The sequence below is a fragment of the Hemicordylus capensis genome, chromosome 2, assembly GCF_027244095.1.
Source record: "Hemicordylus capensis ecotype Gifberg chromosome 2, rHemCap1.1.pri, whole genome shotgun sequence".
Taxonomy (NCBI): Eukaryota; Metazoa; Chordata; class Lepidosauria; order Squamata; family Cordylidae; genus Hemicordylus; species Hemicordylus capensis.
The window spans coordinates 209,973,909-210,107,809 of NC_069658.1; the positions used below are offsets into that span (position 1 = coordinate 209,973,909).

The 133,901-nt window shown below is 50.2% G+C and overlaps 5 protein-coding genes and 1 long non-coding RNA gene across 22 annotated transcripts; 4 read left to right on the forward strand and 2 right to left on the reverse strand.

Annotated features, from left to right (window-relative positions):
- Positions 1-11,477: 11,477 nt before the first annotated feature.
- Positions 11,478-32,110, reverse strand: LOC128342576 (uncharacterized). Of its 4 annotated transcripts, none has more exons than XR_008315092.1 (3): positions 31,898-32,110; positions 30,871-31,053; positions 11,478-11,721 (listed from the first exon to the last, which is right to left on the reverse strand). XR_008315092.1 is itself a non-coding variant. In XM_053289992.1 (2 exons), exon 1 carries the CDS (start codon positions 22,749-22,751, stop codon positions 21,882-21,884), a length of 870 nt encoding a protein of 289 aa, XP_053145967.1. In that variant the 5' UTR covers positions 22,752-23,036; the 3' UTR covers positions 20,604-20,770; positions 21,820-21,881. The 4 variants fall into 4 exon arrangements, 1 of the variants encoding a protein (XP_053145967.1); XR_008315090.1 differs by lacking the exon at positions 11,478-11,721 and adding an exon at positions 20,604-20,770; XR_008315091.1 differs by lacking the exons at positions 11,478-11,721; positions 30,871-31,053; positions 31,898-32,110 and adding exons at positions 20,604-20,770; positions 30,474-30,690.
- Positions 32,111-34,718: 2,608 nt separating this feature from the next.
- LOC128345123 (heat shock protein 30C-like) lies at positions 34,719-35,535 on the forward strand. The gene has a single exon (XM_053296575.1). The coding sequence runs from the start codon at positions 34,884-34,886 to the stop codon at positions 35,433-35,435; it is 552 nt and encodes a 183-aa protein (XP_053152550.1). The 5' UTR covers positions 34,719-34,883; the 3' UTR covers positions 35,436-35,535.
- An 810-nt stretch (positions 35,536-36,345) lies between these two features.
- Positions 36,346-39,075, forward strand: LOC128345124 (uncharacterized). The gene is made up of 2 exons (XR_008316276.1): positions 36,346-37,171; positions 38,648-39,075. It is a non-coding gene; the product is annotated as an uncharacterized LOC128345124 (long non-coding RNA).
- A 3,557-nt stretch (positions 39,076-42,632) lies between these two features.
- LOC128345121 (peptidyl-prolyl cis-trans isomerase FKBP8-like) lies at positions 42,633-64,159 on the reverse strand. Of its 5 annotated transcripts, none has more exons than XM_053296564.1 (9): positions 64,021-64,159; positions 58,086-58,395; positions 55,977-56,146; positions 55,491-55,579; positions 52,763-52,980; positions 51,223-51,395; positions 48,640-48,717; positions 47,446-47,583; positions 42,633-43,437 (listed from the first exon to the last, which is right to left on the reverse strand). In XM_053296564.1, the coding sequence occupies exons 2-9, from the start codon at positions 58,363-58,365 to the stop codon at positions 43,351-43,353; spliced, it is 1,233 nt and encodes a 410-aa protein (XP_053152539.1). In that variant the 5' UTR covers positions 58,366-58,395; positions 64,021-64,159; the 3' UTR covers positions 42,633-43,350. The 5 variants fall into 5 exon arrangements, with proteins under 5 accessions (XP_053152539.1, XP_053152538.1, XP_053152541.1 ...); XM_053296563.1 differs by lacking the exon at positions 64,021-64,159 and adding an exon at positions 63,541-63,694; XM_053296566.1 differs by lacking the exon at positions 64,021-64,159 and adding an exon at positions 62,398-62,506.
- On the forward strand, positions 63,828-70,482 carry KXD1 (KxDL motif containing 1). Of its 5 annotated transcripts, none has more exons than XM_053296570.1 (6): positions 63,828-64,070; positions 65,393-65,506; positions 66,984-67,136; positions 67,363-67,409; positions 68,628-68,741; positions 68,912-70,482. In XM_053296570.1, the coding sequence occupies exons 2-6, from the start codon at positions 65,412-65,414 to the stop codon at positions 69,136-69,138; spliced, it is 636 nt and encodes a 211-aa protein (XP_053152545.1). In that variant the 5' UTR covers positions 63,828-64,070; positions 65,393-65,411; the 3' UTR covers positions 69,139-70,482. The 5 variants fall into 5 exon arrangements, with proteins under 5 accessions (XP_053152545.1, XP_053152544.1, XP_053152546.1 ...); XM_053296569.1 differs by having other exon boundaries at positions 63,832-64,078; XM_053296571.1 differs by lacking the exon at positions 63,828-64,070 and adding an exon at positions 64,093-64,204.
- Positions 70,483-78,233: 7,751 nt separating this feature from the next.
- WDR18 (WD repeat domain 18) lies at positions 78,234-113,080 on the forward strand. 6 transcript variants are annotated; one of them, XM_053300073.1, is made up of 11 exons: positions 78,251-78,613; positions 82,206-82,316; positions 89,489-89,622; positions 91,707-91,848; positions 93,436-93,579; positions 94,506-94,570; positions 94,849-94,973; positions 105,472-105,638; positions 111,085-111,153; positions 111,460-111,616; positions 112,629-112,813. In XM_053300073.1, the coding sequence occupies exons 1-10, from the start codon at positions 78,344-78,346 to the stop codon at positions 111,589-111,591; spliced, it is 1,359 nt and encodes a 452-aa protein (XP_053156048.1). In that variant the 5' UTR covers positions 78,251-78,343; the 3' UTR covers positions 111,592-111,616; positions 112,629-112,813. The 6 variants fall into 6 exon arrangements, with proteins under 6 accessions (XP_053156046.1, XP_053156051.1, XP_053156050.1 ...); XM_053300074.1 differs by having other exon boundaries at positions 112,672-112,810; XM_053300072.1 differs by lacking the exon at positions 112,629-112,813 and adding an exon at positions 112,855-113,080 and having other exon boundaries at positions 78,252-78,613.
- The last annotated feature ends 20,821 nt before the right edge of the window (positions 113,081-133,901 follow it).

Consider the following 133,901-nt stretch of genomic DNA (forward strand, 5'->3'; position numbering starts at 1 on the left):
ATTCCCCACACCAACACCTAATAATTCATCATAGGGTCTTCTCATAGGGTTGCCATATTCAAGCTTCATATTACGCAAATTATGCGGCAACTGATTTGCATTTTGTTTGTTTATTTGACAGATTTGTATACTTTCCCCTCCTTCTCTGCCCTCCCATGTGATCGGAACCGGAGTAAAATCCGGGCAATCCAGGCAGCACATTTGAAATCCATGGAAATCCGGGTGGAATTTAGCAGCCGTGTGGAAGAGCCAAAAACCGGAGGCTATCCTGAATTCCGGGGGACATGGCAACCCTATATCTTCTCATGATCCTAAACAGGGCCTGGAGAGCCCTATGCACTGCCAATGGGTGGTCACGCCAACTCAAAGATCAAGGGGGGAGGAGGAAGGGAGTGGGATCGTGCGGGAGCTGGGAGATTGGGCAGTAGGGAAGCACGCACCCTCCTCAGATGCTCTCTCCAGCATTTCACCAAGGGCGGACGAAAAGCTGTCCTGCATTTGGTGTGATCTACGAGTCTTGCATGGACAGCATTTAAAGCAGCAGCTCAAAGTGTCTGTATTGGTCACTTGTAAAAGTTCGCCTGGACCAGGGAGTTGAAGGATACTCGTGGTGCAGAAATAAAATAAAACTGAGCCCGGTTTTGCAGTGGTTTGACTTCCTGGGTCCAAGATTTCACAGGAGAAAACACATAGACTAGGGGAGGCCACGGATCTGCCTGGCATGTAGACTGATCCCAGATTCATTCTGCCGCTGAACCCGTGGAAGGCAGCCTCATGTATCTGAGAGAGTTCATTGGAACCTAGGAAGTTACTGCCTACTGAGTCCGACTGTTGGTCCATCTAGCTCAGTACTGTCTACTCTGACTGGCAGTGGCTGTCAGAGAGGAATTTTCCACAGACCTACCTGGATGTGCCAGATTGAACCTGGGACCTGCTGCATGCTAAGCAGATACTCTACCACTGAGCTAAAAGCCCCATTCCCCCTAATGGACTTTTGCAATCCCTGGCAGCATCTCCGGGTAGGCCGGGAAAGACTGCCTGAAACCTTGGGGAGTTGCTGCCAGTCAGAGCAGACAATACTGAGCTAGATGGACCAAGGATCTGACTCAGTAGGAGGCAGCTTTCTATCATTCATGTATTGGGTTGGCTCAGCTGTGGAGCACTGCTTTGCATGCAGAAAATCCCAGGTTCAACCCTGGCATCTCCAGGTAAAGAAAGACCCCTGCCCGAGATCATGAAAATCCACTGCTGGTCAGTGTAGACAACACTGACCTAGACAGGCCAATGGCCTGACTCAGGCTGGCAGCTCCATACGATAGTGTTTAGCTTTATAACTCCAGCAGGGAGTATATCCAGGATACGTAGGATATGCCACTTCCATCCCAAGGGTGGATCAACAGACGACACCCCCCGTGGCTTTCTCCTCCTCCTCTTCGCCTGCACCTGCCCCTTCTCCAAAAATTGGAACCTAGGAAGCTGCTGTATACTGAGTCAGACTGGTCTATCTAGCTCAGCATTGTCTTCACAGACTGGCAGCAGCTTCTCCAAGGTTGCAGGCAGGAATCTCTCTCAGCCCGATCTTGGAGATGCTGCCAGGGAGGGAACCTGGAACCTTCTCAGAGTGGCTCCATCCCTGACGGGGAATATCTTACAGTGCTCACATGTCAAGCCTCCCCTTCAAATGCAACCAGGGTAGATCCTGCTTAGCTAAGGGGACAAGTCATGCTTGCGACCCCAAGACCAGCTCTCCTCTCAAGATCCCTTCCAGCAACTCTTCATAAAGCATCTGGCACATTCCTTCCCAGCAACCGCCCCCGGGTCTGTGTGGCAGATCTGGCTGTAACTATTTAGCAAACACGGGCTGCTTCGGACCATCGTCCGACGGTGACAAAGAATATTCCCATTCAACTAGGAAACAGCTCATCCGGAGAAATGGACAAACTCATTGCCTCCATGGAGACCAAAGGACAGCGCCGCGCCCCGTTCATAAATCTCAAGGGACCTTTCCCGACAACCTGCTCATTGCCCAACTGCTTAGAAAACCTGAGGTTCCCTTGCCACCATTGCTGAGACGTCAGAAATCTGTACACCCCCCCCCCTCCACCAGCAGGACTTCCTCCAAGTGGCAAATGCCAGGGGTGGGGCCCTGATTCACCACCCCACACTGCCTTGGAGGGCCTGCTCAGCTTCTGCTTTTCCAGAGTGTTTTCCTCTCCTGGAGGCAGGGTGGATGCAGGAAAAGCAAAGAAAAGTGGGGGAGAATCTGTTGCTCACCTCCTTTCATCTTTAGACTGATACTTTTAAGAAAAGGTGGGATTGTTAAATAAAATCAAATATCAATCTGAATGAGAGTTTTAGCATTGAAAAACCCTCATTTAGACACATTAGTACTTTATTTAAAAGTATCAGCCTAAAAATGAAAGGAAACAATCAACAGTTTTCTCTTCTTTTCCACACACCATGTGTCTGCAACCTCTCTGCCTTCAGGAAAAATGCACTCCGGAAGTACCCCACCTTTCGTTGAAAGTATCCCACCTGTCGGGCTAAAAGCTTCCCAAAAATTCATTTTTGCTGATTGCTTAACATATACTGTCGCTTGGCCTGCAGTGAGAAATTTTTCAAAAGAGAAATTCAATGAAGATGTCTACATTCCTGCAAGGAGCACTACTTGACATCCAGGGAGGGATTTTAGAGTTTCTTCCAAGAAGACACACTGGAGAATGTTTTCACTTCCACTCTGTCTCCCTATCAACAGTGTCAATGCTAAACTGAGGGGCTTACCTGCAGACTGGATGCATTTCAGTACCAAAAGCCATAGCTGGCCTCTTAAATAGTGCCTTGTCCAGACCATTCAGCCCTTCAGAAACAAGCCCAAGTAGCGTCAGGATGTTGGATATATGATTGCCGTAGAAAGTGAAGGAGGCATTGCAATAATTCGCTCCAGTTTCACCCAAGTGCATCACAGCGGATTGAGGGTGGGTATCTGTGGTATCGGCCAAAGACACCTTGTCCTACCTTTAAACACAAAAGGAGATCAAATTTAACAGCCACTGATTGCTAATCCTATAAAACTGCATTCCTCAGAGTGCTAAGTCAATTGTAACTCTGTGTTCCCATGCAAGGGGCGGGGGTAGAAAGGGGAATTTGCTGAAGAACCCATGATAACTGAAAACTGAGCCTCTCTGTGCAGGGCCAGTATATCTTGAACTGCAAGATGCGGATGAAACTGCTAAAACGTGACGCATAGAGAGTCTGGAGAAAACTGAAATGCTTGCCAGCTTTTTTATTTTATTTTTTAAAATCAGTATTACCATGTAGTTCTCTGATTGCAAAATGCTGGGAATGGACAATGGAATAGTTTATTTTTATTTAAACACTGTTGAGCCTCAGTATGGGTGTGCACAGTTAGTATAGTGAAGTTGGCAAGGGTTTCCCCCCTGCGTCTGCAGTGAGTGAAAGCTTGTCAGGTTTTGGGTGTGTGTATTTCTTTTTTAAATTACTGTGTACTCACTACATGCCAAAACACTGGGAATGAACCACACATGATTAGTGATCTTTGAAAAATCATATTTCTGTGTACTCTAGCACTGATGTAGAAACATGGTGGGCCCAGTGTTTTCCCTTTGACAACAGCCCAATGCTGGGTGATGGAGGCGAAAGAACTGAGTCAGATAGAAGTGACAAGAGATGATGTTCGAAACTGTCTGGAAAAACGGAAAACTAGCAAATCGCCAGGGCCGGATGGCATCCATCCAAGAGTCCTCAAAGAACTCAAATGTGAAATTGCCAGCCTCCTTGCTAAAATATTTAACTGATCTCTGAAATCAGGCTCTGTACCAGAGGACTGGAGAGTAGCAAATGTAACACCGATTTTCAAAAAGGGATCCAGGGGCGATCCGGGAAATCACAGGCTGGTTAGCTTAACATCCGTTCCAGGGAAATTGATGGAAAGCATCCTCAAGGATAAAATTGTAAAGCACCTAGAACAGGCCCTAGATGCTTTCTAGACTAGACCCTGCGATGGGAAGAGGGAGCATCTCGGAAGTGTTCTTCCTAACTTCCTACGTCCTGACACTGCAGTCCCTAAGCAGACAGCAGGGTGCCGTTCACATTTCCAACACCTTGTTTTGAATTTAATCACTGCAAAATGGAGCTACGACGTTGTACATCCAGCATGGAAAAGTTGCTGTTTTGTTGGGTTGTGACTTGCTGCGAGACTGCTCCCACTGCTGTTTCCATTCCAAATGCGACTTGCCCAAATGGAGGCATTTTGCTGCTGCTGAGCAGCTAGTTTGGACAGCACCGTGCTGAGACAGAACCAGCATGGCTTCTGCAAAGGTAAATCTTGCCTCACCAACCTTTGGGACTTCTTTGAGAGTGTCAACGAGTGTGTGGGTCAAGGTGATCCAGTTGACATAGTCTACCTGGACTTCCAAAAAGCTTTTGACAAAGTTCCTCATCAAAGGCTCCTGAGGAAACTTAGCTGTCATGGGATAAGGGGACAAGTACATGTGTGGATTGCTAACTGGTTGAAAGACAGGAAACAGAGGGTAGGTATAAATGGAGAGTTTTCACAATGGAGGGAAGTAAGAAGTGGGGTCCCCCAGGGATCTGTACTGGGACCGGTGCTTTTTAATTTATTCATCAATGATCTAGAAGCAGGGGTAAGCAGCGAGGTGGCCAGATTTGCAGACGATACCAAACTCTTTCGGGTAGTGAAATCCAAAATCAATTGTGAGGAGCTCCAAAAGGATCTCTCCAAACTGGGGGAGTGGGAAACAAAATGGCAAATGCGGTTCAATGTTGGCAAATGTAAAATGATGCACATTGAGACAAATAACCCCAACTTCAAGTATACATTGATGGGATCTGAGCTGTCAGTGACGGACCAGGAGAGGGATCTTGGGGTCGTGGTGGACAGCTCGTTGAAAGTGTCGACTCAATGTGCGGCAGCTGTGAAAAAGGCCATTTCCATGCTAGGGATTATCAGGAAGGGGATTGAAAATATAACTGCTAATATGATAATGCCCTTATACAAAACCTGGAGTACTGTGTACAATTCTGGTCACCACACCTAAAAAAAGACATTGTAGAACTGGGAAAGGTGCAGAAGAGGGCAACCCAGATGATGAGGGGCCTAGAGCACCTTTCTTCTGGTGCAAGGCTACAACACCAGGGGCTATTTAGTTTAGAAAAAAATTAAAAGACAACTGTGGGGAGACATGAGAAAGGTCTATAAAATCATGCATGGAGTGGAGAAAGTGGATAGAGAGATATTCTTCTCCCTCTCACATAACATTAGAACCAGGGGTCACCCCATGAAATTGATTGCCAGGAAATTTAGGACCATCAAACAGAAGTACTTTTTCACACAACGCATCATCAACTTGTGGAACTCTCTGCCACAGGATGTGGTGACAGCCAACAACCTGGATGGCTTGAGGAAGGGTTTGGATAACTTCATGGAGAATAGAGAGAGGTCTATCATCGGCTACTAGCTGGAGAGGTAAAGTCCACCTCCAGCCTCAAAGGCAGGATGCCTCTGTGTACCAGTTGCAGGGGAGTCACAGCAGGAGAGAGGGCATGCCCCTTTCAACTCCTGCCTGTAGGCTTCCCATGGCATCTAGTGGGCCACTGTATGAAATAGAATACTGGACTAGATGGGTCTTCTTTGGCCTGATCCAACAGGGCTGTTCTTATGAGATTAGACAAATGCAAATTTTCCAGTTTTCAAGATTAGTTCTGGGGAAAACTTTCCCTTATGTCAGGGGTTCTCAGACTTGGAACCACAGATGTTGGACTACAACTCTCATCATGCCCTGCCACAATGGATGATGGGAGTTGTAGTCCAGCAACATCTGCGGGCAGTCTGAGAACCCCTGCCTTACGTATTTCTTACAAATTTGTCTGATGTTATAAGCACAGGGAGAACAAACAGAAGTATCCACCTTAGTAAAATGTTGAGGCTGGCATCAGACACCGGGAGGGATGCTGAGGGGTTACCATATGGAAAAGAGGATGGGTCTCCTGTGCCTATAAGAGATGCACAGAAGACGGAATTTCAGCAGGTGCAGCTTGTCATGCAGGGGAAAGAAACGTGGAGCCTGCTGGAATTCCCTCATCTGTGCAGCTTTTCCGGGTTCAGGACAGCTGTCCCCCTTTGGTAACCCTAGGGACACTGGGCTGGGCTGAAGAGGGGATGTTGCTTTCCCCCTGCTGAATAGAAGAGAGCAGCAGCCCCCACCACCTGAGAAGGTGCCTCTTGGCCCAGTTAGGAAGGAAGATTCCCAAACCCAAGAGGGCCTGAAGATGGTCCCTGCCCCAAAGGGCTTACAGTCTAAAAAGAGGTGCAAGGCAGACAGGCACTGGCAATAGCTACTGGAAGAGATGCTGTGCTGGGCTGAAGAGAGACAGATGCTTTCCTCCTGCTAAACAGAAGAGAGCCCTCACTTGAAAAGTTGCCTCCTGGCCCAGTTAGGAAGGAGGATTCCCAAACACAAGAGGGCCTGAGGATAGTTCCCTGCCCCAAAGGGCTTACAGTCTTAAAAGAGAGTTGCATAAGGGAGACCCCAGCAACAGCCCCCGGGGAGACGCTGTGCTGGGTGGAAGAGGGAGAACTGTGCTCCCCCTGCTAAACAGAAAAGAGCCCACACTTGAAAAGGTGCCTCTTTGCCCATTTCAAGTATCCCTTTAAAGATGAAGTAATGCCTCTTTAAAAGCAAGGATACACCATTAAAAGCCAAGCATTTCCCAGTTCCACAGATACTCAGGGAAAATTCAGAGGATTACAGAATACAACAACAACAGCAACAAATATTTATATACCGCTTTTCAACAAAGGTTTCCAAAGCAGTGTACATAGAGAAATAATAAATAAATAAGATGGATTCCTGTTCCCGAATGGCTCACGATCTAAAAAGAAACACAAGATAGACACCAGCAACAGTCACTGGAGGAATGCTGTGCTGGGGGTGGATAGGGCCAGTTACTCTCCCCCTGCTAAATAAAGAGAATCACCACATTAAAAAGGTGCCTTTTTGCCCAGTTAGCTGGGGTTCCAAGACTTTCTTTCTGAAGCTTCAAACAGCTTCTCTCCGCTAACCTATGGTTTTGGCTTCATTCCTCAAATCGTGCTTAAAATGAACAAAGATATCAAAGGAGAAATCCATGTTTGAAAGCTTGTAACCCAAACCACAGAAAAAAGAAGTAGACAGAAGAATATGAGATCATCATTTATAAAATGATCATCATTTCCGAGATCATCATTTATGAAAGATGTTCCCTTTGTCCATCGGTTTAAGTTATATTTTTAAAAAGAAACAAGTTTTAAAGGAGAACACAAAGAAGGGGAGAAAAATAGAGACTTGTTTAAGTATATTTTTATACCTCCTGATATGTATGTCTCTAGGCAGTGTACAAAATTTAAAAGCCAATATCTCCACAGAACCAAGGGAGACAGCCAGGAAAACAGTCTCCCACTGTAAGGGACAGGAAAGTGGGGGAAACATGGAATTAATAATCAGAATAGCCTTGCTGGATTAGGCCATCTAGCACCCATGCTGAAGAGCCAAGGAGCCTCCATCCAAGACAGGGCGGACGAGGCAAGCCACACCTGCCTCCAGTGCCCCAGCAGAAGAAACTAGCCTCAAGCCAAAAGCCTGGAAGCTCCATTTGAGAGACTGTGCAGCTCATCAGCGGCCAGGTAGCAGGCCACCTGAGAACGACTCGGCGTGTTTTCAGAGATGCTCTTAAGTTTGCAAGGCTAGGCACACTTTCCTGGGAGTAAGGCCTACTGAACTCAGGGAGCTGGGAGAATGGCAAGCAATTTGGACTAGGTGCTACTCTAAGTAGGCCTTGGTGTTTCGTTTTGCAAAAGAGCAGCTGCAGGGGGTAGTGAGATGCACTCTGGGACTTCCTCTGTGCTGCCATCCATGGTGTGCTCCCTGCCTGCCAATGGTGAACTTCCCATCCAAGGCAAAGAGCAACCACAGGCAGACCTGAGGTGGGTCAGGAGGACTGGGAGGATAGAAGCCCCTTGCCCGGCAAGCCATGGCCCTGGTATGGACTCGGGGCCCTTATCGCTGCTGTTTAGCACACACACACACACACACACACCCAAGGACCAATGGCCTGCTTAGAATGACATGTTCTCCTTTGACTCTCTTTGCATGCAGAGCCTATGACAGGGCCCATAGCCAAATGGGTATTGTCCAGTAACCATGCCGCCCTGCCTTTCAGCCTGGAGGTGGAGCAGGCTGGGTTTCCCCTCCTCACACACACTCTTTGGTCTGTAAAATGGGAACAATCTCAACTTGGGTCACATGACGGATGTGAGAAAAAACGTGAAGCGCTTCGACAAACACAGGCCACTAGCCCTGTTCTTGTTGGCGATGGAGTTCCAGGTCATCAACTTTTTGCACCAACTAGCCTAATGACCACTAGGGGCATTGGGCGTAGAGGTAGCTAGTGAGGGCCCCCTTACCTGTCCTGCTTTACCTCTACTCTATGACCCCTGCCGTGACTCCTCAGGTATTTCCTGTAGCGAGTCAGACCTCCTTCCTTGCCTCTTGGAGAGCAGGTGGGAACATCTCTCTCTCCCCCAGCTATTCATTATGTAGCACATAGTTAGGATAGGTCTTTCCTACCTCAGATGATGTACTTAACTAATAAAGCTTATTTAGTTTAGGCTACACTGCAATCTCCATGCAGTCCATTAAATATTCCATTAAGAATATTTAAGTATTCTTAAATAGCCGCAGCGATAAGTTGACGGAAGGCACTGAGCCCGCATACCAGGTGCTTAGTACATCATCTCTGGAAATGTTAAAAGCGGACAAAGAAAACTTCTTCATGCATTGCTTCTGTTTCAGAAACAAGACCTGGCCATTGGGAATTCCAGCCTCGAGGGTCTGAGATGTCAAGGTTGTTGATGGCTGTTAGCACTAGGGAACCTCCCTTTTCAGGAACAGTCTACCTCAGGGGAGTGGTGTGCCTCTGTGTTATATGGTGGGCCTCTGTGGGAAACAGGATGTTAGACTCGGCATTTAACCGTTGCAAAGTGCCTAGAGATCGTTGATTTGAGCAGTATAAAAATGCAGTGAACAAATAAACAAATAAAAATAGATGAAGCTTTGACCTGACCCAGCAGGGCTCTTCTTAAGTTCTTCTTGTTAGCCATGATAAGAGAGGGATGGAGCCTCCATGTACAAGAGCAGTCTGCTTCTGAATAACCAGGGACTGGGAGGCCAGTGGCGGGAGAGGGCTGTTGCCTCCTTGTCTTGTTTGTGGGCTTCCCCAAAGGCATCCAGCTGTGCCCTGTTGGAAACTGAGTGCTGTGCGTTGGTCTGACTCATCAGGCCTCTCCTTGTCCTATTCCTCCTCTCACCTGGTGTTACGGAATTGCCCCTGACTCCAGCAACAAAAAGGTGAACGGTGCAGCCTTTGGCCCCGTTCCACCTCCCCGGTTGAATAAACTTTATTTGGCATTGAATTCCAAAACCTTCGCTGGATTAACCGGAGTCTTTTATTTAGAGAACAGTGAAGTGGGTGGCAGAAGAGGGGGGACCAGCAAAACAGGTCCATGGCAAGCAAAGGACTGTGAAGAAGGCGGGGACGAGAACAATGGAGTGTCCCTGCACTGAGAGGATTGCAGGCATAAGAACAGCCCTGCTGGATCAGGGCCAAGGCCACACTAGTCCAGCATCGTATTTCACACAGTGGCCCACCATATTCCTCTGGAACGCCCACAGGCAAGAGGTGAGGGCAGGCCCTCTCTCTTGCGGTTGCTCCCCTGCAACTGGTACTCAGAGGCATCTTGCCTCTGAGGCAGAAGGTGGCTTATAGCCACCACACTAGTAGCCATTGATAGACCTGCTCTCCGTGAATTTGTCTAAGCCCCTTTTTAAATCCATCCAGGCTACTGGCCATCTCCACATCCCATGGCAGAGAAATCTGTGATTATGTGCTGTGTGAAGAAGTCCTTCCTCTTGTTGGTCCCAAACTTCCCGGCCTTCAGTTTCATGGGATGACCCCTGGTTCTAGTGTTGTGAGAGAGGGAGAAGAATTTATCTCCGTCCACTGTCTCTGCTCCATGCATAATTTTATACATCTTGATCATGTCTCCCCTTAGTCAAGATTGCAGAGAAGCTGAATGAGTTCGTTGCATCTGTCTTCATAGCAGAGGATACTGACCATATACCCACTCTGGAACTGAGCTTCTCAGGCTTGGAGGCCGAAGAACTGGGCCAATTTGAGATGATGAGAGTGTGTTCTAAACCGCTGTGAAAAACTAAAAATTAACAAATCACCAGGGCCAGATGGCATCCACCCAAGAGTTCTAAATTGCCAATCTCCTAGCAAAAATAAATAACTTGTTCCTACAATCAGGCCCTGTACCAGAGGAATGGGAAACAGCCAATGTAACAGTAAGGGAGAACGAACACACCAGCACCAGGTAATCACTTTACACTTGCTTATGTAACCCCTCTCACTCAGGAAATGGGGTTTTGGGGTTCAAGGAGAGAGAGAGAGAGAGAGAGAGAGAGAGAGAGTATTTCCTAGTGGTTGCAAGAAAGAGAAATAGGGGGAATCATTTCTTATGCCAAAAAATCATTTCTTATGCCAACATCACACCCATTTTGAAAGAGCTGCACTGCCTACCAGTTTGTTTCCAGGTCCAATTCAAGGTGCTGGTTTTGACCTTTAAAGCCCTTAATGGTTTGGGCCCAGGATACCTGAGGGACCGCCTGCTCCCAAGGGTTGCTGCCCACTTGACAAGGCCATCTGAGGGGGCTCTGCTCCGGGTGCCGACAATGAGGGAGGCTCGGTTGCTGTGCATGCGGGGCAGGGCCTTCTCTGTGGCTGCCCTCAGACTCTGGAATGCTCTCCCGATGGCTATCCGCTCCTCGGTCTCCAGCACGGCTTTTAGGAAGCATGGGGAAACCTGGCTTTTATGTGATTGTCTCTGCTGCTGCTCTTTGTACTCTGTATTTTGTTTTGTTTTTATGCTTGTGTTTTAAATTTTTTAATCAGATTTTTTTTTTTAGCTTAATATTTTAATTGTGTCGTTTTTACAATCTTGTTTTTAAATTCTGCTGTAAGCCGCCTTGGGATTGTTTTAGCGTGGTGTAGTGGCTAGAGTGCTGGACTAGGACTCGGGAGACCCGAGTTCAAATCCCCCTTCAGCCATGAGACTTGCTGGGTGACTCTGGGCCAGTCACTTCTCTCCCAGCCTAACCTACTCCACAGGGTTGTTGTGAGGAGAAACTTAAGTATGTAGTACACCGCTCTGGGCTCCTTGGAGGAAGAGCGGAATATAAATGCAAAATAATAAAATAATAATAAATAAAAAATTAATGAAAGGCGGTATATAAATTTAACAATAAAATAAATAAATAAATATAAACTCAAGGGTTTATAAACATTTAATTTTTTCTTTCTTTGTAGAACCAAATTTGCCAAGCATGCATGGAGGTAAACCCAATTACAAATTAATAGACAATCATAAAACATGCATACAGTACCATCATAGGGCCACTAAATAAAACCCAAACCAAACCCCAGTCTCTTTTGAATAAGGGAACTATCCCAACCATACTCCTGCATAGTCCATACTGAAAGTCCCGTGGGTGAGCAGCTGAAACGACGAAGACCTGGTGGAATGAGGTCAGGCGGGCCCGTCCAGAATCTCAAACCGGCCTGCAAATCTTGCCCAACGAAGAACTGCAATATATAAGCAAGTCCATAAAAGCAGGGAAGGTCTCCACATCTCTCTGTCCTGCTCTGCTCAGGAGCTTTCTGCTGGGCTTGAAAACTCTAGAAGACTCTAAGGACATTTACGCTCCACAAGCCATTAAGAAGAGGAAGGGGAGATCATACACCCTTTAGTTACCAGTTTAGGTATGGTGGAGGTTACGCTTACATTAAACCGCATTTGCTATTTTGTCTCCCACACACCCAGTTTGGAGAGATCCTTTAGGAGCTCTTTGCCATCTGTTGTGGATTTCACTACCCTAAATTGACATAGTATCCTTGGACTTCCAAAAAGCTTTTGACCAAGTTCCCCACCAAAGGCTCTTGAGTAAACTTAGCAGACATGGGATAAGGAGACAGGTCCATGTGTGGTAACGGGTCGAAGGACGGGAAACAGAGGGTAGGTATGAACGGACAGTTCTCTAAATGGAGGGAAGTAAGAAGTGGGGTCCTCCAGGGAAATGTACAGGGACCAGTGCCAGGAACATAGCTAGGGGCGACGGGGCCCATTATGTTTACCCCTCTCTCCAGCGGCCTCTCGGAGAGAGGGAGATAATGAAGGAAATAGGGAGGGATATTGCTGGGGGCCCTCAGGAGCTGGGGGAGGGCCCGTGTTCTTTGCACCCATCCTCTCAATTATAGCTACATTCCTGACCAGTGCTCTTTAACCAGTGCTCTAGCGCATAAATGATCTAGAAGTTGGGATAATCAGCCAAGAGGCCAGATTTGCAGATGACCCTAAACTATTTAGGGTGGTGAAATCCAAAACAGATTGTGAGGTGCTCCAAAAGGATCTCTCCAAACTGGGGGAGTGGGCGACAAAATGGGAAATGCGGTTCAGTGTTGGCAAGTGTAAAGTGATGCACACTGGGGCAAAAAAACCTCAACTTCACATATATGTCGATGGGGTCTTTGCTGTCGGTGAGTGACCAGGAGAGGGATCTTGGGGTCGTGGTGGACGGCTCGTTGAAAGTGTCGACTCAGTGCACGGGAGCTGTGAAAAGGGCAAATTCCATGCTAGGGATCATTAGGAAGGGGATAGAAAATAAAAATGCTAATATTATAATACAAATCTATGGTGGGGCCACATCTGGAGTATTGCACACAGTTCTGGTCACTGTATCTTAAGAAGGACATTGTAGAACTGGAGATGGTACAGAAGAGGGCAACCCAGATGATCAGGGGCCTGGAGCACCTTCCTCATGAGGCAAGGCATCTGGGACCTTTTATGTTCACTATGGGACTGAGTCAGTGTGGATAATCCTGAGCTACATGGGCCAAGGTTCTGACTCAGTATAATGAGGCTTCCTATGTAAGCCCATAAGCAGGGCAGAAAGGCCATCGCTCTCCCTTTCTGTTTGATATTTAGTGGTAGCCTGCTCCTGAATATGGAGGTTCTATTTAGCTCTTGTGTCTTATAGTCATTAATGTCCTCTATAAATTTCACTAAACCTTTGTCTGTGCAGAGGTAAGAGGAAGCCCAGACTCTGTCAGACTCTGTGTCCATCAAATCCAGGAACTTTCTCCATGGTGGCTAACCAGATCTCTTTGGGCAGCCCAGAAGCAAGGCATGATGGTGGTGGAATTATCCTCCTGTTGGCCCCCAGCAGCTGGGGTTCGGAGATAGACTGCATCTGAATATGGAGGCTCCATTTGGTTTGTGCATCACCCCGCCAGCAAATCATAAAAGGGAGAGGCAGGTACAGTATAAGAAATATGGACCTGCAAGCTTTCATCGCTTGCCAGAAGAGGAACATTGTGAGCTGCCTTCTACTGAGTCTGGCCATTGGCCCATCAGTGTTGCCTACACTGACTGGCAGCAACGCTCCAAGGTTTCAGGCAGGGGTCTTTCCCAGCCCTGCCTGGAGATGCAAAGCAGCTGTTCTACCCCATCCCCAAAGGTGGCGTGCATGGGTCTCCCATGCAGGCACTGGCCACTCGAAGACCTGCTTGGCTTCACGATGTATCGTGCCTCCTTGCGCTGGGGCCCAGGGAGAACAGACACTCTGACTCTCCTGCCAGCAAGACAACTGAAGCAAATTTAGAGGGACGTCAAAAGAGAAATGGGGAACTTGGCAGAACCTCCCTGACTGTGTGCGCACCCTGCCAGTAACGGTTCTCCAAAAGGCAATGTGGAGGGTTTCAATTGGAAACATGGGAAGGGAAACTTTAAGAGGCAATAAGCAAGATGTCTCTGGACGCAGACGTTACGCTGGGGTGGGGTGGGGGACAGGGCCTCTTCTGTGAGTCCCCCGAGAATAATTAATGCAGCCAAGGCAGGAGGCCGGGCCGGGTCCCTCTTCTCTCTGGCTGGGCTGGCACTGGAACGAAACTGGAGGTCAAGCCGTATCTCCATCCTGGCCCCTTTTTGCTGCCAGGAGATCTGGTATAACCGCATTGCTGAGGCCACGGGTTTCGCTCCACCCGCCTCGACTACTCTGAGGTTTCTGGAGAGATGGCCCACCGAGGCTTCACTGGGTGCTACATGGTCCACTGAGCCCAGTACTCTACACTGACTGGCAGCATCTCTCTCCAGACTCTTAGGCAGGGGTCTCTCCCAGCCCTACCTGGCGATGATGCCGCCAGGGATTGAACCTGGGGCTGTCTGCGTGCATAGCCATCTTAGTGTTTGTTATCTCTCTTTGTAAACCGCCCTGAGCCATTTTTGGAAGGGTGGTATAGAAATCGAATTAATAATAATAATAATAATAATTAAAAAAAGCAGGGGCTCTGCCACTGAGCTATGGAGCCTCATCAAAATATGTGGAGCTGCCCTATATGGAGTCTGACTTTGTCCATCTAATTGAAAATGGACTTCCCCAAAACCCAAATATATGTGATTAATTTAGGGTTTCCCTTATAGGTTTTGAGGATAATTGAATATTATACCTCATTAATTGGCCTCTCAATTAGGGAGTTCTATATAAGGTTTAATATTGACAATAACCTAATCAGGAATTAGGATGCTGTATGATAAACACGATAGTTTTAATGACTTGGGGAATTGCCACATATTTCTGTCTTCTTTTTGTTTGTTTTTCTTTCCTTTTTATGGAAGACTCGAGAATATATTAAGACTGGAGTAATTAGGGAAGAATGGAGAATATAATTAGAAATTTAACCTTTAGAAATAAGTGGCTGCAATACTGATAAAACTTTTAAATTTAAGGAATAAGATTATTGGCTATATTTTATTATATGACATTATAGTTTTAAAAGGAGAGGAGAGCTGGTCTTGTAGTAGCAAGCATGACTTGCCCCCATAGCTAAGCAGGGTCTGCCCCTGGTTGCATATGAATGGGAGACTTGATGTGTGAGCACTGGAAGAGATTCCTTTCAGGGGATGGAGCCGCTCTGGGAAGAGCAGAAGGTTCCAAGTTCCCTCCCTGGCAGCATCTCCAGGATAGGGCTGAGAGAGACTCCTGCCTGCAACCTTGGAGAAGCCGCTGCCAGTCTGTGAAGACAATACTGAGCTAGATAGACCAATGGTATGACTCAGTATATAGCAGCTTCCTATGTTCCTACATATCAAGACACTCTACTTGGAAAGATCAGTGTCTGATTTTTTGGTAGTCTCAAGTCTTGGTTTTTGGACTACAGCTCCCAGCAACCCCAGCCACAGTGGCCAACAGTCAGGGATGGTGGGCCTTGTAGGCCAACCTCTGCAGGAAGGAGTAGCCCTGGTCTGCATTTGAGTTCTCTGGGGCCTCAGGCAGGGGGTCTTTCCCAGCCCTACCTGCAGACTGACCCTGAGACTTTCTGAGTGCAAAGCAAGGCACTCTGCTGCCAAACTAGGGATGTTCCTGATGAACATTGGAAACTGCCACCCTGAGTCTGACCCTCGGTCGGCCGAGCTCAGTACTGCCTGCTCTGACCAGCAGCAGCTCTCTGGGATTTCACACCAGGATCTTTCTCATTCCCAGCCCAATCTGGAGATGCTGCCAGGGATTGAACCTGGAATTTAGGGCATGCAGAGCAGGGGCGCTACAGCCCTCACAGTCCACTGGTAGGACACGATTGATTGATTGATTGACTGATTGACTGAATTATTGATTAATTATCAAATAATGGCATATGCCGCAATCTACATGCCACCATTCATGCTTTAAAACCCAGGCTCCACTCAATAAATCCACAAAGCTGATGCAGGAAAATGTGTCTTTGGGACCCTTAACTAGCCAAGTACCACTAAATACCAGGGAGTTATCCACACAGGGCTTCATGCTGCGGGGTAAATGTTGAGCGAAGCCACTTCGAACCACACTCGCGGCATTGGGGGAAGCAGCCCCTCCCCTCTGCTCTCAGGTTTTGTTTTGATGCAAGTTCACATCGTATGCCTCTGTGTTTTCCTTCTAGTCAATGCGGTGGCGGGGAGCTTGCTAAAGATCTATATCTGCATTTGTAAAGAGATTATCATGCTAATGATTCCACGTCAGTGCTTTTCAGAAAGAATACTTAAAACCAGCATTTTAAAAACCCAGAAATACACCGAAATAAGCTAGAATTCACAAGACAAATCCCAATTTGTGTGTGGAGTGCTTGCAAGGATCTCGAAGAGATTTCCGGGTAAGTTTGGCTGGTGTGTGAACGCGCACATGCTCTTCTGAAGGAGATTCGGGGTAACAGCCCTGTCTGTAAAGCCTCCAGGGGATCAAGAAGAGGTTTTAAAAATCCGACGCAGAAGCCTGGCATCTGTAACGTGCCGTGACAACGCTCTGCCTGGCGTTAGGAAGCTCAACCTCCGGTTTCATGGCTTGGGAAATGGTTGCCGTCTGCTGCTTGTGTGTGACAGGCCTCTCCGAGAAGACCAACACCCCCGTGGCCCCACCCAGATCTTTGCACTCTGGGCTGGCTTGTGGCATTTCTGCCATTCAGCCCTGGGGGGCCTCCTGAGAAACACCAGGACGGAGTGCCTCAGGCCAGGAAAGCCCTGCCCAAAGGGCCTAGCTGGAACATTCCGAGCCGAACATGGCGTATCGGGGTGCATCGGGGCAGCCTCTTTCCACTGAGCATTTGATTCTTCGGAAGAGCGAAGCACCAGCTAGAACTTGGGTCTCATCCAGCAAGGTTCTGTTTGATCTTCGTTGAATCCGGATTTCAGGATTTCTGAAGCGACCTCGGAGGTCCTTTAGTCCACCATCACCCTGGCTCTGTGTAGACATTTGCGACAGCAGGGCTGGGCAAACTGGGGGTGATGGGAGTTGTAGTTGAAAAACATCTGGGCATGCTCCAGACTATGAGATCTGCAATGATTAAAGTGTTGCAAAGTGCAGAGGAATTAGGCAGCGGTTTGAAACCGCGAGCGCAGCGGCTTTGATGCATGTTTCTATGGAATGTGACAGGGTTTTGGCCGTCTGTATAGCCCACCACTGAAGCAGATTTTCCAGGCAGGAGGTGTCCATATTCCATCTGGATCGCAGTCACTGACCCCTCCTCCTTCTCCATGTCCAGCCAATAGGGTCGCGGAGCGGGTGGGGAACCCCCTCCACTATCTCATGAGAACATAGGAAGCTGCCATATACTGAGTCAGACCCTTGGTCCATCTAGCTCAGTATTGTCTACCCAGACTGGCAGTGGCTTCTCCAAGGTTGCAGGCCAGACTTGTGGAATTACCTTCCAGAAGATGTGGTGACAGCCCACAACCTGGATGGTTTTAAGAGGGGTTTGGACAACTTCATGGAGGAGAGGTCTATCAATGGCTACTAGTCGGAGGGCTAAAGGCCACCTTCAGCCTCAAAGGCAGGATGCCTCTGAGTACCAGTTGCTTGTGGCTTCCATCGGAATCTGGTGGGCCACTGTGCGAAACAGGATGCTGGACTAGATGGGCCTCCTTGGGCCTGATCCAGCAGGGCTACTCTTATGTTGTTATGAGTCGAAATATAATTTTTTCTCCCTTCCTCACAACACTAGAACTAGGAATCATCCCATAAAAATGAAGGCCAGGAATTGTAGGACCAACACAGCACATAATTAATCTATGGAACTCTCTGCCACAAGATGTGGTGATGGCCACCACCAGCTTGGATGGCTTTAATAGGGGCTTAGGCAAAGTCATGAAGGACAGGTCTATCCATGGCTACTAGTCCTCATGGCTACAGGCTCCCTCCAGGCTCAGAGACAGGACGTCCCTGAATACCAGTTCCAGGGAAGCAATGGCAGGAGAGAGGGCACGCTGTCATCTCTTGCCTGTGGGTTTCCTAAAGGCACCTGGTGGGCCACTCTCTGGAACAGTTTGCTGGACTAGGTAGACTTTGACTCGGGCCTGATCCAGCAGGGCTCTTCTGATTTGATTTGATTTGATTTATTTATTTATTTATTACATCTTATATCCCGCTCTTCCTCCAAGGAGCCCAGAGCAGTGTACTACATACTTGAGTTTCTTTTTCACAACAACCCTGTGAAGTAGGTTAGGCAGAGAGAGACCTGACTGGCCCAGAGTCACCCAGCAAGTCTCATGGCTGAATGGGGATTTGAACTCGGGGCTCCCCGGTCCTAGTCCAGCACTCTAACCACTGCACCACACTGGCCCTGTTCTACATGCTGAGCCCACCATGGAGAAGACTCTTCCACGCCGCTGCCAGCCGCTCCTCTGAGGGTGGCATCTATCAATCGAATGGCCTCTGTTTGCTTTACAGAGTATAAAAAGGCAAGTCCCCGCCCCAAGCGGATTACAATATGATTCAACACAGGGCAGGCAACAGAGAAAGGGGTTGGGAGACGCAGGTGAGGGTGGACAGGGAAAGGAGACGCCTTTATTTCAGCCATGCAGACTCCTTAGCAGCATCCAAGGACTGTTTTCTAAGCCAAAAGGCCTCAAATGTTTTCGTCTTTCCAGGACACTTTCCAGAGTAGACCCTGCAACGGGGTCACGGCGGATCTCGCAAGTGTGCTTCCACACTTCCTCTGTCGTGACACCGCAGTCCCTAAGCAGTCAACAGGGTGCCGTTCACATTGCCAATACCTGGTTTTGAATTTCATCGCTGCGATATAGAGCAAGGACGTCATATATCCGGCATAGGGAAGTTGCTGTTTTGGGGGGTTGTTAGTTTCCGCGAGACTCTGCTCCCCCTGCTGTTTACTTTTCAAATGCAACTTGCCTGAACGGAGGCATTTTGCTGCTGTTGAGCAGCTAGTCTGGAAAGCGCCCTCGTAAGGAAGGCGCTCATGTTGCACATGCCTGCATTTAACTCAGGAATTATTCCTCCCTCCCCCTCTCCTTCTGGACTCCCTCCACAGAATTGCATCCGTCTGCCACAACCCACCCACACCGGCTGCCCCCAGCGCTTGCAATTGCAAATCACTAAAAGAGCACACCAGACCAAGCTGTGGAACTCTCCTTTGCTGACACCTGTGTTACTGGAAATCCACCCAGCAAACAGAAAGGAAAGGAAAGGAAAGGAAAGGAAGAAAGAGCGAGCAAGAGCAAGTCTGGAAAGAAGCCGAATTATCGGCAATGGCCCCTCCACACATCACAGAGAAACTTTGGGGCATAAAAGAAACATCGGGGTGTTGTTGTTTTTTAAAGCCGCTGAAAATAGAGGATATTTTAAAGCCAGACATAATTCGGGTATAAGGCAGAATGCACAGTCTTGATTCGGGGGGTGGGGGGACAGAGTCCTGTCTGTACTAGTCCCTGATGGCCCTCAGAGACTTTGGGGTTGTTGGAAAGTTAAAGGACTTTGCGCTGTCTCTTTGCCTCAGACAGTGGAGGACAGACTAGTAAGTCAGAGGGCTAGAGGGTCAAGATATTTGTCATCCCTTCTCCACTGCTTTGATGCTATCCCTTTGAAATGTAGATTGCTAATCTTAGGGGATTCAACTTCCTTCCTCCTCTCTTCCTCACTACCTGCCCGCCTACCTTGCAACATGGCAAGTTCCTCTCCCTGCACCAAATGTGCAGAGAGGATGCAGAATCCATCTGCATCTATTAGATAGATAGATTAGAGATCCTAAATCCTCACTTTCCTATCTAGAATGGAGTTCCTTAATACATGCCTTTTATATTGATTTGAAACTATGAATTGGCTCCAAGTTACTTTACTCTCAGCACATACACATGCCTAACTAAATCCGCTATGCGTTGTGCCTCTGTGCACTCTGCTATAATGAGAAAGGGATTCTCTCACCACAGAGAATTTCCAACAGGGGTAAGTGCAGCTAATGTGTGGTCTAGCCCACTCCATTCCAGAGGAGATTCGAAGTCAAGGCTCTGTGGGTAAAGCTCCTTGGTGGCCTAAACAGCCAGTTTCCAATCTGCAAAAAGTTCCCCATTTATCTCAACTATCTAATCTGTCTGTCTGTCTGTCTGTCTATTTTATTTGTAGACTGCCCTAAATGTACATCTCTGGGCGGTTAACAGCCAGCGTTCCCTCTAACAGGGATTCCTAGAGGTTGTTGACTACAACTCCCATCATCCCCAAGCAAAGGCAATATTGCAGTTGGGAATGCGGGGAGTTGTCGTCAGCAACCTCTGGGAATCCCTGTTAGAGGGAATACTGTTTACAACACCATAAAACAAAACAAAATTAAAACTTTAAAACAATTTAAAACCACAATTCTCATTAAAAAGCTTGGGTGAATAAATGCACCTTTAAAGACTTTTAAAAAAGCTGTCGGAGGTGGGGAGGCTCTTATTTCAGCAGGGAGTGCATTCCAAAATCTTAGGGGGGCAACAGGGAAGACCCATCCCTAAGTAGCCGCTAGACAAACTGGTAGCAACTGCAGACAGACCTCTCCAGATGACGTCAATGGGCGTTGGGGGGTTTATACTAAAGAAGACGTTCTCTTGAATGCCGGGGGCCTGAGCACTGACTCCTGTGTTGCCTGAGAAAGAAACTCAAAACACATCTGAACTGGATGGTGGGCTTTTTTAATTAACACATACAACTGTGGGACAGACAAACAGAACGACGGACACTGTGCCACACATCTAACTCTGGGGTGCCGGAGGTCTTGGGATTGCAGAGGGTCCGTTCTCTTTCTGTCCGGTCGGAGCCAGCTCCATTCATGGTTAAAGGGGCTGTGTGTGAGAGAGAGTAAATTGTGTGCCTGTAGGATTTGCAGCTCTCCAAGAAAAATGCCTCATGCGTGCTAAGGTTTAGGCTAGACCACAGTGGGAGGGGGACCCTGCCCACTAATTCAAAATCCAGCTTTTAGGCATCTCAATCCTTTTCCAGTTTTTCAGATGCATATTATTTTTTACTTTTTTAAAAAAAACAACTCCTGTGCATGCATTTGAAAGCAGTGAAAAATCTGCCTTCTCAATTGAAAATTTGTTCACCCTGTGAGTTTCACACACACACACACCCCGCCTTTAAAATCAAAATTCTATAATCCCGGAGATCTATCAGTGGCTACTAGTCTGCTGGCTGTGGGCCACCTCCAGCCTCAGAGGCACAATGCCTCTAAATACCAGTTGCAGGGGAGCAACTGCAGGAGAGAGGGGATTTATTATTTGTTTAGCATATTTATTTAGCACTCCCTCACCTCTTGCCTGTGGGCTCCTCAGAGGCATCTGGTGGGCCACAGTGGGAAACAGGATGCTGGACTAGATGGGCTTTCTTTGGCCTGATCCAGCAGGGCCGTGCTTATGCTCTTATGTTCTTATAAGAAAAGGTAAATGGCTTGAGAATGTTCTTGCCCTGAATTCATTTCAGCTTTCGTCCAGAGAAGAAGGCAACTCTCATATTCTTAACCGGTTATTTCCCACTTGACTTTCCCAGCTGACCCATCCCCAAAACTTGCAAGGCTGGTTTTTCAAAGTGGGCCCAGAATGGGAATAAAGTAAAGTAAAGTGTGCCATCAAGTCGATTTTGACTCCTGGCACCCACAAAGCCCTGTGGTTGTCTTTGGTAGAATACAGGAGGGGTTGACCATTGCCTTCTCCCGCGCAGTATGAGATGATGCCTTTCAGCACCTTCCTATATCACTGCTGCCCAATATAGAACCAGCGGAGATTTGAACGGGCAACCTTCTGCTTGTTAGTCAAGCATTTCTCCACTGCGCCACTTAAGGTGGCTAGAATGGGAATAGATCCTCCTTATGTCCCTGCTACATTTAAAATCTTACTTCTGCCTCCCTGATCACTCATCCCTCGTTTTTGACCTCTCCAAAGGTAAAGGGGTACGGAGTCAGTGGGTAGGGAACTGAACCGCCTTCAGGCTCCGGAGGTGTGCAAAATGCTTCTTCAGGATCTTTTGGAAGAGATTTCTCCTGGGCTTCCTCAGGGGGAACTCGGGACTGGAATTGCTCCTAGGACAGAGGGTCGCCAAAGGTGCTGAAGACTTCCGGAGCACACCTGCCTCTTCCGCAGCTGGGGTCTTGGGAAGTTGATGTGCGTTGCTGTCCCTTAGTGGGCTGGAACGGCTGTGGGATAAGGAGGGTCTGTTCGCTTTGGGGACCTGGGGGGTATCATCACAGTGGTCCTTCTGAGACGTGCCACAGGGGCCCCTCGACTCGATGTCCATGCAAGCCACAGGCACCCTCTTATGGCCACCCCGGCTTGGGTGGCTCACTTGTGGGTCTGAATATCTCTTTCTGCTAGGGTCCTCTGGACAAGTCAAGTCCATCTGAAAGAACAAGGCCTCCTCCTTGGTCACGTGGGGGCTCTCTCCTAGGGCCACAAAGCCGTAGGGCGTGGTGATCTTGGGCAGGTGCGGGAGGGAGAGAGCAGCCCAGGTGGCTGGGTCAGGACTCTCATCGGCATCCAGCTTTGCATCCATCTCCACGCCAGAGCAGCACGGGAGGGAGACAGGCCGAAAGCCGTCCTTCTTCGGGGACGGATCCCAACCGTCCCTTGGAGCCTCCTGGGACCTCGGCGCCAGACCCCACGAGGGCCCTCTCTTCTTGGCCAAGAGTTGGTGCTCCTGCAGGATGTCCAACGAAGGAATGGTGAACTCCGGAATGCGGTCGGGCGTCACCACGTACTTGAAGACGTCTCTGGAGATTTGCTTCGGAGGAGCACCACCGCTGGGCCTCGCGGTGTGTTCCCGGTGGGACATCTCGCCACAAGATTCTGAGCGTTCCTGACCTCTTCCAAGTTGCCAAAGACCTCCGAAGTCTCTGGGCTAGCTCTCTGGAGCTCTCTGCATGGCGCGGCGGCCTCTTTTTATACGCGCTGCACAGCTCCAAATCGCTCTGTGCTCGCTGCTGACGTTGAGGACAGTGAGTGTTTCCAGACGCCCGAGTTGCACCTGCCGCCTCTGATCCAGAGATTATTCACTCTCGGCAGACAGCGGCTCGCTGCAGGGAGTGAGTGGGAGAGAGATGTGGGGGCACCAACCCTACCCGCCCCCCTCCCAAGAAACAGCTTTCGTTCTTTCTCCACTGAACACACAGCCAACCACTTCGGCTGAAGGGCTCCAAGGAGGATTTTGGCCATAGCAACCGAGAGATGCAGCAAGAGGAACACGGCACATTGTCCACAGTGGCGCCTTAGCGCATGATGCACAGCCAAGGAGGCTGCGGGCACAATGGAAACTATGACTCAGCAGCAAGGAATTCTCTCTGGGGGTGAGTCAGCAGAAGCCTAAAGGAGATGACAGAGGCTGTGGGGAGAGGGATGCTGCCCACTCCGGTGCCCTTTTCAGATGGGAGCAAAAGCATTCCTTGGAAATCAGTATTATTATGGAGCACCTTGTGGGGCATTTCGCCTGGAAGAATATTTCGAGGGGTAGTTTGGAGAAAGTGGATACAGAACTTTTTCTCCTTTGCTTATCGGGCTAGGACTTGCAAGGTGGGGAGGGGTTCATCCAATGAAGCCGATTGTCAAGAGATTCCTTTCTCCTTCCCCTGAGCCCTCTGCTGGTTTCCAGATAGCGAGCTTTACACCACAAAAAGTGGTGTAAACTGCGACTTTTGTGGTGCCAATTTAAAACCGCAGGAAATGGGGTTCAGTGTTGGCAAGTGTAAAGTGATGCATATTGGGCCAAAAAGCCCCAACTTCATATATATGCTGATGGGATCTGAGCTGTCGGTGACTGACCAGGAGAGGGATTTTATTTTTATTTTTTAATTTGTTTTTACATTTATATCCCGCTCTTCCTCCAAGGAGCCCAGAGTGGTGTACTACATACTTGAGTTTCTCCTCACAACAACCCTGTGAGCTTAGGCTAGGCTGAGAGAGAAGTGACTGGCCCAGAGTCACCCAGCTAGTTTCATGGCTGAATGGGGATTTGAACTCGGGTCTCCCCAGTCCTAGTCCAGCACTCTAACCACTACACCACGCTGGCTCTTGGGGTCATGGTGTCATGGGATCTTAGGGTCATGGTGGACAGCTCGTTGAACGTGTCGACTCAATGTGCGGCAGCTGTGAAAAAGGCCAATTCCATGCTAGGGATCATGAGGAAGGGGATTAAACATATGGTGTGGCCACACTTGGAGTACTACGTACAGTTCTGGTCACCATACCTTAGGAAGGACATTGTAGAACTGGGAAAGGTACAGAAGAGAGCAACCAAGATGATCAGGGGCCTGGAGCACCTTCCCTAGGAGGCAAGGCTACAACACCTGGATTTTATACATCAACATCATGGCACTTTCCAGATTTCCTGTAACGGGATCACGTTGTAGCTCTGAAGTGTGCTTCCACACTTCCTGCATTGTGACACTCCAGTCCCTACGCTGACAGCAGAGTGCCGTTCATATTTCCAAAGCCTTTTTACAAATTTAATCGCTGCAATATGGAGCTAGGACATCGCATATCCGGCGTAGGAAAGTTGCTGTTTTTTCAGGTTGCTAGTTTCCTTGAGACTGCTCCCCCTGCTGGACACCTTGCTATTTACGTTTCAAATGCAATTTGCCTGAACGGAAGCATTTTGTTGCTGTTGAGCAGCTAAGCTGGAAAGCGCCCATGTTGCCCCTCAGTCGTCTTTTTTCTAAAAAAAGACGACTAAGGGGCAAAATGATAGCAGTGTATAAAATCATGCATGGTGTGGAGAAAGCGGATAGAGAGAAATTCTTCTCCCTCTCCCATAACACTAGAACCAGGGGTTGTCCCATGAAACTGATTGCCAGGAAATCTAGGACCAGCAAACAGAAGTACTTTTTCACACAAAGCATAATCGGCTTGTGGAATTCTCTGCCACAAGATGTGGTGACAGCCAACAACCTGGATGGCTTGAAGAGGGGTTTGGATATAACTTCATGGAGGAAAGGTCTAGCAACGGCTACTAGTCAGAGAGCTATAGGCCACCTCCAGCCTCAGAGGCATGATTCCTCTCAATACCCGTTGAAGGGGAACAACAGCAGAAGAGAGGGCACACCTTCACCTCTTGCCTGTGGGCTTCTCAGAGGCATCTGGTGGGCTACTGTGTGAAACAAGACGCTGGGCTAGATGGGTCTTCTTGGGCCTGATCCAGCAGGGCTGTTCTTATGTTCTTAAACTGAGTGTACCTCCCACTGAATTTTTTAAGAAGGAAATTCCTTTGGGATGGGAAACAGTAGAAACCTTTTTGATTTTTTCAGGTGCTTTGTTTTTGCAAGGGGTCCTCTCTTTTGTCCATTTCCTAAAAGTGGGTCTATTGGGATATGATATATAATGAGTTAAAGAAAATATTTAAAATGACATTTCCTAAGAAGCCAGAATCCTTCCTACTCGGAATAACACAAGGTTTAATTTCTACAAATAATTTAATATTCTTCATGTATGCTTCTACGGCGGCCAGAATAATATACGCACAAAAATGGAAGAGTAATGAACTGCCTTCAAAAGAAGATTGGCTGATAAAAATTTTGGAATATGCGGAGATGGCAAAACTTACAACACTGATAAGAGACCAAAACTTAGAATGTTTCAAAGAAGATTGGAAACCATTTTTGGTGTATCTAAAAAACTATTTTCCTACTATGGACCTTACAGCTGGATTTGAAATTTAGAGAGAAAAGAAAAAAATAATGCAGGTTGGGTAGACTAATTGTGTTTGTAAGGGTTTAAATTTATGTTTTGAATTATTATTATAGCAAGGGTAAATTTTATAGCTGATGTTTCACGAAGAGAGATGCGCGGGAAGTCCACTTCTGTTTATTATGTTTGTTATGAATGAATATTATTACTGTTAAAATCAATAAAAATTCAATTTGAAGGGGGAAAATGTGGGTCTGCATCTGCCCTCTCTTGGCCCCACTGCACGCCTGCTGACTGAGCAACCCAGACTGTTGGAGATTTACTGGGAAGAAAATCCCGCTCAGATTCGGGGAGGCTCCCTCTCAAGGAAGGGTGCCTACATCTGCTTGTCAAGGAGCTTCCAGCAGGAGACTAGCCCGACACAGCAGGGCAAGAGAAAGAAATAGCACAGAAGCAAACTCACTTACTGCTTGGCTTGTGAGCAAGAATATGGAGCAGCGTGCACCACCTCATGCAGCAAGATGGCACTGTAGCTTGGGGGTGGACGGTCTGCTCTGCAGACAGAGGGTGCCAGGTTCAAGTTCTGGGTTCTCTGGTTCAAAGGGTCCCTGGTATAAAGGCTGGGAAATGCATTGGAGGGTTGAGGCCCCATTTGCAATACTGGCCTTGTGGTAGCAAGCATGAATTATCCCCTTTGCTAAGCAGGGTCCACCCTGGTTTGCATTTGAATGGGAGATGAATGTGAGCACTGTGAGATATTCCCCTTAGGGGATGGGGCCACCCTGGAAAGAGCACCTGTATGCTTGTATGCAGAAGGTTCCAAATTCCCTCCCTGGCAGCATCTCCAAGATAGGGCTAAGAGAGACTCCTGCTTGCAACCTCTGAGAAGCCGTTGCCAGCCTGGGTAGACAATTCCGATCAAGGGTCTGTCTCGGTAGAAAGCAGTTTCCTGTGTTCCTACAACTAAGGGCCTAAGAGGGAGGAGGCAGATGCAAATGCTGCCACTGAACCAGGGTTGACTTGCGAAATCGCTATCAGAAGGTAATTTCTAGTGTACAGCTTAAAAGACACTAGATTGTTATGATCAATGAGTGCCCTCTAGTGGCTACAAATCAGTAATGCACCTTTGGCTGCACAGGCGGCGAATCCACTCTTTTGACAGCAGGGAGGGCTGTCCAATTCATCCCATGCACACCCAGCTCTCTGCGTGTAGTCAATTAGCACCTCAGCCTATAAGATGCCGACACCTCACTCCCTGATGAACTAGCTTCCCACATGCAAGGTCTTGTCATGTGCGGTGGTGAAAGAAGACGCCACACACACACTCCGACAGCTTATGGCACTGCTGTATCAGGTGTCGATCAATCTGTGGCTGCAGGGGGTGGGGTTGTCTCTCAGTGGCAGGGCTCCAGGTGGGATGCAGGCGGCCACAGCGTCAATCCCTGGAAGCATCTCCAGGTAGGGCTGTCTGGAAATCCTGGGGAAATGCTGCCAGCCAGTATTGAGAGTACCAGGCTAGACGGACCAAGTGTCTGACTCAGGATAAGGAAGCTTCCTACAGGCCTAGCTTGCCCGTTACCGTAGGTCAATTTCTTGCTGTGGGGAGGACTTTTTCTTTGAACTTGTTGCTCAACTGCATTTGTTCTTTTGCAGTCAAAGGGAACCTTTTCTCAGTGTGATGCTGTAACTTGATCTTTGAAACAAAGAGCAGCGTAGAAATGAATAAACAGTGTGGGGGGGGTTTAGTTGCTGAGCATTGGTGGTAGTCTTGGTCCTCCTTTTATGCCCTCTGCCGCATTAAGAATTCAGTTTCGCTTTATTTTATTTTATCTATTTTTTACATTTTATATCCCGCTCTTCCTCCCAGGAGCCCAGAGCAGTGTACTACATACTTCAGTTTCTCCTCACAACAACCCTGTGAAGTAGGTTAGGCTGAGAGAGAAGTGACTGGCCCAGAGTCACCCAGCAAATCTCATGGCTGAAGGGGGATTTGAACTCGGGTCTCCCTGGTCCTAGTCCAGCACTCTAACCACTACACCACGCTGGCTTTATGCATTCACAATAATCCCAGGTTCACTCCCTGAAAACATCTCAAGGCAGGCCTAGGAAAGACTCCTGACAGAAACCTTGGAGAAGCTGCTGCCAGTCAGTGAGGAGAGTAATGAGCTAGATGGACCAGGAGTCTGACTCAGTAGAAGGCAGGTTCCTATGTTTCTGAAGGCTGAATGGAGAGGTCTATGCCTGCTAATGGTGCTGGGAACTGAGCTCTCATCCACATGGGAACATAGAAAGCTAGTACTGAGTCAGACCATTGGTCTATTCCGCTCAGTACTGTCTGCCCAGACTGGCAGCGGCTTCTCCCAGGTTGCAGGCAGGAGTCTATCTGGAGATGCTGCCAGGGAGGGAACTGGGAACCTTCTGCCTGCAAGCAGGCAGGTGCTCTTCCCAGAGCGGCCCCTTCCCCTCAGGGGAATATCTGACAGTGCTCACACATGTAGTCTCCCATTGAAATGCAAACCAGGGCAGACCCTGCTTAGCAACGGGGGCCATTCATCCTTGGTGCCACAAGACCAGCTCTCTGCCACAAGACCATGCCAAAGCTCCTTGCTCAGCTTGCAGCTAAAGGGCTGCAGGGTTTGTAAGGACCTTTATTTGCAGAGGACCTTAGATTGTAAGGACCTTAGATTGCAGAGCATTCCAGCGCAGAAGGACCTATGGCATGGCTTGGGATAAGAAGGCGGGACGGTAAGTCATTAGCAGAGCACACACACTGCAATTGGTCTGCACTGACCAGCGGTCTTGCCCAGCCGGTTCCCTAAGACCATTGTTTTAAAGGGGGGCGGGTGGAGACGGCAGGGATTGAACCTTCTGCACTCAAAGCACTGGATCCACAAAACAGCGCAGAGCAGAAGCCTCCTTGCTCTTCACCTCCTGAAACTGACCCTAGCCAGTCAAATTGCTTTTATTTTCTTCCCAGAGCCTAAAAGGTTTGGATTCCCAACTCCTGTTTCCCCGGCTTGGATCCAACTTTCCCTGGGCTGCCGAATTTCCCCTCGGCTATGTCCAACAGGCCTCTGGGGCCATGGAGAAGTTCACTTTTCTTCTTCTTTCCTTTTTTTAACGAAACCCTTTTTTCACATCAGGAGGTGGCTGCTGCTGGTTCTTCTGCCTTTGCTCCCTTTAAATATAACCTTTGAGGGAAGCTCATCCCCAAGTACAGCTCAATCTGCACCTACCAGATAGACTTGGATGTAGGGCTGGGGGTGCTACACAGAGGTGCACCTAGGTGATTTGGCAGCCGGGACCTAAAGGCCTTTGGAGCCTGAGCCCCACCACCCCTCCACCACAAGTTAAGCATCATCCCCCTACAAACACATGGCACACACGATATTTTCAAGGTGTGGGTTCTTGAGGGCACAAACAGCAACTGAACTCACAAGTTCAATATAAAACAGGTATAATTATGCAAATATCCATTAACAGACGCATTCGGAGAGGAGAGCCGGTCTTGTGGTAGCAAGCATGTCTTGTCCCCTTAGCTAAGCAGGGTCCACCCTGGTTGCATATGAATGGGAGACTAGAAGTGTGAGCACTGCAAGAGATTCCCCTTCTTAGGGGATGGAGCCGCTCTGGGAAGAGCATCTAGGTTCCAAGTTTCCTCCCTGGCAGTATCTCCAAGATCGGGCTGAGAGAGAGATTCCAGCCTGCAACCCTGGAGAAACCGCTACCGGTCTGGGTAGACAAAACTGAGCTAGAGAGACCCAGGGTCTGACTCAGTATGTGGCAGCTTCCTATGTTCCTGTTTCAACACGCAACTTGACATATTCCCACCCCACATATTTCTTTCCCCACTCTCCTCACCTCCTGTCGCTAAAGCAGAAATCAAACTCAGCTGCCTGACGCAGGTCACAGTCCTGCTTGGCTGCCCAGTGCACAGCGACCACACTACTCGGGACAGAGTAAAGAGGATCTGGGGGGGGCCCAGGGGGTGTGGAAGCCCTGGACTTCAGCCCCAAAGTCCGGTGGTAAGAGCACCTCTGATGCTACATCAGAACAGCCCTGCTGGATCATGCCCAAGGAGGCTCATCTAGTCCAGCATCCTGTTTCACACACAGTGGCCCACCAGATGCCTCTGAGAAACCCACAGGCAGGAGTTGAAAGGGGCCTGCCTTCTCTCCTGCTGTTGCTCCCCTGCAACTGGTACTCAGAGGCATCCTGCCTCTGAGGCTGGAGGTGGCCTGTAGCCCTCCGACTAGTAGCCATTGATAGACCTCTCCTCCATGAAGTGATCCAAACCCCTCTTCAAGCCATCCAGGTTGTTGGCTGTCACCACATCTTGTGGCAGAGAGTTCCACAAGTGGATTATGCGTTGTGTGAAAAAGTACTTCCGTTTGTTGGTCCTAGATTTCCCGGCAATCAGTTTCATGGAGTGACCCCTGGTTCTAGTGTTGTGTGAGAGGGAGAAGGATTTCTCTCTCTCCACTTTCTCCACACCATGCATGGTTTTATAGACCTCTATCAGGTCTCCCCACAATCATGTCGTCTTTTTTCTCAACTAAAAAGCCCCAGGTGTTGTAGTCTTGGCTCATCAGAAAGGTGCTCTAGGCCCCTGATCATCTGGGTTGCCCTCTTCTGCCCCTTTCCCAGTTCTACAATGTCCTTCTTTAGATGTGGTGACCAGAATTGTACGCAGCCCTCCAGGTGTGGCCGCACGGCTGCTGCTCCCCTGCAACTGGGATTTAAAGGCATTTTCCCTCCGACTAGTCTCCGTGGATAGAGCTGTCCTCCGTGGATTTGTCTAAGCCCCCATGGCTGTCGCCCAACCTGGACAGGCTTCGAGATCACCATGCAAGCGCTGAGATTCCGCCAGCTTCCCTACCTGCTCCCTTCCCTAAGACTTGCTCCCGCACTTCCCAAGTGCCTGCAGTCCACTGGCGTCCCTGAGCAGTCAGGAGTGCAAGGGGTATATTCAGCAGCTTGTTTCTGTATGACTTGAAGAGGAATCGCCTTGACGGCTGATGCGAAAACATCTCCGGCCCTTGGCCCTTGCCGGGCAGGCGAGAGGGTCAGTGACTCATGCCCAAGTGTGTGGGCAATCTATTTCAGGGAGACTGACGGCTTAGCACACGCAGCCTGGCACCTACAGGTTGGCTACGTCTGCTTATAAATCCTCGGTAAACAAGTGGCTGTGTGGGGGGGCCAGCTCCGAGCAGAGCTATCATGCACCGGAATCGGGCTTCAGTGCTCATCAGCTCTGCTCTGAAAGGTCTGGGTACCTTGAGGTGAACGGCAGGCCCTCGGCTGTCTTCACGGAGGCACAAGGGGTGGCGGTGCGTAATGCCCGCCTGCTCTTCCAAGATGAAGAACGGCTGCCCACGTTCCCTCCGCCCAACTGTTACACACGGCTGACGATTCTTCCCCCGGCTGCCTGCATGCTGCGTTCAGTCTGCTTTTAGTAACTGTGAAAAAATACAAATATGGTAATGCACTTGACTTGAACGTTAATTAACGGACTTTTAAAATAAAATAAAATAAAATAAAATAAAATAATAAAATATAATAATATAATATAATAAAATAATAAAATAAAATAATAGACCCATTTCCACCCAGTTTTAAATTCAACAATGCCATACAATAAGCGTTCAATATAACAGTACGCTACAGCCATCAAAACGTTGAATCAGAATTGCAAATCTGTAGCATATTTGTACAAATATGTCAAGGCATAATTTGTTGGAAGGGACCTTAGAGGTCGTCTAGTCCAACCCCCTGCTCAGTGCAAGCCGAGGAAGCTAGGAAACTGCCAGACCATGGATCCATCTAGCCCAGCACTGCCTACACTGACCGGCAGCAGCACTCTGGGGTTTCAGGCAGGGGTCTTTCATTCCCAGCCCTATCTGGAAACTGGCTGCCAGGGGTTCAACCTGGGACCTTCTGCGTGCAAAACAGATGCTCTTCCACTGAGCCACGGAGGCTCCCTTGAATATACAAAGCCGCCACCTACTGAGTCAGGCCCTTGGTCCCCCTAGCTCAGTACTGTCTACACTGACTGGCAGCAGCTCTCCAGGGTTTCAGACAGAGGTCTTTTCCAGCCCTACCAGGGCGTTTTCCAGATTACCCGCTACAACAGGGGTAAAATGCTTCATTTCATTGGCAGGATCATATCGGAAACGACTCCCCCGAATCTCAAACTCCTACAACGGGAAAATACAGCTATTTCTCTGCAATGGACTTGCAACATTGCAGTGCTATAATGCAACGATAAAACCCGAAAGAAGGCATCAGAAATGTGAGTGGCACCTTGCTGTCAGTGCAGGGGTCGCGGTGTCACAACACAGGAAGGACGGAATCACACTCTGCAGATCCGTAGTGACCCTGTGGTAGGGTTCAATCTGGAAAGCACCAAGGCCAGACAGCCTCTGGAAACTTCCAGCGAAGCAAAGCCCCCCACTCCATGAGGCAGACAGTCCCACTGTCTAACAGGTCTTACAAAAGTATTCTTTATATTCTCAATGATGCATCGGTATGTGTTGGGTGCGATGTTAACGAAGCTGCCAGTTTTATTTGTGTTGTAATGGATGATTAATTGTGCCAAGGAGAACTTTTAATGGTGATTAATTGGAACAGATTGTAACAGATGATTAATTGTGCCAAGGAGAACTTTTCTCCCTGGTCAAACAGCAGAGGTGGAGGCCCTGATCCAGAGCAAAGCTACAGTGGATCAAAGGGTTAAAGGGCCCTGGCAGAGTCCTGATCAGAATTGGGCCAGCCATGCTGTTTGAGAGAGCACGGGTTCAAACTGACCTTCCTACTGAGCCTCTAGAAAAAAAACTTAAGCACCGCCAGTTTAATTTCCACCAAAATGGCATTTTATTTTATTTTTTGCACCACGTAGGAATAAATATTATGCTTCAGCAGTCCCAAATGGAGAGTGTTCTTATCTCATCTATGTGCTTTGCCCATTGTTTTGGCCCTGTGATCTCACTGATTTTGGTGTCCCTGTTTCCCTCCCCCTTTTCCTAGACTTGCCTCTGCCACCTAATGGTGCAGCGGGGAAGTAACTTGCCTAGGGAGCAAGAGGATGCTGGTTCGAATCCCCGCTACTATGTCTCCCAAGCAGCAGTGATATAGGAAGATGCTGGAAGGCATCATCTCATACTGTGTGGGAGGAGGCAATGGGAAACCCCTCCTGTATTCCACCAAAGAAAACCACAGGGTTCTGTGGGCACCAGGAGTCGACACCAACATGATGGCGCAAATTTACTTTACTTTAAGCTGCTCTGAGCATTCTGTTTAGCATGGAAAGGCAGAGGGGTGTGTGTGTGTGTGTGTGTGTGTGTGTGTGTGTGTGTGTGTGTGTGTTTTCAAGAGTTGCATCCCAAGTGAGGGTTGACATCTCAAGGGCACACACAGGTATTTTCTTTCCGAAACTGGAAGGCCTGTCCAAATGAAGAGAACAGAAAGGAACACAAACTCTGGCAAAAGAAATGCAAGGTGATAATAAGGGAGGCAAAAAGAGAGTTTGAGGAACATTTAGCCAAAAGTATCAAGGGGAATAACAAAAACTTCTTTAAATACATCAGAAGCAGGAAACCTGCCAGGGAGGCAGTTGGACCATTAGACAATGAGGGAGTGAAAGGGATTATTACGGAGAATATTGAGGTTGCAGAGAAGCTGAATGGGTTCTTTGCATCTGTCTTCACGGCAGAGGATACTGAGCATATACCTGCTCCTGAACCAGGCTTTTTAGGGATGGAGGCTAGAGAGCTGAGTCAGATAGAAGTGACAAGAGATGATGTTCTAAACTGTCTGGAAAAACTGAAAGCTAACAAATCACCAGGGCTGGATGGCATCCATCCAAGAGTCCTCCAAGAACTCAAATGTGAAATTGCCGACCTCCTTACTAAAATATTTAACTTATCCCTGAAATCGGGCTCTGTACCAGAGGACTGGAGAGTAGCAAATGTAACACCGATTTTCAAAAAGGGATCCAGGGGTGATCCGGGAAATTACAGGCCGGTTAGCCTAACGTCCGTTCCAGGCAAATTGATGGAAAGCATCCTCAAGAATAAAATTGTAAAACACATAGAAAAACAGGCCCTGCTGGGAGTGAGCCAGCATGGCTTCCGCAAAGGTAAATCTTGCCTCACCAACCTTTTGGACTTCTTTGAGAGTGTCAACAAGTATGTGGATAAAGGTGATCCAGTTGACATAGTCTACCTGGACTTCCAAAAAGCTTTTGACAAAGTTCCTCATCAAAGACTCCTGAGGAAACTTAGCGGTCATGGGATAAGGGTACAAGTACATGTGTGGATTGCTAACTGGTTGAAAGACAGGAAACAGAGGGTAGGTATAAATGGAGAGTTTTCACAATGGAGGGAAGTAAGAAGTGGGGTCCCCCAGGGATCTGTACTGGCCCCGTTTGGGAGGGAGATCGATCGGCCCCGCTATGTTGGCAGCGGGACCAGGAGCGGCTCGAGGCAGGGAGAGTCACTCCGGCCATGCTGCCAACGCAGCGCGGGCTGATTCCGGGTCCAAACGGGACCACACTGCCCTGTTTGGGACTAAAATAACACCCCCGCATCTGAAGTCAGATGCGGGGGGCGTGTCTGGGGCCGCGCTTGTGGCCCCTGATTGGGCGCGGCCCAGGTTCTTCGAACCCGTTCGCCCAATGGTGGCTCTGCCCCTGACAGGGCTCTGTGGTCGCCAGGAGATAGCCGTATTTTCCCGTTGTAGGAGTTTGAGATTCAGGGGAGTCGTTTCCAATACGATCCTGCCAAGCCGAAGCATTTGAGCCCTGTTGTAGTGGGTAATCTGTGGTCGACACTGACCCGACGGCTCAACTTTACTTTTAAACTTGCCTCTTCCTCTCTGAATTTTCGTCAATGGAGTGTTCCTGAGTCTCAGCTTTTGACTGACGTGTTCTGTTTCTTTCGGCAGCTGTTGCTGCATCCTTGGCGGACGGCCTCAGATTCTATTTTGACTGGCATGAGCACAAGCGTCCTCCTAATTTTAACCCCGCCGCAGGCCAGACCGGTGAGCGGAAAGACGAAATGCACCGTCTGTGTCTCACTGAGCCCAGCTGAGGAGGAACCCGAAGGAGGAGTCTTTGGCCTGAGTTAAGAGCATCTTTTGGGACAGAGTGTCAGGATCAAAGCATTTCACCCAGGCGGGGATTTGTATAAAAGTCAAGCGCCTTCGGGAGGAAGGACACAGCTGGTCCCTGGGCACGGAGACAGGACAGGCCACCGAGAAAAGGACCGCACTGCCTCGCCCCAAGACGAAGATGTTGTGCCGGCTGCATCTCACCGCACCTCGTAGCCCGCTGAGGAGCCGGGCTTTGTGGCCACGGGCCGGGTCGCTCTTTGACGAGCTGGAACGTGAAATGGATGCCATGTGGGAGCTCCTGAGCAGCAACTGGCCGGCGGCAAGAAACGGCGTCACCGCCACCAGCCGCGGAACTGTCCCCAGCACGGCCCCAGCCAGCGCTGCTGGAACCTTTGCAGTGACTCAAGACATGGCTGGCTTTGACCCCCGGGAGCTGGTGGTGAAGTTAGTCGGCGAGAAGGTGGTGCTGACGGGCAAGAAGGCCACGCAGACGCCCCACGGACCCTTCCGCTACGAGCTCTTCCGGAGGGAATGGGACGTCCCGGAGAGCGTGGACCGCGAGCAGCTGAGCTGCTCCATTTCCAGCGAGGGACAGCTGCGGATCGAAGCGCCCTCCTTGCCGTCGGAGCCGGCCTCCAGAACGGTGCACATCGAGGTCAGCGGAGCGGAGAACGGCGCGCAGGCCGAGCCAGGATCCAGGCCCACAGAGAGCAGCCGGGCCAAGGCGTGACAGGGATTGGACTGGAGAGACGCACTTTAAAAACTTAAAACAAAAAGCTTGCTGGAAACTATTTATCTGTCCTGCTAATAAATATTCTTTTAATACTGCCTTTTCTCTGTTGGGTGGTCAGTTTGTAAAGGGGAAATGGGAATGGGGCTGTATCTCGGCTTTCTGCTTGGGAGTTGAGGCCCTAATTTATGTCACAGCCTAAGACGGGTCATACCTAATACCACCACTGTGCATGCCTGTTGGGTCAAGAAAGAAGAATTAAGGGGTTTCCAAATGGCATACTCAGGGCTAAAGATTGGTCAGTTTGTGAGTAGTGCAGGAAGCTGCCTTCTGCAGAGTCTGGCCCTTGGTCCATCTAGCTCAGCATTAACTTCCCTGACTGGCAGCATCGGGATTTCCAGATAAGTCTCTCTCCCAGCCCAACCTGGAGATGCTGTCAGGGATCAAACCTGGGATCTTCTGCACACAAAGCAGGTGCCCTATGTGCTAGAGCTAGGTGCCTTGATTAGGAATGGGTCATTTGGGGATGTCTCCATAGCAGGGGTGTGTGTGGATATATATCATTCAAGCTCTCCAGAGAGCAGCAGACCCTCTCAGAGGTGGCGGCTAAGTCTCTGGGCAAGCTTTTTTTACTGCCTTAAGAAAACATCTGCCACTATATATGTTTGCTGCAGGAATGTTAATTATTTGTAAAGTTTTTAGACTGTGTTTACCGGCATCCAGACAAGGTTTTCCACAAGTTCTTTCATGTTAGAAATTGAGTAGTCATTTTAAATCCAGACTAGTCCACTTCCTTTGGCATAAATACAGTCACAACCTTTTTTTAAAAGGGGGGGGGGTAAGGGGATTTTAAGAGGGGTTGTTGTTGTTGTTGTTAAATTGATATTCCTCTTTGATTCAGGCACATAGAAACATAGGAAGCTGCCGTCTACTGAGTCAGATACTGGTCCACTTAGCTCAATATTGTGTACTCGGACTGGCAGTGGCTTCTCCATGGCTGCAGGCAGGAGTCTCTAGACGGAGGCCTAGAAACAGCCACCGGAGAAGCCACGGATGCCCCCAAGGACCAGCCAGGCTTCGCACTCGCTTCCAGCTCTGCTTTGGCTACTTGGCTGGCCCTGCCTCGCCCTTGACTACTTGACACAGCCGCGCGCTCCCCGTCAGTGGCTATGGTGAACTTTTACCATGAATCGGTGTCCGCCTGACTCAGGATGAGAAAGCTTCCTATGTTCCTAAGGAGTGGGATGAAGGGGTCAGGCGGCAATCTTGTTTAGCTTTTGATTCCTCTTAACTGAAAGTACTAATCTACTTTTGCCAGGTTTTTTTTTTTTTATGCTGTGAGTCAACCTTTTAAACCTGTCGAGGCAGGCTTAAGCTTCCTACGTTCCTAAGGAGGGGAATGAAGAGATCAGGCGGCAATCCTGGTTTAGCTTTTTATTCCTCTTAATAGAAAGTACTAATCTACTTTTGCCAGTTTTCTTGCCCACCAACCTGCAGAGCTTTTTCAGGGAACACCTCCAGGATGGACGATTTGAAGCCAGTTGGCCACCCTGACGAAAAAGATGTCGGAGACCGGAAATCAAGCAGAGAAAAGCTGATGGAATCAATGAGGTTCTCCTTAATTTGTCCTCGCAACCAGCTGCCCCTGGTGGATTTCTACCTGGTGCTTTTTCTCCCGCAGAAATGCTGAAGCGTATGGGGCAAAGCGAGACTCTGGGAGGATGCTCCGGACATAGGTGCAAATGCTACTACTCTGGAGGGGAGAACTGGCCTGTTGTAGGTGCAGCCTAGGAAATGGGTCTACATGGAAATATTCATGGGACGGTTGGGAATGGAGTGTGGTTAGGGCACCAAAATGACCATGCAGATCAAATATTGATTTTTTTTAAAAAATGATGTAATATATGGATACATTAAAATGTTTAAGCTGTGTTTTGTTTGATTTGCTGTTTCTCCCAACGTGGAATAAAATTTGGCTGTTTTTGAGACTATAAACAAAAAGTCAGAAATAGTTTAGTCAGAGGCTTAGTGTGAGCAGCCGGCCAGGCAGAGGCTTTATGGCAGGTTCTTAATGGCTGCACTTCATTGGCCTCGCCCCTGAAGCCTCAGACAGTCAAGCACAATCTGTCAATGGACATTGCTGGTGGTGTGGTGGAGGAAGCTGCTTTATATGGAGTCAACAAACAAAAAAGGGGATCACGAAAAATAACAGGAAGCAACCCGAAGATAAGTGATCGAAAAACCTCCTAAACCAAGAGGAACAACGGTAGAATGGATAATCTACCAAGAGTAACGTTCTAATGTCACAGATGACCATGCAAGCTGCTCATAATAAATGTAATCACTGTTCATCCTGAATTGTTCTTCAGTAATAAATATATATAATACAAAGTAATAATATTAACAAATCAAGAATATAGTAATCGTACAAAATCTTTACTTGTAACAAATAATAATGAAATAGAAGCAGGTAGCACAGTGGAGTCTACAAAACATGTGCGTGATGTTTTTGTATAATAAGAAAAATTTTATACATTATATAGGCACCTTCTGTGGGCTTGCAAGATTTTCACAAAGCAGCCTGCCTTTGCACTTCTTATCAGCTGTGAATTTCTTACGGGAACAGTCTGAAGAACGTTTGAACGACCACATCACAGCTTCTGTTTTTCATCAATGATTTGATTCAGCTTGGCAAACACAGAGGCTTTGTGGTACTAGACTTCATCATGCCACTTGCTTCTATTTCATGACTATTCAAACACAGTTATTCCGGTGTTTTGTAGACTCCACCGGGCTACCTGCTTCTAGTTCATTATTATTTGTTACTAGTAAATATTTTGTATGATTATTACATTCTTGATTTGTTACTATTAATACTTTGTATTATATATATTTATTACTGGAGAACAATTAAGGATGAATAGTGATTACATTTATTATGAGCAGCTTGCATGGTCATCTGTGACATTAGAATGTTACTCTTAGGAGATTATCCATTCTACCATTGTTCCTCTTGGTTTAGGAGAAGCCCTCTGGGCGTTTTGTTAAATGTATATATAGCTTTCTTTCAATGTGATTTCTTACATACAAAATGCTATCCTTAGAAAGAACACAGAGCTGATAAGGTATGAGATCTGAATTGCTGTTTCAATCCTAACAATGTTTATTATATTGTTTATTATAGAATTGATGATAATACTTTTATTCTGTAGTCCTTCGTGAGGAAGCCTCGGCGAAAAACACTGAATATCCGGACAGTTTTTAAGGACTTGCCAGTGAAAGAATTATTACTACAAGCTCCAGATAACAGAACGGATTATTATTACAACACATCTCTTTATGTCAAGGACTTACAAACGAAAGAATTATTATCTTCACAAGTCTCAGATAGCAGAACAGACAATCATTACAGCCTATTTCTCTTCGCCAACTACTTTGGGAAATAGTGAAATTGTTTTGGTGTTCTGTTGTTACATCACAGTCCTTCATACTGATTTTGCAAGACTGGTATTTTTACCATCTTCATTATTCTGTGCTCTGGGCAATTTTGGACATTTTCTAGTGTTTATTTAAAGAGTTTAAATAATTATTTAAGGAATCCAAGACACATATTTAAAAATATAATTATTTAATTTTTGAATTTGTATATATATTTGCTGTTTGCACACGGTTTGTTTGCTGGTTTTGGTTTGTTCCCCTTATATGGAGTCAAGGCATGAGTCCATCTAGCTCAGTATTGTCTGCACAGACTGGCAGCAGCTTCTCCAAGGCTGCAGACGGGAGTCTCTCTCAGGCCTATCCGGAGATACTGCCAGGGAGGGAACTTGGAACCTAGATGCTCTTCCCAGAGCAGCTCCATCACCTAAGAGGAATATCTTGCAGTGCTCAAACATGGAGTCTCCCATCCAAATGCAACCAGGGCAGACTCTGCTTAGCTAAGGGGACAAATCATGCTTGCTTGCTACTACAAGACCAACTCTCCTCTCTTAAAATCAGGATGTCATGTTAGGAACATAGAAAGCTGCCATATACTGAGTCAGACCACTGGTCCATCTAGCTCAGTATCGTCTTCACAGACTGGCAGTGGCTTCTCCAAGGTTGCAGGCAGGAATTTCTCTCAGCCCTATCTGGAGATCCTACCAGGGAGAGAACTTGTGACCTTCCACATGCAAGCAGGCAGGCGCTCTTCCCAGAGTGGCCCCATCCCCTAAGGGGAAGATCTGACAGTCCTCAGCTATGTAGGCTCCCATTCAAATGCAAACCAAGGTGGACCCTGCTTAGCACAGGCAACCATTCATGCTTGCAACCACAAGTCCAGCTCTTCTCCCCTGAGATTAGAATTAGCGAAACCAATTCACAGAGGTTAGCTTAGTAAATGAACTATCTGGGGGATGAATGCTCATTGTGTTTTTGGAGAAGGCCTTTCCTCTGCAAAAATGACTGCAGTTTTACAGTACTTGTTTGGAAGCCAGGGTAAAGAAGAGGTGATAAACAAACCGCCTTGGGATTGTTTTAATAAAAGGCGGTATACAAATTTAACAATAATTTTATTTTTTTTAAAGGTTTAAATGCAACAATTTTATCACTTATTTTCTGTCGCAGGTAGGGTAGGGGGGTTGACATAGCCAATGATCATTATGAGCATTTGCCCCTTGAGATGTAACACTGGCCAAAAGCTGTGGGCTGGGCTCATGGACTAATCTGTAAATGACCATTCATTCATTCATTCATTCAATTTATATACCGCCCTTCCAAAATGGCTCAGGGCGGTTTACAACAGGATAAAAACAATTAAAACTAGTTAACCATTAAAATCAAAACTATAAAAACGGAATAAAACCAATTAAACATTTAAACAGTTAAAAGCCCTGGAAAACCAGGGAAACCGTTTAAAACAATTTAAAACAGTTTAGTCATTTAAAAACCCTGGAAGGCCAGGCCAAACAGATATGTTTTAAGGGCTCTCCTGAAGAACAGTAATGAACTCAAATTACAGAATTCTGCCAGAAGTGCATTCCACAGCCCAGGAGCAGCTACAGAGAAGGCCCGCCTCTGAGTCGCCACCAGACGCACCGGTGGTAACTAGAGAGAGGCCTCCTCAGATGACGTTAACGTGCTGTGATCATGCAGAAGAAGGCGTTCTTTAAGATAACTCAGACCTAAGACATTCAGGGTTTTAAAAGGTAATAACCATCACTTTGTATTTTGCCCGGAAACATATCAGCAGCCAGTGCAGCTGTTTCAAAACAGGCATAATATGGTCTCTCCGGGTTGCCCCAGAGACCAATCTGGCTGCCACATTCTGAACTAACAGAAGTTTCCAAACTACGTACAAAGGCAGCCCCACGTAGAGCGCATTGCAATAGTCAAACTGGGAGGTTACCTATGAAACAAGATGGCAAAATCAAATCTCCAAGTACAGGAGAAGTCTACCTCCAAATTCCAGTTGCTGGAGACCCAAAGCCGGGGCTGGGTGTTGCTTTCATATCCTGCTTATGAGCTTCCCAGAGTCTGGCCTCTGCTGGAAACAGAATTCTGACTAGGTGGGCTTTTTGGTTTGATTCACTGGTGACTTATCTTCAGGGAAAACTAAACACCTAATTGCATGGGCTATTTTTTAAACAACAACAACAAATTGTCTGTTAGGAATAGCTCACCAGATTGGACAATGGCACTGTCTTTGAGCAACAGTTTCTAAGTGGATGCATTCCAGAGCAGCAAGAGGCAGGAGTAGTCTATCTGCCCACTAAGATATAGACTAGAAGTGTTAGCACTGTAAGATATTCCTCTCAGGGGATGGAGCCGCTCTGGGAAGAGCAGAAAGTTTCAAGTTCCCTCCCTGGCTTCTCCAAGATAGGGCTGAGAGAGATTCCGGCCTGCAACCTTGGAGAAGCCGCTACGGATGTGCACAAAACCGGTTTGCCCAGTTGGGTTCGAATTTGAACCAGGTTCAAACCAGGAGGAGGAGGTTCGGTTTTTCTCGAACCCCACCCTGGTTTGAACCTCCAAAAGTGGGTGGGGTGGTACCTGGCACCCATGGGTACCTACCACCCAAACCCCAAAGCAATCGGAAACTCGTACAATTTTTTATGAATTGGGGGGGGGAGAATTCTCATAGGGTATAATGGGACTTGAACCAGCCCTTTATTCCCTCTTGTGGAGCACCCATGGGTGCCAACAACCACCCAAAGCAATCGGACACTCCTACAATTTTTAATGAACATTTGAAATATTTTTAATTATTTTTCTCATAGGGTATAATGGGACCCGAACCAGCCCATTATCCCCTATTGTGTAGCACCTAGGGGCACAAAAGTGTGGTGGGTGGTAGGCACCCAGGGGTGCCTACCACCCACAAAACCCCAAGGCAATTGGACACTCCTCTGATTATTGGTGAATTTTTAAAGTATTTTTGAATTCCTCATAGGGAATAATGAGAATTGCAGCAAATGTATAGCTTCACGTAGGGGGCAAAGGGGTGGCTTAGAGCAGAGTGTGGTGGGTGGTAGTGCCCAAGGGGGGCAAGGAAGCTATCAGAATTATTTGAAAGGAATTGGGCAAGAGGCTGACTTTTAAGTGATTTTTGAAGTTTATGCATCTTTAAGGTTCTTCTCCATAATGAAGGATGGAGGTTTCAGCAGCCCCATAACTGCACTTGGGGGGTGCTGGGGTGGCCCAGAGCGAGTGGTGGTGTAGTGCACAGAGGGTGCCAACCACCCCCATGGGTTGCTAACCCATGGGGTACTGGGTTTTGTTGTTTCTGAGGTGTTCCGAGTGTAGATTCTCTGGTAGCAAATGAGACTGGATTCATGGTTTGTCATTGAAAGCCTCATATGCTCATCGGTCAGGGAGGCAATTTCCTTCAGGCCATCTTTGTAGGCAGCTGGTTGTAAGAAGCAGGAGGGTAAAGTTGATGAGCTCTTCTTACATTCTTAGCCTAGCCTACTTCACAGGGTTGTCGCGAGGATATGAAAGGATGCCTCTTTCTTTCTTTCTTTCTTTCTTTTTGCTTGCATCTCGGGATGCTCCGGTCCTTAGGTCACCCTCCACCCCTTCATTATAACCGGAAGATCTCAGAGCTGCCCCCTCCTCTTTTATACCTCCCCCACCCACCCCAAAACCAATACATCCTCCACATTTAAATGCCAGGGCAATACCCCACCTTTGTCTGAGAATAAAGAGGACCACCCCTAGGAATGCAACCCTATTCAGAACTGCCTTTATTAGAAGATGGATCTATTTTGGTTTTTTCACAGTTTAATCTTGATAGAGGCAAAATATATATATATCTTTTCTATATCCAGGTGATGTAGAACTTGGCTGGGGTTGGGAGAAGCCCCCCATCTTTTGGGCAGGGAGTCAGCAGAGCCAGAAGAGGTCACGATCCGCCGGTGATCCCTTCTGTTCCCCCCTTCTAAAACAGCTTACCAAAAAAAGGAGGGGGAAGAAGAGGCTGTTAAACAGCCCTGAGCATCGCTAAAACAGCCTAAAACAGCCCCTAAGTACATCCACCTCTACGCGCTTTCTACCTCAGTAGTCATGGGCTTCTCCTCTCCCTAAATTTCATGGTCAACCTCACCCCCATCCGCAAGGTTGTGGAGCTGATTGAAAACAAATAAGGGCGGTGGGTGAACCCCCATGCACACAGAATGGCATGGAGCGTCCAATGCGTTCCAGTTTTCTAGGCCAAAATTGCCCCCACACTGCCGGGCCCCTCTTTCCCGCTCCTGGAACTCCACCTCTGTAGCAATTCAGGCAGTGGTGGGTGGAATCTCTATGGGGGGAGCCATGCCCCCAACAAATCCGTAGTCCAAGTTGTATACTGGTCATCGAGGGCCAAGTGGGGTGGGGAGAGGGGAGAAGGGGGGGCTGGTCTTCTGGTCCAGCTCTTCAAAGCTTCCGTCAGCAGATGGCTCTAGTTTCTGGCAGCGATGACAACGGACAAGGCTACGCCCCCCAGGGCCACGGCAGTGGCACCAAACAGCCACTTCCAAGGAATTGACTGGAAAGGGAGAGATTAAAAACAGCATTTAGCCCAGGGGTGGTGAAAGGCATGAAAGAGGCACACACAGTTAATCTAGCATATATGCAAAGTGCTGAGAAAAAGTCTGTGAACCTCAGGAAGAATGATGAGAATCACAGTGCAAGGTCTTACAATCATACCCTTGTGTAACTGAAACCAGCCTAAAGCAATAATGAACAACCGCTGGGAGAGACCATCAGGAGGTTTGGTGCCGGGTGTTATCAGTATGTTGATGACAACCAAATTGATTTCTCCATGTCAACATCATCAGGAGAAGGCATAGCCTCCCTAAATGCTCGCGTGGAGGCGGTGATGGGCTGGATGAGGGATAACAAACTGAGGCTGAATCCAGATAAGGCAGAGGTACTTATTGTGTGGGGTCAAAACTCAGGAGATTGTTTTGATCTGCCGGTTCTGGGTGGGATATGCAGTCTGGGGGAGCTTGTGGATCCAAACCTCTCCCTAGTGTACCAAGGAAATGTAAGCAGTGGCCAGACGTGCTGCCTATCAGATTCGGCCGATACACCAGCTGCATCCATTTCCTACCTCAGAACAGTGGTACATTTGCTGGTAACCTCCAGACTTGACTACTGCAATGTGCTCTATGTGAACCTGCCTTTTTACCCAGTCTAGAAACTGCAGTTAGTACAGAATGTGGCAGCCAGGTTGGTCTCTATACTAAAACCTTTTGGAATTCTTTGAGCGTGTCAACGAGGGTGTGGATCAAGGTGATCCAGTTGACATAGTATACCTGGATTTCCAAAAAGCTTTTGACAAAGTTCCTCATCAAAGACTTCTGAGGAAACCTAGCAGTCATAGGATAAGGGGACACGTTCATGTATGGATTGCTAACTGGTTGAAAGTCAGGAAACAGAGGGAAAGGATAAATGGAGAGTTTTCACAATGGAGGGAAGTAAGAAGTGGGGTCCCCCAGGGATCTGTACTGGGACTGGTGCTTTTTAATTTATTTATAAATTATCAAGAAATAGGGGTAAACAGTGAGGTGGCCAGATTTGCAGATGATACCAAACTATTTCGGGTAGTGAAATCCATAACTGATTGTGAAGAGCTCCAAAAGGATCTCTCCAAACTGGGGGAGTGGTCAACAAAATGGCAGATGTGGTTAATGCTGGCAAGTGTAAAGTGATGCACATTGGGACGAAATACTCCAACGTCATGTATACGATGACAGGATCTAAGCTGTCGGTGACTGACCAGGAGAGGGATCTTGGGGTCATGGTGGACAGCTCGTTGAAAGTGTCGACTCAATGTGTGGCAGCTGTGAAGAAGGCCAATTCCATGCTAGGGATCATTAGGAAGGGGACTGAAAATAAAATGGCTAAGATTATAATGCCCTTATACAAATCTATGGTGCAGCCACACCTGGAGTACTGCGTACAACTTTGGTCACCACATCTTAAAAAGGACATTGTAGAACTGGGAAAGGTGCAGGAGAGGGCAACCAAGATGACCAGGGGCCTTGAGCACCTTCCTTATGAGGTAAGGCTACAATACTTGGGCCTATTTAGTTTAGAAAAAAGATGACTGCGGGGAGACATGATAGAGGTCTATAAAATCACGCATGGAGTGGAAAGAGTGGATAGAGAGAAATTCTTCTCCCTCTTGCGTAACACTAGAACCAGGGGGTCATCCCATGAAGTTGATTGCCAGGAAATTTAGGACCAACAAACGGAAGTACTTTTTCACATAATCAACCTGTGGAATTCTGCCACAAGATGTGGTGACAGCCAACAACCTACATGTCTTTAAGCGGGGTTTGGATAACTTCATGGAGGAGAGGTCTATCAAGGGCTACTAGTCGGAGGGATACAGGCCACCTCTAGCCTCAAAGGCAGGATGCCTCTGAGTCCCAGCTGCAGGGGAGCAACAGCAGGAGAGAGGGCACGCCCTCAACTCCTGCCTGTGGGCTTCCAGCGGCATCTGGTGGGCCACTGTGTGAAATAGGATGCTGGACTAGATGGGCCTTTTGGGGCCTGATTCAGCAGGGCTATTCTTCTGCTTCTTAAGATATGGTGACCAGAACTGCAAGCATGACTCCAGGTGTGGCCACACCATAGTTTTGTATAAGGGCATTATAATATTAGCATTTTTATTTTCAATCCCTAATGATTCCTAGCATGGAATTAGCCTTTTTCAGTTACCGCGCACTGAGACAACACTTTCAATGAGCTGTTTTATGTTGATGCAAACAGCCCAGAGATGGAAGTTTGGGGTGGTATACAAATATAATAAATAAATATAATGGGCATAGATTAAACCATGCTGTGTTTCTTGGGAGACAATCATATACAAAGTGGGGACAATGAAACTAATTCAGAATCAGTGTGTGAAATACTAGGTGAAGTCCTAGTATCCTTAGCACAATTAATGGGCAAATCACAATCGGGTGGGTGCCTAACTAACTGGGTAAGTAGCAAACTACCCTGCAAAGAAATCTGCATGACTGAGTCTGGGCATCCTGTCCCCTAGAAAGGTCCTGAGTTAGGTCTGCACCGTGACCATCAGTGGGAACTCATCATGCCACGATCAAAAGAAATTCCAGAAGACCTATGAATTGAAGAGAGTGGTTGGAGCTCATTTGGCTGGACAGAGTGATAAGGACATTTCTAAGTACTGGGGCCCCCATTAATCCACTCTCAGGCAGATAGTATACAAATGGAAAATGCTGGAAGACTATGACTGACTGTCCCTGGGAGAGGTCATCCTGCCAAGATCACCCCAAGAGCAACCCAGACCATCATCCACCAAGTCACAAAGAGCCCTAGACGGACTTGTAAAGATCTGCAGGCTTATCTCGCTGCAGCTGATGCGAGGGTTCATGCGTCAACCGTCAGGAAAAAACTGGAGGGGAATGGGGTTCATGGGAGGATAGTAAGGGAGGAATCACCCAGTGGATCGGGCCACCAAAAGAAAAGGCCTGCCAAGGCTGATCAGGGCTCTCCGGTTCATTCTGTTTTCACCCCAGGTTCCTTGTTGGGAGAACGGACCTTTGCTTTGCGGGAGGCAGAGAGGGGCTATTTCTTTGCATCTTTCTATCCTGAGCTTTTTGGAAGGGCAGTATAAATTTAGTTATTCATTCATTCATTCATACATAAATAAATAAATAATATAAATATATATTTATTATATATATTATATTATATTATAATATAGTATATTATAGATAGATAGATAGATAGATAGATAGATAGATAGATAGATAGATAGATAGATAGATAGTCCAGGGGTTCCTATCGGCCCCTTATTGAATCTTAAAGTCTTCTACGTTTTGCATGGCAGACTATTTTCATGGGGCCATGCAACAATCAAACAGCAGCAAGACCCTAGAAACCTAACTTTATCCCTGCTCTATCCTACCCCTGTTGCCTTGCTAGCAGAATTTGGACTGTAAGTTCCTTGGGGCAGGGACTTGTTTTTCTGGTAAACCCACCCCTGAAGAGCACCGTGTACAGTTCCTCCATACCTTCTTATTAATTTATTTTTTTTTAAGAGTCTCCTGATTGCAATGGTTGGATCCTTCCAAACTGAGATGTTGAGACAAACTGATGAAGGTAGCTGCCCTGAGCTCCTAGTCCTCAAGAAAACTCACGGAGGACTTGACCAGGATCCTGTTGGGGGTAGCTAATTTGGAAGTCACCAATTCAAGCAGTTAATGGTAAATTCAGTAAATCAGGGACGCCCTTTCACAACTCTGTTGTCTTCCTCGGAAGTCAGCCATACCAAATTGAGAGATTTAACACACTGAAGGAAAGGTGCATCCGATTATAGCATTAGTTGAATGAAGCATTGTTTAAACCAATCGTTACGCCAGCTTGGCCAGCCAGTGGCGAGTCTTCCCTACAAGCTAGAATGCTGCTGAACATTCTATGACGTCATGCCAGCTCAGCCAATCGGTGTCTGAGGTTTCCCCACCACCACACAGGTAAGAACAGCTCATCCCTTGGTGTGCTCCTTCTTGCCACCTACCCGGGGCGATTTATCTTTACACTTGGTGGGGGCGCTGCTGGAGCCGGTGTTCCCCAGCATCTTGCGGTACATCTCCGTCTCCACGCTCTTTTGGTCGGCATGCTTCTTGGCCAACTTGGAGAGCTCCGCGTGGATGGTCTGGAAGCCAACAGGAAGGGGGGGGGGGAGAGAGAGAGAGAGAGGCCAGTTTGAAGGCATCATTACCTCTTCCTCTCTCTGAACTGCAGCAAGCAGGGCCCCCTCTTAGCTGGGATTGTGGGGGGAAAGGCAGCCCAGAGGCGCTACCTAGGACTAGGAGCTGTGTTTCTAGTCCTCAGAGAAAAAGTGTGTGTGTGGGGGGGGGTGCGCTTAGGATTTCATCCAACTGGAATGGCTCTTCCGCAGGCCGTAACTCATAGTTATCTTACGGGATATGCTGTTGCCAGGTGTGGCAGCAGCCACGGAGGAGAGGACTATCGGCAGCACTCAGGCACAGCAGTTCCGTAGAACCTCCATGTTCAGGGGCAGTCTGCCTATGAATACAACTTGCGAGGATCAACTGTGGCAAACAGCTATTTTAAGCCCGTTGAGTGGGCTTAAGAAGGGCATCTGGGTGGGCCTTGCTGGGAGCAGGGTGAAGTGGGCCCTGATCCAGAAAAGCTCCTCTTATGATACCTGAAGGGAACCTCCATGTTCTGAGACAGTCTGTCTCTGACCACCAGGTGCTGGAGACCTTCATGCTGTGCCTCTCGGCTTCTCAGAAGCATCTGGCCGACTGTTTTTGGAAGCTGCTTTTAATCAAGTCAGACAGTTTGGCCACCTACTCCCCCTCCCCACCACTCTGACAGGCTGCGAGGGGCCCCAACCCATTTTTAAAAGGCACTGGGGGGGGTGTCAACTGCTTCATGTGGCAGTGAGTTCCATAGCTCAGTGACGCGCGGCCTGAGAAGTAGCCCATTTGCCAAGGACGCATAGCAGTGCCACACAGTTCTGGCCCTCCAGCTGGTTTTGGACGACAATTCCCATCCTCCCCAGGGGCCAATAATCCAGCATGATGGGAGCTGTAGTCCAAAACCCACAGGAGGGCAGAAGGATGGGATTCTGGTTTGCCTGGAAGTCACAGCCACCAGGAGAAATGGCAGCTGCAAGGGATCCCCCCGCCCCACCGGCCAAAATTCAAGACCTGCTGCAGGCCAACCCCATCTCAACACATACCTTGTTAGAAGGCTCCAGCTTCAAAGCGGCTTTTAAGATGGGGATCGCTTCGCTGTACTCGCCTAGCTGGGCTAAGACCTAGAAGAGAAAGCACAGGCAAGTTGAAACCCAGGGGCACCTAGGGCAGCGAAGGGAGCAAGCTCCGGAGTGGGAAGGCCTAGGTTCGAATCTCACCCCTGCAATGGGGGGAGGAGACCACCGTCCTGCCTCACAAGGATATTGGAAGGACTGCAATATCGATGACATAAAACCCACCCTTCCTCCCAAGATAGCCAGGAAGCGCTCCCCTCCCTCTTATCCTCACAACAACCGTTTGAGGGAGGTCGGGCTGAGAAACAGTAACTGGCCCCAGACCGGTCAGCGAGTCTCATGGCTAAGCAGGGGCTTAAGAACATAAGCACAGCCCTGCTGGATCAGGCCCAAGGCCCGTCAGTATGCTTTCTCACACAGTGCCCCACCCAAGGCCTCTGGGAAACCCACAGGCAAGAGGGGAGGGCAGGTTCTCTTTCCAGCTGTCGCACGTCACTGCATCTGGCATTGAGAGGCACCTTGCCTCTGAGGCTGGAGGTGGCCCATGGCCATCGGTAGACCTGTCCTCCGTGAAAGTGCCGAAGCCCCTTTTAAAGCCCCCCAGGCTAGTGGCCATCACCACATAAGAACATAAGAGCAGCCCTGCTAGATCAGGCCCAAGGAAGCCCATCTAGTCCCGCATCCTGTTTCACACAGCGGCCCAACAGATGCCGCTGGAAGCCACAGGCAGGAGTTGAAAGGGGCAGGCCCTCTCTTCTCCTGCTGTTGCTCCCCTGCAACTGGGACTCAGAGGCATCCTGCCTTTGAGGCTGGAGGTGGCCCACAGCCCTCCAACTAGTAGCCGTTGATAGACCTCTCCTCCATGAAGTTATCCAAACCCCTCTTAAAGCCATCCAGGTTGTTGGCTGTCACCACATCCTGTGGCAGAGAATTCCACAAGTGGATCACGTGTTGTGTGAAAAAGTACTTCTGTTTGTTGGTCCTAGACCTCCCGGCAATCAATTTCATGGAGTGACCCCTGCTTCTAGTGTTGTGTGAGAGGGAGAAGAATTCCTCTCTCTCCACTTTCTCCACACCATGCATGATGTTATCGACCTCTATCATATCTCCCTGCAGTCATCTTTTTTCTAAACTAAAAAGCCCCAGGTGTTGTAGCCTTGCCTCCTAAGAAAGGTGCTCCAGGCCCCTGATCATCTTGGTTGCCCTCTTCTGCACCTTCTCCATTTCTACAATGTCCTCCCAAAGATACAGTGACCAATGCCTCATCTTCTAAGAGGAGGCATTCTACCTTTTCTCTCCCACTTGCAGGAGGAATGCCTCTCCTAATAGGGCACTTGCCACTTGCACTTTTTAAAATGATTACATATTTAAAAGTAGGCCACCACTTTCAAGCCTACTTGAAAGGGGCTTGGAGCACCTTCCTTATGAGGCAAGGCTACAACACCTGGATTTAGAAAAAAGATAACTGCGGGGAGACATGATTGAGGTCTATAAAATCATGCATGGTGTGGAGAAAGTGGATAGAGAGAAATCCTTCTCTCTCACACATCACACCAGAACCAGGGGTCATCCCATGAAATTGGTTGCCAGGAAATCTAGGACCAACAAACAGAAGTACTTTTTCACACAACGCGTGATCCACTTGTGGAATTCTCTGCCACAGGATGTGGTGACAGCCAACAACCTGGATGGCTTTAAGAGGGGTTTGGATGACTTCATGGAGGAGAAGTCTATCAATGGCTACTAGTTGGAGGGCTGTGGGCCACCTCCAGCCTCAAAGGCAGGATGCCTCTGAGTACCAGTTGCAGGGGAGTAATGGCAGGAGAGAGGGCATGCCCTCAACTCCTGCCTGTGGCTTCCAGCATCATCTGCTGGGCCACTGTGCGAAACAGGATGCTGGACTAGATGGGCCTTGGGCCTGATCCAGCAGGGCTGTTCTTATGTAAGTCTGCTGCCCAATTAAATAGATGTGTGGGGGTGCGTGCACTTTTACTTGGTCAAAATTAAGTCGGTCAGACTCTTCCTTCTACTAAAGGAGGGAAAGCCTCTCCTGAGAAGATGCCCTCTGCCACACATCACTGCATTATCTTTATAAAAAACCCACCTACACACACACACACACACTTTTCTTTAGAACAGGAATCTTATTCAGACATTATGCTGTATGCGTGTACAGGTTTCTGTACACTCATACATGCTTTTGTGTGAATGACTGTACCTGTGTTCAATTTAAAAGTTAATCTGGGCACAAGGCCCTCAAATGCAGGGTAGTGAAAGGAAGTGCCCGGCTGTACCTGTGGGCAACTTAACGGGTGACTAGCTGTGCCTGTGTACACTGAACATTCGCTGTACAAAGTGTTCTGCGTAATGTCTGAATAGGGTTTAAGTGGGGGTGGGCAAATTAGGCCCTCCAGCTGTTGCTGAACGACAACTCCCATCATTCCCAGCTACATTTGTGGATCCATTAAAAACTGGGCATCAACTAGGCACGCTCCCACCATTGCTAGAGCAGAGGATGTCCCAGGAGTAGCTCAACGTCAGAAACTACCATACCTTCCCTTTCCGGAAGAGGGCCTTGATGTTGTCTGGTTGCTGCTCCAGCACTTGGCTGCAGGATCTCAGTGCGGCCTCGTAATGGTCCAGCTTAAGCTGAGAAGCAGCTAAATTGTTCAGGCATTTAATCTTCACTTCCAACAGTTCAGCTTCCTCTTCCGGGGTGAAGTCGACTGCGGGGGAGCAAACGGGCCAAGTGTCAACTAGGAAAGGACTACAGGCTCCTTACTTTCTAGAACCGGTTTCCTTCCATTTTGCACATACACACACTCTATGGTTAAAAATATTTATATGCCACTTTTCAACAAAAAGGTTCTCTAAGCGGTTTACATGGAAAAGAACCACCCACCCAACATAGGAAGCTGCCCTATACTGAGTCAGACCCTTGGTCCATCTAGCTCAGTATTGTCTACACAGACCGGCAGCGGCTTCTCCAAGGCTGCAGGCAGGAATCTCTCCCAGCCCTATCTTGGAGATGCTGCCAGGGAGGGAACTTGGAGCCTAGATGCTCTTCCCAGACTGGCTCCATCCCCGGAGGGGAAGATCTCGCAGTGCTCACACATCAAGTCTCCCATTCATATGCAACCAGAGTGGACCCTGCTTAGCAAAGGGGACAATTCATGCTCACTACCACAAGACCACTGAATCTGTGAACATACAAAGCTCAATAAGACGCTTAACAGATTAAGGCATAAAAGACCAAAACTACTGCCAAACAACAACTTTAAACCCTACACACACACACACACAAATTTTGCTTATCTCCATGTCGCTTTTTCCAAAGTATCAAATTACAGCATCACATTGAGAAAAACGTTCCCACTGGCTGCAAAACAGGGCAGCACAGTTTATCAACACGGCCAAAGAAAAGCCCTTTCCACAACAAGACATATAGTAACTGACTAGGCCCATATGAAGCTGCCTCCTACGGAGTCAGGGCTTTGGTGCATCTAGCTCAGTATTGCCCACTCTGACTGGCAGCAGCTCTCCAGCATTTTAGGCAGGGGTCTTTCCCATCCCTACCTGGAGATGCTGCCAGGGATTGAACCTGGGACCCGCTGCGTGCAAAGCAGGGGATCTGCTACTGAGCCACAATGCCTTTACACTGTAAGCCACCTTCGCCGGCATTTACAGGAGTATAGCTGGAGTATGCATCGTTTGAAAATAAGTTTAAATATGCATACTCACACAGAAGAGGCACTTTTAAAAATCCAAGTCGTTAGTCCTCAAATTAGTTCATAAAATATCATTACTAAAAAATATGTATATGCCGCCTTCCGACACCAAAAAGAAAGCCCTCAAAGCAGTTTACAGTTACACAGCACAGGAAATCTGAAAATGGCCACTGGGAGGGATTCTGTGCTGGGCTGAAGAGGGACAGTTGCTCTCCCCCCTGCTAAATGGGGGAGCCCCTCTTGAAAAGGTGCCTCTTTGAGGACTAGGAGCATGGTTTCCACGCATTTAGCGACACTTGCTGCCTCCAGGTCTTTCTCCCCCTCCAATGGAGGCTGGGCCGCCCCAGTTGGCAACCATCGGGTACCTTTTGAATTGGAGCCGACGACTTTCAGGGCGATGTCGTAGGAGTTGATGGCCAGCACGTAATCCGCTCGCTGGTAGTGGACGTTGCCACGTTCCCTCTTCCGATTGGCGAGCTCAGCCTTCTCTTTCCCGCCGAGTAGCTCCAAGTCGGGGGCATCCTGTGCGGCCAACAGCTCCACTTCGAGGGCAAGGGCTGCGTTGGGTGGGATGTCGGGGCTTCTGCCAGGACAGATCGAGAACACACCTTATTCCGGGGAGTCCAGGCCTGCTGGAGCAGACCAGAAGCCCATCTAACTTAGCACCCGGTCTCCAACATGGGTCAGCCAGATTCTGTGGCTGGGAACCCGGCAAAGAGCCTCCCCTTTTGCTAGGCTGTATCTGGTATTCAGTGCTACTGCCCCGGTCTATGAAAGCTCTATATTAAGCTCCTACAGCCCATAACCAAAGCTAAGCCTATTTTCCATGAACTTCTCTAATCCCCTTTTTATAAGAACATATAAAAGGAGCCCTGCTGGATTCGACCAAAGTGGGACCATCTACTCCTGCATTCTGCTTCCAACAGGGGACAGCCAGAGGCCTCTGGTAAGCCCAAAAGCAGGGCACGGTCTCCCTTCTATTGCTTGTCCCCAGCATCTGCAATTCCATGTTATCTCTGGAATGCACTCCCTGCTGAAAAGAGAGCCCCCACCCATCTCTGACAACCTTTTAAAAGTTTCTAAAGACTTTTTTTTAACCCAGGCTTTTTAACTGAACTGTGGTTTTAAATTGTGTTAAATTGTTTTAAGTGGTTTTCATTTTAATATGTTTTCTGTCTCTGGGCGGTTTATAAAAACGTACGTTTGGGACAGTATACACATTTATTTTTTATTTGATTTATATACTACCCCTACCAAAATGGCACAGGGCAGTTAAATAAAAACAAAACAATTAAAATCAAAACTAGATCAATGGAACAATTAAAATCATTTAAGACCAGCATTAAAATTTAAACCATAAGTCTAATTAAAATTATTAGATTTCTAATTTTAAATTATAACATTTAAAATTATTTATTCCTGGGTGAATAAATGCGTCTTCAGCGCCTTTTTAAAAGTGGCCAGAGACGGGGAGACTCTTATTTCAACAGGGAGCGCATTCCAAAGTCCAGGGGCAGCAATGGAGAAGGCCTGTTCCCGAGTAGCTGCCGAACGAGTTGGCGGCAACTGCAGACGAACCTCTCCAGATAATCTTAGCAGCTGGTAGGGCTCATGCCAAAGACGACGTTCTCTTAAATACCCAGGGCCTAAGCCGTTTAGGTCTTTATAGGTAACTAGTAACTTTCAGCCCGTTAAATTAACGGGCGCTAGTAGACCTTTGGAGCCAGCTAACTTTCTCTCCCCACCCCACCCCGTCTCCGGCAGGGCCGAGTGCACCCGCCGCCGCCATCGGGCCCGGTATCCCCGCCGCCACTGCGGAGCCCGATGTTGGCCGCCAGCCCGCCACCTCCTCCGGCTTCCCCCGGGCCCGCCGCCTTCTCCGCCCTCCCCCGCCGCCTCCTCCCGCCCAGGCCCACCACCTCCTCCGGCCGGGGCCGGCGCCACCCGGAGCCGCTGCCACCTCACCCGGCTTCCCCCGCCGCCGCCTAGCTTTGCCTGGCCATCCGGCACCAGCGGCCGCTTCTCCTTGGCCTGCCCGCCCGGCGGCGGCGGCGGCTTCTCCTCGGCCTGCCGCTTCGCTTCTCCTCCACCCGGCCAACATGGCAGCCGGCGCCCGCTCCATGTCTCTCTCGCTGTGTTCTGCGCACGCGCGCACCATACATGCGCAGAACACCCGAAAAAGACACGAACGCAGGTACCCAACCATTTTATTATATAGGATGACCAGCACCTTGTATTTTGCCCAGAAACATATCAGCAGCCATGTAGTTCCTTCAACACAAGAGTAATATGGTCTCTCCTAAATGATCCAGAGACCAACCTGGCCGCCACATTCTAGACCAACTGCAATTTCCAGACTACGTACAAAGGCAGCCCCACATAGAGCACATTGCAGTAATGCAGCCTGGCAGTTACCAGCACATGTACAACTGTTTTGAGGTCATTCATCTCAAGAAATGGATGCAGCTGGAGTATCAGCTTAAGCCGATAAAAAGCACCACTGGCCTGGTCTGGATCCAGAAGCACCCCCAGACTGCGTACCTGTTCCTTCTGTTGGAGCGTGACCGCATCTAGAACTGTCAGATCAACATCGTCTCCCAAATTCCGACCCCACACAATAAGTACCTCCATCTTATCTGGATTCACTCTCAGTTTGTTATCCCTCATCCAGCCCATTACCGACTCCAGACAGGCATTTATGGAGGTTATGCCTTCTCCTGATGAGGCTGACATGGAGAAGTAGATTTGGGTGTCATCGGCATAATGATAACACCCCGCACCAGACCTCCTGATGATCTCTCCCAGCGGTTTCATGTAGATGTTAAACAACATGGGAGACAATATGAAGCCCTGAGTGTCACCATAGGAAATTTCAGATTTAAACGAACAACAGTCTCCAAGGGACACCATCTGGAATCTGCCCGTGAAAAATAAAGTGGTGGGTGGAGCCTTAACACAGAGGCTCCATTCATCTATCACCAATAGACCAATTTGTGGGAAAGTGTAGGTCTAATCCCTTTTCAAAATCCATCTTCCTGGGACAGCTGTTTGGAATGAGAACCCACCAAGTTCTCTCCCCGATTCCCCACGTACCTCCCCTGCAGGCCAAAACAATATTTTGCATCAGATGTAATCAGGGCCGTCTCTCCCATCTCCATCAGCTGCACACTGAGATCCAAAGCCTGCGTAGGGGGTGGGAGGTGGGAGAGAGAAAACATTCCTGGTTGAGAGGTGAGCATTTGGGGAATCAGCTGCACTGACGTCCTGCTTAGCGTGACGGCAACGGCTATAAAATAAACTGAACCAATGCACCAGCCAATCCCACCTTTAATTCAGTCTTTAAAACCCCAAGTTTCTGGCCCTCATTGTTCCAGCAACAAATTGGTTAGCTAGACTAGGGATTCTCAGCGTTGGACTTCAACTCCCATAATCCCCAGCCTCAGTGGCCTTTGGCTGGGAATTATGGGAGCTGAAGTCCAATAACATCTGGGGACCCAACGTTGAGAATCCCTGAGCTAGACGATTCGCCACCACAGGTGGCAACGAAGAACTCTGCTGGGGGTCCCTATGTGCACACACCTGGATGACGTCACAGTCGCCCAGCGTGAAGGTGAGATCAGGATTCTCCTCCACAGCCGTACCATCCTCCAGCGCCACTTTTAGCCAGATGGTAACATCCTGGCCCTTGACAGGACGGCTCTCCCGGCCCTGGCCTGAGATGAGGACTTTCTTCTTCAACAAGCCGCTCCCTGGGGAGAGACAACGAGGAGACGAGACAGGAATGGTGAAAACAAGGAAGGCCCCATGTGTCGTTCTGGGCACCCCCTTTCAAAACAGATGCTGTAGAATTAGAAATGTGCTAGAAAATAACCAGAAGAGAGCACCGAGCCAAGAACATCTTATTTACTATTTGACTATGTAAATCACTCTGAGCACTTTTGCTGAAAAGTGGAATATAAATATTCATAGTATACAAATTTGTAGAAAAGGTGCACAAAACCAACAAGGATGTTGGAGCACCTTCTCTGCAAGGAAAGAATAAAAAGCATTTCAGGTTTAGAATTCCAGAATTCTGCAGTCCAAAGGTACTTTGGAGATCTCCTAGTCCAACTCTCCAGGCTTAGTGCAGGAAAATGTTACAGGTAGGCAAGACCCATCACTGACTGGGCCAAGTCATTTTGCATTTAAAAGGTTATTTACAGCTTTCCATCAGCATATTCTGGTGGGGAAAGCAGTCCATGTGGTAGTAAGCATTAGGGATGTACGAAATGATTCGGGTATAAAACTATTCGTACCCAAATCTGGCCGATTCGGGTGATTTGGAGACAAAACAAATTACTCCTGTCCTCAATTGCCCAGATTCGGGTACAAAACCAATCATTCCCGATTCAGATCCGAAAAATTTGGAGATTCGAACCTTGATTTTGTGGCCAAAGTGGTTTGAGTGTAGTACCCAATGGGTGGAAGCTACCATCCAGATTTCAAAGACATTGGGCAAAAGGGTGATTTTTAAAGAATTTTTGAAGTTGGTATGTCTTTGGGGCAGATTCAGGGCAGAAAAGGGGTTTTGGGGGCAAAAGAGTGGGTCAGATGGTAGTGCCCCAATGGGTGCCTTCTACCATCCAGATTTCAAATAAATTGGTGAAAGGGGTGATTTTTAAAGAATTTCTGAATTTTGCTTTACGCTTCCCCCCCCCGGAATAATGGGGATTTCAGCAGCCCCATAACTCCACTTGGGGGGCACCAGGGTGGCCTAGAGTAAGTGCACACCCCTAGTAAGCATGAATCGTCCCTTTTGCTAAACAGGGTTCATTTTGGCTTGCATTTGGATGGGAGACTACACATTACGGCTGCAAGATATTCCCATTAGGAAATGGAGCCATACTTTTAAAGCCCTAAATGGCCTGGGCCTTGGGTATCTTAGGGACTGTCTGCTCTCAGCTGAATTTACCCACCTGACTAGATCGGCTGGGAGGGTTCTGTTTCACGTGCCGAAACCTGCTGAGGCCCGTCTGTCAAGTATGAGGGACAGGGCCTTCTTGGTGACTGCCCCCAGTCTGTGGAACCCGCTCCCCCTGCTAACTGAGCAAAGGGGCACCTTTTTGAAAATGGTGATTCCCTTTATTGAGCAGGGGGAGAGCAACTGGCCCTATCCGTCCCCAACACAGCATCCCTCCGGTGGCTGTTGCTGGTGTCTGTGTTACATTTCTTTTTAGATTATGAGTCCTTTGGGGACAGGGATCCATCTTTATTCATTTATTTTTATTTCTCTATGTAAACCGCTTTGGGAACTTTTGTTGAAAGGCACTATATAGATATTTGTAATAAGAGGGATGAGACCCGCATGGCTTCCCCTCCCACAGCCTTCACTAGGAGCCTGAAGACTGCCCTTTTTATTTAGGCATCTGGCCAATGAGCTGTCCCTGCTCTTAATTTTTTCAGCTATGTCTTGTTCTGTTTTTCATTGAGTTTTATTTTAATTTTTATGCTTTACGGAATCTCCATCTCCAGGGATTGGGGAAGACTCCTGCCTGAGTCCTTGGAGAGCTGCTGCCAGTCTGGGTAGACAATACTGAGCTAGAGGGGCCCAAGGCCTGACTCAGTATATGGCAGCTTCTTCTGTTTCTAAAGTATAGCCCCGGCGGTGGGGGGATGCAGGAAGCAATCCCAAAGAAAGCTGGTTCTCACCCAATACGTCCATCCACTCCACAGCTTCTACACTCTCCTCAGAGGCAGTCGCCTGGCCTTCATCTTTGGCTGCCGGAACTTTGTTGGCGGGAATGTCCTCCAGCGGAGGCAGGTCGCTCAGGTCCTCTTCCCCGTCCTCGTCGTCCAGGACTTCAAAGTCCTCTCCGCTGTCGAGCAAGGAGGCACTGGCTTTTGCCAGCTCAGGAGAGGTCAGGTCCACGAGGCCGGTGCTGGCCCAGTCTGGCGAAATGTCCTCCAAGCTGTCCCCGCCGGAAGCCATGGCGTGGCCGCACGGGACGGATCAGCCGAGCTGTGGAGAGAAGCGGCAGGGAGACGGGTGAAAAGGGATCGCCGAGCACGGTCGCCACATTCCTGCGCACGGCGTTCAATGCCAGGGTACAAGCATCTGCTACAGATGTGGAAGCAACAGCAATCGGTCACCCAGTCCGAACACGGATGGATTGCTCCTCTTCTGGGGGCTCCATCTACATGGGAGGAGAGCTGGCCTTGTGGGAGTAAGGATGAATTGCCCCCTTTGCTAAGCAGGGCCCACCCTGGTTTGCATTTAAATGGGAGACGACATGTGTGAGCACGGTAAGATATTCCCCTTAGGGGAGGGGGCTGCTCTGGGAAGAGCACCTGCATGCTTGGAGGTCCCAGATTCCCTCCCTCACATCTCCAGATAGGGCTGAGAGAGACTCCTGCCTGCAACCTTAGAGAAGCCGCTGCCAGTCTGGGTAGACAATGCTGAGCGAGATGGACCAGTGGTCGGACTCAATATAAGGCAGCTACCTATGTTCCTACAAGGAAGCGGGGAAACCTCAGATTGAGCAGAAATATAATATTCCAGATTGCCATTTTGTCATTGCACTGTGGAAAAACTGCAGTTATGGTAGTGGGAAATAAGGCACTGGTGACATTTATTTATCGTACTCCTATTCTGCCGCATATAAAATATCTAGGTGGTTTACCACTAAATCCCCACAACAGTTAAAATCTAAAAATCATATAAAGCAAATTAAAATCATCAACAACCAACTTTAAAACATGTTCAAAAGTCAACTCCATAAATACCCAGCTTTCTCCCTCAAGTCTTCAAAATACTTCCACAGCATTCACCCATACAACAGCCCTGTAAGGGAGACCAGCAATATTATCCTTGTATGACAGACGGGAAGAACTGAGGCCCACACAGCAGTCCTATCCACAATTTACCCTGGAGCAAGCCCCACTCAACACAACTTTTGAGCAAACACACACAGAACTGAAAGAACCGTCTCTAATTACAGACTGCAAGTTCTTTGGAGCAGAGACCTTTGCACAGAAACAAGGCCACCCAGCGGGGTCACGTCAGCAGTGGGATTTGAACCGGGAACTTCCCAATGAATAACAAAGTCCCTTCACAGCGATCGTGACATTGTCCTTCTTTTAAAAAGGGGTGAAGGGCAGTGTTCCCTCTAAAAGAGATTCCCAGATGTTGTTGACTACAACTCCCAGAATCCCCAGCGGCAATGGCTTTTGCTTGGGTATTATGGGAGTTGTAGTCTACAACATCTGGGAATCCCTGTTAGAGGGAACACTGCTGAAGGGATACACTGGAAGCCCAACTGAGCTCAGCTTTCTACTCAGTCACCAACCATCTTACTGCCTCTGGAGAGGCGGGTGCGAATTTTGCCCTCGCTGCTGGGCTGCGTGTGCGTGGGGGGTGAGGAAATACAGGCAGTCCCACTCGTAAGCAGGTCACAAACGCCCAAGCCCCAAGGGAAGCGGCACAGCCAAGAAAAACAGGTCTGGCCGGGTTGGAGCCCAGCATTCACAGAGCAGTCGGGCAGCCTAGGAGGTTTCCGCAGCCCAACTAGACGAAATAAGCCGATTATTCCAGCTCTATGTTGCATTTCCCTCCAGTCTGTTGTGTTGGCCAGAAAGCTCGACGCAGTGCACGCAGCCCCCTGGCGTTCTAGCCTCACGATGGCCCTGTGAGGTAGGCTAGGCCGAAAGAGAGAACCACCACGTGGGATTCGAACTCCACTCACTTGGACCAACGCTAGCACTTTAGCAGCAGCGCCACACCGGTTCGAGACGGGACTCCTGTGCCAAAATGGAGAAGAGCCGAGACCCGTATGGTCATATTTTATGGTTAAGGTTTTGATGGTATTTCTGCAAGTACAAGCTATATTGGAAAGGCAGAGGAAATGCTGAACAACAAACAAATACTCTATTTGTCTCACCTTAATTGCCAGAAAAAAAAAAAAGTGCCTTGGGCAGGCTAGCTAGCGCGCTCACTCACTCGCTCGCTTTCTCCCCCACACACCCCTTTTGAACTAATCCACCATCCAGCTCACCCCCAGCACATTCATTCTGGTTGGTCTTCAGCCCTGCTCACCATCTCTGTAGAATCATTCAAAGAACTCACTGAAAGCAGATTGAGGACAAAGGAAAACAAACAAGAAGCCCTTCCTTGTGCAACATGTAATTAGAGCATGGAACTCCTCGCCACAAGATGTGGTGTCTGCAAGGTGCTCACATGACTTTAGAGCTAATTCACAAAGGATAGGTTTACTGACATCTGACATCCACCAGGTTATGGAAAGGAACCTCCATATTCGGAGGAAATATATCCGACTAAACACCAGGGACCAGCAATAGGGGAGGGCTGTTGCCTTGCAGGCATCTGGCCATCTGTTTGATGGAAACAGATGGGGTCTTTGGAATGATCCAAACACAACAGAAACATATATTAACCATGATAATGAAATGAAACCTCCAAGTACAGAAGCAATCTATCTTCAATTACCAACTGCCAGGGAGCAAAGAGGGGAAGAAGTGCTAATTGCTTTCAATTCCCTGTTGACTTCTTGGAGGAACCCATTTTGACCTCATCCAGCAGAGTTCTTATTGCATAATCCATTCATATACTATACGAGGTAGTCAATGGCCTGCTGCTAACAAATGAGGAAGAATTGTGCTGTTTGAAAACCGCCCCCTCTAGCTCAGAACTTCAAATCCTAAAGGAAAGGAGTTGGATTCTAAATAGCCAGTCATCCTTGCATGGGAAGTATTAACTCCAAAGCAGAAAAGCTGGATAAATCTGGCCAGCAATTCACCCAACAGAGGTATGTTGTGGACTAGTAACTTGAGCATATTTCTTCCAGAGCTTCAATAAGAGCCATTCACCTTCAAGGTTTCTTGTGAGGAAAAACAAAAGACTGTGAAACATTCAGCATATTTAAAGCTCCTGTGTACAAAAAACTAAGAGGTTGAGCTCTGGATGAGGAAGTCCTGAGTTTGAATCTCACCTCTGCCACACATCCTGAACCTCAGTTTTCCCCACCTGCAAGATCGGGGTATCCACACAAACCTGCCTCACAAGGTCACTGCATAGTTTTCAGAGAGGATGCATTCAACCCACTTTGGACATTTCTTATATCTCCATCCTGTTTTGTTAATAATTAGTTATTTAGTCACAAAATAGTTAGTGGCATACACACAGAGCAGGACAATGATAACTACAATTAACAGCCCGATCCAAAGTCCAATTCCTTCACGATCTCCATGCTCAAATATCTGGGAGCGAGGATATTTAGGATCCAGGGTGCAAAAGGCAAAACGAGAACAGATGTCCCAGACATACAAAAATTGGCAGCAAATAATACCCAGAGAGATTGCCCGATTAGGCCTCTTGCAGCCTGAGCAATGGAAAGGCCTTGAGGACTAGGAGCTTGATCTTAACAGACGCTTTGCACCAGAACAAGCAGGCTCAAAGCCTGCAGAAAGGTGGCCACCACCACCCACCAGATTTAAGGCTTTTATAAGAGAGGCAGCCGTGTGAACGAAGGGGAGGGGGATTTGCAAGGGATTTGGAAGAACAGATTCACGGGTTGACATGGCTTAGCCTCAGATGCCACCTTTCTCTCCCTGCTCAGATTAGGATCCTTAAACCCTTCTGTCTGAATGGCCAGCCCAGGAAAAACGAAACCTTCAAGTTTTATGCAGATTTTTTTTCCCCTTTTTTGGCGGGGGGGCGCTTCCTGTTTGCTTCAGCACTAGGCTGAGCACCAGCTGAAAGGCCCCGAGCCCCAGGTTCAAAACACCAGCCCTGATTTGCGAAAGAGGAGCGAGAAAGTTTGGTGACCTGCGGGGGTCGCCTAAACTAGGAAGGGGTCTCCCCTCCCCACTGCAGGGCCCCAGCAACTGCTTTTGCAGCTCCTGCAAGAGGCAGCCCGTCCCAAATACTTCTGCGCTGTGCAGCTGACCCCATAACAGGACCTCTCCGCCACCCCCCGCCCCGTGGCTTCCTTCTTGCAACGCTCACCTGATCCCAGGAAATCTCCCCTTGCAGTCGGGCCCGCCCCCCCAGCCGCCCACATGGGCCCAGCTGACTGCAGGAAGGCAATGCAATAGGCGGCCTCAGCTGCTTGTCAAAACCTCCCTGCAAAAGCTCCTTTTGCAACGCAGCCTCTTAAAAGGGAAGACATTTATTTTTGTGATTTTGCTTGCTTAGGGGGCAGCAATATATAACAAGGAATCGCCTTTTGAGGGATATTTTCTATTGCATGTGATTCCGGATTTGCATATTTTTAAGCAACGTCTAAGCCAGGGCTGGCGCGACCAAAGGGTGGTGGGGAGACCCATAAATCCATGATTGTCAGTTTTAGAAAGCAGCATGGGCTAGTTTCTTCCCAAGCTTGTTTCTCAGGTTTTCGGGGTGTTGGTTTGGAGGATTTTGCATCCTATTAAGCACCGGGGAAATGTGGGGCGCGACAACCCAGCCTACCATGCAAGGTTGTTGTAAGGATGGTGGTGGAGATATTGGGAAACTATCGGAAATACTCCTCCTCCTCACCCCTGTGTGGGAGGAGAAGGGTGGTTGGTTGTGGGCTGTCTGTGGAAGGAATGTACTCTGTATGTGCCCAGAGGCAATTTTCTCCTCCTCCTTTCACCTGCAAAAGGCAAAGAAGGAAGCTGGGGTATCTCGGTGGCGGAAATGCACTCTGCACACGAGCAGATGCTTGTGGTTATGCTGCTGTCTGTGCAAGAAATGCACGCTGCACGTAAGCAGAGGCTTTCCCCCTAATGTTTTAATGTTTTTATCTTGTTGTAAACCGCCCAGAGACATAAGTTTTGGAGGGTATAAAAATATGTAAAATAAATAATAATGAAGAAATAAATTCCTTTCGTGCTACACGGGAGAGGGAAAGGAAAGGAGAGTTTTGGCTCCCGTCCTCTCTCTCAGAGACACACTCACTGGCCTATTCCCCAAAGAGCTGCTTGTGGCTACCCTACGGGCTGTCTTCCCTCCGCACTTGCCGAGGGGCCGCACATGCCGAGGGAGGCCAGTGCGTGGCTCTTTTGCACTCTGATTCTTGCTAAAGATTCTTGCTTTTGCACTCTGAGTCTTGCTGTCCCGGGGAGTAAATGCACTCTGCACATGCCCAGAAGCCCTTATACCCTTTACCTCTTTCATTTGCAGAGAGCAGGGAGGGGAAAGCAGGCTGTTTGCAGCTGCTGGGAGTAAATGCACTCTGCACGTGTCCAGGAGGGTGCTTCTGGCGGCCCCAGAGTAAGCAACCTTGGCACTAAAGCGGTTGTTGAACTACAACTCCCATAATCCTCTCCTTTAGCCTGGCAACAGGCTGGGCATGGGCGAATTAGGGGCGGGGCAGGGCAGTAGCCCCCCCCTGCTCCAATCACAGCAGAGCGGAGGCGGAGCCTGAGCCGGCATCCGGAAGGCGCCGCGTTGCCAGGGAAACCGACTTCCCAGCGGACCGCGGGGCACGCACGCATACGCGCCGTGCGTGCTCCCGCCGCCAACCCGGAAGTGAGCGTGGCTGGGTTTGCGGCCATGGTAGGAGACGACGGTCCTCCCCGGCAGGACTGAGCCGCGAAGGGAAGGAAGGAGGAAGGGAGACTGACTCGTCCACTTCTCGGCACTCACCGCGTTCCAGCGCTCGGGATGTGACCCGTGACGTCAGGGGGCACGCTTAGGCACGACGGTGGGCGTTGGACACTGACAGCCAGGGGGCAGTTGGAAGGGGCGGGGCCTCTCACCTTGTATGATGGGGAGTTGCTTGCCTGACCTGGGGGCGGGGCCTGTTGGAAAGGCGGGGCTTCGCCGCAAGGTACTGCGACAGGGGTGTGTGGCCTCTGGTGTGGGTGGGGCTGGTCACGGGAGGAGAATGCCTTGTCCAGGGGCGGGGCTTCACCAGGGACTGCGAGGGTGGGGCTTGTGGTAGGTGGGGCTTGCCTGGTTTTAGGGCGGAGCCTTTTAGGGACACGGGATCAGCTACCCTTGGTGTGCAGGGAGGGGTCCTTTAGTGGGGCAGGCGCTGCTGCTGCTCTAGAGAGCTGGATGTGACCCAGCTGGGTGTGGCCTTGCTGGTTATTGCAGGGTGGGGTGTGTGGTTCTGAGCTTCCTCTACAGTGCAGTGTGGTGCAGGCGAGGGAGTGAGATGGCCTCGGCCTGTGATGGGACTTTTGCATTTAAAAAGCATGACCATTCTCCTGTGGGGCTGGTGCACCCTCCCCTCTGATGCCACACGGGTTCATGTAACTTTGGTCCCAGGGAGGGTTGTGGGTTTTGGTTTTTTTGCAACTTGACTTGCTTGCTTGAGCCACCAAGAGAGATTCCTTCCGCTGGTGCTTTTAGAGTTGCTGACTGTAAGAGTTTTTGTTCAGCTGCTTGCCCCCTGCCCAGAGAGTGAAGCATAAACACAAAGGACAAAAGCTAAGAGTTCATTAGATATCTCACCACTCCAGTCAATCTGCGGATCAGATGGAAACCGTAGCGGCCACTGACCTCTGGGCCTAACGGAAATCATTTGATAAAGGTGTGAAAGGAATGAAGCTATATGTGGCAGATCAAACTGGACTAAAAAGGACCCTAGCCGAGAAATGTTTTGGGTCCAGAATGCTTATGGACAGTTGGAAGATCAGGGACTTGGTGATGTTCAGACATTACTGACTGAAGCTCTTCCTGGGGACATCTCTTGCCCTGCCCCCTGCCAGTATTTTTCACAAGAGCAAACTGTTAAGATCTCCAGAGTTGCTTTCAACAGTCACCTGGAGATGAATGTGGATTCCTGAAGACGCCAGGCCTGGTCCTGGAGAGCTGGCAACCCTAGTCCCCTTCCATCCTCTTGGGACGCCTGCTTTCTCCTGCACGGACCCCACCCCAAGCAGAGATGCTCCCTGCAGGTTCTAAGAGCTTGGCCGAATTGCTCTGGGTAATACCAGTGTTGATGACGCAGGAGTCGCCTCCTCTCTCCTCTGCCCCTCCATCCATCCTTCCATCTTTCTGCCCTTTGCAGGCTTGCAGTACCGTCCAAGATGGAGCCCACTGCCTCTGGCGTCTTCTGCAGCCGGGTGCTTAGCATGGTGAACTCAGAGGACGTGAACGCCATCATCTTGGCCCAAAAGAACATGTGAGTGGCAAGCCCTTTATGCTTCTCTGTCCTGGCTGCGTTCTCTCTCCCTTCTTCACCTTGTCTCTCCTCCTGACAGCTAATAATTCAGAGGTGAAAGGATGCCTCTCAGTCCCTGCTCCACACCTCCTAAATTGTTGCATGATCCTTCCCTGTCCCTTGGCACTTATGCTTCAAAAGAGGAGGGAGCCCAGCTGGCCTGTTATTGTTATTTCTTCCATTTTTGCCCTGTTAAACAGCTTATTTTTACTTCATTTTTTACATTTATATCTCGCTTTTTCCTCTGAGGAGCTCAGAGTGGTGTACATGGTTATATTTATCCTCACAACAACCCTATGCGGTCAGTTAGGCTGAGAGATAAATGACTGGCCCAGAGTAACCCAGTGAGTTTCATGGTTGAATGGGGATTCGAACTTGGGTCTTCCCGGTTCTAGTCCAACACTCTAAGCACAGTTGCAAAACCAGCAGCATTAAATTATCCAAAGAGCTTGTTAGGAGAGATTCTTTGGCCTTATCATTCCATCTACAGAAGCAACTGCTTGACCTCGAAAAGGATCGCCCAAATTATCCCTTATGTTGAGTGTGAGTCTTAGCAGTAATGGGAATAGGGGAAGGTTAATATGTGAGTCGGTAACTTGTTGAAAGACAGGAAACAGAGAGTAGGGATCAATAGAAAGCTTTCACAATGGAGGGAAGTAGGACGTGGGGTCCCCCAGGGATCTGTACTGGGACGAGTGCTCTTTAACTTGTTCATAAATGATCTAGAAGTCTTTTGGAAAGAAGATCTCTCCAAAATGGGGGAGTGGGTGACCAAATGGCAACTCCAGTACATTGGGAGCAAGTGTAAAGTGATGCATATTGGGGCAAAAACCTCAACTTCACATAAATGCTGATGGGGTCTGAGCTGTCAGTGACAGAGCAGGAGAGAGATCTTGGGGTTGTGGTGGACAGCTTGTTCCATGCTCAGAATCACTAGGAAGGGATTGAAAATAAAACTCTAATTATCATGCCCTTATACAAATCTATGGTGGGCCCACATTTGGAGTGCTGTGGACAGCTATTAATCTATGGAATTTTTTGCCATGGGATGTGGTGATGACCACCAGCTTGGGTGGCTTTAAAAGGGGCTTAGACAAATTCATGGAGGGCAAGTCTACTAGTCTGGTAGCTGTGGGCCACCTCCAGCCTCAGAGGCATGATGCCTCTCAATACCAGTTGCAAGGAGCAACAGCAGAAGAGAGGGCATGCCCTTACCTCATGCCCGTGTGGGACACTGGGTAAAACAGGACAGTGGAGTAGATATGCCTTGGGCCTGACCCAGCAGGACTGTTCTTATGTTATATGAGAATTAAGTTCCTAGTGTTCCCCTGAGGATGGCACTTCCCCACTCAACACAAGGTGACGGAGGAGTGTGTGTGTCTGTGTGTATGTCTTAAGTCTGGAGCCAACCCATCCAGCTGGTAGCCTTTCCACACAGGCTCAACCGCTTTGAGAAGACCAACGAGATGCTGCTCAACTTCAACAACCTCTCCAACGTCCGGATGCAGCAGATGAACGAGCGCTTCCTCCACCACACTCGCACCCTAGTGGAGATGAAGAAGGACCTGGACAGCATCTTTCGGAGGATCAGGTTGGTGGGTCACCCCCCCTCCTCTGACTCTGGAAGATGCTAAAATGGGAATGGAGGCCTCAAAGGTTTTGTGTGTTTCAAATCAATGTCTCATATTCAGGGATGTTTGATTTAGGCACAATAATCTTTGTTTGTTTTTGTTATACCATTTGAGTAGTTTTTAATCCCTACCCCTCCAAATTCTGTGGGGAATTTCTTCACATGTAGTTCTTTCTGTCTCCTGCAGGACGCTGAAGGGGAAACTAGCCAAACAGTATCCGGAAGCATTTAGCAGTGAGTATGCCCATTCTTTCCAATTGATGTTTTTCATGACTGGTAAACCACCCTAATCTTAAATGGCTGCCCTACAAGTAATGATACGAAAATAGTCAGCACGTGTAAGGACTTCTGCATGTCCAGACATTATCGATGAAGTGTTTAGCCTGGAGAAGAGAAGACTAAGGGGGAAACCATGATGCAGCCACATTTGGAGTACTGTGTTCAGTCCTGGTCCCTGTATCTTAAGGAGGACATTGTAGTACTGGAAAAGGTTCAGGAGAGGGCAACCCAGATGATCAGGGGCTTGGAGCACCTTCCTTATGAGGCAAGGCTACAACACCTGGGGCTCTTTAATTTGGAAAAGAGGTGACTACAGGGAGATATGATCGAGGTATATAAAATCTAGAAGTGGAAAGATTAGACCTTTTTCTTCCTCTCTCACAACACTAAAACCAGGGGTCATCCCATGAAACGGAAGGCTGGAAAATTTAGGAAGTACTTTTTCACACAGCACATAATTAACCTATGGAATTATCTGCCACAGGATGTGGTGATGGCCACTTTTGGGGGTGGCTTTGAAAGGGGCGTAGACAAATTCATGGAGGACAGGTCTATCAAATGGCTACTAGTCTCTGGTGGTTATGGGCCATCTCCAGTCTTAGCAGACAAGTCCCAGTTGCAGGGGAGCAGCAGCAGGAGAGAGGGCATGCCCTCCACTCCTGCCTGTGGGCTTTTTGGATACATCTGGTGGGCTGCTGAGTGAAACAGGGTGCTGGGCTAGATGGGCCTTCTTGGGCCTGATCCAGCGGGGTTGTTCCTAGCTGTTCTCAAATTTTGGAATGGCTGTCACATGGAGAAAGGAGCAGACATTCTCTGTTGCTTCCGAGGGCAGGTCTGGAACCCGTGGGTTGAAACAGCAAGGAAGCAGATTCAGCCGAGACATTAGGAAGAATGTCTAACTGCAAGGGCTGTTTGACAGTGGAACAGTCTGCCTCAGGCAGTGGTGGGCTCCCTCTTCCTAGAGATGTTCAAACAGAGGCTGGACAGCCATCAGTCAGGGATGCTTCAGAGTAGAAAGACCTCCAAGGTCCCTTCCAACTCTGTGCTCTTAAAGCCAGCTTTACAACAACCCTGTAAAATAGAGGAATCTTATCGTCCCAGTACTGCAGGCTGGGACTCAACGGCTTGGGCTAAAGCTACCTGCAGGAGCTGATCTGAGGGCGGCGGCCGCAGCTGCTGCTGCTGTTGTTGTTTTGTGGCAGGCTCTAGATCAAGTCCTGACTGAGGTCCACTGGAAGCTTCCAAAGTGCTTGACACAGCAGAAGGAAAAAGAGAAAAAAGTGGGATGTAAGCTAAAATCTATAATAATAATTACGAGCAAATGCTCTTATTCCGTCAGCAAGACCTGTGGCACCCCTCCTTATCAGAACAGCCCCTCTCTCTCTCTCTCTGGGATCTACTTGGCATTCAGTAACAACTCCTCTCTCTCTCTCCCTCCCCTCCCTCCCTTTCCCCAGATATTCACGAATCTCCCATCCTGGAAGATGACGACTTTGACTCTATCCCCAAAAGCACCGCCACGACCATTGCTACCTCGGAGCAGAGCACCGAGTCCTGTGACACCAGCCCCGATATCATCTCTCCCACCACCAGCCACGACTTTGAAGACCTCTCCCAGGGCCCCTACGACTCGCCAGCCGTGAATGGGCAGAGCGTGACGGACGATGACAACGAGACGGACTAGGCCGTGTGTCTGATGCTTGGGGTGGCCACAGGTGGACTTTTCTTCCCGTCCGTCGCCAGGACTGCAGACTGGAGACCTTTCCCTTAAAAAAAGAAAAAAAACCCCACAAAAATCTGCATCTCTGTGTTGTCTTGGCTGATTATATCTGTGTTGGGGGAGAGAAGGCGTGGGCATGGTCCGTGAGGCTTTTGCATGAACTGCCATCTTCCTATCGGTGCTGATCTGTGAATTATGCCAAGTAAGCAAAACACTGGTTCAAAGCAGCTGGTTCATCTGTGCAGGAAGCCCAGCTTGCAGGGGAGGGCCAGTGGCCTGACGATTTGCTTTTACAAAGGGCTACAAGGGTTGAATAATGGTCACTGTGCTCAGAAAACCCCTGTCATCAGGTGCAGCGGACGAAGGGATTTCCTAGCATGGATTCTGTCAGCCCAACCTTGTGGGAAACGTCTGTCTATTCATGTGCATCCCTGTAATGACTCTAGGCTGGTTTGCGTATCCCCCCCCCCCAAGGAGCAGAATAACTGTTTGAAAGTCCTGCAGGGGCAGAAGTCAGCTCGGCAGTCCTGAGGGCGGGAAGTTGAACTAAAGAACAAGCGAGGAGAAGCCTTTGCCTTTCTGCCGCGAGCCTTCCCGTCCACTTCCTCGCACCCGCTGCAGCACAGCGGGAGTATCTCCCACAAGTCCCTGCACGGCTCTCCTTTGTGCACGGGACTTGCGTGGAAGAGGCTCCCGACAGGTCCTGCTGGCCCACTTGGCTTTTGCCGCGGTCTGCTCCCTCGTCCCCTGTAGGACTGCTAACTCAGTGTGGGTCTAAGCACTCCGTAATCTCTGTCGCCACCCCCTCGAGGTTCCCCCGAAAGCGTGTGTGTCTCCTTGCGCGTTGCCCCTTTACTATCTAACGATGCACCTTATAACGACACAAAGGACTGCTGAATGCGCCTCGCCGTTTGCCTTGCGCTGTCTTCTCAAGCGGAAGCTGCTTGCTTCTGCGTCTCACCTGTCAAGCGTCGCATTTAACAATCCAGCGTTGTTTACGTTCTGTTTAGACTTCTGTTCTTTTACCATGCCTTCCGTTACTGTAACAAACAAACAAAAAAGAGTAAATGTTCCTTGTTTTTAGTTTTGAAAGTCTGGTAACGGTACTGCCGTCTGTATTCACCGTTCCTTGGCCGGAACTTGGTACAAACTCGATTTGTGTGTGGAGGCTGTTGGAAACGGCCTCCTTCCCCCATCATCTCCTCAAATGCATTGTAATTCAAAGAAGAATATTTTTGTACCGCTACAAGTTTACAGAGATTAATTAAAGGAGGTAGCAACCAATAAAAGAGTTAGGCATTCTATCAATTTACCGGTCTGAATGGCTTCTGCTTGCACTTGTGAATGACTGGTCTCTGCTTCCCACCTGCTATGGTTCAGTAGCACAGAAAGTCTCTTGGAAAAGAGCTAAGGTAGTCACCGGGTTCATGCTTTCCTTTTGAGTTTCCAAAGCCACCTGGTTGGGTACAAAAACTGACTGCTGGGCCAAATTCCGTGAGATCGGTTGAGTTTCTGCCTGCCTTGCAAGTGTTAAAGGCAGAGAAACCTCAATCAAATATGGGAGGGAAAGCTGTCTATTCATCATGAAAAGGTGGCCTGCAGCTGCTCAGAATGCCTCCCCCCTGGTTTCTTGTCAACATAGGATGGAGTAAGGGACAGGCCCAGAGCTCTGTGGTAGAGCCTCTTCTTTGCATGCAGACGGTCCCAGGTGTAATCCCTGGCAGCATCTCCAGACAGGCCTGGGAAAGACCCAGGCAGTCTGAAACCCTGGAGAGCTGCTTTCCATCAAAGCAGGCAATCCTGAGCAAGGTAGATCAAGGGTCTGACTCAGTAGACAGCAGCTTCCTATGTCCCTAAGCCCTTCCTTCTGCCTGCCCAGGCTTTTTCCATGGAGACCGTTGAGTTCTAGCCCACCGAAGCGGAGTACCTGCTAGGCTTATGTTGTGGCCAGGGGTGTGATACCTCGGCAGTTGCTGGGGTCAGACATCGTGTATGTGCTGTGAGAAAGAAATGCCAAGATGAAGCCTCCTCACGTTTTGCTGCTTCTGGCATACCACACTCCGCCCCAGAGCGCTGCCAGAGCAGAGCATCCGGGCTTAGATGGACCAGTATTCGGACTGTGTATAAGCCAGCTTCCTAAAGCCATACACTTAGGGGAGGAACCACAGCTCAGTGGCAGAACACGTGCTGTCCGTGTGAACCATTCCCAAACTTAGTTTGTATTTTTAAAGGTGTCCTGGGTAGTACAGGTTTTTGCAGGGTGGGAGGTGGCTGTCAGGTAAGGTGCTGTCAGCGAGCTCTGTTAATTTGGGGGGCGGGGGAGTGTGTGACACAACACTCTTTCGGGGCCTTGGATTCTTCACGCAGAGCATTTTTGTACCTTAAAAGATTACAGGGATGGGGTGGGAGCCGATTCCTGCTTTGTCCGCTACCATGATATCTTCATATTCTCACGACTGGAATTGTCCCAGAACATATGAGTCAATTTCAGTCTTCTTGAGACCGGTGCATGGGAGAAGGGTTCATCCCCCTTTCCCCACTGCCTTGCCCCTTATCTCTTGAGGGGTGGGCAGCAGCTGCTTCCAGTAAAAATCTGGGCCGCCTTCTTGGCAGATCATGTTAAAGACCAGGCCTGATTTATACACCAAATATGCTCATTAGCTAGTATACAAAATCAGGTCTGGCCCACAATGTCATCAAGTTCTTTATATGGTGACCCGTGTGTGATCTGGGCGCAAGAGGAAAGGAGATCAAACCATTCCTAAAAGGGTTCAATGGGCTTTATTGAACATAAAAGGCTTAACAACAACCTAGCAAGCAGAATTGCTAACAGTATTAAAACAGAACATCTAGCCAGTACCAATATTCCACCCAGTGTGCCTAACTAAATTTAAGTGTGTGTAATTAAATCTTCCTAGAGTCTAGTACAGTTTAGATACAGGCGGAAAAAGAAAGCGGGGGGGGGGGAAGGCTGCGGGTTGATAAGGTTTTGGGGGAGATCAGAGATTAGTAGAAGGGAAAAGGGGAAGGGAGCAGGAGAAGGGGAAAAGATGAAGGGAATTCCCAAAGTTTGTAGCATATTACTAGGATCCGAGGCTGGAGGCTGGAGAGAATCACTTCAGCTGAAGCAGTGAGGCGCTGGCGGAGACAGGAGTTGTGCAGTTGCTTCAGATCATAGCTGAGAGCTCCATGGCTGGGGAGCCTTGACTTCTCACTGCGCAGTGAGAGTCATAGCCTCTGAGCACGGGCAGAGTTCCTGCTTAGCCCCTGCGGCTGTGCAGCAAACTCTGGGAAAGCGTGTGAGCAGACCTTGTTGTAAGCACAAGAATGCTAGCGTGTGAGCAGAATGCCCGTAGGCACAGAACTGCTAGCTCTCTGTCTCAAGCCTCATTCTTATGGTCATTTTTCTCTTTGATCCTTGAATAGGATCTATTCAAAAATCTCCTCTTTTCCTGTATGTCCAAACAGGTGTCAACTTCCACCTTCTGAACAAAATCTTAATTATACAGGATATCAGCTAGTCCAGAGAGAGATTTGACTCTTCTCCTGTAAACTGCGCGTTCAGGAAGGGGGGGGGGAAATCTGCATCTTAAGATGCTGCAAATTACATCTTGGCAGTCTAGCCTCCAGAAGGTGTTAAGAAGTCAAGAATTAGTAAGGGGATTGTGGAATTGGCCCCATTTGGTGTGAGACAATCATTCCACTATTGCTTATGTACCTTTATCCAGTGTTTTGCTTGCAATTGAAAACAAGAGAATATTTAAAGTAACATACATGTGTGTGAGACTTGTAGCATTAGTGAGGTGAGAATTAAAGTCTACAAGCATTATCTCTGTATACATTTGGCTATATTGAATTTCTATAGACAGCAATTGAGCTTAATCACTTGGGCCTTACAGGGCCATCACTGACAATGGAAGGAGGAACTCGACAGGTCTGGCCAACAGCCACCATGGTAGCCAGTGGCATTAGCATATGGATTGCAGCATTCAGCCTTCAGACCTGGCTCCATTGTTCCCTTGCATATCCCATTTTAGCAACACAATGCCAGGTTGCTTCCTGCTCCTCACAGACCAAGGAACAGTATGTCAGAGTTCAGGTTTGATTTCATTTCTTGATATAAAATGAAATCAGATACAGGCCTGTATATTTCACCATACTTCTGAGTTGGTACCTCTGGTTATGATGGGTTATGACCGTACACAACAATCACTTGCTGTATGGCATCTGCTTTGGCCCTTATCCTGCAGATTTAGAAATCTGACGCAGCTCTGGGGAAAGCAGAAGCTTATCAGGAAAGCAGCTGTGTCATTTCTGCAAGTTATTGCAGTTGCTCCTGGAGCTTTCCCAAGACGACAGGCTTTACCGCTGGTTTACTGCAAGTTCGAATTTGCCCAAAAAACCCAATGCAGAAAGTGGATTATTAAAATCCTGGACAGACATCAAGCTAAGCTCCGACGCTTGCTGAAAAACCCAAATCATGCATGGAGTGATCCCCAGCTTGTAGGGACTTCAATGTAAATCTAGATGACATGTGAATGCACATATCTTCCGTGGGGAAGCAAAGTAAAATCGCTGTCTGAAGAGCCTCCTGGAAGCTTTTCACATGGGGTTTCTGAAGACCTTTAACTTGCATCTCCTCCGGAATGGAGGGGGGGTGTTCACATATTGGCTAGCCCGAAGTCCCTGTGAGTTATTGGGGAGCAGTTCACACACAATTTGGGTTTTCCACTGTGCATTAGAGTGTAACCCAGTTTATATCCGGGGTGAAAAAATCCACTATTTGTGTTGTTTTTTTGGGACAACTGAGTTTGCAATAAAGCCTTCGGGTAAACTTGCGGTAAAACCTGCTGTGCATAGAATCCCCTGGAGGCATCTGGAGACTTGGCATTAACATTTCCAACACTGTATCTAGGATGTGTTTCCTATTAAGGAGGAAGCCACCAACCCAGGCTACGAATATTCTTTGTGCCAGACTGGAGAAAAGCTATTCTGGGGTCGTTTTATGCCCTTTTCCTACTGAGAAAAAGGCAGGGGGATTTGTCTCCGCAACTACCCAGATGGCACTCAAGCCATGCCGATTTCCCCCCAAGTCAGACAGGTGTTCAAGGCACAGGAGCCATGCCAGAAAAATGTTGGCAACCACAGGTCTTCACTGCTTTTCAGTGGACATTGTTCTGTCTTCATATCAAAGGGACTTGAGTTAAGCATGTGAAGAATTTACTCCCAGAAACAAAAGTTTAGTTAAGAATCATGTCTATGTTTGCTTGGTCTGGGTGGTTAGTGGGTTAAGTAACTGCTGCTAGGCACTTTGATTGACAGGAGATGTTCTGCAGATGTGTGCTAGAGAGTCTGTTGGAAGTTAGTGGTCAAGGAAGAGGCTGGGAGAGAAAGGGACACTTGGATGGCAGAATAGCAAACTGCATTTGGCTGTGATATTGTTTATTCTTAAATTTACATACTGCCTTTCATTAAAGCAATCCCAAGGTGGTTTACAGCAGAAAAAAAAAATTTTAACACAAGATGGTAAAAAAGACACAATTAAAATATTAAGTGGGGGGAAATATTAAACAAATCTGATTTAAAAATTTTTAAACAAAAGCATAAAAGCAATAAAAACTATACAGAGCAGCAGCAGAGAATCAAATAAATGCCTGGGCTGTGCTATGAGTTGTGCATTTCTTGGAAACGATCAAGCTTGGTTTGGTGAAACAATAAATCCTCTTTATATTAAAAATATGTGGACTTTCTCTATCGGAGTGACACCCCATGCCTATAGCGTCTCCCTGCTATCAAAGACAGTAGATTATTATAGGAGAGGACTAGTAAAAGATAACTGTGGGCAGGAGAAGAGCTGGTCTGGTGGTAGCAAGCATGACTTGTCTCCTTAGCTGAGCAAGGTCCATCCTGGTTGCATATGAATGGGAGACTGAGCACTGTAAGATATTCCCCTCAGCGGATGGAGCCGCTCAGGGAAGAGGTGGGGTATAAATATTTTAAATAAATAAGTAATAATAAATAAACCTTGGTGAAGCTGCTGTCGGTCTGTGTAGACAATACTGAGCTATTTATTTATTTAATATTTACATGTATATCCCACTCTTCCTCTGAGGAGCTCAGAGCGGTGTACTTGGTTATTTTTATCCTCACAACAACCCTATGAGGTAGGTTAGGCTGAGAGATGCATGACTGGCCCAGAGTCACCCAGTGAGTTGCATGGCTGAATGGGGCTAGATGGACCAATGGTCTGAATCAGTATATGGCAGCTTCCTATGTTCCTATGATACAGGGCCATTAAAAAGCACATGGTTTGCTTTGATATATGTGTATGTGTGTGTGTGAAAATTAAAAATCAATATAACCAAGAGTGATCCCCTGCTAACTTGGCAAAGAGGCACCTTTTTAACGTGGTGATTCTCTTTATTTAGGAGGGCGAGAGTAACTGGCTCTATCCACCCGCAGCACAGTATCCCTCCAGTGACTGTTGCTGGTGTCTATCTCATGTTTCTTTTTAGATTGTGAGCTCTTTGGGGACAGGGATCCATCTTATTTATTTTCTTCTCTATGTAAACTGCTTTGGACACTTTTTTTGAGAAGCAGTATATAAGTATTTGTTGTTGTTGATCAGGATTGGGGCCATGGTCTGATGGGGGTGGGGGGGAGATCCCTGCACTCTCAACAAAACTTCCCCTCTTCCTGAGTGGCTATCTTTTTCTGGGAGGAAAGTTGCTGTGTTGGCACCAACCGTTCCTTGGAGAGAAGATTTTTAAAGTGTTTTAATTTAATTAATTAAGAACACACATCCGTCCTACCTTTCCATAGAACTAAAAGTGGCTTACAAAAAATTTAATTAATAAAATGAAATAAAAGTGTGGTGTAGTGGTTAGACTGTTGGACAAAGACCAAGGGGATGAGCCACTGTGCTGTGGGGGCTGAAGGGAACGGATCAACTGGTACTCAGCACCCATCTGTCCACATGGCTGGACTGTGATAATTTGAGATGCAGCTGATTGACTGGTGAAGTGCTGTCAAGTCGGTGTTGACTCTTGGTGACCACATAGATAGATTCTCTCCAGGATGATCTGTCTTCAACTTGTCTAGGTAAAGTGTGCCGTCAAGTCGGTGTCGACTCCTGCCACCCACAGAGCCCTGTGGTTGCTTTTGGTAGAATACAGGAGGGGTTTACCATGGTCTCTTCCCGTGCAGTATGAGACGATGCCTCTCAGCATCTTCCTATGTCTCTGCTGCCTGATATAGTAGCAGCGGGGATTTGAACTGGCAACCTTCTGCTTGTTAGTCAAGCATTTCCCTGCTGCGCCACCTAAGGTTGAACTTGGCTACTGGCTGGTTACTTTGAGCTGGAAACGCTGAGGGCAACAGGCATCCATGGGACATGGAGTGAACATAAGAACAGCCCTGCTGGATCAGGCCCAAGAAGGCCCATCTAGTCCAGCATCCTGTTTCACAGTGGCCCACCAGATGCCGCTGAGAAGCCCACAGGCAAGAGGTGAGGGCATGCCCTCTCTCCTGCTGTTACTCCCCTGCAACTGGTACTCAGAGGCATCCTGCCTTTGAGGCTGGAGGTTGCCTATAGCCCGCCAACTAGTAGCCGCTGATAGACCTCTCCTCCATGAAGTTATCCAGACCCCTCTTCAAGCCATCTAGGTTGTTGGCTGTCACCACATCTTGTGGCACAGAATTCCACAAGCCGATTATGCGTTATGTGAAAAAGTGCCTCCGTTTGCTGGTCCTAGATTTCCTGGCAATCAATTTCATGGGTTGACCTCTGGTTCTAGTGTGATGGGAGAGGGAGAAGGATTTCTCTCTATCCACTTTCTCCACACCATGCATGATTTTACAGAGTGAGACGAGAGCCTAAAACACCCTCCTCTGGATGGTCAGAGATGGTTGCCTGAGCTAACCCCTGCGAACCAAGCAAAGGGGCGCCTTTTAGGGTGCTGCTGATGTTTTCATAGTGATGTGAATTCCCCGGCTCGTCTTGGGCCCGCTTTTAGCCAATCAAACAGACTTAAGGGAATCAATCAGAGGCGTTTATTGCTTCACGATAGCAACAGGTAATCAGCGGGCTTTACGCTCTCAAGCTGAATACAAATTGGTTATAGGTGCATCTTACATTTATACAAACAATCTGAATGATGCTGATACCCTAGACATGGCAACAAAATGGTGGACTAAGTATCTAGTACGCATGTGAATGATTCACTGTTCATCTGGTGATCACTCCTTATTTGGTTGCATCCTGTTTTCTTAACTTGTCAGCAAAAGAACAGTGAGAACCCTGTGAGAACCAAAGTTTCATAGATACATTTTAGTGGGGAAAGATAATGATGTTGATCATGTGAGGCCTTGAAGGCTCTGAGCTAAGCTGGGGTTACTTTAAGTCAAACTGAGATTTTCTAAGTAAAATGGAGTTACTTTGGTTTTCTAAAACACATCAATTGGTACCACCTTGTGGGCTGTTTTCTGGGCTGTGAGTTCATCTGCTTCTTGGACACGGTAGGAAGCCAGCTCCTGAGCCAGAGAAACCTTAGGTGCTCACTGCAAAAGTCATTAATTGATTGATTAATTAATTAATTTAATTAATTACATTTTCTTGGCCCTTCCCAATTTCATCTCTCTCTCTCTCTTCCAGATCCCCACCCCCGACATTTTTTAAAAACGTATTTTTGCTCAGCCTCCAAGAAGTCCAGTGTGGTGAACCTGGTTATGTTTTCATCCTCACAACAACCCTGTGAGGTAGATTAGGGCCGGCTGAGAGACACGTGAGTGTCCCAGAGTCGTTCAGTAGGGTTCATCATGGCCGACGGGGGGGATTTTATTTCTCCCGGCTCCTAGCCCAGCACTCTAACCACCGCATCGCGCAGGCAGAGGCCATCGGGCTAAGCCTCGCAGGCGGAGCAATATCCCACCCTGTCTCTAGCAGAGGACTGGAAGACGTTTTGTCTGCGGACTCTCCCTCTCTATAGTCCTTTCGGGCTGGGGGGCGGAAGTGCCCTCTGGGACTCTCCGTCTCTATGGGCCGGCCTGGCGCTGTAGGAAGGCGGAAGCTGGCCCTGGGAGGCTCTCCGGCGCATGCGTGCAGGCGCGTGGTCCGTCCGCAATTCCGGTCTCTTCCGGTCGGCGGGGGCGTGTGGCTGAGGCAGCCAAGATGGCGGCGACGGCGGCGGGGGGCGGCCCCGTGGAGGTGGCGCTGGTCTCGGTGGCCGAGGCCGGGTCCGCCTCCTCCTCGTCGTCCTCCTCGGCTCTGCCCGGGGGCTGCTGGTGCTGGGCGTGGGAGGTGGGCTCTGGCGTGCCAGTGGCCGGGTACCGCGGCGGGGGTAGCTGCTCGCCCCACGGGCTGGCGCTGCTGGGCGGGGAGCGGCTGCTGGGGGCCCAGCTGGGCAAGTCCTGCCTCGGCGCCTGGGAGCTCCAGAGGAAGGTGAGGGCGGCGGAGGGAGGAGGTTGGGGGGGTGAGTAGGGTGGGGGGAGGTGGAGCGGGGGAGGCAGCCTCCACCCACCCATGGAGATGGTGCACCCCTCTTCCAGGAGAAACGAGCCCCCTTGCTAGACTCTGTGCACGACCCCCCCCCAGACTATGACCCAATGAGTGGGGGCCGGATCCACATGGCAGCTTCTCCCCACATAAATCCATAGCGCGCGCCTCCCCCCTTTTCATAGGTGTACATTATCCACCATCTAAGAATGAGTTTTTCTTGTAGGAATCTTCAATCATATCTATTCCTACAAGAGGAATTCCCCCTCCCCCCCCGCCAAGGGCTTCTCCCCACAGAACCCCCCCCCCCTTAGAAAGGCACCTTCCCAGTAGGAACAAGTTCCCCTTATAGACATGTGCCCCATAAAGATGTGCCCCTACACAGTGCTAGCCCCCACCCCAAATTAAGCAGAGGCACCTTTTAAAAAGTGATGATTTATATTTAGCAGAGAGGGAGGGAGCAACTGGCCCTTTCCAACCCTAGCACAGTACCTCTCCAGTGGCTGTTGCTGGTGTCTGTCTGTCTTAGACTCTGGACGGAGTCATTTTATTTGTTTCTTCATTTATATCTTATGTAATGGGTTATAAACCATTATATATTTTATAATAAGATATAAAATATGTTTGAGAACTTCTGCTGAAAAGTGGTTTATAAATATTCTTTGTATTCACAAATAGGAGGAAATGCACATGTAGTCCCAGCAGGAAGGAATGCAGACCACACACACACACACACACACACACACACACACACACACTACTCATAGCCTTCCATAAAGGTTACACCCCCATAGGAGGAAACATGTTCACCCCCTCTGGGAGGTCTCCTCTCCACAAAGGCACCCCTACAGCCCCCCATTGAAATGTGTCTCCTAAGGAGTGCATTCTCCCCCACTTAAGAATACGTTTCTCTTTTATTTTTATTTATTGTTAAATTTATATACCACCTTTCATTAAAACAATGAAAGTGAGGGAGCCACCCCCCAAAGGGGCTCTTCCCCATAGAAATGTGCCTCCTAGGAATGCACCCCTCCAATAGAAATAATCTCCCTTTGTAGAGATACACCCCCATAGAAACATGATCCCTCAACAGGAGCAAACAGAGGCCATTTGAGAGGAAGGGATGCAGCCTTCCTCTGGGGATCCCCCCCATAGAAATGTGTCCCCAGTAGACCTGAATTCCGTTCCTAGAAATACACCTCCATAAGAATCTGTGTCCCCTGCAAGAGAGTGGAGCCATAGCTCAGTGGTAGAGCATCTCTTTGCATGCAAAAGGTTCCAGGTTCAGTCCCTGGCAGTATCTCCAGGTAAGGCTGGGAAAGACTCCTGCCTGAAGCCTGGGAAAGCTGTGGCTGGTCAGTGTGAAGAGGAGCAAGCTAGATCAGTGTTTCTCAATGTTTTTGGAGTCATGGACTGGTATGTTCTTCATGTGCAGTTTCCTGGACCAGCAGTTAGTATAAGGGTCACCACTACCCCAACCTCAGGCCCCCAAAAACAATTTTGGACCAGTAGGGGCCAACAGTGGAAGCTCTCCAGAGCTCATTTCCAGGCAGCCCTCATTGCTGGATAATGTTCATCCGAGGAAGCTGAATTCACGTTATCCAGCAACGAGGGCTGCCTGCCTAGAAATGAGTTCCAGAGAGCTCACCCAGGCTCCTTGGATCCCACGCCCCACCCCTCTACGTGTGATGGACCGGTACCCTCATGGACTGGTACCCAACAGATCACAGACCAGCACCGGTCCACAGACCGGTAGTTGAGAAACACTGAGCTAGTTGGACCAAGGGTCTGCCTCAGTAGGTGGCAGCTTTCTAAAGACTTAGTTAGTTACTAGATGTCAATTTCTTGCTGTGAGGACTTTTCTTTGAACTTAATGATTGTTGTGGGAACATTTTCTCAGTGTGGTGCTGTAATTTGATACTTAGTATTTGAGGGGGGGAAGCATAGAAATAAAATTGGGCTGTTTTGTTGTTGGTTTTTGCTGAGGTTTGGTGGGGGTTTTTGTCAGTCTTTTGTGCCCTCAAATGCCTTGAATATTCTATTTAGCTTTATATGTCCACATGTTTAAGACACGGGGCTGTAGCTCAGTGCAGCTTTGCACATGAAAGGTCCCAGGTCTGGTCCTTGGCAGCATCTCCAGGTGATGCTAGGAAAGGCCCCCTTGTCCCCCCCCCCCCGGCCTGAAACCTTGGAGAGCTTCTGCCAGTCTGTGTAGACAATACTGAGCGAGATGCACCAAGAGTCTGATCCTCCTTAAGACAACTTCCTATAATTCCTGCATAGGATTCTGCATCTCCCCCCGCCCCCGCCCCCAGGAAGGATTGCACCCCCTTCATCGGAATGCATTCTTCCCCCTTCAGGAACAAACTCTGTTTATAGAAATGCATCTCATTGAGTATCCTCCTTATAGGGGTGTAGACCAGAGCCTGGTCTAGCTCTGTATATGGCAGATGTATATGTTCCATATGTATATGCAATAAGTCATCTGAGAATGAGGCAGAAGTGGGTAGAGGTGATAAAACGAGAAATTGGGATTTCCTATTCTTACCTTGTAAATCCTTACCAACAGCCCTGTAAGGTAGGGCCAGTGTTGCTCTCATATTGCAGATGGGGAAGGCACAGGCTGCAAGAGAGTGGCTTGCTGTAAGGCAGGGTCCCCAGACTACAACTCCCATCATCCCATGGGATCATGGCTGAGGATGATGGGAGTTGGAGTCCCAAATCTGGGAGCCAAGGTTGAGAACCCCTGCTCTAAGGTCACCTAGCAAGTTTACGGCAGAGATGAACCAGGGATCCCCTGATTCGCTGCTGGGTCTCTTAGCCACCTGGCTGCCTTACCAGCTTTCATGAGGACTTGACGCTTTGAAATGTCTTTCTCTGGATTGAGAGTTCTGGGAGAGAGCCTCTAATAGAACTGGAGCCTTATACTGCGAGGGCTTTAAAGAACCAAAGGAAGGCATTTCCTTTCATCCCCCTGCTCCAGAATACAGAATCCTCTTCTCTCTCTCTGCCGAAAGAGATAAACCCGTCCATTGAATGGCCTGGCTGTCTGAAGTGCCATTCTTTCCTCTGTCCTCGCATCCCTCTTCCCTGCTGAATATCCTCTTGTGCTGTCTTTTGCTGGAATCCAGTTTATTTCTCCTAAAGTGATTTTGCTATAATCTCCTTAAACTGCCACTTCTTTCTCTCTTGCCTGTGCTGTGCCAGTTGCAAAGTCCCCCCCCCCCAATAATGTGTTCAGACACAACTTCTGTTTGCAGCAGCTTAAAATCTGGGAGTGGGAATAGGGCCAGGCCAGGGCGGGTTAGGGGTGGACGGGAGAGGCTTTTTACGCTGTGGTGCTGCAGTAATGGAACCCCAGCCTGTTTAAGACCTCTGCTCCAGGCATAGCTGCTGGCCAGAGTCTGTTCTGGGAAGCACAAGGTCTATGGTCCCAGCTGTGCCCTCTCTCCACTAATCCTGGCTGAGCCTCTACCAAGTCAAGTGGCTCCTACCACATCCCATGTTCTTCTTAATCTTTCTCTCCCCATGTCTCTAGGACCAGCTGCAGCAGAAGATCATATGCCCAGGGGTGGTAACCTGTCTGGCCGCTGCTCCCAATGGTCTCTATGTTTTGGCAGGTATCGCTGAAAGCATCTACCTCTGGGAGGTAAGAGACACGGCGAGGGGGAAAGAAGCAACCTGTGTTGCCCAGGAGGGGAGCCAAGTTCTGAGAAGTTAGTTTAGAATTAAAGTGCAGTGCTGGTCTCAGGCCTTCTAGCCCAGGATTTATTTATTTTTTAATTGTTTCTCTTTATTTGTTTGGAGGTGGTTTTGTTTTTCCATTGGGGTGCAGACTTGGGCCTTTGCCACAAGAGGGCACAAGCCACCATCTCCCTTCAGACTGATTCACATCTGTGATGATTTAGTTGTTTTTCTGTGACTGTCATGAAGTGTGTGTTTGCTGCTTTTAGTGATTTTCTGTAACGCTTTTGAGAATGAGATGCTCTTCTTGGCTTTGGATTGTGTGGGTTGCTTTGGGCGCCTCATTGTGGGTGGGTGGGGGGGGCCAGGGAGGAGCGGGCTATACATTTCCCAGACAAATAGGCAAACCTTTCATCCAGCCCTGGGCACTTCCCCCAGAATTCCATCTTTGAGGGTTATGCTCCACTCGACAGCTTCACTTTTTTTGCTTACTCTCCGAGGGGTTCTCTGCTCCCACTCCCGCTTTCATCCTGCACACTGAATCAGGATGATGGAGTGGGAGAGGAGCGGAGAGAGGATGGATAACCCCAAGGCAGAGCTCCCAGAACTGCTGATGCTGTGCCTTTTGCTGGTGGTGGTTGAGGTCTTGCATACCAGCCAGGGCTCTTGCTGCAAGCAACCTCTCACCCAGGGTTAATGAGTGAAGCGCACACTTCAGTCCAGAGGCCATCGCATCTCTGCCCGAGCGAAGAGAGGCAGCGAGCTAAAATGTTTCTCCAGCAATATTTACAGTGCGTTAAAATAATTAGATCTGTCTTGGATGAATTAACGGCAACGGCAGCGGCTTCCTTTGGGCATCTTTGGATAACATCCACCCTCTTGGTTGAAGAGGAGCATGAGGGTGCCCATGCTGCAAGGGCGGAGACGGTCGTTCACTCCTCTCCCCCACCGCCCCAGAGACACTTTGTGGTCTCTGTGAACCCAGATTCCTCCTTAACTGCCGCAGTTCTATTGCATCAAGACAGGGAGAATGAGCAGCCATGTTGCCGTTTGGAACCAAAGCACACAGGCTCAGTTCACACCTCTTGCTCTAGTCAAGAGCCGGATTAGACCCTGGTGAGATTCTCTAGCCTAGAACTCTGGCTTTCCCCAGGGCCCGTCTGGACCCCAAGCACCTTCCTGACGAGGCCAGGCAACAACACTTGGGGCTCTTTAGCTTGGAAAGAAAATGACTGAGGGGAGACCTCATAGAGGTGTATAAAACTATGCATGATGTGGAGAGAGAAATTTTTCTCCCTCTCTCACAACACTAGAACCAGAGATCATTCCGTGAAACTGAAGGCCAGGAAATGTAGGACCGACAAAAGGAAGTCCTTTTTCACCCAGTGCATAATTAACCTGTGGAATTCTCTGCCATGGGATGCGGTGATGGCCACTAGCTTGGATGGCTTTCAAAGGGGCTTAGTCCAGTTCATTGAGGACAGGTCTGTCAATAGCTGCTAGTGTGATGCCTATTGGCCAGCCTGAGGGACAACCACCCTGAGCCATTTTTGGAAGGGCAGTATAGAAATCGAATAAATAATAATAATTAATAATAAAATGCCTCTGAATCCCAGTTGCAGGGGAGCAGCAGCAAGAGAGAGGGCATGCCTTAATCTCTTGCCTGTGGGCCACTGTGCAAAACGGGGTGTTGGACTGGATCGGCCTCCTTGGGCCTGATCCAGCAGGACTGTTCTTATGTTCACCTTGAGTATGTTGGCAGAAAAGTAGTGTGTAAACATACCAAGTAGAAAAGCCTTTAGCAGGGCTGTTATCCACCCCTCCCCCCACCTTTAACTCATTGTTTCTGGTTTGCCAGCCAGCCGGCAACCATGGCCTGTCCCATTCGGATGCCCTGCCAGACCCTGGGGTCTGAATTGACCCTGTTTGCATCAGGCCAACTGAAGTCTTTTGAGGACTCGCACTTCTCAGCTTGTTTGTGTTGCGTCCGGCCTTGTGTGCGGCGGCTGGATTTGGAGTTAATACGTATCCTGGTCTTGGAGTTAACGCATACCCTGCTTTGCGCTAGCCACTATTAACCCACGTTTTGGTTTGCACTTCCAGACGTTCAATGGGCAGGCCAGGTTTGCAACTTGCAAACAGTGGGGCCTGGTCTCACAGTCCTCGCTAGCTTAGGGGATGCATCCTCCCCAAGCTGTGTGGGCTCCCGTTTTCCGATCACCTGTGAGTGAAATGCAAAGTGATGGCAGGGAGGGTGGGAGAGGAAGTGACCGTGTGCTCAGCAGCAGCTGGGTTGGAGGGCTTTTCGTCTGACCTCCCTAAAGAGCTGGGCGCAGCTGCTGTGCAGGAGGGAGCCCTCCGATCCAGCTGCTGTTTAGCAGAGCATCACTTCTCCCTCCCCCTCCTGCCTTGCTTTTTACTTGCAGACAACTGTAAAACGGGAGCCCACACGTCTCCGGCCCTCTTGAGGAGCATGTGAACCAGCCTCGTGGCTTTTGCTCCTGGTTTGTTAGCCTTAAGCCATAGCTTGCGGGGCAGGCTTGGGTTCAGACGGTGGAAGAAGCCAAGATATAGGTTTAGATCTGACTGCATAAGAACAGCCCTGCTGGATCAGGCCCAAGGAGGCCCATCTAGTCCAGCATCCTGTTTCGCACAGTGGCCCACCAGATGCCACTGGAAGCCACAGACAGGAGTTGAGGGCATGCCCTCTCTCCTGCCATTACTTCCCTGCAACTGGTATTCAGAGGCACCCTGCCCTTGAGGCTGGAGGTGGCCCACAGCCCTCCGACTAGTAGCCATTGATAGACCTCTCCTCCATGAAGTCATCCAAACCCCTCTTCAAGCCATCCAGGTTGTTGGCTGTCACCACATCCTGTGGCAGAGAGTTCCACAATTGGATCATGCGTTGTGTGGAAAAGTACTTCCGTTTGTTGGTCCTAGACCTCCTGGCAATCAGTTTCATGGAGTGACCCCTGGTTCTAGTGTTGTGTGAGAGGGAAAAGAATCTTTCTGCAGCCTGTGGCTCACTTGGGGCAGTCTGTCTAGGGCAGTGAAGTGACCTTTGGCCTTGCTTCAGCTTGGCCCTTCCCCTCTTGGACTGTGGCAGAGACAGAGAGAGAGACCCTCTTGTGGGATTGTTGGTCTCCCCAGATAGCTCTTTCCCTTTCCTTCTTCTTCTTGGTGTTTGTCATCTTCTTAGATTGTATACCTGAGGGCAGGCCCCGGTGGTTTCTGATTTTTGTTCAATTTTAGGGGCTTCATAAATAACAGGTGTTCGTGGTTATTTATGATCTTCCCAGAAAGCAAATAGCTTTTCCTTCTAGCCTAAATTATTCTATGTTGTGGCTGCTCACATGCTGGGCTGCTGCAGTTTGCGAACTCATAAACAGCCCTCGGCTTGAGTGGTGTCCCTCTCTTGGTCTCAGTGTTTCCTGCCCCATTGTAGCGCTGTTGAACTACAGGATCTCTAGGTAAGGATCTTCTTGGGCAAGGGGCTGGAGAGCATCATGGGGTCACAGCTGCAGGCCACCCTGGATGAATCTGTTTACTTAGATCCTTTTCAGTGTGGCTTCCAACCTGGATATGGGACAGAAACTGCCTTGGTCGCCCTGGTGGATGACCTATGCTGGGAGATAGACAGAGAGTGTGACTCTGTTGATTCTCCTGGACCTCTCAGTGGCTTTCGATACCATCGACCATGGTATCCTTCTGGGACGTCTCTCCAGGTTGGGATTTGGGGGGCACGGTTATACAGTGGCTCTGCTCCCACCTTGAGTGTCGTACTCAGAAGGTGGTGCTGGGGGATGCCTGCTCCACCCCCTGGCCTATGGGGTGCCCCATGGATCTATTTTGTCCCCTATGCTGCTTAGCATCTACATGAAACCTCTGGGAGAGGCCATCCGTGGGTGTGGGCTGAGGTGCCATCAATATGCTGATGACACCCAGCTCTACCTATCTTTTAAGTCAGCAGACACCAGGGAGGCAGTGGATGCTCTGAACCGGGGCTTGGAGGCTGTTTTGGACTCGATCCAGATAAGATGGAAGTCCTCTGGGTTGGTAAAACTTATCATCCAAGCAGTGAAGTAAATCTGGTCTTGGACGGGGTCACATTCCCTCTAAAAGACAAAGTCTACAGCTTGGTGGTGTTTCTGGACCCGAAGCTGTCCTTGGAGGCTCAGGTGATGATGGTGTGTAGAGGTGCCTTTTACCAGCTACGGCTTGTACGCCAGCTGCGATTTTACTTGGAGAAGTGACTGGCCTCAGTCACTCATGCTTTGGTAACATCCAGATAGGACTACTGCAATGTGCTCTACATGGGGCTGCCCTCGAAGATGGTTCGGAAGCTTCAGCTAGTGCAGAATGCTGCCACAAGGATGCTCATGGGCACAAGTTGCTTCATGGCATGGCCTCAACTCCTGCCTGTAGGCTTCCAGCAGCATCTGGTGGGCCACTGTGTGAAACAGGATGCTGGATTAGATGGGCCTCCTTGGGCCTGATCCAGCAGGGCTGTTCTTGTGTTCTTAGAGTACCATACCCATGTGGCAGCTTCATTGGTTACTGGTCTGCTTCCGGGCTAGATTCAAGGTGCTGGTCTTGACCTTTAAAGCTCTACCTGGCTTGGGGCTGAGGTGCCTGTCAGACCGAATTCACCCATACAAACCTGCCAGGGCCCTCTGCTCATCATCTCAGGCCCTGCTCATTGCCCCACCACTAACAGAGATCCAGTTGACAGGGACTAGAGACAGGGCCATTTCGGCTGTGGGCCCTCATTTCTGGAACGCCATCCCTGTAGAGCTTTCCCATGCTCCCTGCTAAAAAAACTTGTGTTTTTTTAAAAAACCAACAAAAGCACATCTTATTAAAGAGGCTTTTTAATATTTCACCTGTTGCTTGTATCTGGTAGGTTCTTTGGTTTTTACAGTTCTTAGTTTTTAGTTTTTTAAAATAACTTTTAATTTGCAATTTTAAAATCTGTTATTCTGATTGTGGTCTTTAGCTTGGATTTTTATCTTGTTTAGCTTAATTTGGTTAATTTTATCTGTCTGATTTTACATTGTAACTGTTCTATAAACGTTGTGATCCGCCCCGAGCAGTAGTGTACTGGAACGGCGGGGTATAAATATTTCAAATAAATTAAATAAATAGGTAGCCCACCTTATTGATGCATAATGTAACTTGTGCCCTGCCGTTCCTCCTCCCAAGCAGGAGGTGCTCACAGCAGCTTCCATGTATCCAGGGGCACAGCTGCTGCCGGTGCCCAATGAACCCGGGCCCCCTGCCATCTGCCCCTCACCCTGCCCACCTCACAGCTTGCCTCCTGCCCTGCCTCTCAGCTCTGCTGCTTCTTGCCCCCACTGCCCAGTTGCCGTTTCACACGGTGCCTGTTTGTTCCACGGCTTCCCTCCTTGCTCAGACAAGGAGAGGTGCCACAGAACCCCTCAGCGCTGCGCAAGCCAGCTGAGAAAAAGAAGGCGTGCCTGCACGCCAAGAGAGGGAAACCTTCCCACAGTGCCAGAGGTGGCACCAAAAAAGTTAAGGGGTGTTGGTGTTGGTGGCAATCTGATTGATGGAACGCATGCCACTGCTGTCCCTGCTATGCCCCCCTGCATGTAACAACCAGAATCTCTGAAAGGTGAGCCCTTTTTAATGCTATTTTCAGAAGCCGGCTCAAAATGGAAACCTACAGAGGTGATCCCTGAGAAACGATAGAAAAGTATGGGACAGCTTTAAAAAACACACACACGCCCATCCCCTTCTGGTGGAGTTATAATGGGGTCCGGGTCTACTGGATGCAGGTTGTGTGGACTCAGAGAGTAGAGCTGGTCTTGTTGTGGTAGCAAGCATGAATGGTCCCCTTTGCAAAGCAGGGCTGCTTATCATTTAAAACAGTTGATGACTACATGTTAATACTGTCTGTTGTAAGGTATCCCCCTTGGGGCCTTTGGCCATTGTGAAGGGGGATCATGGGAGCAGAAGTCCACCAGCATCTGGGGACCCAAGATTGAGAACCCCAGTCCTAAGGAGATGGGGCTGTAGCTCCGTGGCAGAGCATCTGCTTTGCATGCAGGAGGTCCCCGACTGGGGAAGATCCCTGAGCCCTGGGAGAGCTGCTGCCAGTCAGTGTAGACCATACTGAGCTAGATGGACCAAGAGTCTGACTCCCCAGGCAGCGTCCTATGCTCCTGTGATTACTGATCAGATTATGGAGGGCTGCAGCTAAGAGGTATCCTTCACTGGTGCTGCTGAGGAACTGAAATGCCAGGTTGCTGCTATCTGTAATGCTATTAATATTGAATGCTTTGGCTGCTGCAAAGGGAATTTTTGCCAAACACTGGAAACTCTCTGAGATTGGTGGAGGAAAGAAGGCCTTAGAAGTTGCAGAAATGGATCAATGAACTCTTTTAGATTGTGAGCCCTTTGGGGCTGGGAAGCCAACTTATCTGTGTTTTTCTTTCTGTGCAAACCACTTTGAGAACCTTTCTGGAAAGTGGTGTATAAATTTTTGTAATAGGAGTAGTAATACTGACTGGAGGAATTACTACTGTACTTAGCTGATAAATGAACACCCCTTGCAGATTATTGGAATCTATACTGCAATATCATTGACCAGCACAATGTTGATGTTACTATTTCTTTTCTCCCCTAACTCAATAAACCACTAAAAACCCGGAAGCAAAAAAGCAACAATTAAAAAGCACACACTTGGAAACTAGAAGAGCTGGAAGCAAAACATTACCTATAGTCTGTATTAAAGGTAAAGGTAAAGTGTGCCGTCAAGTCGATTTCAACTCCTGGTCACCACAAAGCCCTGTGGTTTTATTTTGGTAGAATGCAGGAGGGTTTTACCATTGCCTCCTCCCGCGCAGTATGAGATGATGCCTTTCAGCATTTTCCTCTATCGCTGCTGCCCGATATAGGTGTTTCCCATATGGGAAACATACCAGCAGGGATTTGAACTGGCAACCTTCTGCTTGTTAGTCAGGCATTTCCCTGATGCGCCACTTAAGGTGACAGTCTGTATTAATTCTGTGAAATTCACATTTCTTCTCTTGTGTTTTATTATGGTGCCCGTGCAAGTCAGTCGGTTTAATTGCAGAGGTGTCACAAGGCCCTCTCCTCTCCTCCTCTCCCTTCCAGGTCTCCAGCGGCAATCTGCTCGCCATTCTGAACAGACACTACCAAGACCTCTCTTGCCTGGCCTTCACAGACGACAGCAGCCACTTCCTCTCGGGGGCCAAAGACAGTCTTGTCATTGTGTGGAATCTCTCCAGGTACAAACTGAAGACCTTGCACACTTCCCAGCCGGATGCACTCATGAATGTGTCTGACTGGAAATACCCGTCAGCATCCTATGAAACATGGGATCCTAGAATGTTAGAGCTGGAAGGGACCTTAGAGGTTCTCTAGTCCAGGGATTCTCAACGCTGGGTCCCCAGATGTTATTGGACTTCAGCTCCCATAATCCCCAGGCCCAGTGGCTTTTGGCTGGGGATTATGGGAGTTGAAGTCCAGTCACATCCGGGGACCCAACGTTGAGAATCCCTGATCTAGTCCATCCCCTGCTCAGGGCAGAAATCTGCTATCGCAGGGTTAGGCAGCCTTGGCTCTCCAGATGTTGTTGAACTACAACTCCCATCATCCCCTGCCACAATTTATTGCCAGCATCCCTGGCAGATGGCATGCCAGCCTCTGTTTGAAAAGCTCCATCGGAGGAGAGCCCACCACTGCATGAGGCAGGCTGTTCCACTGTCTGACACCATTTGGGGAATTCTTCCTGATGTCTAGCCTAAATCTGCTCCCTGATCATTCCGACCTACTGGTCCGAGCCCTGCCCTCAGTAGCAAGAGAGAACGAGCCTGCTTCTCCTCCTCTGTGGCAGACTTGCAGATATTTGAAGACAGCTATCATGTCTTCATGACCGGTATGCTTGTAGCGATGTAAAATTACACTTTACTAATGTAAACATACATTCGTGTGTTTAGCCAACATACCCAACTCTTCCTTTTTCCAGAATTACTGTCAATTTCTGTATGCATGTCTGCAGATTTAATTGACTGAAATTCTTGCCATTAATTGACTTGGTTAACAGCCGCTCGAGTAATATAATAAATAATAAACATTGCTCCTGCTGTGAGGGAGTATTTCTGCCTGGATCCTTCGTTTCCTCTTTGAGAGCGGGCTGTCTTATCGGGAAGCCCTGGGCAGGATGGTGCGGGAATGCTGGCTGTGCAGTTTCCATCTTTTCCAGTGGGCTGATGATGCCAGGTCACTGCTGTTCCCGTCATCTCCAGCTTGTTTTTGCTGCCAGTCAGAAGAAGCTGGTGGCAATCCAGTTGAAGAAAGCTCGCTGGCTTCTCCTCCAGCTGAGGTTTCACTCTGAATGATTCTGCCAGGGATGTTCTGTCCCACAGAGGGGAATTTAGAGAGACCCGCGGGGGACAGCGGCTCTGAGCCACCTCCGTCCAAGCAAACAGAATTATGAGGCTTCCCTGGCAGCTTGTAATTTTCACTGTGGGGCGTGGATGCCGGCCACACTCAATCCCTTGCTTCAAGGTCCTTGCTTGTTGCAAAGGGGGCTTCCTCTTCAGCCATAAATAGAGCACTTATATCTCCAGCTGAGCGAGCTGTGTGTCGACATGTTTTCCTTCCCAGCCTTCCTCCGACACCAAACTTAAAACCATCTCCTCTCAACACAGAAGTGCTTAGACATGGTGCAGTTTCTCTGTCGGGCAGAGGCTCCTCTGAGGAAAATTCTAGGCAGGATGTCTTTCCAAGGCCTTCAAATCCGCCCCTTCTTAATTGGAGGTTCTGGGGATGAATCTTCTTTGTTGGCTTTGCAGATGGGTTCACGCAAGTTGCTAGTCCCTAGGTGTCAACATGCTCGCATTCTTGCATAAACGTATATATTCCTGCCTAAATGTGTTATGTGTCTTTACTTGATGTTTTGGTGGTGTTGTGAGCCAACCAGAGAACAATTTGTTATGGGGCAGCTAACAAATGTAGTTTATTTTTTATACCTTTATTAGTCAAGTTTATTTTGATACCTTTGTTAAGTCAACTACAGCATCACTGGGCTTCCATTTGTGAGGATTCCCTCTGTGGTTTTGCCTCCCTGTCGCTGTACCCGTGCCTGCATTTTTATCCTGAATGTGGGTTGCTAGCTGCAGCCTGACAGCCCTAAATTTCCAAATTTGCACTTGCAGCCTTTCTTTTTCTCTCCTTTTCCTTCCTTCCTTTCTTTCTTTCTTTCTTTCTTTCTTTCTTTCTTTCTTTCTTTCTTTCTTTCTTTCTTTCTTTCTTTCAAGTCTCTTGTGTGTGTTCTGCATTAAGGCCTCTTCCTTCTCTTCTCCCTCAGCGTGCTGCAGGCTGAACACTCCCCAAACCCTGAGCCCCGTCATGTGTGGACGCGGCACAGCCTTCCCATCACAGACCTCTGCTGTGGCGTCGGGGGCCCTGTGGCACGTGCTGCTACCGCTTCCTTGGACCAAACTGCGAAGGTAAGGGATGCGTTGCAGTCCGGGCAAGGGACCTTGCTCTGTGTGGGCTTTACTTAAGCGGAGTGTTGTAACCTGGACAACAAGGGTCTGATCCTTGGCTGCCCTGTCCCTTGCTGACTGGGAACTAACAGGCAGCTGCTCCTCCACAGCTAGCTTCTGCACTGTGGTGTCCTTGGCTGTTAAGATCTCTGGCCTTACTGAACTAGCTGTTGTCTGCTTGAACTTGCCTTTCTAACATTTTAAATTAGAACATCCCTGCTGGATCAGGCCCGAGGCCCATTTAATCCAGCATCCTGTTTTACACAGTGGCGCACCCGATGCCTCTGGGAAGCCCTCAGGCAAGAGCTGAGGGCGTGCCCTCTCTCCTGCTCTTGCTCTCCTGCAACTGGTACTTAGAGGCATCATGCCTTGAGGCTGGAGGTGGCCTGTAGCCACCAAACTAGTAGCCACTGATAGACCTGTCCTCCGTGAATTTGTCTAAGCCATCCAGGCTGCTGGCCATCACCACATCCCGTGGCAGAGAATTCTATATATTAATTACACACTGTGTGAAAAAGTACTTCCTTTTGTTGCCCCTAAAGTTCCCAGATTTGTAGAAGGGCATTATAATATTAGCATTTTTATTTGCAGTCCCCTTCCTAATGATCCCTGGCATGGAATTTACCGTTTTCACATCTGAGTCGATACTTGGGGAATTTGGGGGAAAGTCCTGTGTATATAACGTACTTAAAATGCCTCAGATACATCATCTTGGCTGCCTTTGCAAACTGTCCTGCAAAGTAAGACCAATGTTACCTTGACAGGGCCATTGCCAAGATGAGGCCAAGGCAGTCATGTAGTTAGAGCCCCTCCGTGGTTACATACGGATATAATAACATAAGAACGGCCCTGCTGGATCAGGCCCAAGGAAGCCCACCTAGCCCAGCATCCTGTTTCCCACAGTGGCCCACCAGAGGCCTTTGCAAGGGAGCCCACAGGCAAGAAGTGAGGGCTCCTCTGCAACTGGGGTTGAGAGGCATCTTGCTTCTGAGGCTGGAGGTGTCCTGTAGCTATGACTATAAGAAGTTCCACCGTTTAAACCTCTTAACTTGCTCTTCAGGGCCACATTACAGCCTCTTCTCCCCAAAGACATGGTGTCTCTGGATTGTAGGAGCAGTCATTAGATCCCCTTCGGTTCGTACTTCAGTCGCCTCCCAATTTTTTTTTTAATTTAATTTTTTTAAAAACATTTATATCCCGCTCTTCCTCCAAGGAGCCCAGAGCGGTGTACTACATACTTGAGTTTCTCTTTCACAACAACCCTGTGAAGTAGGTTAGGCTGAGAGAGAAGTGACTGGCCCAGAGTCACCCAGCTAGTCTCACGGCTGAATGGGGATTTGAACTCAGGTCTCCCCGCTCCTAGTCCAGCACTCTAACCACTACACCACGCTGGCCCCTAACTAGAAGAGGATTTCCCTGTTGGTAGGAATGCTGCCCTGCACCGTTGTCCTGCTGCTTATCGGGGCTGTTTGTGGAGAGACAGCTCAGGCCTGGCCTGATCTAACCCGCTGTAAAGTTTGGGCTAACCTTGACCTTCCTCTCTTTTAGCTTTGGGAAATCTCCTCTGGAGGCCTCCTCCTGTCTGTCGTCTTTGACGTGGGGATCATGTCGGTAACCCTTGACCCTGCCGAATATGGCCTCTTCTGCGGCGGAATGGACGGCTCCATTTTCCACGTGGACCTGTGCAGCTGGGTGGGTCCTGTGGAGTTCCTGCTTTATTCCGTGGGCTGAGGGCAACTTAACTGCATTTAACCCCTGGACAAAAATATTTCACTTAGAAGCATGCAAGGTAGCTTGCGAGTCGAAAACCTGTCCAGAAAAGGCTTCTTGGGTACTTCTACATAGGTCTCGGTTTCGCCCAGTCAGTTTGACCGAGGGTCACAGGGGCCCTGTACAAATGCAGTGCTTCGCCGTGGTTGGTTTTCCACAACCCTGGTTTTTGTTTTTGTTTTTATTTGTTCATTTTCTATACCACCTTTCATAAGACATGGGAAACTGCCATATACTGAGTCAGACCCTTGGTCTATCTAGCTCAGTATTGTCTTCACAGACTGGCAGCGGCTTCTCCAAGACACACCAAGGCGGTTTACAAAAATTAAAATCCCATGAAGAGAATATTAAAACCAGTAAAAACAACAAGAGCCATTAAAAAGAGACTGAATAGCAGGAGAGTGCTGAAACCTGGCAGTGTTGGCGTCCAAATACCTAAACTGTGGCTAAGGCTTGGCTGTGAATCGGGAGGTTGAAACCACAGTGAGTGTTCCTCGGCCATCGGTCGGGGTTGGCGTCCAGGTACCTGAACCAGGCTTGGTTCATTTTGGAAACCTTCATTAAGGTGGTTCCCTGCCTTTCAGCTTGCAAGCCTTGCTAGTGTCATCCCAGAGGCGCCCATGGGAGGGCCATATTTGCCCACCCTTGCTCTAGGAGGCTTCGTGCCACCTCCTGGCTTCTCCTCCAACTGCACTGCATGGCCGGATGTTCTCCTGTAATCCTGGGCAACACCTTTTCTCCCTTGCACGCCTGGGGTACACGTTCCAGGATTTGCTTGGCCGTTTCTCTTGAGAACCGTTGTGTGTCTAAAGGCTGGCTTGCAACTCCCTCTCCACCTTTCCTTGCAGCCCGTCCAAAGGGAGAGGAACTTCCAGACGGAGCGAGAGAACGGGAAGGTCTTCAAAGGGCACAGGTGAGGCGTCCCGCACTCACATGCTTCTGCACGCCTGGATGCTAGCCGGGGACCAGCATCGTTGCCCCAGCCCGCTGGCCCAGGAACTGCATCTGCGGCGCCTTCCATCTGAGGGATGGAAAAGGCTTTGGCGGGGAAGGGAGGAGGTGGGCACGGCCCAGGGCAAACTCAGGCGCTCTGCTTTCTTGACGGTCCCTCTGCTGCGACTCTGAGAAGGATAATCGTGCACCAGAAGCTGCAGACCTCTGAGTGCGTGCCCTGTCTTGTTTCCCCCGCAGGGACCAAGTGACCTGCCTCTCGGTCTCCACCGATGGGAATCTGCTGCTCTCCGGCTCCAACGACGAAACCGTCCGGCTGTGGGACATCCAGAGCAAGCAGTGCATACGGACGATAAATTACAAAGGTGCGTGTCTGTGCGGAGGAAGCCCTTTACCCCTCGTGCGGGGTCGGGGGGGCGGAGTTGGGTACAGCTATCTGGGGGCGAGACCAGAAGGACTGAAGACCTGCTACATCTTCAGTACGAAGCACACCAAGTTGACGCTTAGGGCAAGGCAGAGCCGGTGGGTAGGGCTCCCTGCCTGTCTGAAACCTGACCCACAAAGGGAGCGCTTGCTGCAGAGTTTGGTAACCGATCCTTGAGGCTCTTTGCTTTTGTTTAGTGCACGGCTGGCCATCTGAGGCTCTCCAGCGATGGTTGGACTACAACTCCCATCACCCCCGGAACATTTGCGGTGGGGTGTATGTGCTGGGAGTCCAACAGCAGCTTGGAGAGCCTCAGGCTGACCACCCCACTTTAATCTTTGTGTACAGACCAAGTTCCTAGACCTCATGTTTCTAGAGCTTGCGAATATGTCTCTGCTTCGTTCTCGGTACCATTCCGTGACTTCATCTCTGTGCATGAAAACTTAGTCAAAGCAGGATTTTCTCGAGCGAATGGCTACTAGTCTGGTGGCTATAGGCCACCTCCATCCTCGGAAGCAAGGTGCCGCTAAATACCGGTTGCAGGGGAGCAACAGCAGGAGAGAGGGCCTGCCCCTCTCACCTCTTGCCTGTGGGGTTCTCAGGGACATCTGGTAAGCCACTGTGGGAAACAGGAGGCTGGACTGGATCAGATGCTGGATCGGCCTGATCCAGCAGGGAATCTCAACTGTCAACTGCACAAAAGCAGTAATGTTCAGTATTTTTACTTCTTCAAAAGGATTATCTGAAGGGCACAGTTGGACCTTTTCAAGCCGAACTGGAATGATGGCCTATAGCAAAAGCTCCATGCAGTTTCAGTTCCTCTTAATCGCACCACTGGGACTCTATCACCAATCGTTTGCATTTCTGCCAAAGTTGCTAGCAAGTTTCTAGTCCTCAAGGCTGCAGTTGCGTGCTCAAAAGTACAGGAGGAACTGGTTTCCTGGTCAGGGCAACCACAAGAGCACTGCCAGTTGGGAAGGTGTGTGTTTGGTGGCCGGGGAGGCCGTGCAGGGTTTTCTCCCATCTCAGTGCGAAGGAGAGAGCGAGAGAGCCTGGGCTGCTGTTTCCTTGTGTTGAATGATCGCTTGCTGTATATAATCCTCATTTTTAATGATCTTTCTGTCGGAGCGCAGACTTGTTTCACTTCATTACCGACGCCACATGATTTACAAATTCTCTGAGCTTTGGCTGTTTTTAAAGGCCTAAGCAATGTTCAGAATGCTCAGCCGGCAAAGGGGCATAAAATCTGCATGGCTGAGTCTTAAACGGCACAGTTGCGACTCGGGCCCATAAATTTTTCATCATGCCGCGGTGGTGCTCCAATTGTGTGGAGGGACATCACAGCCCCCCCCCCCCCCCCCGCGTCAGCCAGTGCAGGAAACGTGGTGGATCCATTCCTGCCTTCTTGAAAGAGGCCAATTCCATGCTGAGGATGAAAGGGGCGGTGGGGTGGGGGGAGGAATTCCACCGTTCTCAGGCCCCTCCCTCCCCTGGAGAAGTATGCGGTTTTGGTCTCTGCCTCTCAAAAAGGATATGGACTAAGGAAGCATCTTTATCTTTCTGTGCAAACTGCTCTGAGAGCTTTTATTGAGCACAGGAAGCTGCCTTCCGCTGAGTCAGACCTTTGGTCCATCTAGCTCAGTCTTCACAGACTGGCAGCGGCTTCTCCGAGGTTGCAGGCAGGAGTCTCTCTCAGCCTGATCTTGCAGATGCTGCCAGGGAGGGAACTTGGAACCCAGATGCTCTTCCTGGAGGACTCCAGAGATCTCGGAGAGGATTCAGAAAGATCTCTCCTTGCCTGGAACCCAGCTGTTGGTTGGAGTAATTTGGGAAAAGTTATGTGGAGGAGTGTTGCCCCTTCCCTTTCCTGTTTGTCAGTGCCCTGCACATGGCTAACATGGGTAGATTGGTGCAGATGTGATAGGGGATGTCTAGTGGGAAAACTGTGGACTAGTAACTTGGCTTTTCTCTTTGTGAGCTCCTCTCATGGCAGCCCTTTCGCCCTGTCTCACCAGGCCCAGCTGGCTGACCCAGCAACCACTGTACTCCTTTGCTTCCCTTAAGATCTCACTCAAATGGGAAGCTACCACACTGGCCAACAGATGAGAACATCAGAACAGCCCTGCTGGATCAGGCCCAAGGCGTATCTAGTCCAGCATCCTGTTTCACACTGTGGGTGACCAGGCAGGCAAGAGACAAAAGCACACCCTCTCTCCTGCTGTTACTCCCCTGCAACTAGTACTCAGAGGCATCCTGCGTTTGAGGCTGGAGGTGGCCTGTAGCCCTCCGACTAGTAGCCGTTGATAGACCTCTCTCTCCTCCATGAAGTTATCCAAACCCCTCTTAAAGCCATCCAGGTAGTTGGCTGTCACCACATCCTGTGGCAGAGAGTTCCACAAGTGGATCACACGTTGTGTGAAAAAGTACTTCCGTTTGTTGGTCCTAGATTTCCTGGCAATCAATTTCATGGGATGACCCCTGGTTCTAGTGTTATGTGAGAAGGAGAAGAATTTCCCTCTATCCACTTTCTCCACCCCATGCATGATTTTATAGACCTCGATCATGGCTCCCTGCAGTCGTCTTTTTTTCTAAACTAAAAAGCCCCAGGTGTTGTAGCCTTGCCTCGTAAAGGAGGTGCTCTAGGATCTTGCCTCATAAGAAAGATGCTCACTTTGGGAGAAATCCAGCCATTGCTCTCTTCACAGCCCCGCCCCCCCCCCCAATTGGTTATGCCTTGGTCCCGTTTGACTTGGGAGCCAGAGTGGAGGGAATGAGGACAGGGCCATGTTCTCGGTATCTGTCTCTTTCCCCCGCCTTCAGATGTCTAATTACTTCCCGCCCTCCCATTCCCCCCAAATCCCTCCTGTGCCTTTCAAAGGCTGGCGCTGGTATTGTCACTGCCCCCGGGGGAGGCATTAGCATCCTTTATCTGAGCTGCGCAGAAGACAGATGATAAGCTGCCCCTGGGTGCTCCGGCACAAATGTCTCCTCTTTCTGTCGACATCCGTGCTCCTTTTGGAGTTCCCCTCCTCCCGCAAAACTCTGCCTCCGCATTTCTAAGCACCGTTCGCCCGCCCCGTCTGTAGCAGCATCCCCGGCACTCGGAGGCTGATCTCTGCAGGGCAGAAGCGAGTAAATCCTCCGTGCGGTGCCAGCCACCAGACAGCGCCGCTAATGAGGCCGGCAGTGTAACGAGAGCCGGGGCCGTTTAATGAAGCGCGGCATCCGGGGCTCCCATCCGGTTTCTGGAGGGCGATGCTCGCCCGGTGGGGGGCTGTAACTTAGCAGCCGGACCCCTGCCTCGGAAGGCCGGATATTCATGGTTCAGTCCCTTCCAGACGGGGCTGGGGAAGACCCAGGCCTGAAGCCCTGGGGAGTTGTACCAGCCAGTTTAGACAGTAGGAGGCAGCTTGGTGTATTTAGGGGAGACTTGGAGCTTGGTCATGGAGCCCCGCGTGCAGAATAATAATAATAATAATAATAATAATAATAATAATAATAATAATAATAATAATTTGATTTCTATACCGCCCTTCCAAAAATGGCTCAGGGCGGTTTACAAAGAGAAATAACAAATAAGATGGCTCCCTGTCCCCAAAGGGCTCACATTCTAAAAAGAAACATAAGACACACACCAGCAACAGTCACTGGAAGTCCTGTGCTGGGGGTGGAGAGGGCCAGTTACTCTCCCCCTGCTAAATAAAGAGAATCACCACGGTAAGAGGTGCCTCTTTGCCCAGTTAGCAGGGGGGTCTCCAGGCTCCGTCCCGGGAAGGCGGCCCCTCCCCAAACCCAGGACAGGCGCTCCTAGTCAGTGCAGGTCCTACAGAGCTAAAAGGACCAAGGGTCTGGCTTGGTTCAAAAGGCAGCCTCCTTTAGTTAGGGGAGGCTCATAGGACCACGGGGGCCACCGCATGGCGCAGCGGGGAAGCAGCCTGCCTAGAGAGCAGGAGGCTGTTGGTTCGAATCCCCACCACTGGTGTGTTCCCCAGAATGTGGGAAACTCCTCTGTCGGGCAGGAGCGATATAGGAAGGTGCTGAAGGGCATCATCTCATCCTGAGGGGGAGGAGGCAATGGGAAACCCCTCCTGTATTCTACCCAAGACAACCACAGGGCTCGGTGGTCGCCAGGAGTTGACACCGACTCGACGGCAGAACAACATAGGAATGCAGGAAGCTGCTTTATACTGGGTCGAACTGTTGGTCCATCTAGCTTAGACTGACAGCGACTTCTAGGGGTGAGTCCGAACTGGTCCGGCGGCCATTCTAAGGAATGGCCGAACTGCCGGACCGGTTCGGCCCTTGCTGGTTCGGGTCCGGGTGGGGGGTATAACTTTAAGGGCGGGAGGGCTTTCTTACCCCTCCCGCCTCTTCACCCCCTCCAGCGCCCATATTTAACTGAATAACGGGGCACTGGAAACCAGCCGCCGCCGCTCCCCCCCCCGAGCAGATTTACATGCAAAGGTACCCATACCCCTGCCGCTGCTGTCGCCCACCCGCCAGCCAGCCAGCCCTCCCTCCTTCCCTCCCTCCCTCCCTCCCAGCTGCCCGCCCGCCCGCCTGAGTCCTTACCCATGCTTTAGGAGAAAACGATCGGAGGCCCGGTCTACCCGGCCTTTTCCCGGCGGGTAGACCGGGCCTCCGGCGATTGGCGTCATTTGCGACGCGCGCAAAGTGCCTTCAGTCTGCTGGAGGCCTTCCTAACGAGAGGAGCTCTGTTCGGTAGCTCCTCTCGTTTTCTCCTAAAGCATTGGGTAAGGACTCGGGCGGGCAGCTGGGAGGGAGGGAGGGCTGGCTGGCTGGCGGGTGGGCGACGGTGGCAGCAGGGGTATGGGTACCTTTGCATGTAAATCTGCTCGGGGGGGCGGGGGCGGGGGCGGCTGGTTTCCAGCGCCCCGTTATTCAGTTAAATACGGGCGCTGGAGGGGGTGAAGAGGCGGGAGGGGTAAGAAAGCCCTCCCGCCCTAAAAGAAAGGGCCCCCCTTTGGTGCCGGTCCGGACTGGTCCGGACCGTGCACATCTCTAGCGACTTCTCCCAGGTTGCAGGCAGGAGTCTCTCCCAGCCCAAACTGGGAGATGCTGCCAGGGAGGGAACTTGCACCCTTCTTCCTTTTTAATATGGCGATTCTCTTTATTTAGCAGGGGGAGAGTAACTGGCCCTATCCAGCCCCAGCACAGCATCCCTCCGGTGACTGTTGCTGGTATCTATCATCTTTCTTTTTAGACTGTGAGCCCTTTGGGGACAGGGATCCATCTTATTTATTTATTTATTTCTCTACGTAAACCACCTTGGAACCTTTTGTTGAAAAGTGGTATATAAATATTTGTTGTTTTGTTTGTTCCTGCAGGCAGGCAGGCAGGTGCTCTTCCCAGAGCTTGCCTTGCTCACCCATGTCACCTCCCATTCAAATGCAAACCAAGGTGGGTCCTGCTTAGCAAAGGGGGGCGCCTCATGCTTGCTACCCCAAGACCAGCTCTCCTCCTGGAGCCTCCGTGTTGCATGCAGAAGGTGCAGAAGGGTTCAGTTCCTGGCAGGTTTCTGTGGGGCTGGGAAGGTATGACTCCCTGGAGAGCCCCTGTGCTGCGCTTCGACGGCCAAGGCTCTGCCTTGTGAGGCAGCTTGGTGTATTCCCACTCTGCAGCCAGGACACCCTGAGGATGGCCGCTTTGTCTTTAGGAGCCCCGGAGTGGACTGTGCTTGATTCTGGGGAACTGCTCCTCAGACACACACACACACCCTTATCTGCCGCCTTCTCCCCTGCTGATCTACGGGAGGAGAGCTGGTCTTGGGGTAGCAAGCATGACGTGTCCCCTCTGCTAAGCAGTGTCCACCCTGGTTTGCATTTGGATGGGAGGCTGCATCAGTGAACACTGTAAGGGGCTCCCCTTTAGTAGTGTGTCCGGACCGGTCCGGCGGCCATTCCAAAGAATGGCTGAACTGCCGCACCGGTCCGGTCCTGCCTGGTTCGGGTCCGGGTGGGGGGTATGCCTTTAAGGGCGGGAGGGCTTGCTTAGCCCTCCCGCCTCCTTGCCCCCGCCAGCGCCCGTATTTTCCAGTATAGGGGCGCTGGAAACCAGCCGCGTCCCCGCTGCTGCCGCGGCGGCGGCGAAAGAACTCCCAATGGTACTGCCAGCCCTCCCTCCCTCCCTCCCAGCTAGCTGCCCGCTCACTCGCTCACCGCTCACCCGATAGGAAACGAGAGGAGCTCCGGCACAGAGCTCCTCTCGTTTGGAAGGCCTCCGGCATAATGGTGTTTTGCGCGCACGCACATGCGCGCGCCGCAAAGCACGCCGTTCACCAGAGGCCCGGTCTACCCGCCGGGAAAGGGCTGGGTAGACCGGGCCTCCGGCGAACGGCGTGCTTTGCGGCACACGCATGCGTGCGCACGCAAAACACCATTATGCCGGAGGCCTTCCAAACGAGAGGAGCTCTGTGCCGGAGCTCCTCTCGTTTCCTATCAGGTGAGCGGTGAGCAGGCGGGCGGGCAGCTAGCTGGGAGGGAGGGAGGGAGGGCTGGCAGTACCATTGGGAGTTCTTTCGCCGCGGCGGCGGCGGCAGCGGGGGGGTGGCTGGTTTCCAGCGCCCCTATACTGGAAAATACGGGCGCTGGCGGGGGCAAGGAGGCGGGAGGGCTAAGCAAGCCCTCCCCGCCCCAAAAACAAGGCCCCCCTTCGGTGCCGGTCCGGACTTCTCCGGACCGTGCACATCACTACTCCCCTTTGGGGGTGGGGCTGCTCTGGGGAGAGCATCTGCCTGCTTGGAGGAAGAAGGGTCCAAGTTCCCTCCCGGGCGGCATCTCCAAGAAAGGGCTGAGGGAGAGACTCCTGCCTGCAACCTGGGAGAAGCCGCTGCCAGTCTGGGTAGACAAGACTGAGCGAGATGGACCAAGCGTCTGACTCCGTATAGGGCAGCTTCCGGTGTCTGTCTTGAGCTCAAATGGCTCTCTTTGCTGCTTGGAACCCTTGTTTGTGTTGATAAAGGCTTGCAGAGAGAGACACCTTTTAGAACTGCTGAAGACCCGGACCCAAACAGCCAGCTGGGAATAGATGCACCTGGACACTGTGCAAACGGTCGGTGAATTCAGCCCCGGAAGCGCCTGTGTCTTGTGGGGATGGGGCCACAGCCGAGCGGCAGAGCCCCTGCTTGGCATTCAGGGGGTCCCAGGTTGAATCGCCGGCAGCTGCTCCAGGTTGGGCTGGGGGAGACGCCAGCCTGCAACCTGCGAGAGCCGCTGCCAGTCAGGGTAGACAGTACTGAGCTAGATGGACCAAGAGTCTGACTCGGTAGAAGGCAGCTTCCTGTGTTCACGCGGCTCGGACGAATCCACTCTGGCCCCACTGCAGAGAGCTGTGCCTCTCCCTGCCCCCAGAGGCCGGCGGGGGGCGGGGTGTAGGGCAGGGCCCTGGGAGTCAGGGAGGAGGTGGGCAGAGGCCGTGCCTCTTGCTGGTGAGCGGCCCCAGAGCAGCCTGTGCCTTGGCTGCTGGGTTTCAGGCCGGCGTCCTTTGCCGCGCTGTCAGGGGAAGTGGGACTCCGTCGTGGCTCTTTGCCCAGCAGGGTGGGAAGGCTGTAGCCACTTGACCGGGGGGCGCGGGGGGGCGCGGCAGGGGGAGAGAAGTGACAGCTGGTCTTCTGGTCGTGTGAGTATGGCTTGTCCCCTTTGCTAAGCGGGGCCTGCCCTGGTTCCCACTTGGAGGGGAGCACTCATTGTGGAGCATCTATTGGCACGCCGAAGGTGGTCCCAGGTTCCCTCCCTGGCAGCATCTCCCGGTAGGGCTGAGAGGGACTCCTGCCTGCAGCCTGAGAGAGCCGCTGCCAGCCAGTGTAGACAGTACTGAGCTAGAGGGACCAGTGGCTTGACTCCGTAGAAGGCAGCTTCCTAGATCCCTGTGAGATCTAGGAAGAGAAACTAATTGGGATCTGAGAGACTAATTGGGATCGTGTCCCCGCGGCACACCACGGGGCCGCCCCCTCCACCGTCTCGCTGCGGTTGCCCGGGCCCTCCTTGTGGTTAGCCGTGCCTGGGTGATGGATGCCGCGATCGTGCCGGGGCGTGTGTGCCTGTGCGTGTACGCGCACTCCTCCGAGGTGAGGCGAGGTGAGGGGGTGAGGCCAGCAACCGCCAAAAAGCCTGTGTGGGTAAATGCGGTAATTAAAGCGCTCATTAACTCCAGTGGCTGAATGTGCGAGATAGATCATTCCAGGGCGGCAGCTGGGAGAGCAGCAGGCTAGTGATGGATGGCTTGCTCCGCGGAGGACAGGGAGGCCGTGGTGGCCCGCTCTGCCTGGGCACTCCGGGGAGAGCGCCAGCAGCGGCTCTCCTGGCTGCCTGCACAGCCTGCCGTGGCTTCTCTGTGAAGGCGGGGAGGCGTTGGGGCTGGGGAGGAGCCCAGGCATCCGCCCTGCTGGCATGATTACTTGGGGTATCCGTGATTGCCCTGCTCTGCCCGAGCGGCTGCTGCAGCAGAACTGAACTGCAGAACGTGGAGGCTGCGGCCTATCAGTAGCCATTGGGCTTGATGGCCCCGTGGAGCCTCTTTGTTCAGGAGCAGTCTACCTCTAAATACCAGTTGCTGGGGCGCAAGAGTTCCCTCATGTCCTGCCTGTGGGTTTCCTGGAGGCGTACCTCTGCCCCACTGTTGGAAGCCAGATCCCGGGTCAGATGCTTGCTCTCCATAAGAGATCGTTCTGAACTGGAACCCCGGCTGCTATCCGGGACAGCGAAATAAGAGTGCAAGGAAAGCCCTGCTAGATCGGGCCAAAGGCCCATCTAGTCCAGCACCCAGCTTCATGCAGCGGCCAGCCAGGTGCGTCTGGGAAGCCCACAAGCCATGCCCTCTTTGATCCTGATGGAAATTGACAGCTGTCCGGGCGTAAGAACAAAATGGAACTCCCACTCAGAGCAGCAGTCTACCTGTGATCACTAAATGGCAGGGGCACACACCACGGGAGGGCTGTTGGCCTTTGTGGCTTGCTCTGCGGCGGCGCTGGCAGCTTCTACAGAAGAGAGAGCCGCCTCTGGTGGATGCATTCCCTCAATTGGCAGAGAGAGGAATGTAAACAGTTGACCTCAGCGGCTCTGGAACGGGAGAGAGCCATTCTGTGACACTGCAAAGAGGCCCAAAGACCTGCGAGATCAGCACGGCGGCAGCCTGTGTCGGCAGCACCCAGCGATAACGCGCCCTCCTGCGCTCTGCCGTGCTGAACTCCTGTGGCGTCTCAGCACTCGAGGGCCACCTCCTGCAATGGCTTGGCAGGGAATTCCGGACGGAAGAGGAGAAGCCTCCCCCAGCATAGCATTAAGGACAACAACTCCCATCATCCCTGGCCACAGGGGCCTTTGGAGCCGAGGTGGAGCACCCCTGCTTGATGGGGTTTGCTGCCCCACAGGAAGGTGCCTCGTCCAGCATCCTGTTTCCCACCAGACGCCTCTGGGAAGCCCGTCTAGTGGCTCAGTGCTAGAGCGGCGGTACTGGTTCTGCATGCAGAAGGTCCTTGGTTCGGTCCCTGGCAGCATCTCCAGGTAGGGCTGGGAAAGAACCCTGCCTGAAGCCTTGGAGAAGCCGCTGCCAGTTGGTGCTGGCAAAACTGAGCGAGATGTGTGTCAGTGGCCTGACTCGGAAGAAGGCACCTTCCCGTGTGCCTGCCTAGCTCAGTCTTGTGTCTCTTCTGACCAGAAGGGGCTCTCCCAGGTTTCCGCATGGGACCTTTCCAGGCCCTAAACAGTTTGGGTGCTGGGTATTCAAGGAAATGCCTGCCGCCTTCGCTGTGAACCACACAACACCCATTGAGATCATCTGGAGAGGTCCGTCTGCAGTTGCCACCGGCTCGTCTGGGGGCTACTCGGGGACGGGCCTCCTCCGTTGCTGCTCCCGGACTTTGGAACGTGCTCCCTGCTGAAATCAGAGCCTCCCCATCTCTGGCAACTTTTTAAAAGGCGGTCAAGACACATCTGCTCACCCAGGCTTTTAATTAGATACTCTTTTAATTGTTTGATTTTTTAAAATAGTTTTAACGGTTTAAATTTTAAATTGTTGAAATGTTTTGACCTTTTTATTTGTTGTTTTTATTGTTGTAAAAAATACTGCGTTTGGGGCAGTATACGGATGGGTTAAATAAATAAATAAACCATAGGCCTGCCTGGAGATGCTGCCAGGGTTTGAACCTGGCGGCCTTCTGCGTGCGTAGCGGGCCCTCTGCCACCAAGGTCCCATCCCCCGGATGTGGTGGCGGAGCTTAGGACAAGGACATGGAAGAGGGTGGGTCTCCTGGGGGCGGTTAGTCCCGATGGCTGTGTGGAAACGCCAGGTCCCGAGGCAGTCTACCTCTGGACCTTAGGAAGCAACCGCAGAGGAGGGTGGTGGCTGGTCCCCTCCCGCGGGGCTGCTCTGAGGCGCGTCCTCCGAGGCCACCCGCCTCACGCCCGTGTCTCCACCCCCAGGTCCCATCACCAACGCGTTCATCACCTTGGCCCCCCCCAACATGCTCAACCCGGACAGCAAACCCGGCATCCCCCTGCCCAAGTTCCAGCGGCACCTGCACGGCGTGGGGAGCGCGGAAACCCCGGCCAGCGAGGGACTGACGCTCTGCCTCGGGCAGCACCAGAAGGTAGGGCAGGGGCAGCGCTCCGGAGGGATTCTCTGCGCGTCGTGTGTGCTGAGAGATTTATCCTTCCAGCCAGAGCAGGGGAGCGGCAGATGGCTGGTCTCTGCCGATGTGATGGGGATCTCAAGCAGGCTGGATGTTCCGGTACGGCGGTCCCCGCAGGGAAGCGTAGGCGCTGGCCCGTCTGCCTGCGTTTATATCTTGTGGAGGCCCGCCGGGCCAGCAGCAGCAGCCTGGAACTTCACCACCCTGCCCGGGGGGGGGGGTTCCCCAGGGGGGTGGCCAGAGGGCTCTGCTGCACCGCACCCAGAATGAGATCTTGCGTGGTGGCTGCTTTTCGTATCACGGGATTCCTTGCGTGTGGATGTAGGGAAATTCACGGGGCACTGAAGGGCCATTACGCTGTCCCGAGGCTGGATAGGGCCAGTTGCTCCCCCACTGCTCAGTAAGAGAATTGCCACTTTAAAAGGTGCCTCTTGCTCACTTGGCAGAGACTGACTAGGACACATGACGCCAGGTTGTCTAAAGCTGCTCTGGAGTTCCTAATTGCTGCTCCCTGGTCAGTGGCAGTCTACCTTTGAATCCGGGCTGCTGGGCAGAAGACAGGGCTGCTGGTTTCGTGGCCTCTCTGTGAGCATCCTGGAAGCGTCTGGCTGGCTGTCCCCTGGTTGGGAACAGGGTGCTGGGCCGGACGGAGCTCTTGGTCTCTTCTAACAGGCCTGCTTCGGTCTTCTTCTCCACCGCGCTTTGTGGGGCTTTATTTCTGGGTGTGTGTTTGAGCCTTGCTCTCCAGAAGTGCACCTTTCTTCCCAGCAGTGGGAGAACGGGTGCCCTCGTATTTGGGTAGGGGGCACTGGGGTGGAGAGCTGGTCTTGCAATAGCGAGCATGGATTGTTCCCTCTGCTAAGCAGGGCTTGCCTTGGCTTGTGTTGTGGGGGGTGACTGCACGTGAGCCCTGCACTCAGTCGGAGCTGGCCGTGCTGAGCTAGGTGGGCCAAGGGTCTGGCTCAGTAGAAGGCCGCTTCCTATGAATGGAATCGGGAGGGGAATGGGAAGGGCCGGTCTGGTGGTGAAGGCAACGTGTGCCGTTGACTCCTGCCGACCACAGAGCCCTGCGGTTGTCTGCACTGTAAGAAGTTCCCCTTCAGGGAAGAGCCCCTGCCGGCTTGCATGCAGAAGGTCCCAAGTTCCCTCCCTGGCAGCATCTCCAGCAAGGACTGAGAGAGACTCCTGCCTGCACCCTGGGAGAGTTGCTGCCAGTCTGTGTAGTGTCGTCGCCTCTGCTGCCCGCCTGTGCCAGCAAGCTAGACGGAGCAATGGTCTGACTCGGTCCAAGGCAGCTTCCTATGTACCTGCGACACCGGCAGGATGTCCCTAGGAGGCAAGCGCTGTTTCCGAAGCGTCTTGTTCACCATCGCTCGTGCCAGCTCCTCCTCGCCAGTCTCTTCCCTCCAGGGTGCTTTGACTCACGATCTCTCTCCTGCCTGTCACTTTCCCTCTCCGGAGACTGATGGGGCTGTCACCTTGGATGGATTAGCTCCTTGTGAAGGGAGGCCACCTGTTCCCCCCGCATGCGGCCTTCTCTCCTTTTTGGGTTGCTTCAGGTGAGGGGGAGAACCGGAGCACGCAGCCTACCTGGCCAGGGACACCCAGGTCTCCAGCTAGCCGTGCAGTGACGGGTCCCAGGGGGCTGTCAGTTCTGCTCTGGCCCTGCCAGCGTGGCTGCAGACCCCCTTCCCTCCGAGGCACGGCCTTGCTCCAAGAAGGACGTTCTCGGCAGAACTGAGCAGCGGCGCGTGCAGACTTCTTTCCCTCCTTTCTTCCTTCTGCCCTGCAAATCGTTTTGAGAACTAATTTGTTGAAAAGCAGTGTATAAAGGACGGCGATGTATATTTAACCCCTGGAACCCACTGTCACATGAGGCAACCATGGTTCGAGCTCAGGTGCTTTGAAAGGGGATTAAGGTGTGCAGGAGGAGAGCTAGCAAGTGCTCTCTTGATTTATTTTCTCTGCGGCCAGTCGTTGAGTTGTATTTATTTATTTATTATTTGATTTCTATACCACCTTTCCAAAACTGGCTCAGGGCAGTTTACACCAAGAAATAATAAACAAATAAGATGGCTCCCTGTCCCCAAAGGGCTCTCATTCTAAAAAGAAACATAAGACACACACCAGCAACAGTCACTGGAGGTCCTGTGCTGGGGGTGGAGAGGGCCAGTTACTCTCCCCCTGCTAAATCAAGAGAATCACCACAGTAAAAGGTGCCTCTTTGCCAAGTCAGCAGGAGTTCTGAGCTGGTTGTACAAACACAAACATAATGAACAATAACAGTTGAAGGCAATGGGGCAAAATAGAGCCTCCAGGTTCAGAGGCAGTGTACCACTGGATGTCCGTTTCGGGGGGGGGCAGTTTTGTTCATACCTTGCTTGTGATTTGCTTTTGAGGCATCCCAGGGGCCAGTGTGGAAAGCGGGATGTCTAACTGGATAAAGGGACACAAGTCTTGTGGTAGCAAGCATGACTGGTCCCCTCAGCTAAGCAGGGTCTGCCCTGGTTGCATATGAATGGGAGACTGTAAGAGATTCCCCTTCTTAGGGGATGGAGCCACTCTGGGAAGAGCAGAAGGTTCCAAGTTCCCTCCCTGGCAGCAGTTCCAAGACAGGGCTGAGAGAGATTCCTGCCTGCAACCTTGGAGAAGCCGCTGCCAGTCTGTGAAGACAATACTGAGCTAGATGGACCAAGGGTCTGACTCAGTATATGGCGGCTTCCTATGTTCCTAAGAAGCTGCCTTGGTCTATCTAGGTCAAAACTGTTTGCACGGATCGGCAGCGGCTCTCCCAGGTTCCAGGCAAGAGTCTCTCCCAGCCTGCCCTGGAGATGCTGCCAAGGAGTGAACCTGGGGACTTCTGCCTGCAAAGCTACCACTGAATTATGGCCCTATCCCAAATAAATTGCCTCTTTGGTCTAATCCTGCGGGGTTCTTTTAGTGAGTCTTGTTGCATAAGAACAGCCCTGCTGGGTCTGGCCCACTGTTTCACACAGTAGCCCACCAGATGCCTCCGAGAAGCCCACAGGCCAGAGGTGAGGGGACCATGCCCTCTCTCCTGCTGCTGCTCCCCTGCAACTGAGATTTGCAGGCCTCTTGCCTCTGAGGCTGGTGGTGGCCTATAGCCATCAAGACTAGTAGCCATTCATAGCCTTGTCCTCCATGGGTTTGTCTAAGCCCCTTTTAAAGCCATCCAGGCTAGTGGCTGTCACCGCGTCTTGTGGCAGAGAGTTCCATAGATTGATTATGTCCTATGTGAAAAAGTGCTTCCTCTTGTTGGTCCTACATTTTCCGGCCTTCAGTTTCATGGGATGACCCCTGGTTCTCGTGTTGTGAGAGAGGGAGGGAAACGTCTCTGTCCACTCTCTCTACTCCATCCATCATTGGATACCCTTCTATCATGTCTCCCCGCAGTGGCCTATTTTCCAAAGCAAAGAGCCCCCGATGTTGCAGCCTTGCCCCATAAGGAAGCTGCTGCCGCCCCTGAGCCTCCCGGCTGCCCTCTTCGGCCCCCTTTCCAGCTCTCCGGTGTCTTTAACCCTCTGGGCGGCGCGCCACCCTTCCGCGGGCCCTCTTGAGCAGAAGAGCGCCTCCCTAACCTTCAGAGAGCTCCCTGGCTTGCTTCCTTGACTGTGCGGCGTCCGTACTGCCGTTCAGTCCCCCCTCGCCAGAGAGGCCGCAATGACATGATGTCTTCCTCATCTCGAAGACGCTCTAATCACAGTCTGGGGAGTGGGAGCGGGACAGCACCCGGCTGCCTCTGCAGTGTCCACCCGCCAGCGCGCCGGATAAAGATCTCCTCTTATCGGCCGCGTGTCTGCTCCTAAATTAGAACAGCCACTCTCCGCCTGCGTGTCTGGCCTTCCTGATGAGGTGCCGGAGCGCCTGCTGTGAAGGAGGGGGGTCCCCCTGCGTTGCGTCTGTGGACGATCTCGCAGGCCGCTGGGGAGCATCGGGCGTGGGGCTGGGGGCCGGTCTGCTAACCGATTGGGCTGTGACCCCCAGTGCCTGGGGATGGGGCTGGAGCTCTCGGTGGCTGAGCATCTGCTTGGCAGGCAGAAGGCCTCAGGTTCCGTCTCTGGCAGCATCTCCAGATAGGGCTGGTAGAGACTCCTGCCTGGATCCTCGGAGAGATGCTGCCGGTCAGTGTGGACAACACGGAACTCGATGGACCAGGGGCCGGACTCGGTAGGAGGCAGTCTCCGACGTTGGTACAAATCTCACTTCTGTCACGGATTGAGGCAGTTGCTTTCAGCCTCTGCTCCTTAGACCGGAGATGGGAATCCTGACGAACCTGAATGTCAGTAGATGAATAAGTCAGTGGGGCCAGAAGATGGGTGATTTCAGCAAAAAACACATATGTACAAGGGGCCATTGCAGCAAGTGGGGTAAGCCTCAGTTGTTGTCTGCCCCAGTTTCGGCTGGGGGTGGGGGACTCTCGGGGAAAATAAGCTGCTGTCTGCTGAGTCAGGTCTTTGATCCATCTAGATCTGTGTTGTCTGCTCTGACTGGCAGCAGCTTTGCAGAGGCTCAGCAGAGGTTTTTCCAGTTCCCTCCTTTCTTATTTATTTGTTTAGCATAATTATGTGCCGCCCCAAACTCATGGCTCAAGGCAGTTTACACAACTCCACCTGCGGCGCACAAAAGCTCTCTCTGCCTTTCAGGCGGGGCGTTGAGCATTGCCCTGTCAAAAGGGCTTCGGAGGGCGAGGCCCCGCCCAGAACGGCCCTTGTGCAGCCTTCCGTGCCGGGCCCTCCGATTTGCACGCTCCTCCTGGACAAGCGTCTTCTCGGGCCCGCTGGTGTCGGGTGCTCCTGTCATCGCCGAGATGCATGAGCTTCCGCCCCTTGGATTCTGAACGAGAGGCTGTCGGATTGCTGGGGTTTTGTGACGAGATTATCCGCAGGCTTCTCCTTTGTGGCGCCTGGCTTTGTCCGTGAGCACTTCAAGGCCCGCCGTGCCGAAGCATAACTTGACACCCTTCCCTGCCAGCGTGTCCACTTACGGGGCTCTTCTCTCCGAGTTCCACTCCGCAGGCGACCCACTTCTTCGGGTGGGCGGTACTGAGGGGCCGGAGCTCCTCTCCCGCGGGCCCCCTTTTGTGTCTTGCCTGCTATTCCCTGTTCAGGACCTTGCGTGGGCTTCTGAGGAGTTCAGGAGGACCCCTCTTGTCTACTTCTTTCTTCCTGGATTTGGCAAGCGTTGTCAGTGAGCGCTTTGGATCTCTCTCTTGCTGCTGGTTACTGTCTCTTGCTTTTAATTCAAAAGCACAAACTCCCTGGCTGGCTTTTTGGTCCCTTGCCTCATTCCCCCCCCCAGCAGCACTGTCCAGGTACCTCTGCTTGGCTAGATCGATCTGTGTCGCTTGCCTGACCCCCGCCGTGTGCCCTCCTGTCTCTTTCAGGGATCCGGAGCGAGCTATTTGGAGAAAGCCGAGCGGCTGTATTCGCAGATGTGCTTGACCAGAGAGAAGGTGAGGCGCTCGGTTGGATCCGTCTCCGCGGTGTTCAGCGCTGCAGCAGGCTGATCACTTTGGGGTTTGTTCTGCGGTAGGCTGTGGATTCCCAGGCAGGGTCCTGTGGCAAGGGGTGGTGCACGGGGCTCTTCTGAGTGGGGTCCATACCACTTCTTGGTAGGGTCTGCACCACGTCTCCCGTTTTAGCCCCTGGCCTAGTTTGTTCTGCTGCTGGCACACCAATGCCCGCCAGCAAGGTTCCCCCTTCCTAGTCCAGGGAGGTCTTTTCCCTGCCCTCTTTTGCTCATCCTCTTCTCTTCTCAGACCTTGCTGGAAGACCAAGAGCAGCTGAAGATCCAGCTGATGGAGCTGGAGGAGGAGGTCAGCACCCTGCGCAAGGCCAACAAGGACCTCTTCCACTTCTCCAGCCGCATCCTCACCAAGCCGGGCAAGTGAAGCCCCTCCCGAAACCCGACCTGAGGTGGGAAGAGCAGGCCCGCCAGGCCTTTTCCCCTCGCTGGGACCGCCGTTGGGGTTAGGATGAGTGGCCTCAGGGCGAGGAGGGCGTGGTGGCTGGGTGTGAGGGGCTCCGCCCTCCTCTAGGCCGTGGCTTCTGGAAAAGGCTCCCAGGAGCGGCTGGGTGTCAGGACCTGCTTCTCCAGCAGTGGGAGGCGTTGCATCCAGAGAGGATGGGTTGCTCCTCCCACTCACCCAGCAGAATTTTGCAGGGGGATGTGGGAGGAGCCTGCCTGATGTCCCCCCTGCAGCGCAAAGTTCCTTGCATCAAGGTCACCCTGCCTCGGTGTGCTTTTTCGTCCCGTCTGTGGTTTCGCTAGTCAGGGTGGGCAGATCTTTTGGAGCAGTCCTCTGTGTGGCGGGGCGGGGTGGAGCTTGAGTGCAGCCTGCCGCCTTGGAGAGTAAGTCAGTCGCCAGAGATCTCTTTGGTTAACAGGGTTACATAATTTGATGGTTAGCAGTGGGCGATGGGTGGGTGTCGAGATGGGGATCAGCCCCCCCCATTTGCCTCTGAATGTCCCGCAGGAGGACACTCATTACCCAAATTGCCAGGGGGGTGGAAGGGGCAGGAAGTGTGTGCCTAGCTTCCGACCTTCATGGAAATGGTGTGTGTGACGCCGCCGTAGACACTAAAAGGAAGCATCTGGCGGCAGCAGGGTTAAAGGGAGGCCTGTTGTCGGAGGTCACTGGCCTTCCCAATCTGCCTTTCTGATGGTTGGCTGGGCAGGGTGGTAGTGGTCAAGGCAGCCCCCAGAACCCCCCACCCCGGGTTCCTCCTCGACGGTGTCTGAGTAGGGAAGTCCACACCCCGAGCCTCTGAGAGGGAAGGACCCTGGAAACACCGTATTGACTCAAATCCAAGCCTAGTTCCCTCCCAGTTCCTTTGATGTTCTAAATCCGGGGTTTGCCTTTAAATTCAGAGTCCCCTTCCTTTTTGGATAAATACAGGAATAACCTGTGTGTTGTGTTTTTAATAGTTTGTCTTCATGGTAGAGTCTTCTTGGATTCGGGTCAATACAGGGACAAGAGGGTAGACTCCTTTCCGCTCCGGCCCAAGGCGAAAGCTGCGCTTCTCCCTGGCTCTTTTTACAAAACACCTCCTCGCTTGTGGCCTGCCTTGAGTGCCGGGTCTCTTCAGTGCAGGGAGGCGGCGTTGGTGCCACGCTGGGTGCTGTACGCGCAGGTCTCTCGTCTGTTCTTCAGGGTGCGTCGTCGGACCCCTTGCCAAGAAGCCACTCGGGGCGGACCGGGGGCGGTTTCAGAGGCCATCGCCGAAAACCTGGAGAACTGCCTTCCACCACCGTTCTGCAGTCACGCTCTGTGAATGACCTACCTCAGATTCTGTCGTGCCAGAAGTCCTCTTGTTTACTTTTGTGCATTGGAGATATTTTCTTTTTTTAAAAAACAACAATCCCAACTTGTTTGCATACTGAATTGTGCTTTTGGTTTTCTTCCTCGCCGGTTATTCCACAGCCGGGTCCTTCCTGCATTGAAGAGGGGCTGGAGAGCGAGGCTGCCTTCGTCTCCTGCTTGGGGGCTTCCTAGACACATCTGGTGGGCCACTGTGAGGAACAAGATCCCGGATTAAATGGGCCTTGGGCTGGATGCCTAGTAAAGCTGCTGTGGGTGGGTTGGGGCAGGGAGCGGGGAGAGGCTGGCGTCCTCTGGAGAAAATAAGCGGCTGTCTGCTGAGTCAGGCCTTTGCTCCGTCTAGGCCAGTGTTGTCTGCTCTGACTGGCAGCAGCTTTGCAGGGGCTCGGGCAGAGGTCTTTCCCATCCCTTCTGTTCTGATTTATTTGTTTAGCATACTTATAGACTGCCCCAAGAGCAAGGCTCTTCTTACATTCTTACAGGTCTTGGCAGACTCAGTAGCAGTTCACTGCTGCTTTCATGTCCTGCCTGGAGGGGCTGGGCTGGCCCCTCTTGGAGGCTGGGTTAGACGACCCCACCGTGCTCTGATGCAGCAGGCCTCTTGCACTTGCCTTGACAGCTGAATGGAGCCTCCGTGTTCAGGAACAGTCTACCTCTGAACACCGGCTGCTGGGCAGTCTTCACGCTCCTGTCTGCAGGTTTCACAGAAGCCTCCAGCTGGAGGCAGAGTGAGCATGGGGCGAGATGCTAGTGCCTTTTGTCCATCCCTGCCAGGTTGTTGTCTCACCTTCTCAAATGGCCCCTCTTGTTGGCCAGGAAACAGTCAGCACGGCAGTCTGCTCCCTGCTTTGCAGGCGGCCAGCCAGCCCTTTCTCTTGGCTGGGCCTCCGTTTATTCCGCAGTTGCTTAAGTTGCAAGTGTGGGCACGATCCTGTAAAGCAGTGTATGTGCACGCAAAGCCCTGGGGCCTCTTGGAAGTTCCTTGAGGTGTCCAGTAAAGCTCTTGCTGTCACTGCTTCTTCGCCTTCTTATGGAAGGAGAGAGCTGGCCTTGAGGTAGCAAGCAGGAATTGGTCCCCTTTGCCAAGCAGGCTCTGCCCTGGTTTGCATTTGGGTGAGAGACTCCATGTGGTGGGAGCACGAAGATATCCCTCCTTAGGGCTGCTCTGGGAAGAAGGATCCTGCGCCACACGGCCTTGAAGGAGCCCCTGCTTTGCAAAGAGGAAGTCCCAGATCCAGTCCTTGGTAAGGCTTGGAAAGACCACCTCCTCGGCAATCTTGGGGTCGTGGTGGACGGCTCGTTGGAAGTGTCGACTCAGTGTGCGGCAGCTGTGAAAAAGGCCAATTCCATGCTAGGGATCATCAGGAAGGGGAAGCTAAAGGCCACCTCCAGCCTCCGAGGCAGGATGCCTCTGAGTCCCAGTTGCAGGGGAGTCACAGCAGGAGGGAGGGCATGCCCCTTTCAAGTCCTGCCTGTGGCGTCTGGTGGGCCACTGTGTGAAACGGGATGCTGGACTTAGATGGGCCTCCTTGGGCCTGACCCAGCAGGGCTGTTCTGATGTTCTTGGGTGCAGGCAATCAATCCTGAGCTAGATGGACCAAAGGCCTGACTCTGTAGACCGCTGCTTCCCGCTCTTCTTCTGTAATAGAAATCCTAGGAAGATCGGATGGATGTCATAAGTTGTGGAACTTGGCTGGTGTCCCACTTCTTCCTCTCTTGCTGAAGGAAAAGATGACACACCATCCATACTGAAAAACCAATTTACATATTCACAGAACAAAACCTAATAATGTGCTCTCATCCAATACAGACGTCTCCCGACAATAGCGTGCGGCGCTTGCTGACTTACTGCCAGCCAGGCTCTCCCCCAATTGACTGGTTTTTGACCATCTGCGATGGGGAGAGATTCTTGGCTTCTTGCTAGCCCTTTCTCAGGCTGCAGGTTGCATTCCAAGCACTCTCCAATCGTGGGGCCGAGGGAGAGGCAGAAGATGAGAGGAAGAAGCAAGGAACGTCTGCTCAGTGCAGTTGGCGTTGGGGTAGAGGATGCAGCAAGGATTCGCACTCCAGAAGGTGGAGCCAGGTCTTACTCTCAATGGATATGACTGCCCCAAGGGTCCAAAGTTCTGCTCTCTTTTCCTCTGCCATCCCTTTTTTTTTTTTTAAACTTCTAGCCCTGCCCTAAGAGAGTGGAAGGAGAAGCAACTTCCTGCTGTGGGGAAGGCTCAGCACAGTCCTGCTGGATCAGGCCCAAGGAGGCCTATCTAGTCCAGCATCCTGTTCCACGCAGTGGCCCACCAGATGCCGCTACGAGCCACAGGCAGGAGTTGAAAGGGGCAGGCCCTCCCTCCTGCTGTGACTCCCTTACAACCGGGACTCAGAGTCATCCTGCCTTGGAGGCTGGAGGTGGCCTGTAGCCCTCTGGCTAGTAGCCGTTGATAGACCTCTCTCTCTCTCCTCCATGAAGTTATCCAAACCCCTCTTCGAGCCATCCAGGTGGTTGGCTGTCACCACATCTTGTGGCAGAGAGTTCCACAAGTGGATTATGCATTGTGTGAAAATATACTTCCATTTGTTGGCCCTAGGTTTCCTGGCAATCAACTTCATGGGATGACCCCTGGTTTAAAAGAGAAACACCAGGTGAAGGGGGTGGGTGCAAGCCCGTCTTTGGAAGCACTGGTGTATTGGTCTTTTGGGAGAGGGGTAAAGAACCATTCTATAAGTGAATGAACAGAACAGAATAGAATACAATAGAATAGAATGAATGTCTTGTGCTTAAGTATGAGAAATAGGGTGAAGCTACTTGGGATATGACTGGGAAAGTTGGCCTATGAAGAATGTCTCTCAATAAATAGGAAGCTGAGTCAGGCCCTTGGTCGATCTTGCTCAGTATTGTCTGCTCTGACTGGTAGCAACTCTCCAGGGTTTCAGGTGGGAGTCTTTCCCAGCCCTGCCTGGAGATGCTGCCAGGGACTGAATCCCCCCCCCCCATCCAAAGGTGAGTCTTGGCTGGCACGCAGGGTCCCCGGGCCCTCCCTACAGGCTGCAACCCAGCAGAAATGGCGCCCTGGCAGAAAGAGCAGGGCGGGAAATCCAGGGGGGCAGCCCTTTGGAGGGGACCACAGACTCCTCATCACATAACAATGGGAAGAGGAACTGGAAAGAAGGGCACACACACCCCTAGGCGAGGAGCTGGAGGGTGTAGCACAAGGCCAGGGGTGATGTGACACCCTCTTCTACACACACACACACACACACACACGCCGGTTTGTGTCCACTTTCAGACTGGCGCAAACTCATGTGCAGAGGGAGAGAGGAGCAGGAGCACCTGATGCAGGGAAATAAGGGAGGATTTCCACTGCCTTCCTGCTGTGGTTCTGGGTTTCTCGGAAGCAGCTGGCCGGCCAAAGTGGAAGCAGGATCCTAGGATGAGGGTTTCCCAGTTTGGATCCCTAGATGATGATGGACTACAACTCCCATCATCCCCTGTGACAGTGGCTGGGGTTGATGGGAGTTGTAGTCCAACTGGGGACCCAAGCTTGCGAATCTTCAGTCTGTGCTAGCCAGGCTGTTTGTTTATGTTCTTAATTTGACCAAAAAGCTCCCAGGGGAAATGTAGTGGGTGGAATGTCTTGGATTCCCTTCTAGAAGGACAAGTCCCTCCATTGTTTTTGCTGAAATTCCCCTCCCCTGCTGAGGAGCAATAACAAATCCATCCAAAACCACCCCGAAGGAAAACCCATTTGATTTAAGGAGCGCTGCAATAACCTGGAGTGTCCCGGCCGGCCAGCTGACGTATGCCAGCAGGCTTAGATAATGCCTTTGGCTTAATAAACGTCATTTCATCTTTGTCTTGTGTTCTGTCTTGCAGCTGGGGTGTGTGTGAGAGAGAGTGTGTGTGTGTGTGTGGTGGTGGTGTTCCCTTCCTCATATTGCATATTAGAAGCTTTTTAAAAAACAAAATTGAAGAGGCTGAGTCAGCTCTCTTATGGCCACACCAGGCTATTCCTCTTGCCCAGAAGCACCATAGACTGAAAGTTAGAAAGGAGCAAACTATGGGAAATTATGCTGGGGTTGTGGCAGGTGATACGGATCTTTGATTCAGGACGGATTGGTGGTTGCCCGGGGTGGGAGGAGGTGGTGCCACTTTTACCAGCAGGCTGCAAAGGTGACAGAGGTCCCCTGCTCTATTATTATTATTATTATTATTACTACATTTATATCCCGCTCTTCCTCCAAGGAGCCCAGAGCAGTGTACTACACACTTGAGTTTCTCTTTCACAACAACCCTGTGAAGTAGGTGAGGCTGCGAGAGAAGTGACTGGCCCAGAGTCACCCAGCTAGTTTCAAGGCTGAATGGGGATTTGAACTCGGGTCTCCCTGGTCCTAGTCCAGCACTCTAACCACTACACCACGCTGGCTCTCTAGCTCCCAAACATCCGGTATTTCAGAGATAGACTGCCTCTGCAGTGGAGGTTTCATTTAGCTATCCTAGCGCAAGAAACCTGTTGCTGTTGTCCACTCTCTGTAAAAAGAGCCAAAGGCCGATTTAATCCAGAGGCAGCAGCAAAGCCGTGAACCTGCAGACACCCTTCTTTTGATCTCTCCCTGGATCGTTTGTGGCTCACAGGGCTGATTTGGGAGAGGGGCAAGGATTGATTCATCAGCGGTGCAGTCTCCATTTTTATTTATTTATTTTTAGACAGCTGGGCAAAGCCGTTTCCTGCACAGAACAGGGAGCTGGACTAGAGGAGAGCTCGTCTAGTGGTAGCAAGCATGAGTTGTCCTCCTTTGCTAAGCAGGGTCTGCCCTGCTTTGCATTTTAATGGGAGACATGTGAGCACTGCAAGATATTCCCCTGAGGAGATGGGTCTACTCTGGGAAGAGCACCTGCATCTTTGCATGCAGAAGGTTCCAAGTTCCCTCCCTGGTAGCATCTCCAGATAAGGCTGAGAGAGACTCCTGCCTGCAACCTTGGCGAAGCCGCTGCCAGACTGTGTAGACAATACAGAGCTAGATGGACCGAGGGCCTGACTCGGTATTTGGCAGCTTCCTATGTTCCTAAGACCACCAAGCTCCCTCCCAGCTCTAACGTTCTGTGAGTTTGCCACAAGCCTTTGGGGGGTGCCCCCCTCCCCCACCCAAACCCAGGCACCCAGAGATGCACTTAGGTCATTTTGGAGCCTGGACCTAAAGGTCTTTGGGGGGCCCACCCTCCCCTGCAAATCAAGCATCATCATGCTCAGCTGGGTGAACACACCACCCGGGACAGACTAAAGAGGAATTGGTTTAATTCAGTTTAATTTCATTTACATTTACATTTACATTTTCTATCCCGCTCGTCCGCCAAGGAGCCCAGAGCATTGTACTACATACTTCGGTTTCTCCTCACAACAACCCTGTGAAGTAGGCTAGGCAGAGAGAGACGTGACTGGCCCACAGTCACCCAGCAAGTCTCATAAGGCTGAATGGGGATTTGAACTCGGGTCTGCTGGCACCCCCTGCTTTTGTCCCAGTACAGTGTGGCCTCCCATCTCTCTCTCTCTCTTTTTACCAAGTCAGCAAAACGGAGAGAGAGCTGGCCCTTTCGGGTCTGAGGAGTCCCAGGTTGGCAGAGGGACGAGGATGGCGGGTTGCTTCTGCCAGGGTGCAACGGAGCACAGTTGGGCTCACCCTTGGCTTGTGGCAGCCTCTCCCCTCTGGCGCCTCTGTGGGCTCCTGACCTCACCTCAGGCAGGCAGAGGCCCTCCCACCACCACCACCAGTGGGGTCTTTCCCTCCCTCCCTCCCTGGGACCTGGCTGCATTTGGTCTCCTTAACGAACTCTCTGCAGCCACCGAGCAGATCAACCATCCATCCTGGAGATGTCCTGAATCATGGCTTGCTTGGCCCAGTTGCTCGTTTTTGGCCGAGGCCAGCTCTGCAAGCGGTTCTACCTAGAGCTCGCTGACCTCGGCACCCAACCAAAAAGAACTCGGAACCCCTGGCCATGTGCAGAATGCTTCTCGCTCGTCCCAGAGCAACTTTCTGCGCCTCTGCAGAGAGTGCGGCGGCTGCATCTGGCACACGGGCGCAGGAGGCAGCAAGGCACTTGCAGCCACATGCATCGCAGGGCTGAGGGACGGAAGAGAATCCGAGCTGCGTGGTTCAGATGCCTTTGCTAACCTTCGGGCTGGCTGATCACTCAGCCCCACTGTCTCAAAAGCAAAGACTGCCCATCTCTGGCCCAGTCAACTAGTTCTGGAAGAGGAGAGAGAGGTGGGGAGGGTGGCTCCATTCATCCCAAGAAGTTGCCATCTTGTGAATTGGGGAAGGATTCCCCAGACCTGGAGGTCAGCTGAGGAAAGGAAGGAGGCCCCGAGAATTTGGGGAAGGGTGGTTGGTCGCTCAGTGGTAGAGCATCTGCTTTGCAGGCCTGGGAAAGAGTCCTGCAGAGCTGCTGCCGGTCAGTGTAGGCAATCCTGAGCCAGATGAACCAAGGATCTGACTCAGCAGAAGACCGCTCCATATGGTCCTCGGGAGTCTCCGCAGCTCAGTAAAACATCCCTTGGTTGCAGAAGGTCCCCCATTGACTTCTAGACCGCTCCGATCAAAAGCATCTGGAAGCAAGACGAGCTGACTGCTTGATCCCAGTAAGGCAGTGCTGAGGCTGATGGATCAAAGATCTCTCCCAGTAGAACCCAGCTCCAGCTGGAATGTCCAAGAGGGCTGGGAAAGGGCAGCCCCCAAGATCAGGAGGCTGGAGCACCTTCCCTGCAGAGGGAAGCTTAAAAGTGTGTTTTGAGTCTGTTGTAGGGCCCTTTAGGAGAGGAGAGCTGGTCTGGTGGTCGCAAGCACGACTTGTCCCCTTTGCTAAGCAGGGTCTGCCCTGGTTTGCATTTGAATGGGAGACTTGATGTGTGAGCACTGGAAGAAATTCCCCTCAGGGGATGGAGCTGCTCTGGGAAGAGCATCTAGGTTCCCAGTTCCCTCCCTGGCAGCATCTCCAAGATAGGGCTGAGAGAGATTCCTGCCTGCAACCTTGGTGAAGCCGCTGCCAGTCTAGGTAGTCAGTACTGAGCTAGATGGACCAATGGTCTGACTCAGTATATGGCAGCTTCCTATGTTCCTATGACAGGAGGCAGCATAGGTTCAGAGAGGAAGTGTAGAGGCTGTCAGGTTTTTGGATGGGGAGAAAAGGTCAAAGAGGGGTGATGATCTTGCATTTGGGCTTCCACAGTTGCTGCTGCAGGTCTGTTTTTCTGAGGAGCCTTCAAGTGTGGCTACCATTCAAGGGGAAGATGGATCCCACGGTGGACCCTGAGCCTTAATGGAGACTCCTCAGTACCGGATGCATTTCATCAGAAGCACCAGCTCTGAAAAACAGGTGCAAAGCCTGCCCTCCCCATTTTTGTAAAAATGAGGGGCCCGTCAAAGTCGGCGAGCGATCAACATGATTGAAATGGCCAAAATGTTCAGCGTGAGCAGAAAAGAGAGAGCGAGAGAGAGTGCACGCGTGTGTACCCAGGCGTCCATCTTTAGAGAAATGGTTCTTCCTCGACTTGCCACATTCGTCACGCCAGCGAACGCCACTGGAATTTATGCAGCCACTTTCCTCCGTCTGTGCAAAAGTGGTGGCATAGAGCGGCCGGTTTTACTCTGCCCCCCCCCGAGTGGCAGCTCGTTAATATCGCACCATCGCCCATCTATCTCAGAGACATCATGCCAGAGCGAGGGCGAGGGAGGAAGGAAAGGAGGGAGCGGCGCTGAAATGCAAAGCACTGGACCCAACGCGGCAAAATAAATACGCTGCCCACGAAAGCAAGAAAACTTGGTGAGGCTGCGGGCACACTTGAAGGCGTATCGGCTGAAGTCGTATCGGCCGGGTCTCGGTCCCCGTTTTGTGATCGGGCCGTGGAATTGGAGGACAGGATTCTACATCCTGAAAATCAGGTTTTAAAGGAAAGCTATGTTTCCAGGCCTCACAGGGGTGAGCAATCTTGGCCCTCCCGCTGTTAATGGTGATGATGGGAGTTGTAGTTCTGGATAGACATGACTGCCCAATCCTACGACCCTAGTTAGGAACCCAGGAGCCTTATACCGAATTACACCCTCTATCTATCTATCTAGCTAGCTAGCTAGCTAGCTAGCTATCTTTTAAAATATTTTTTATTTATATACCGCCTTTCGTTAAAAGACAACCCCAAGGCGGTTTACAAAAGTTAAAACATACAATAAAAAGACAATAAAAATATTAAGCTAAAAAATATAAAAACAAACCAAATTTAAAATCTATAAAATACAAGCATAAAAACAATGCAACAGGTAAAAACACACAGAAGCAGCAGTAAAAACGATTATGTAAAAGCCTGGATAAAAAGCCAAGATTTAAGAAGCTTTCTAAAAGCTGTGATGGAGTCCGAGGAATGAATGGCCACCGGGAGAGCATTCCAGAGTCAGGGGGCAGCAACAGAGAAGGCCCTGTCCCGAGTGCACAACAGCCGGGCCTCTCTCATTGTCAGCACCCGGAGCAGGGCCCCCTCAGATGTCCTCGTCAAGCAGGCAGAAACCCTGGGGAGCAGGTGGTCCCTCAAATACCCCGGGCCCAAACCTATCTCTATCTATCTCTGTCACATTTCTATGCCAACTGGCATCTCTAGGTGGGGTACAAAGTTAAAAACAACAACAACAAATGTAAAAACAGTATAAAAACAGTTAAAATTCACAGGACAAATAAAAGATCTCACAAGATAAACACACATTGAATAGTTTAATTTCCGTTAAAAGCTTGAGAGAACAGGTGGGTCTTGAGGGGCTTCCTAAATGCAAGCCGAGAAGGAGATGCTCTTATTTCAGCAGGGAGCATCTTCCAGAGCCCCGGGGGCAGCCACAGAAAACACCTGTTCACAAGCTGGCAGCAACCTTAACCAGACCTCGATAGACCTCTCCATTAACCCCAGTAGATGACAGTGTTTATGACAGGGAAGGCGCTCTCTTAAGAACCCTGGGCCCAAATTGTTGAGGGCTTTGTAGGCAAGAACCAGCACTTTGTATTTCGTTCAGAAACATTGGCAGCCGGTGCAGTTCTTTTAAGATCGGTGTTATATGGTCCCTTTGGGGTGTCCCCGACCGGTCTGGCTGCCACATTCTGTACTGATTGTCATTTCCAGACTATGTACAAAGGCAGCCCCATGGAGAGTGCATTACAGTAGTCAAGCCTGGAGGTTACCGGCATATGCACCACTGTTTTAAGGTCATTTACCTCCGGAAATGGATGTAGCTGACATATTTGCCAAAGACTACACAGTCTGGCAGCGGCTTCTCCTAGGGAGGAGAGTGGTCTCAAGCATGACTTGTCCCCTTAGGTAAGCAGGGTCTGCCCTGGTTGCATATGAATGGGAGACAAAAAGTGTGAGCACTGGATGATCTTCCCCTCAGGGGATGGAGCCGCTCTGGGAAGTTCCAAGTTCCCTCCCTGGCAGCATCTCCAAGAGAGGGCTGAGAGAGATTCCTGCCTGCAGCCTTGGAGGAGAAGCTGCTGCCAGTCTGTGTAGACAATACTGAGCTGGATGGACCAGTGGTCTGACTCGACACAGAGCAGCTTCCTATGTTACAGGCAGGCGTCTCTCTCAGCCCTACCTTGGGGATGTCAGGGAGGGAACTTGGAACCTGCTCTTCCCAGAGTGGCCCCATCCCCTAAGGCGAATAACTTACAGTGCTCACCTGTCATCTCCCATTCAAATTCAAACCAGGACAGTCCCTGCTTAGCAAAGGGGACCATCCATGCTTGCTAGTTGCTACCACCAGACGAGCTCCCCTCCCATAGTTCCTTTCCTAGATTGGTCCATGGGCATGCTCCACACTGCATTCCACGCCTCTTGAGCTTTGGTTTACACAGTAAACCAAAATCACAGTACACTAAAGTGTACTTATTGTACTAAAGTGTACAGATTTTTAGTGTCAACAGTACACTAAAAATCCGTTCTGGAACTGGAGTGGGTGCTGTTTCCTTTGATTCGTCTGCATTGCTGTTCCCTTTGGCGTTCCTGATTTAAGCCTTGATCAAACCGTGTAAAGAAGCAATCCTGTTATGTTAGGATTCTTTCCCCATAGCAAGGCAAACTTGCACCCCTTGAATCACTAAAAAACTAATGTTGTGGTGCAATAGTTTTGAACACAGCAAAATGTGGTTTTTGAATTTAGTGTTTTTGCTGGATTTTTAGTCTGCTCTGGCAAGCTTCTTCTTAGGTTTCTTTCTTTCTCACTGGGAAGAAGTCTCTCCAATGGTTGCCAGCATCATGTCTCTGAGAGTCCCACAAGCCGGGCATGAAGACAATATTCTCCTTTGTGGTTTGCTGCTACAGGTGTCTCAGAGCTCAACTGCTCCTAAATATGGAAGCTCCATTTCACTTTCACAGGTGGCCTTTTGTGTGTGTGTGTGTGGGGGGGGGGTGATTAGACCAAAGGCCCATCCAGCCCAGCATATTGTTTCCAACCTGGGACAGCCAGAGGCCTCCGGGAAGCCCACAAGCGGAGCAGGTAGGCAATTGTTCTCCCTTGCTGATTGCCCACCAACAGCTGGCATTTAGCGGTAGACTGCCCCGGTACATGGAGGCTCCACTTAGCTTTGTTATTGACAGACTTCTCCTTTTGGATTCTTTTTTTAAAATTGTTTTTAGTACCAACTAGTTTCAAAACATTTCGCCCTTGGGGTGCTTTCCCAGCTACCCCCCGTTTCAAACTGGAGAGGCACACGTCACCATATATCAAATGCAGGGTGCAGAGGTGGGAGAAGGTGGGGGGAACCTCATTAGCTCATTACATTTCTTTGCCGGGTGATCGATATTTCTGGGCAGCTGGTACTTGGCCATTTTTATTAATTTCCCCCCCCTTAAGCCAGTTATTATTGTAATTGGTTTTCCTTTTCTGTGAGCAGCTGGTATTTTTCCTAGGGCAGTGACGGGGGTGGCGCAGGCGGAGAGACCGTGCTGGGAGGGAAATATGCAGCAAGCCCATGGGTGCCCTAGATGCCCATGACCCCTTGCCACCCCAGGGATGTGTTTCTCCCCACTCAAAAAAAGGGGAGGGGGTGACACGTCATAATTAGCTTGTGGAACTTGCTGCCACAGGATACAGGGATCGCTCCTAGCTTGGATGGCTTTTAACTCAAAAACTGAACAAGTTCATGGTCAGATCCATGAATGCCTATTGTTCCTGATAGCTAAGTGGAACCTCCAAGACGAGAAGCAATCTACCTTGAAATATCAGGTGCTGAGGATATAAAATGGGGGAGAAGGCTGTTGCTTTCATGCGCTGTTTGCCACCTTGCTGGACACGGGATGTTGGGCCCGTATTCAGAGGAGCTGAAGAGGTCTATCAGTGTCTACCCATTAGTCATGATGGCTAAATGGAGCCTCCATGTTCAGAGGTAGTCTGCTCCGAATACTAGATCGGGCAAAAAATAGGAGAGAGGTCCCAGATGCAGAAGGGCCCAGGTTCAATCCCCAACATTTCCAGCTGTGAGTGGAAAGGACCCATGTCTGAAACCCTGAAAAGCGGCTGCCGATCAGTGCTGAGCTAGAGGGACAAAGGGCTAGACTCAGCAGAAGGCAGCTTCCAGCAGAAGGCAGCTTCATTCACTCTGTCTGTGAATGTCAGATTTACTTTGTAGAGGGAGGGAGCGGTCGCCGGTGAGCATTGCTCAGGTGGAAATGCAAAAAAACCCACCATTTTAAATTTAAAACAAACCAACAAACTTTGGGGGCGTTTTGACTTATTCTTTGCAGCTGTCCGAATGGCACCTTCCCAATTCCGATGGCGTCTTAGATGCCCTGTAAATCTAAGGCAGGCAGATAAATGCTGATTACCTTGGCACAGCTGTTGCTGAGTGTTTGAGCCTCCGTATCAATTCATTCTTTTTAAAAATAGACTGGAAAAGGAAGATTCACGTGGTGATTCTTCAAGGCTCTCCTCTACCCTTGGCTGCAAACTCCCCAAACTCCCACATGGGGACAAGATCTGGAGGGGAGGGGGGGGCGGAAACAGCAAGGGGACAGAAACACCCCCCCCGCCATTGGATTTTTTGGTTCTGAGCCCCCCCCCCAACTTGCTAGCCTAATTCATACGGGAAGATAAGAACATAAGAAAAGCCCCAGCTGCAACATAAGAAAGCCCCAGCTGCAACATAAGAAAAGCCCCAGCTCCATACTCAAGGGATATTCTTCCCTTGAGTATGGAGGCTGCATTATAGACGTCATGGCCAGTAACCAGTGATGGACTGCCACCTCCTCCTCCTCCTCCTCCTCCCCATCACAAATCTGTCTCATTTGGTTCCACCTAACCCATCATCCTGTTTCCAACAGGGGACAGCCAGAAGCTTCCGGGGAAGCCCACAAGTTGGAAGCTGCAACCTTCCCTTGTAGTTCTCCTCCCTTGGGGCTGGCATCCGAAGGTATACTGCCTTGGAACATGGAGGCTCCACATAGACATCCCGACTAATTGCCAGCGCGGGTATACCAATGGTCTTTGCCAATGGCATGGTTTCATGCCAATGACACACTGCCGATGGTCTTTCCGTGGCAAGGTAAGTGAGCTTTGCAGGTGTACAGAGGGGCCTTTCCTTCCCCAGTGGGCCTGCCAGGGCTGAGGCTGAGGTTTTCAAATAGATTCAGGGGCCGAGACTCCACATTAAGCCCCAGCAAATCAATAAGCTCTCTGCTGGACGAGTGTTATTTTTGGAACGTGCTATTTCACAACTACCAAGGGAATATGGAGTTGTTTTCCCCCCTCTTTTTATTGGAGTGAGGACTTAAATAGATAACAGTTTGTGAAATGTTTATCGATCCCTGAGCGGGGGAAAGAGACTTGCTTTCTTCTCAAGGGGAAAGAAAAAAGAAAGATTTTCTTTCTAACGTGTCTACGGACTCCTGTCGAGGCCTTGTCCGCCTCCCTTCTCTGCCATACATACCTACGGTTTTGTGTGTGCGTGCGTGCATGCAGGAGAATCAGAATAAAGAGAGAACTTCTTCATGCAGTGCAAAATTAGTCTCTGGAACCCCCTGCCACAAGATCTGGAGATGGCCACTGGCTTAGATGTCTTTAAAAGGGGATTAGAGAAATTCATGGAGTCAGAGAAGTTTCTCTCTCTCGCTATTGGTTGTAATGGCTATTTGGAGCCTCCAGTTCCAAAGGCAGTCTACCAGAAGTTGGAAGGAAATAATAGGGGGGATGCTGCCTTCATGCCCTGCTTGTGGGCTTCCCACTGGGGCACCTGGCTGTCCACTGCTGGAAGCCAGATACTGGATTAAATTGAACTTTTGTTTGACCTGGCATGGCTCTTCTTCCTTTGTTCTTATTAAACATCTAAACATTTTATGAAACATTTAAATAAGATTTATCCTTCACAGGTGGGTTAGAACTCAGAAGTTTTCATCTAAAAAGCCAGGGCAGGCAGAAGGAAGGACTTAGAAATATAGGAAGCTGCCATATACTGAGTCAGACCCTTGTTCCATCTAGCTCAGTGTTGTCTACACCGACTGGCAGCAGCTCCAGAGCTTTAGGCAGGAGTCTAGAATGAAGCAGACTGCTCTACCTCTGAGTGATGGCGGCCTCATTCCACAATGTGGAATTCGCTTGTGGAACTGGCTGCCACAAGATGCTGAACAGCTTTAAAAGAGGGAGGAGACAAAAGGCCACAGAGGGAGGAGGGATCTAGCAACAACTGTTAGCCACGTGACTGAGATGGCTTGAAATTTTATAAAATGGAACCTCCATGTTCAAGAGAAGACTACCCTTGAATACTACTCACTGCGGACAAGCAACATGGGAGGGCTACTGCCTTCATGCCATGCTTGTTGTGGGGGGGGGCACCCTGTTGACCACCCTGCTCAAACACAGATCTTCCACAGATTATCTGGATAGCTAATACGATGATGATGAATACAAGGAATATTTATATACCACTTTTCAACAAAAGTTCCCAAGGCGATTTATATAGATATAAATAATTAAATTAAATTAAATTAAATTAAATGGCCCTCTGTCCCCAAAATAGCTTACAATCTAAAAAGAAACATAAGCTAGACACCAGCAACAGCCGCTGGAGGGATGCTGTGCTGGGGGTGGAGAGGGCCAGTTGCTCTTCCCCTGCTAAATACAAGAGAATCACCACTTTAAAAAGGTGCCTCTTTGCTCAGGTAGCAGGAGATGAACCTCCATGTTCAGGGCCAGTCTACCTGAGAATATCAGTAGATGGCAGGGGACAGACCTATTGCCTACATGTGGGCTTTCCAATGGCATCTGGCTGTCCCCTGTTGGAAACAGGAGGCTGGGCCAGTATAGGACTTTGGCGGGGGTGGGGTGGGGTGGGGGTGGCAGACAGCAGAGCTCTTCAGACGTCCCCAAGAAAAAGCCTTTTGTCTAAAGTCCACAGGACAGGAGGGCACAAGGCATTCCACCAGGAAAGGGAAACAAGTTTCTTTTGCCTGAAAACTGTATGGAGCAAGCAGTCCAACTTGTGCAATTACCAGCACTCAAAATCAATTTCTAGGAGTAATTACGTCTGAGAGCAGAACTAAAGTCTGACTCTTCGCCCAAACGGTTAGTGTTTGATTTCGGCAACAAGGACAAGAGATCCCAGGCAATTGAAGAACGTTCTGGGAGTCCAGTCAACCCAGTTCTGCACTGGGTTGAGGATAAATAAGCTCGATTGCCCCCCACCCGAAGAAGCTGCTGCGATTATACTTCTGGAGTAGGGAATTGAGCATAGGCAAAGAGCGGCCTTCGATGGTCAGTTTCATGCATTCTCTCTCCCCTCCTCACCCACCCCAGTTTGGTTTGGAATGTCATTTATCTCCATTTGTGAGAATGTTTGTGCACATTCCAAAGCGCTCAAAGGGAATAAAAGCTGTCGGAATGTCTGTAGCCCAACTTCTGCGAAGGAACAGAAACTCATCAGTTTGGCTGGGCCTGGAATCGTTCACAGGCTGAAGGGACAAGAGCGTTTCTGGGGCAGGCTTAGGTCTGGAAGAAGGAGATTGGGAAGCTAAGGGGGCAGGAGCCCAGAGGCAAAGGGAGAGGGATCTCGAAGAGCCAACAGGCAGAAAAACAAGAGAAGAGGGCCGGGGAAGCTCAAGGCATCCAAGTTTGCTGGCAAAAGTCAGGGTCAGTGTAAAGGTGAGTGAAAAGGCTAATTCCAGATCCCTTCTGCGGGTCCTGTGACATTGACAGTGATTGGGGTGTGTGTGTGTGTGTGTGTGAAAATCTGCAGGCAGAAACAAAACTCACAGCCTGTAGCAAAGAAAACAGGATTTGGGCTTCATTATGCATGCAAAATCAAACAATCTCTTAAAAAAAAAAAAAAGGATTTACTTTGCTCTGCATTCAGAACCGGGATTGCAAATGCTGTGTTGCCACCGCATCTAAAAATGAATTTGCAAAAGAGCCGAGGCTGGCGTGGGGAGAGAGAGAGACTTCCAGAGGAGCTCTTCATCACTGGTGCCCAGAAACAAATTGAGAGGACGCTGGATGGCTTTGCTGCGCATTTGGCTCTGAGCAGGCAAAAGTGGATGAAACAGCTGCCTGATCTCCCGTCTCTGCCTTTTTCTTCAGTCACGGTTTTGCTTGCAGAGAGGTTTCCAGATTGATGCAATGGGCAATTAAGGTCAGCTTTGCAGGACCTGAACAAAGCAAGATACCTTTGCAAGACATAAGCCTCTGCTTACTAAATTAAGGAGGCTTGGCACCAATCTGAGCTGCTGGGCTCAAGCCGAGTTCCTGGCAACTCCAACACCTTTTCAAGTTTATGGTCGCGATCTTTAAAGGCTACTTGCAATCCTTAAAGCTAAACCCAGTGCACAGATGGAAACTGTTTCCCCTCAAAACCCACTTATCACCAACTTGCCGCAGGGCAGAATTTGACGCGGATCACTGAGGTTTTTCTGCCAAATCAGCATGCCTGCCTGGCTTCCCAAGAGAGATCTCTGAGGCAGCCTTGAGGTCTAGAAACTTGCATTTAAGGAATTAAGCCCTGGGTTTGTTCTCTCTGGCAGGGGAGGACACTCATTCTGCAGTTGGAGCATGCACAGTTGATTCTGTCCACTGGCATTTTTTCGTTCCCCCTTTCTGCATTACTGATGCACAGCACACAATAAATTCTGCAATTATTATTCTTTAAGCAGCCGTCTTGGTGTGGTCTCTCACATATGATCGCATCCAGATTTCTTTTGTGTTGTGTCTTACGCATGCGCACATGCTCCTCTGTATCTGTAAAGCACTAGAGAAAAGCCATCTCCTTACAACCCTCCACACAATCAAGATGGCTTATTTACAGTGTTTTATTAATGTGCACACGTTCATTGCTTATGTGGGGAGGGAGAAAGGCTCCAAGGGACTGAGGCCAAACAGCGCATGCGCGGCACCCGGTATTAAAAATTGAAAAGGTTGAAGAACCTCCCCCCCCCCAAATATTCCAAATGTATTGGTCCCACTGCAAAATCTAAGCGGAGTGGTTGGGAATTCCAGAATCCAGGGAGAGATTGGGGAGGCACCTTGACCTGGCCATGATCTGAGTCCCACTTCCATGCTGGCTTTGAACACCTCCTCAGAGGCTCCAATCCCAGCCTGCTCCAAGGCCCCGGTCTCGGGCGAGGATCATCCCTTCCAGGTTTTCCTCCAACGACCTCTTGCTTAAAACAAAAACCCAGCAAAGAGAGGGCTGAGATTTGGGATTCTGCTCACACAGACACTGAGGCATGACTCGGGGAAGCAGTGGAGGGTGATAATAAGAGAAAACCTTGCTCTGGTTACTAAAAAGGTAGCGGGAATCGGGCTCGCTTTCTTGCCGCTGTCTCTCCAGCCACTCCTCTTGGGGGGGTTGTTTTGTTTTTGTTTTAACTGGAAGGGCTTTCCCCCCCACCCACCCCACCCGCCCTCGGCACCAGAATTGATGCTAATATGGCAGAGGTTGCCGGAATTCATAATGAAGACGGGACAGGCGGGGAGAGGTGGCCACCTTTTGCCGCATTCAACCCCCTGACTCCGAAGGCGAGCCTTGGCTGGCTGTGGGCTTGCATACGATTTCCCGAGCCGTGTGTGGGTGAGGGAGATGATTGGCGCATTGTCGCCGCCTCCCGCGGCTCTGGGCTGCCATGCGCCGGGTGCCATGCGCCAGGCACAACCTGTTGTAAAGCGGGCGGGCGTGGGGAAAGATGAGGGCGCTGAAGGTCAAGGGGAGGCCCCGCGAGTGTCGGTGAAATGCTGGTGGGCAGGGCGTCTCCGTTTTAGAAACAAGCCACTCTACCTAGGAGGGTCTGTCGCTCAGACACGGAGCACTGATTTGGCATGCAGGAGGTCCCAGGTTCAGTCCCTGCCAAAGGAATGGGGAAAGGGCCCTCTCTGCCTAAGACCCTGGATTGCTGCTGCCAGCCAGAGTTGACAGTGCTGCCCTAGATGGGCAGGGCTTGGACTCAGCATGTGGCAGCTCCATTCATATCTTCAATTGGTCCCCACTCTCTGGAGTATGCCTGGAAAACAGAAGTGGTGTCGTGGACACGGGCCGGCCAAGGATATTTCCAGTGACCAGATTAAAAAAATAATAACAACAGCCATTCCTGGGCCAATAATTGACGATCTACTTACGGAATTTAAGGGGAGCAGCAAACAAAACAACAAAACCGAAGTTCCTTTTAATTTCTATGTACCAAAGGGCTTTCTAGAGTTCGTGCCCCACGGCTGTCGGTCCCCTTTAACGGCACCCCAAATCCACCACCTGAGTGTTTCTATTAAAGGCCGCTTAATACAATTTTGCATGTTTCCTAAAAGAACCTTGGTGTGGTGTGGTGGACCAAGGCCTGGACTTCAGCTGGGAAGATTTAGGTTCAAATCCTTCCTTGGTCAGGAAGCTCACCATCGCCTCTCTCTCAGCCGCACCTACCTCACAGGGTTGTTGTGAGGACAAAGTGGAGTCATCTACGTTGTCCTGAGTTGGTTGGAGAAAAGATAGGGTGAACGTGTTTAAAAAACCAAATTTGAACGTGTTCTGTGAGACTCGGTGCTAAATCAGCAATGTCAGTGAACAGAACTGATTTCTTAGCAAATTCCACTTCAGCCTTTAAAAATCAAAAATTCTACCCTGTAAAAAGATCTCTGTGCTGATGCCTTCTTTGGAAAATGGGGGCTAGTTAGTTTGCTTAATAGCTTTCATTTTTTCCAGAAGTTTGCAATCTTGGTTCTTGCTTTTTTTAAAAAAACGGCCTTGGTTTGCAGTTTCAGTTTTTCGTCTTTAAAGGAAACCCTGCCTGTTTTGGGTTCCCAGAGAGCAACAAGGAAATTCTGGCAGAAAGAACACCTTCCTTCCTTGTACTGCTGTACTGCTGTCATTCTTCCATTACTGATAAAGCTAAATAGAGCAAGGCTATCTGAGGTTGCAGTGATGCAGATCATGTTAGCTGTGGATGTATATATTCCACTCTTAACAAGCATCTACAAGGGAGTGGGGGGAACATCCCAATTCCTCTGGCTGTATTGATACACACATTAAATGCATTTGCTCTTGACCACTTCTGCATGATCCTTCCGTTATTCACGGCACCCCCCACCCCACCCCATAGCTGGAAACCTGTTCTAGCTGCTTCCCCTTCTGAAATTTCATCTGGAGCGGGGGGCCACACCGTTGTGTCTGGCTTGAGCTTTGAGAGGAGCATGCACATTTTATTTTAGAAGGAAACTGATTTTGAAAACAAAATATTTTTAAAACTCAGGCTGCAAACAAAATCTAAGGACTTCTTAAAAACAAAAACAAAACACCCCCCCCCCAAACCACACACACACACACACACCCTAAGAACTTCTGGCTGGCTGTTTGCTACCGAATCTGTCAAGGGTGTGGGTTAAAAACAAAGGAAAATGTGGGGTGGGGGGTGCAGGGTTGTGTGCAGAGAAAAACTGACCTCCAAAATTGTAGTGTCCTGTTGGGGGGGGGAATCAGGGTGGTCTGGAGAGGTTTGGGGAGGGAACCTCCCCCCCCCCCGTTTCCCACTTCAGCTACTTCCCCTCCCCACTATTTATTTATTGATGGGCTGTCCTTCTCCCTTTAAAAAGGCATTCAGAGCGATGCACGGCATAAAATCATCATTTAAAAATGATTATATCGCAATAAAGCACTCAGTCAGGTTTGAGGCTGGCAGCCAGCTCCGAATCTGAGCTCTTTAGCACAAGAAGCTGTAAAGGAGGGAGGCGTCTCCTCGCCCCCTCCTCCAAAAACCTCCTTTTCTTGGCTGTGCAAGCCCCAAATGGAGCCACAAGGTTACACTTTAGGCTGGCCGGAGGCCTTTCCTCCTATTATGTTCTTGTTCATAGCCTCGGGGTACACAACTCTGTACTTGTTCCTATTTTCCACCCTGGTCGTTGAGGAAAAGCTATAGCCCTGAGTATAGTTTACATGAAATAAATCCAACAATCCAGGATTTTTGATGTATGCATTGGAAGGGTGTATATAGACAGACATCTCTCTTTGTATTGTGCTAGTGGCAGGGAATTCCTGTGACACCGATTGGCTGGGCTGCCATGACAGCGCGGAATGTTTGGGAACCAAAGCCTCAGGGACGTCTGCAGTCCAATTTCTGCGTGGGAAGGGGAGGTTGTCGGTTTGGCTGGGATTAAAAACCTCCTCGGGCAGACTGTGGAGGTGCAGGAGCAGATTTGTGGTGAGACAGGAAGCTAAGTGGGCAGGGAGCTCAAAGGTGAGGAAGGGTGTGGCACAGGCACAGGACAGAAATAAGAATGGAAGGGAAAAGACCACGAGGGAGACTTGAGGGAAAAGGCAACGGAGGCAGAGAACCGAGACAGAAAGGGGTTGATAAGTGAGGGAGGCAGCAGGGGTGTCATTTCACGTATTGATTAGAACCAACCAGCCAATTATTTGGCTGCAGGCTTCGAATGCCATTTTAATATTTTGCGCTGGTATCCCCTGGTGGTCCATGAAGGGCTTGTCTGACAGCAAAGGGTAATGTGTGTTGAAAGCACAATTACCGACTTCAGTGAGGGTGGGTGCGGGGAACACAGAGGAGGGTGATCGTCAGGTTCCAATCCCACACCTCTTTACTTGGGAGGAAGCCCCACTGAACTCCATGAGACAGACTTCCAAGTGGAACCACCTAGGACTGAACCACAGGGTGCTCTTTCCATGCACAGAGGGTGTGTGTGAGTGTGTGTGTGTGTGAGAGAGAGAAGTTTTATGTCCCCGTTTTGCTGGGAATTTTTGTTCATTCTTGCTGCTCTTAAAATTAACTGTTTATAAATCTGTTAGTTTAGTTACTGGTTATTTGAATCTTGAGTTTTGCATCGCTTTAAGGAATTTCTTGGGAGCTGGCAAGGCACCCTGGACATTTAATAAATAAATACAAAAATGCGGGGGCAGCTTCCCCCGGTAGCATGCGTAGGGGAGAGAGAAGGGCACTCTGCACATGCCCAGAGCCCTCCTTCCACTTTTTAAGCAGAGCGGGATCCTGGCTCCCCTGAAGACCAGCCTAATTTCCTGATCTCTTCGGCTGCTCTTCAACCAGCTTCCAGGTAGAACCCTGAGGGGCTGCCTTGCTGGATCTGAGCAAAGGGTCTCTCTAGTCCGGGCATCCTGTTTCCAACAGGGGACAGCCAGAGGCCTCCAGGGAGCCCACACAATCAGGACTGGCACTTACTACAGGTAAACTGCCAGTGAGCAGGGAGGCTCTACTTGGCCATCACTAGTCTAGCGGCACGAAAGATTTATGGCTCAGTATGGCTGTGTGGGGTTTCTCCCTCTTGCCTTCTGCACATACTCAGAGATGCTCTCCCCTTTCCTATGACTTTGCATGCACTACACTAGAGTCTGGACCCCACGGAGGGGCCCTGCCCCGTCTACTGTT

Bases quoted from the DNA above. Each gene is read 5' to 3' on its own strand.
- KXD1 (XM_053296570.1), top strand. From the start codon at position 65,412: ATGGAGCCCACTGCCTCTGGCGTCTTCTGCAGCCGGGTGCTTAGCATG. The intron at 67,137-67,362 runs GTTGGTGGGTCA...TGTCTCCTGCAG, and splicing joins AGCATCTTTCGGAGGATCAG to GACGCTGAAGGGGAAACTAG. The intron at 68,742-68,911 runs GTAAGCTAAAAT...CCCTTTCCCCAG, and splicing joins AAAAGAGAAAAAAGTGGGAT to ATATTCACGAATCTCCCATC.
- WDR18 (XM_053300071.1), top strand. From the start codon at position 78,344: ATGGCGGCGACGGCGGCGGGGGGCGGCCCCGTGGAGGTGGCGCTGGTC. The intron at 78,614-82,205 runs GTGAGGGCGGCG...CCATGTCTCTAG, and splicing joins CCTGGGAGCTCCAGAGGAAG to GACCAGCTGCAGCAGAAGAT. The intron at 94,571-94,848 runs GTGAGGCGTCCC...TTTCCCCCGCAG, and splicing joins AAGGTCTTCAAAGGGCACAG to GGACCAAGTGACCTGCCTCT.
- LOC128345121 (XM_053296564.1), bottom strand. From the start codon at position 58,365: ATGGCTTCCGGCGGGGACAGCTTGGAGGACATTTCGCCAGACTGGGCC. The intron at 56,147-58,085 runs GTGAGAACCAGC...GTCTCTCCCCAG, and splicing joins GGAGTGGATGGACGTATTGG to GGAGCGGCTTGTTGAAGAAG. The intron at 51,396-52,762 runs GTACCCGATGGT...GCTCCCCCGCAG, and splicing joins CGTCGGCTCCAATTCAAAAG to TCGACTTCACCCCGGAAGAG.
- LOC128345123 (XM_053296575.1), top strand. From the start codon at position 34,884: ATGTTGTGCCGGCTGCATCTCACCGCACCTCGTAGCCCGCTGAGGAGC.
- LOC128342576 (XM_053289992.1), bottom strand. From the start codon at position 22,751: ATGTCCCACCGGGAACACACCGCGAGGCCCAGCGGTGGTGCTCCTCCG.